Raw genomic sequence first — 143,776 nt, forward strand, 5'->3', positions numbered from 1 at the left:
GCTACAGTGAGACCCTACCTCGAAAAACCAGGACAATGGCAGCTTGGGGTGAGGACAGGTCCATGGGATGGGGGCACAGCACAACTGTAACACAGGGCTTTCTTTTCTCTCGTTTACCTGTACAGCGTTTTGCTATGCAGCCCCAGATCCCGATCCTCCTCCCTCTGACTCCTAAGTCTTAGGGTTATGCGCCCAGTAGTGCAGGGTCTTCTTAAGACAAAAGAGTTCCAGAAACACACCAAGAAATGCCACCTGTCTCCTTAAAGAAAGCACTTTATTTTCCATTTAAACAACATGGTCACAGGACATTATTTTACACAAATGGCAGTAGGTTGTAAAATCTCCATTTAAAAGGCTTTGTGTCTAAGTCTGAGGTGATTAAAAGGCTATGAATATAAGTATAAAAACAGTGCAAAAATGTTTAGCCCATGGCTGTCATCTAGGCTTGGGAAGTCCTATTAAATGTCATTGGGCCAGTTATGTTAAGTAGTGAGTTATTATTACTTATTACTGGGTCTCCTTTAATCTGGCATCAGACCCAGAAATACGATCAAATGAAAAGGCCTCAAAGCCCTAACAACTCAAACCATCTAATCACCCAGACCGTAGGCTCACGAGTTGAGCTCACCTACGCTGCAGCACAGCGTTCTATCCGTGGCTCGACCTGAAGGAATACAGAATTTCACTTGCATTAGTTACAGTAGGCTAGCTCAGCTTTTAAAGCTTCGCCTATTAAATATGAATTTCTAAAGGTGAAAAGTGCTGTCGGGAAGACTTGGGCAGTACGAAGTCACAAGCCCTCTTTGTAGATAGCCACGTCTCCATTAACCGTGTTCCTCCCTTAGCAATTCGGTTTTCGTCTTGCTGTTTGTACTTCCCTTAAATGTTGAGTGCCAAGTGCAGCATGAATGACTGTCCATTAGCAACAGGATTAAATTCAGCTGATTCTGCAAGAAGTTTTATGAATCATAGCAGACATCCACAAGAACATACTGAATGTCACTTGGTATTGAATTTAACACGGTTTTCATTCTCCCTGGCACAGTCTTTGCAGTGGTTCACACGAAATGGCACACCTGCCAAGTTGCTGCTGAAAAGCCTGATTCCAGACAGGTACCTCAAGCAGAAAGCTCATCTGTTGCTTGAGAAAATTCTCCCTTTCAAAACACAAGGTACCAAAAAATGACTAATTGAAGTTAAGTCATATCCCTAGCTCACCTAGTCTAACAGGACCATTCCATCTCACAGAGCAGTAATCTTTAAACACCATGGTTAAAACTGTGCTTCTAGAGGTGTTTCTGCTTCTTTTAGGTGAGCTTTGTAATAAAGGCTAATGTCCCACCCAGAGGAAGTAAGTCTGCTAAGCAGATGACCACTATTACATAGGCTCTTAATGGCATCGCACATTCTGGCAGTGGAAGAAGCTTATATAGAAAATGTTTGCTTGTTAAAATGATCAGAAGTACCAAGGACAATTCCGTAAGACAGTGTTTGCGGCAGTCTTTCTTCCTGGCAGCGGGTACAGCGGAAGACAAAAACCACTTCACTCACCACAGGAAAGCACTGCTTGGAGAGAGCCAAGACGGATGGCACCCTAGACGCCGATGTGCCAAGGCGGAAGAGCAGCGCTGTCCCCAGCACCCAAGTAAGGCTTTACTTCAGCAGCAAAAGAGCCCGCCACACACATCACCAGTGCCGCTCCCGTCAGCAGTGGCCAGCCAGAACCACAAAGTACTGTGCCAACATTCTGAGAAGCATTTTAATTCCCTTGGCTCTTTTAAATGGGTCCTGTTCCCCAGGAAAGCACACAATGCGGTGATGATTATCAAAATGCAACAGATAATTTTTACACTCCAACTCCAGTCTGTTTCTTACGATAGACTCTGGATCTCTTGAGGATCTGGACCTGCCTGTTTGGAATCACGTTTGGGGGTAGTTGTTGCTCCCCCATGACCCATGACTGGTTTACAGGTTCACAGGGCAATTTACCACCACCACTAGATGTTTGTAACAATCCATCCACAGAGCCCACAGTTAAATGCTCTACCACCTGCAGAACACCAAGGCCCCAAGTGAAATATCTCCAGTAGGTCCAGTTCATGAAAAGGCTCGGAAGTCTATGTGCCAAGGGAGCTCCAGGGCCACGGTGCCCTGCTCACCAACAGCTCATGTTGCTCCTCTACCAAGTGCAGTCACTTTAGAATGCTGTTACCCACGGAACCAATGGTCTCCCTACAAGTCTAGGCTTTCTTCTGTACGCTGCCAAATAGGAGTTTTCAAGGAATTTAAGCCTCTTCACTCCAGTGAGTCACACACTGTACAAAGAATCAGAATGAGGGAAACTCAGTCACCTCATCCAGGTAGCCTTGACAGGGGTGAATTGTTAGGAGAGGTGGAGACCATTCCTAATTCTCCCCAGTGACTGGACTTTTTGTACCAGTCACTTTCATCACATCACATTTTTTTGTTAATTGTCAGAGAACTGCCAGGCTACAATTACTGGCAATACCATTTCTGGGAGTTTCGTTAGCGATTGCTAGATGATCTGAGTCGGCTAGATAGCTGGCATTCAAGAGACATGAAAACTACCAATTTGTGCCTACATACGCTGTCTTTGACATGACTACCATCACTCTTATCTAAAACCCACACGGAAAGAGGTTAGTTCTATTTGAGCCAACTTTCACTCTAAACGATGCTTGGCTCTGGGCCAGGGAGACGGCATCACTGTAGAAACCACAGCGTCTACTGCTGATGTCCTGGGCTCGTTCCCTGGTCACCTCGGCGCAATATGGAGTCCATCGTTCCTTAAGTGGCCCATCTCGGGGGAGAGCGCTGACAAGCCTCAATGAAACGTGGCGACTGTCTTCAGGACCACTGCACGTAATGGCAAGGCTATGAGTGACACTAGCTAGAATTTCTGGAAGCTGCAGTGTTTCTGCTAAATCCTTAGGAATCTATTGTTAAAGCAACAGGCACAAAATGACCACAAAAAAAAAAAAAAGTGAGCACTCTTATGTATTAAGGAACAGGTTCCAGCACTTGGGAGGCAGAGGTAGGAGGATCGCTATGAGTTTGAGGCCACCCTGAGACTACATAGTGAATTCCAGGTCAGCATGGACTAGAGCGAGACCCTACCTCAAGAAAAAAAAAAGGAATAGGCCAAGGCAAATTTAAGGGCTCACAAATTATCTTTGGGATTGCAGAACAATACAAGTTTAAACCAGACAGCTTAAGAGAGTATTTTCCCTATCTGAATTTCCCTCATCTCTGAGGCAGGCAGAATGGCTCATTCTAAAGGAATATTTCCTTTTTCATGATTTTCGGTTTTGCGATAGGATTAAAGAAGCAATTTATCTGGAGAAGAGAAAGAAGACAATAATTAATTATTGGAAACACATATACCCTGTTTTTTTCTCTCCTAGTGAGATACTTTTATGGAGGGAAGGGTGAATGAGAAGTTATGTGCAAGTTAAGTAGGAAGGCGACACTCACCTCCTTAGAGAAAGTTCATGCCAGAATGACATAGATGCTGCAAGACGGATTTTTGCATCACTTAGTGCTATAAACTGACAGCACTTGAAATACTCATATGAACAAGAATTTTAAAATATCAAGCCCTTGAAATTGAGTGACTTCCCTCTCCAGTAAAGAGTCGAGCACTCCCATATGACAGTCTCTTCTTCCAGAAACCTCACCAGATGAAACATGGAAGGAGGAAAACATTGCCTACTGTAGTTGGTTGTGACAATTCCTATATGGTTAAAAACAAAAAAGTCTAAAAATGCATCACCTAACCTGATGACCATGACACACCATCTTTATCATTGTCATCAATTGTCGTTTCAAGATCAGATGACCAGCATCAGTCCTCTCCTTCTCCTACCTACCCCATGAAAACAGTTCACTTTGAACACTTAACAACTCCCAGGAGCTGTACCAACTGCGTTAATAATATTGGCTGCAATATTCTGATCTACAAACATTTTTCTTCAGTCTTGGGAGTTTTCTCACAATTACTTCATACCTCTGGACGCTGAGTTGTCCTGTAGTGCTTTCCCATGCCCCTCATCTCTCACGTGGCTCTCAAGACAGCTCTGTGAGGTATCCAGGCAGAACCTCACATTCCAGACGAACCTGAGACTTGGGAAAGTGACTCTACCAAGGGTCACATGGCTATTAAAAACGGAGAAAGGGACTGTCCTGATCCCAGACGCTTCCCTACATGAATAGACAAGAATTGCTTCTGTAGGTTTGTGCATGCGCAATACACATCCTTTTCAACTTCTGGTGACTGGAGTCACAAAGGTTACTTGGAAAGGAATGGCTCTACTTTTTCGGCTTCGATAGAAAGATCCCTTAAATTCAGAAGTCAGAGAACTTCTCTCCAGCCCACTCTCCAAACCTGAGCATGGCCCTGCAATGCCGTAAGAGACAGGGTAACAGAGACGAAGATCCCGTGTGGTCACTGAAGATGGAAGGGACCAGGGAAGGCACTTCACACGATGTCCTCGGCCGGGGGCTGGCCCACACGTGTGCCCAGGGTGGAGAACTGCAGCCAGTTCCGCAGGAAGCCCCTGTTGTACTGGCCCGGGTCCACAATGAGCCCGCAGAGGAGCCGGCGTCCCGTCTTCAGTCGAAGGGCCTGCTGGACTTCCCTCTCGGTCACGTTGTAGCTGATGTTTATCAGCTGAATGAGGAAGATGTACGCCATGCCCGCTGTCACGATCACCGAGTACCACACGCAGGTGAAGGATAGGGCAGAGCTGTGGGAGGGAGGTCACGTCAGGGCTGCTGCCATCTGGGGTGCAGTGCAGAGAGCATCTGGCATTCTGAGCAGCCACTCCTCACTGCCGAGCCCTTGGCCAACCCTTAAACTGGAAGATACGTTCAGAACGCCCATGCCCTGTTGATCTTAGATGCATTTTTAACTCTCCTTTGCATTACTAGTGCTTTTTATCCTATTCTGCTATGCTGGAAAAACAAAGGCTGTTTTTTAAAGATCTTTTTGATGCAGAAAGGTTTACTTTTTATGATTATTTATTATTGTAGAGAGAGTGAGAGAGAGAGAAGAGAGAGAGAGAAGAAGAAGAGTGAGAGAGGTACATAGAGAATGTAGCCAAATGTGGTAGCGCACGCCTTTAAACCCAGCACTCAGGAGGAAGAGGGAGGAAGATCACTGTGAGGTCCAGGCCATCCTGCCAGTACATAGTGCATAGTGAATTTCAGGCCAGCCTGGGCTAGAGTGAGACTCTAACTCAAAAAAAAAAAAAAAAAAAAGCCAGGCGTGATGGTGCACACCTTTAATGCCAGCACTCAGGTGGCAAAGGTAGGAGGATCACCATGAGTTTGAGGCCACCCTGAGACTACATAGTGAATTCCAGGTCAGCCTGAGCTAGAGTGAGACCCTACCTCAAAAAAAGAAAAAGAAAGAAAGTAATAAAGGAGAGGGAGAGAGAAAATGGGCGTGCCAAGGCCTTCAGCCACTACAAACGAACTCCAGACACATGCACCACCTGGTGCATCTGGCTTATGTAGGTTCTGGGGAACTAAACTTGGGTCCTTTGGCTTTGCAGGCAAGCGCCTTAACCCCTAAGTCATCCTCTGACCCAAAAGGCTGTTTGTTTTTTTATACTTTGTGTCTTCCATCAGCCAATACATCACCTGATAATGCCATTCAACATCTGTTTGTTGAATGAATGTATGATTCCAAAAATGGCATCATAAGGAAATGAAGGCGTCAGGGTATCGTTATCAATGCCCTCTGGAAAGCTGTAGATAGGAATCTAAGAATAGGACTAATGTTCTTTCTCAGGGGGACATTGTCTGGAATGCTGAATGAACACAGAAAATAAAAACTCAACACTGGGCTGGACAGATGGCTTAGCGGTTAAGCGCTTGCCTATGAAGCCTAAGGACCCCGGTTCGAGGCTCGGTTCCCCAGGTCCCACGTTAGCCAGATGCACAAGGGTGCATGCGTCTGGAGTTCGTTTGCAGAGGCTGGAAGCCCTGGCGCGCCCATTCTCTCTCTCTCCCTCTATCTGTCTTTCTCTCTGTGTCTGTCGCTCTCAAATAAAAAAAAATAAAAAAATAAAACTCAACACTAATCCCCTTTACTTAAAAGATCTGAAGGAGCATGACATTTCAAATGGAATTGTACAGGAAGAAAAGCATCTTTCAGGCTCATTAATGAGCTGGGAGGACAAGCCCCCAACAAGAATAATTAAAGAACATAGGCTGTGCTCATTCACATTCACAAAGGAAAAGTGAGTTGAAGAGAAAGTCACCCACACTCTTCATTTGTAAAACTAACAGGGACCTCCCAGGTGATTAAGTCCAAAAACTTGATGCAATCACTGAAGTGTTATCAACCGCCCACACAGAGCAGGGTGAGAACTCACAGTAGGACTACATCCCTCATTCACCTAAGTCGCCCCACTAAGCACAGCGACATGATCTGCTGTGGGACACTCATCACCCACTGTGTTGGGCCTAGAATCTCACAAGCCAGATATGACGCCACAGGTCTAGAAGAGAAACTTGCTCTGAGGAAGACAGTTCATCTATTTTTAATAATGTCTACTAATGTCCCAGCCTAGAATGGCAATGGGGAGATCTGTCCACAGACCAACAGAAGCAAATGCTACACAGGACTGCTTAGGTAGAGAGGAGAGAGTTCTGAGAATAAGGAAGAGGATCAAACCAACACCGCAGAACACCCGTGCTGCAGGGAAGGAAACAAAACCCAAGGCGGGAAGAGCCCATGGTGAGCCGAGCCGCAGGGTGCTGCAGGTGCATGCAGAAGAGCCAGTTCTGAGGAATCCCAGCTGGGCTCCTGCACGGGAACCTTTACTGGCAATAAATGGGCCCTCATCCAATAATGCCTACGCGGTCTTGACCTAAACACCAGTCATCACCAGTGTGAATGAAAATTTAAAAAAATAAAATCAAAAGTGGGACAGGGACTGGAGAGATGGCTTAGCGGTTAAGGTGCTTGCCTGCAAAGCCTAAGGGACCTAGGTTTGATCCCCCAGGACCCATGTAAGCCAGATGCACAAGGGCACATGTGTCTGGAGTTTGTTTGCAGTGGCTGGAAATCTTGGTGCACCTATTCTTCCCCTCCCCCTCTCTCTCTTGGCCTCTTTCCCTCTCTCAAATAAGGTGGCCTCAAACTGACAGCAATCCTCCTACCTCTGCCTCCCAAGGGCTAGGATTAAAGGCGTGTGCCACCACGTAAGACATAAAAAAAATAAATAAGTTTAACAAGATAAGCCGTTAGATGGTAAAAAACTAAAGTTAGAGAGATGGTGGTCAAAAGGGTCATGCTGCAACCTCTGGATGTGGCTGTGGGCATCAGCATGGCCCATTTGCAGAGCACCAGTTCTTCACACTGTAAGGATCAATGTTGGCTCCTGACATCACCCTGGAAACACACGTGTAACCACTGCTAAACCTCGCTGGCAGATTCAGGGACGCACAGCATCCCAAGCCTATCCTATGTCTGTCTGGGTTGAGGACAGCTAACCTAGCAGCAAAGAACAGCCTGCTCATGGCCACACTTATTGCTTCCCTGCTGGCCTCTTGACTGTGGGTTCCACAACTCACCTGTAGTTGGCATAAACTCCAGGACAATAGAAGAGAGCTGTGAAGATGCTTCTGTCTCTACAAATGGTGTCCAAGGTCAGCGCGATCCCATACAGCGAAGTGAGCAAGAAGATCAAGAGGGCAAGTATAAATGCTTGATGATTTGATTCTCCAACGCAGCTATTTATCCTCAAAACAGCATAAAGGGAAAAACACATCTTAAAGTGTCCTTTACATAAAACTCTTAATAAACAAAAAGCACTTCTAAAACAAGGACAGTATGAACTTCAGTTATTAAAAAGTAAGTCCTCTTAGGGCTGGAGAGATGGCTTAGCGATTAAAGCACTTGCCTGCAAAGCTGAAGGACCTCAGTTTGATTTCCCCAGGACCCACGTAAACCAGATGCACAAGGTGGCACATGCATCTGGAGTTCGTTTGCAGTGGCTGGAAACTTTGGTGCACCTATTCTCTCTCTCTCTCTCTCTCTCTCTCTCTCTCTCTCTCTCTCTCTCTCTCTCTTTCTCTCTCAGCCTCTTTCCCTCTCTCAAATAAAAATAATTTTTTTTAAAAAAAAGACAAGTAAGTCCACTTAATCTCCAGTTTTATGATAAAAACTTGACCAGGTTTTACATTGTCTATTATGAAGTGGAATCATTTTCATTTAGTGTAAAGGCACAACTAAGTAAAAAGCAGAACTTGGCTAACAATGCTCTATCATTCACACACACACACACACACACACACACATACACAGTGTAATTTTATTTTTCTTTTTTCTGTAGTACTGGGGATTGATTGTGTTAGGCAAGTACTCTACGACTGAACTATATCCCCAACTTCTCTTCCTAAGTATTAATAAATGAAATCTATTACCCAGCTATGAGAAGAGTTAACATTCCTACCACCATGCTAAAGGGAGGCATAAAGCAGTTATGAAAACTTGAAAGATGCTATGTCAGAGACGTTGTACAGAATAGGTAAAGCTATGTCAAGTATTTGAGGGCACAATTCCAGGATCCAACGAGGTTACAGCGATGGGATGGGATGCAGAGCATGGTAACACGAAGCAGATACTTCTCAGGTAAAAACAGTGTTGTCCCCAGTCGTTAGTGAGGCAAGATGACAGATGGTCTCTCCTGCCCACTGCGTCTATTGTACACTGGGATGCTCGAGTGGCCAGAGGTGGTTTCCTTCGAGAAAAGCTGTCAAACCTGTGAACCAGCATTTGGAAATGAACCAACATACACACACACACACACACACACACACACAGGGAATACATGATGAAGACAAACATGTGGAGTATGTAACAATGAAAGACCAAGTTCTACAAAAGAGCTCTCCCTGTACTAAGGCCAATCACCTGAGGGCCATCCCATGCCCTTGGGCTTCCTCCATTCTCACCTATGCCCCCTTCTGGGGAGGAGGTATGCCACCAGACCCAAAGAATGATTCTTCAGTGCCGTCAGCCTGCACAGCACTGAAGGAAGCTGCCAATATTTTTCAGTATTCACAGTGAACAGCTACTGCCCTTCAGTTCAGAGTTACTCAGCAAAGCAGCAACACTGCCTTTAAACGTTACATCTTATACGCTGTGGGCCTGATGTGTCCTCCACCCCTGGCTGGCGGGCCCCATCTCACTGCAAACAGCCGATCAGGGCTGATCTAGTGGCCCCTCACAGCTATCAGTGACAGAAACCGCTGGCGGCATCAGCGGGGAGGAGGCACGGGCATAGCAAGAGGTCCAGAGTCATCTGAAAACAGGGAGCTGGCTCCTGAATGCTGCATCCAAAAGGAAGAGCAACCCAGGAAAATACTGAAAAATTTCTTTTAAAAAAAGCAATCAAGCCAGGCGTGGTGGCTCACACCTTTAATCCCAGCCCTCAAGAGAAGCAGAGGTAGGAGGATCCCCGTGAGTTCAAGGCCACCCTGAGATGACATAGTGAATTCCAGGTCAGCCTGGGCTACAGTGAGACCCTGCCTCAGAAAAAAAAAAAAAAAAGCAACCAATTCTATTCAAAAGGAAAAGATAAATGAAGAGCAGTTCAAAGGAAGATTGGAAGAAAAAAAAAAATCTCCTTCAGGAAATGACTGAAGGAACTAAATTTGTGAACCTCAAAAACCTGATGACTAAGTGGGAACATCCTCACAGCTCACAAATATCTACAAGGTGTAAAACTGGGAAGGAGAGACGTTTGAGGATGGCACACAGGAAAATGGCATATAGCTAGAGTTGTACATGAATTTATGCTTTCCAGCCTACCAGACACAATGGTGATCCATTCTCCTTACACAGATACCGCATATCCGGCAGTGCCACGCCCGGGCAGGTCGCACCAGCTGGCACTTGGCACACCAGTCCTCCTTCACTTTGGCGGGGCTGCCCGCCGCCATCCTGGAGTAGCCCTTAGGCTCGTCCTTCGGCGTGCGGTTGTTGAGGCTCCCTGCGGCCTCTGTGGCAGGGCACCCTTTGGTCTTCTCCTGCCCCTTTTTGTTCAGACATTCGATTAGGGACCTGTCATTGCTTGCTGCATCGCTGAGGTAGCCTGGATTCTGCTTGGCTCTATACAAGGCTAAGAGTATCAGAAACAGGCCGCAGGTAAGGGCAGCCAGCTGAGTGGGCCCCACACGCCCCTTGGGGACCACTTCCTGCAGAAACACATAGTACATGTAGCCCAGAGAGAACAGTCCAAGGCTCAGGAAAAAGAGGGTCTGTTCTTTCCTTCTGTGTGTGAGGTAGTAGTACCACAGTGCCAGCACCGGGAGGGAGGTCAGGACCACCACCCCCAGCAGGACGTGCCAGGAAGCCACATGAAGGAAGACAGGCAGAAGTGCCAGGGGAGGAATGATGCTAATATTAACTTTCTTGGCTCCTCTAAGCCAAGGGATTCGGAGGCGATCGGAAACTGTGTCGAGGATTCTTTCGCAAGTCTCTGGCCGCGCTGATTTACACGTTAGCCATCTATTCAGAAAGAACACAAGGAGAAGGCAGGTCATATGGATCTACTGGGTGAAAACACACACACACACACACACACACACACACACACACACACACACAACACTGAATGTAGGACAAATGATGAAAGAGAACGCAAGACAAGCATTTTATTTCCTTACTACTAAACACAAGCTTTTCAGATTCATGTTACCATTTTTTTTAAATAGGGAGAAGATAATGTTTATAAATTTAACAATCAGGATTTCCTAGCCTGGTATGGTGGTGCCTGCCTTTAAACCCAGTACTCTGGAAGCCAAGGTAGGAGGGTCGCTGTGAGTTCAAGGCCAGACTGCAGAGTGAATTCTAGGTCAGCCGAGGCTAGAAAGAGATCCTATCTCAAAAAAAAAAAAAAAAAAGAAAGAAAGAAAAAAGAAAAGAAAGAAAGAAAAAAGAAAAGAAAATGAAAAAAATCTCCTAAATATATATTATTTCTGAATATATATGTAAATATACATAAATGTATATATTTCCTAAACAAAAATGTATATCCATACAAGTATATTTAGACCTGAGAGGGTGTATGCTAATGAATGCTTCTCAAAAGAAAAATAACAATTTTGTTGTGCTGACATGAGAATTTAAAAAGTATTAGGTAAGTGACAAAGCAGCGACAAAAGTGTTGTGAGGAAACCTCAGAAGAGGGTGAACACTTCTGAGGGGAACATTCAAGGGAATTTAGCAAAAAGGCACACTATGTGTTTGACCTTCCCGGTCAGTTTGCATTTACGTGGGTGAAGGAGGGACATACTCCTATAAAGAGGAATGGGTGCAGTACAAAATCTGTCCTAGACTCCAGCTCAGGCTGACCTGGAATTCACTATGTAATCTCAGGGTGGCCTCGAACTCATGATGATCCTCCTACTTCTGCCTCCCAAGTGCTGGGATTAACGGTTTCCACCATGAGTGAAATGAAAAGTTGCTCCCAAGCTGTTACAGGACTTTTTGCCAGTATGTTGACATACCCCTTTGGCTTGTACCTAATCTTATGGCTGTGAATAACTGGGCTTGTCGGTGGATCCTCTCCTTACTCCTCAATATATACTTCTTGGATAGATCGTGCATTCTACAAAAAGGGGTTAAATATGAGCCGAGGAAATAGCTTGTTTTTCCAGAAGGTTCCCTTTGGGAAGACTTACTGTTGTGACCTGAGAATGTTAATTTGAAGCTGTAGGGCAGGGACAGTGACTTTTGTTTTTGTTTTTGTTTTTTGAGGTAGGGTCTCACTCTAGCCCAAGCTGACCTGGAATTCACTATGGAGTCTCAGGGTGGCCTCAAACTCACGGCGACCCTCCTACCTCTGCGTCCTGAGTGCTGGGATGAAAGGTGTGCACCACCACGCTCAGCGACAGTGACATTTCTATAATCCCAGATGCATAGAATTAAGGGAGAGAATGTTGATTTCTATACAGTGTGGTGCATGCTTTTAATAATCATTTAATCTTGGGGAAAAGGAGAAAAACAAAAACCTGTCCTAGGCTCACGGAAAAAAACAGCCTGTGATGGTTAATCTCGACTTGTCAATTTGACAGGATTCAGAACCACCATGCTAATAAATCTGTGGGCTTGGCTGTGAGAAACGTTCTAGATTAGGTTAACTGAGGTGGGAAGACCAAGGCTAAGCATGGATGGTGCCGTTCCTCGGCCGGAGTCCTGGAGTGCCCGAGGAGGAGAAAGCAAGCTGAGCACCAGCATTTTGCACTCTGCTTCCCTGCTGTGGATGCGGCGTCACCAGCTCTGCTCAATGCTCCTCTGCCAGGCTTTCTCCACCACAGAGGACTGTGAACTCCAAGCAGAAGCCAAAATCCTTTCTTCCTTAAGTTGCTTCTGATTAGGTATCTGGTGACAGCAACATGAAAGCCACCACGTACAGTCTCAGGGACAGGGATCTGCATAACCAAGAATGGAGAGCCAACTAGAAGGGGTTTAGTCACTGAACCTGGTAAAGAGAATGACATCTATTAACTTTTGCACACTTAGGTTTATGTTATGGTTTGAATATTTGCATCCCCTCCCCTAAAAAAAACAATTGTATGTTAAAACCTAATCTCTGGGCTGGAAAGATGACTTAGCAGTTAAGGTGCTTGCCTGAAAAGCCAAAGGACCCACGTTCGATTCCCCAGTACCCACATATAGTCAGATGCACGAAGTGGTACATATACCTGGAGTTTGTTTGCAGTGGGCAGAGGCCCTGGCATGCCCATTCTCTATATGCTTGTCTCTCTTTCTCTCTCTCTCCTCTCTCTCAAATAAATAAATAAATATTTTTTTAAAAAATCCTAATATTTAACACACTATTAAGAAATAGGCCTTACAGCTGGGCATGGTGGCACATGTCTTTAATCCCAGCACTCCAGAAGCAGAGGTAGACGGAGCACCATGAGTTCGAAGCCACCCTGAGACTACATAGTGAATTCCAGGTCAGCCTAAGCTAGAATGAGACCCTACCTCAGAAAGGAAGGAAGGAAGGAAGGAAGGAAGGAAGGAAGGAAGGAAGGAAGGAAGGAAGGAAGGAAGGAAGGAAGGGAGGGAAAAGGAAGAGAGAAATAGGCCTTACTAGTGCAATTATGACCAGACAATGATGGCAGTAACCAGATGCTCTTGTGATTGGCTCTCAGGCCTGCTGCACAGGAGGAAATCCATACCTGTACTGAGAACCTAGTCAAAAGCCTATGGCTGAGATGACAGAACCCTCGTGGCGAAGGGAAGCTACTACTGTTGTTTGACTAAACCAATATGATGTTCTCATCAAACTGTCCCCTAATAGCTTATGTTATTTTCACGCTCGGAGAACAGACTAATGCCACGCTCAGCATTAGCGAGGGAAGCTTCTGTCTGCACAAGGTGACAGGTACTGGAGAGACGCGAAAATTGCCAAAGTGCTGAGAGCGGGCGGCTACTGAGCGTTCAGCGCTCGATGAAACGTGTCTGTCGTAACCCCCAAGGCTCAGGGAACACTGCAGAAGAGTGCTGGAAAGAATGTAAGAGCCAGAGGGTGGAGTTCGGAGTGTCCTCCAGACATGGAGTGACTGTCACACCCATGACCTCATAGCGCCGACCAGCTGGCATGCCCTCCACAAGACCTGCACTGTGGTGAGCCCATCAACAGTGTGACATGGCCGATGTAAGAAGGGGTGGGGGGACAGTGAAATAGAATATTTATAGTCGGAAAGGAGGAGTTAAGTTGGAGGGGGGCTGTGGAGAGGGACAAAAGAAGGCGACAGAAAGGACTCTGATCAAATTACATCGTTTCTGTATGAAAAGTCTCAGCTGAAAAGAGAGAGGTAAGGCCACGGGCACGGTGGCTGTTCACAGTCCCAGCTGCCTAGGAGGCTGAGACAGGGGGATGTGCTGAGCCCAGCAGTTCAAAGATAAACTGGGTAACATTGTAAGACCTTGTCTTTAAAAAGAGTGAGAGATGGGCTGGAGAGATGGCTCAGTGGGTAATCATTTGCCTGTGAAGCCGAAGGACCCCGGTTCGAGGCTCGGTTCCCCAGGTCCCACGTTAGCCAGATGCACAAGGGGCGCATGCGTCTGGAGTTCGTTTGCAGTGGCTGGAGGCCCTGGCACACCCATTCTCTCTCTCTCTCTCTCTCTCTCCCCCTCTTTCTCTGTCTGTCACTCTCAAATAAAAGTATCAAAAAAAAAATTTTTTTTTTAAGCGAGAGAGATGGGCTTCCAGGAAGTCATTCCGTCATGCCTGAGAGCAGAGCCCTCCAGCATGGGCAAAGACCTCTTATAAACAAAAGTGCATTCCTCTGTTGGGTGGGGAGCCAGCAACCAAGCACCTACGGTGAAGCAGAGGCCTACAATGTATTCATGTTCTGGTGTTTTCCTGAAGGTGACCGAAGAGCGACTTTGAGACTATTTTGTGGAAGAAATCTTAACAAAGTATCCAAGTGCCCCGGGGCTTCTCTTGAGCGTTTACGCTACAATGTGAGTGAGGAAATGGGTTTAAAGACAACTTATAAGCAAAAGGAAAATGGAGCTTGACGATCTAGAAAGTTCGCATTCTTCTTAGCCTGGGCATACGGCCACAAATGTGGAAAGGGGTTTGGGAGCGATCACAGGTCGGTGTGGGTAAGCTCCGTGTGTCAAGACAACGGAAGGCAGTCCCAAAGACACGTCCCAGGCTAGGGCTCCCCTCTCACCACAAGCACAGAACGCCTGGTCCTTGATGGCAAAGCGGTTTCATAGGGAAAGGCCAGGGCACGCAGGGAACCTCAGAACTTGCGATCCAGCGCCACACCAAGTCTCTGTGAAGGTGGGGCTCCCATGGGCCCAGGGGCAGTGCAGGTTGGAGGCGCCATCACCCCAAAGGTCACCAGCAGTAAACCTGAGTGGCATCCGTATAGTCCGATTCCACAGGCATTCGGGATGCAACAGGGCACGGCTACACCCACGCAGATTTCAAAAGCTGTCCTAGAAAATGGCAAAGCTAAGGCCAAGACGCGCCATAAGGCAAAGACACCACAGAGAGAAAGGCACTGTCACATACAGCCACGGGCGTGAGGCCACTGTAGAGAAGTCGACTAGGCGAAACTCGGTGGAGCTTTGGGGCTAGGGACGGCTGAGACCTCCAGGGGAGAGAGCCACCAGCTGCAGCCCAGGAGAAGTATAAGCACATTGCTCCGAACCATGAGATCTGCAGCTGGGAAAGCAGTCAGGGCAGAAAAACCCAGAGCCTTAGGGGCCTAAAGTCCTTCTCAGTATTTCTGGAAGGTAAGACATCCAACCAAACGCTATCCTCAACACTTAAGATGTAATTTTACCTGCCCAAGGTGGCCTGTGATCTGTCATCTTTCTCTTCTTTTCTTTTCTCTTTTTCTTTCTTTCTAGGTTATGTTATTTATCATTTATCTATTTAAGAGAAAAAGAGAGAGAGACAGAGAGAGAGAGAGAGAGACAGAGAGACAGAGAGAGACTGTGTGTGCAGGACTGCCAGGGACTTTTGCCCCTAGAGACAGATCCCAGGTACATGTGCCACTTAGTGCGTCTAGTTTCACATGGGTATTGGGAAGTTGAATCTGGGCCATCAGGCTTTGCAAACAAGTGCCTTTAACTGCTGAGCAATCTCTCCAGCGCCCTGTCATCCCCTTCCTTCCTTCCTTCCTTCCTTCCTTCCTTCCTTCCTTCCTTTCTTTCTTTCTTTTTTTGGTTTTTTGAGGTAGGGTCTCACTCCAGCCCAGGCTGACCTGGAATTCACTATGTAGTCTCAGGGTGGCCTCGAACTCACGGCAATCCTCCTACCTCTGCCTCCTGAGTGCTGGGATGAAAGGCGTGCGCCACCACACCCGGCTTTGTCATCCCTTTCTTCTTTCTCCCTCCTTCAGTTTTGTCATGGAGTCTACCCTGTGCACGCCCCACTATTGTGCTTTGGAAGCATGTAGCTCATTTCCCTGGCTCACAGCTCAGGGAACCCTCGCCTCAGATGAACTGCTCTTACCCACATCTGATTTTAGACGATGCTATTCAGACAACACTTAAGACTGCAGACATCTGTGCTAATGTTGGAATAAGTAAAGACTTTTGAGGCAGTCGGGATGGAGTGAGTGGATGTTCCATGACTTTGAGGGGCCACAGGTACACCATAACTTGAATATTTGTGGCCTGTCAAAATGCACATGTTGAAACCTAACTCTCGATGCAATAGCATTACAAGGCAGGGCTTTCAGGAGCTGATAAGAAGTCCAGAGGGCAGAGCCTTCGTGAATGCAGTTAGCGTCCTTACAAAAGCGATCATTCGTCTCCCCCACATGTGGGCAGGTAGCAAGATGGTACCATCTGTGAAGAGGAGACACATATACCAGATACTGAATCTGCCAGCATCTTGCCCTTGGATTTCTCCACCTTCAGAATTGCCAGCAATGTGGTTCTATCACCATTCCAAACCATACCATACCATACCATCTACCATGAACTCCCCACTCTAAAGCATTTTGTTATAACAGCCTGGGTGGACTAAGACAGTCTAGCAAGGAAAGGTCGGATGTACTGTAAAAACGACTTTTTCTCCGAAAGCATGAGCAGAACCTGGAAGCGAGTGGGAGACAGCCACCTGAGTCACAGGAAGCAGCAGGGGCCATGGGAACAGGGAAGCCTCTCTGTTTTCAGAGGAAAAGGTGCAGAGGGGAGAAGAAAGAACTCAGGGAACAGCCCGGGTCTCAAGGGCTGGGAAGGGGTCAGAGTGAGCAAAGTTAATGGAAAAGCTGCGGCGTAAGTGACGGCGGTTATGGAAACGGCAGCATTTCTCCATTCATTAGGGCAAAGTGCTCCATTTTCTCAGTATGGATTTTATACTGAATCTAAGGATCCTATATTTAAAGCTACCTATTAAAAAAAGAAGAAGAAGAAGAAGACTATAGAAATAGACAATGAAGAATTACAAAGAGTTTTCCTCTTTAGGAGTCTGGCTTGACGAGATTGTAATGGTCCCCAGGGGAAACTCTCCTCGATAAAGTACCAGGCACTAAGTCAACCATGTGCAGATGCAATTTTAATGGCGGGGGGGGGGAGTTTCCAGAATTCCTAACCTTTCCATACTCTATAGTTTTCATAGGATAATTTTAAAATATATAATAATTTAGAAAATGGCCATAAAACCTACTGATCACTATGTGACACAAAATTTCTTCATTGATTGATAATAAAAACAATCTTTTCAGATAGTAATTTCCATCACTGAGAAAGTGATGACAGTAAAGAACAAGTATAATATGATTGATCAAGACAGTGTGGCATGGCATTACCCTCCAGAAACAAAGGTGTGAGCCAACAGCAGCAAAACCATCTCTCCATCTCCAAGCCCCACCGTGGCCAGTGCAACCGGACCATGTGGTAACAAGTCTGCCATGAGACCCCCCCTGAGCAATTAAGAACTTTCTGGAACTAACATCGATCTTCAACTTACACTTTCTGACGGCTTGCATTCTTTAATTCATTTAACTTGCCTAGTGTCCCTTTAGCCGCCTGGTTTCTCCACCATCTTCCCTGTCTGAGTGAAAAGCAGGGTAACGTTCTCATCAACCAAGGGGGACAACGGTGTACTTCCTGCATGCTTCGTCTTTCTTTATAAAATCCTCACACTTCGTGGTGGCGCACGCCTTTAATCCCAGCACTTGGGAGGCAGAGGTAGGAGGAGCGCCGTGAGTTCAAGGCCACCCACTACATGGTCAGCCTGGGCTAGAGTGAGACCCTACCTCGAAAAACAAAACAAAACAAAACAAAACAAATCCTCACACTTGACATAGAAACCTCAATTTTTAGATCCCTGGGGAAACAGAGCCAAAGGCAGATCCCGGCGTTCTTGACGGCGAAAGGTGAGACGTATACAGGCGCAGGGCAAGCTGGGGGTGGGCATCCATGCCCACTGCCCTTACCTGTCGCAGCCTTCGTCAAGATCCTGGCAGTCACACAAGCAAGCGGCCACGTGGTTCCTCTCCCCGGTCCGATCTACGTACTCGCAGCAGCACAGCGGCTCCAGCTCGGGGTCTTCCGTTTTCTTTTTCTTCGCCGGCGGCTTCATGGCGCCCTTCGGCGGTGGTGCTGCGACAGGTGCACCTGTCACCCAGCCCCTCCGGAGGCAAAGGTGGGCGGAACCCCGGTCACATCTTGTCCACACGTCCAAGCTCCTCTCGGATTAACGCCAACGCCTGGGCAATGAAATTATATATATGCAATAAAATTATGTATCTATGTATACATATATATGTATATATATGCAAAGCAAGAGGGGGAGGGGTCCCGTTTCCATCCGGCTCTGCACGGCCACACTGGGGGAAGGAGGGGGGTTCTGGGGTTCGGGGCTGCCTTCACTGGCCCATCCCAGCCAGGGCGGGCGCCGTCTGGGTACCAGCCGTTCCCATGGCGACGGAGACCACGCGGCCCGGGACTGCGGGGCGGCATCCATCCACCTGCGGGTGGGCGCGCAGCGAACTCACCCTCGCGGCGGCCTCGAGCGCCGCCCCCCCCCCCCCGCACAGCCCCCCTCGATCGCTCGCGCCCCCGAGGTCCCGCCCCGCGCGCAGGGTGACCTTGGAGGGAGTTTACCTGCCCTGCCCTCGGAGGTGCGCGCACCGGCCAGCAGCGGCTCCTCCCCGGGCGTGCCCGCGCCTGCCGACCCGGCTCCGGGGATCCGGGGGCTCCGGGGGCTCCGGGCGTGCGCGCTCGAGGCCCCGGCCGCCGCTGCCCACCTGTGAGGTCGGCCCGGAGGTGCGCTCCTCCGCCGGCCGCCGCCCCCGCCCCCGGCCGGCCGGCGCTTCCGGGTCCCGCCCTCCCGCCGCCGGCCCCGCCTCCCCTGCCCGGGGCTGCGGGGATCGAACTCTCGGACCTCCGCCCTGTAGGAGCCCCGCCGGGCGCGAGCTACAGGCGACGTGGGGGTGGGGTGGGGGTGGGGTGGAGGTCCGTCTTGTCACTCAGGTACCCACTCTTCACTGGCCCATCGCTGCTGCCTTGACTGCTCACACATCCAACTCGCGGGGTGCTGGGTGAGTTTTGGGGAGCGGTGGGCACTCACCGCCTCCCGCAGCAGGCCTCTTCAGAACTTCTGTGTCGATGTCTGCGTATTTGAAATGAATTGATTGCCTAGAGAGAGAGCCCTGTCTGCACAGAATTTGAGAGTGTAGACACATGGACGCGTTTTTTCATTACCTGAGGTTTTCGGTTTTTTGGGTTGTTTTTTTTTTTTAAAGCAGAAACAGAAGAAAAATCGCTGCTCAGACATTTTGGGTTTTATTAAGTCCAGTTTACATAATAGGTTCAAATTTTCATTAATTCTGCATATACATGTACTCGATCTTAATGTATGAAGCGACTTTGGTAATCTTTGAGGTATATTATAAAGTACAGCTTTAGAGAAACGACAAAAAAATATTAACAGTTAACATTTCTGTGCATTTAAGTTTCAAGTTCATTATCCAGTCACTCTTGCTCGTAGCCAGACACTTCATGTGTTCTCCTCAAAAAAAACAGAGAAACCCAAATATTACGCTGTAACCCCGGGTCAATTAGTTGCCCTCTAATCAAGTATCATGCTCTACAATCATCTCAGAAGTGACCTTAGCAAATCCATTTGGCTTTAGTGACACTAGGGAAAAGGAAACATTAAAGGTTAGTGTTTGGGGCTAGAGAGATGGCTTAGCGGTTAAGCGCTTGCCTGTGAAGCCTAAGGACCCCGGTTCAAGGCTTGATTCCCCAGGACCCACATTAGCCAGATGCACAAGGGGGCGCACGCGTCTGGAGTTCGTTTGCAGTGGCTGGAGGCCCTGGCATGCCCATTCTCTCTATCTGCCTCTTTCTCTGTCTGTTGCTTGCAGATAAATAAAAATAAAAACAAAAAAAATTTTAAGGTTAGTGTTTGTTCAAATAGTAAGAACATATACCCAATCTAGTTGTGTTCCTTGGGGACAAAAGAATAAACCCTTCATGAATTTGTCCTGACTCCTTTTAAAAAAATGTCTGGTTTCAAGTCAGGTCACAAACTACCTGTACTGAGACTGAAGTGCTAAAAACTTTTTACGAACACGCTCACGCTCATGGCTCACGAGTTTGTGCACTCACACCAACCATGACACACATGAGCCCAAAGTGTTTACTATAGAGCTCAAGTATGTGTCTGGCTTATGACTTACTGGCAAAAGCTTCACACATATAAAGACGAAGTGCCACGTGGATACTGAAAATACAAATTATTCTCAACCAGATGGATCACTTTTAACACAAGTGATTGCTAAGCTGAATCCAGGCTTAGTTCAAGTATACATCTGATTTGTCAGGAAATGCCCAGATTTTATCACAGTCTCCTGGCATCTAAAACTCCTTCATTTTGAGCCATAGTATCTTACTTGTTTCCTTTTCCTAAATTCTTCTGGTTTTTTTTGTTTTGTTTTGTTTTGTTTTTTGGTTTTTTGAGGTAGGGTCTCACTCTAGCCCAGGCTGACCTGGAATTCACTATGGAGTCTCAGGGTGGCCTCGAACTCACAGCAATCCTACCTCTGCCTCCTGAGTGCTGGGATTAAAGGTATGCGCCACCACACCCGGCTCAATTCTTCTGTCTTTTGATTATGAATAATAATTTTACTCCTGCCACTGTAATAATAAAAATAGCTATTTTTTTCTCATAAAGATACAACATGACTAAAAGAAACCTTTCATTTAGTAATATACAGATGTGAAAGGTTTGACCACTGACCTTTGCATGCCAAATAAATGAACCTACTTTAATATTTACATGATACAAACCTGAAAACATATGTGCTTGAAAATTTGCAGTGACTTAGAGGTTTCTTCTTATTTTAATTGTGGGGGGGGCACGCATGGTACATGTGGGGAGGTCAGAGGATAACTTTCACATCAGGACTTGACTTCCACCTTGTTTGGGGTCCTCTGTTCACCAGGCTGCCTGGCCCAAGAGCTTCCAGAAATTTTTCCTGTCTCTACCTCCCATCGTGGGCGCTGGGATGACAGGAGCCCACCACAACTTCCTGCTTTTTATGTGGGGTCTGGGGCCCTGAACTCTGGCACGCATGCTTATGTGGCCAGTGCTTTCTCCACGGAACCCTCCTCTCAGCCATTTACTTCACCTGGGGCTCTTGACGTAGCTGGAGCACTGGGCACATACTGACTGTGTGCCAACAGGTGTAAGCATCAAGCGTGAAGCCTCACTTTAAAAAGAAAAAGAAACCTACTTCCCTCGAGGGTCTTTTTGTGGCACAGAGTTTCAGTTCCAAAATGTATTCCATGGGGTACTGGAGAAATTCACAGCTTAAATAGAAAGTGAAAGGATAAATGCTCAAGGACATCAAAGAAATCCCAAAAATTAACGTGGAAATGCAAGTGTGACAATCAAAATCCTTCATCCTCTGGTTTTCTTCCCAATGTTTCCTTCTGGCTCCAACTGTCTCTGCAGTTCCAATGCAGATCACTAGCTTTCACCAGACACACCACTCCTGTTCTTGTTTAGGAGGTCAAAGGTCTTCTGAAGCATAATTAGTGAGCTCTTCAGCTGCAAACAAAATTATCAAAATCAGACTTGTTCACTTCTTCTCAATCATTTTATCCCAAAAAGTTTATACACTTGTAATTGGTACAATCCTTACACTGACGCTGAAAGAAAATGCCTCGTTCTTCACAGGAGCTGCTGTAGGACGGCTTGAGCTCTTCCCATGGGGAAGTGCTACAGCTCTCTGGGTATTGGAGTCAGCCTTCCACTCGGTCCGCTAGTCAAATGACTCAAAGTGAAAGGCTCATTTTCTTAGGCAGCCTCTCCAGGTTCCTTGGTGTCTTCACTGTCCCCAAACTCCCTCCCCGCCTACCATGTGTTCAGCCCTCTGCACACACCTGAACTTACACATTCCTACATAGTCTTCCCCAGACCTTCTACCCTGAACTCTCAGAACATTGCCATAGCTATTTAACATTTTTGTCTTTAGTTTTGTACAAGTTGTATAGATTTAACAATCCATATGGGTATCTGATTTTTCTTTTTCTTTTTCTTTCTTTTTTTTTGAGGCAAGCCCAACAGACTGGCCTTTGTTTTAATGTAAAATTGTGTGTGTGTGTGTGGTGTGTGTGTGTGTGTGTGTGTGTGTTGGTATGTCAGGGTCAGCCACTGCAATCGAACTGCAGACATGTGCGTCCCCTTGTGCGCATGTACGACTTTGCGCACTTGCGTCATGGCATCTGGTTACGTGGGATGTGGAGAGTCGAACATGAGTCGTTAGGCTTCGCAGGCAAGCACCTTAGCCACTAAGCCATCTTTCCAGCCTGGGTATCTGATTTCTGATAAAACTGTAAGCAATCTAAGATCAAAAATATATGTCCCATTCTTTGTTGTGCTTGTTATTTTGCACTTAACAAATATGGCTTAACTACTTCATGCTGAGCACTGTGTGCAGCCTGAGCCCAAGGTATTGAGCCAAGGTGGCTCCCTGGCTTCATGGGTCTCCCACCCTAACGAGGCACATGTGAAATGAACACTCACATGCACAAACACCTACTTATCTTGCTTGGCGCCTCATTGGAGTAATTGGAGGTGATAGCATCATTTTCTGAAATGAGGTGTACTCGAGGAGAATTGTGTTTTTTGCCTGGGGAAAAACTGTGTTCTGTTTTGGACATGATCAGTTTGGGATCCCAGTCGGTCATCCAGGGGAAGATGTTAAGTGGGAAAATGGCCTTGATGAGTCCACAGCCAGGGTGGGGATACAGATCTGGGAGTTGCTGTGGTCTGAATGTGTCTGTCCTCTTCAGAATTCCTGTTGAAATCTAATCCCAGTGTAACATTTATTAGGAGATGTTTGCCAGTGGGAGGAGATCGGGTCATGAAGGCTTTACCCTCACACATGGAGTAGTGTTCTTAGAAAGGGCAGCAGGGAGCTGCTGGCTAGGTCCCCTTTTTGCCTTCGGTCCCTCCACCATCCGAGGACACTCAATAGCACCATGTATTAGGAATGGGACTTGACTGCATAAACCTGCCAGCTCCTTGATCTGAAACTTCCCAGCTTCCAGAACTGTGAGAACTTTCTGTTGTTTATAGCAGCACAACCAGAGCAAGACGGCATGAACGTCACGTAGAGAAAGTCAGGGGAGAGGAAGAGATCACCTAAGGAAAAGGAGTGGAGAGGGAAAGAGGATCCATCTCACCCAGCCCTTGACCATCTGGGCCAGGAAGATGTCAAGCAGAAGAGATGGCTTGGCCAGCGGGAAGTAGTTTCATATTATACTAAGTGAAAGAAACCATTCACAACATATCACTTCTTATAAGAGCCACAAATGTCCCCAGAAGGCAAACGTGTGCTAATGGAAAGTAGGTTGGTAGATGTTAGGGATTAAGAGGAAAGACTGCTGAAATGCTGGTGAAAATGCTTGGGATGTAGTGGTAACGGCTCCACAACATCGTGAGTATACTTAAAGCTCTTTAAGCGAGTGAAATTTGGTGGTGATCAAACTTAGAGCCACATGCATGATAGGCAAGCACTCCACTAATGAGATAAAGCCTGGTTAAGATTAGATGCATTTCAAGAAAGGAGAAGTCAGCCCTGTCAAGTGCTGACAGTGTAAGATGAAAACTAAAAAAAAAAAAGTTACTTATTTTTACATGCCAGAGATCACTGGGGACCTGAAAAAAATGAATCCTAGACGAAAAGTAAGAAACACAGAAAGCCACAAAATTAACCTAAAGGATCCTCCAGCCCAGCATGGAGGCCCATGCATATAACCCCAGGACTTCAGAGGTGCGACCCGGAGGACCAGAAGCTCAAGGTTATTCTGTACTACATACAGTCTTGTCTCAAAAATAAAAGGGAGGGTCCCTGGCTGGAGGGACAATATGTTATTAAGGACAATGACAGCATGTAGTGAATTTTGAGGCTGTCTCTTCAGCTCTGCCCTCTCCACCTCCCTGTTTACATGTGCTAATAAAAAGCTAGCAGCCAACTCTGCAGTCTTCAGGTAGGAGACAGGAAGAGTCTTTGCAGACACGCAGAATGACCTGAAGATAATGATAATGGGATTTCTCAAGTGCCATTCCAGACAGATCAATCAGCCCACTCCATAAGTTAAGCACACACATGAAGCCTGAGGATGACCCTCGTCTAAACAAGTCTTCTAAACTAAGCAAGAAAATAAAAGAAAGGGGAAGGATCTTGAAGGAAATGAGCATGCCAGAAGAAAAAAGAAAAACTCAGTAATATCCTCAGAGCTAAAAATATTATAGCCGTTAGGAAAGATTATAATGCCACAACAAAAAGAAACAATTCAGAATAATAGCTCTTTAAGATTAAAAACTTGTTAGCAAAAAAATGGAAAACCCTATTGAGAATTCTATTGAAAAATTGGAAGACAAATTTGAAAATGTCACTCAGAAGTACAGCAACAGGCAAAGAGATGGAAGCTGCAAAGATAAGATTATACAGCTCATCCCGTTGAAGGCTGCTGTTTTGGTTTGGATCTTAGATGCCTTTCGGAGGCTATGCACTTAGAACTTGATCACTGGACTCTTTCTATGTCCCCATACCCTCTCTCTCTCACAGCTTAGCCTCTCTAGTACAATGTTCAAACCTCATCTTGGGCAATGGACTTAGACTTCAACCTGCAAGCCAAATAAGTCATTCCCCCTCAGGTATTTTGTTACAGTGATGAAAAGCTAACTAACACAGCTGACATCTGAATAACAGGAATGGCAAGAACCCAGGAGAGAGAAAATGGAGAGGCAGAAATCATCAAGCACGTGACTTGGAAATTGTCAGAACAGAATCATGCAAGAATAGCAACAGACTTCTCAAGCCAAAAGACAATGGAGAGTTAACCACCTCCAAAATTCTGAAGAAATATTATTCCCAACCTACAATTCTATACCCCCACCAGAGCACTAATCCAGGGAAAGGTAGTATAAAAAGTGTTGAGATAGAGCTGAAGAGACAGCTTAGTGGTTAAGGCGTTTGCCTGCAAGGCCAAATGACCCAGGTTCAATTCTCCAGGACCCACATAAGCCAGATGCACAAGGGGGCTCATACATCTGGAGTTCGTTTGCAGTGGCTGGAGACCCTGGTGCGCTCATTCTCTCCCTCTCCTCTCTCTTTCTCTGTCTGTCAAATAAATAAAAAGTGTTGAGATAGGGCTAGAGAGATGGTTTAGCAGTTAAGGCATTTGCCTACAAAGCCAAAGGATCCCAGTTCAATTCTCTAGGACCCACATAAGCCAGCTGCACATGGTGGCACGTGTGTCTGGGATTCATTTGCAGTGGCTGGAGTGCCCATTCTTTCTCTCTCTCTCTCTCACTCTCTTTTTCTGCCTCTTTCTCTATCTCAAATAAACATCATTTTTCAAAGAAGCATTGTGATAGTTGGAATCTTAAAATATTTACCTGCAAACTTAGGAAGCTACTCGGAGGATGTTCTTTAAAAGGAGAAAGGGCTGGACCGCCACTCAGTGATGCAAAGCATATGTGAGGGTCTGGGCTCAGCCTCCAGCACAGCAAAAAGAAAACCACTGAGAAAGTAAATGAAGAAAGGACAACATGGAACATAGGAAGCAGAAGAGACAGGCATGACGCCCCCTGGCACAGAGGACCCCTGGGCCTGCCTGGAGCCAGTCCAGAGGCTAGATCAACAGAATGCTTGAGGACATAAAGATTTGGAGAGGAGACTTATCAAGAATTAGGAGACAAAACGCATATAAGTGATATTGATATATGATAAGAGGCACTTTTAAGTACAGCAAAGAGCACAGAAAAGGTCATTGTGAAGTTTAGAATAGCAAACTCAGACAGAACAAAGCAAATGCTGAGTATTGGTCTGAACAAAATTATGTTATAACTCCACTGAGGAAATAGGAATTTGAAATGCATGTCTGCAAGAGGGGTTAGGAAAAAAAAACTCTTTTCCATAATAAGAAGCCAAAAGATAATGTCTAAAATGGAAAAATCAGTATAAAATATAAATAAATAAAATATAATAAAAATCAGTGCATTCTTATTTACAAAAGTGGAGATAAGCAAAAGGATTCTTCAAGAGAGACTGTCGTATTTCAGCAAAATTGGGGCAAAGGGTAGTAGGATTGCCGATTATTGGGACAAACCTTATAAAACAAGTCAGCTCTCTGTGTGCGGAAATGAAAGTGTACAGATTATAAAGGATAAAGCAGGAATAGCCATAATAAGAAACCTTTAAAGAGGGCTAGAGAGATGGTTTAGTGGTTTAGGCACTTGCCTACAAAGCCAAAGGACCTAGGTTCAATTCTCCAGAAGCCAGATGCACAAGGTGGTACATGCATCTAGAGTTTGTTTGCAGCAGCTGAAGACCCAGGCACATCCATGCCCCCCGCCCCCGCTGCCCCTGCCTCTCTCTCTTTCTCTATATCTCTCTGTCAAATAAATTAAGTTAAAAATTTTTAAAAAAGAAACCTTTAAAGAGCCTGGCTGAAATGAAGCATCTATAGACAAGAAGATGGAGGTGGCTGTGGATGAGGTGAGACTGTTAATAAAGGAGATGAGGCTGTGTCACATGCTGATAGTGACAATACAGATGACGAAGGAGACTGAAGATGGAGACAAGAAAGGAGGGACCCACCAGGACTTCCTCTTATACTCTGGTAGAGGACTGTTCCCAAAAGGAACCAAAAAAAAGACAGGAGAGCAAGGTTAGGAACGGTTTACAGCTCTGGTCACAAAAGAAAGATGACTGGAAAGATGGCTTGCCTGCAAAGCCTAACAACCTGAGTTCGATTCCACAGCACCTATGTAAAAGCCAGAAGTCCAAAGTAGCACATGCATCTGGAGTTCTTTTGCAGCAGCTGGAGGCCCTGGGGTGCCCATTCTCTCTGTCTGTGTCTCTTCTCTCCATCTCTTTCTGCTCGCAAATAAATAATAAAAGAACAAATTTTCAAGTAAGAGAAAAAGTCTTTTTCCTCCGCACAGTATAGTCATCTGTTGAGGGTGTGGGGAGAGGGGAGAGGAAGAGAGGAAGCTGTGAGGAGAGAGTTACTAAGGAGCTGGGCAGACCACACCTCTAAGGAGCACCCAGCTGAAGCAGAAACCTGCCGTGCCCATGTGGAGGCCTAAGACACACGCACCAGGTTTGTCTTCTGGAAAAGCAGCCGTATGGGTACCGAGAAGATGGACAGTGGGCAAAGGTACTTGCTTGCAAAGCCTGCCTACTCAGGTTCAATTCCCAACCCACCCACAGAAGCCAGATACAAAATACGTCATGAGCATCTAGCATTCGTTAGTAGTGGTAAGAGGCTGTGGCATGCATGTGCGCACACACACATAAGCAAATAAATAAAAATTTTAAATGTCTTTCTGCCCACACCAACTGCTGCCAACAGATGGCCCCACCCACCTCTAAATTTTTTTTAATAACAGCCACATGCATCAAAGAAAAATGATGGAGGGGAAGGAAAAATTCACATTGATTATGTCTAAATAGCAGAGCTGTATGTTCTCTTCTATTGCTCTCAATCTTTCCAGTTTTGAAAGGTGAGCATATGTCTATTCATAAAGGAAATATTAATATTTATGTTTTCCAAAGGTAATCTTGAGTTTTGGTTTGCCAGCCTGAGCAGCACATGTTAATTCCACGTTCAAGAGCTATCAAGGGCTGGAGAGATTGCTTAGTGGTTAAGGTGCTTACCTGTGAAGCCTAAGGACCCAGGTTTGATTCCCCAGATGCCCAAGGCAGCGCATGTGTCTGGAGTTTGTTTGCAGTGGTGTACCCATTCTCTCTATCTACCTCTTTCCCCCTCCCTCCCTCCCTCTCTCTCTCAAATAAATAAATAAATACACCAAATTTAAAATAAAAAGAGGCATCGATAGTACAACACTAAAATAAGCTGAGTGTTCATTGCAGTGGAGATGTCAGTGAGGTAATTAGGCCACATTTAGATGTCAGAAGATAATCAGGTCACGTTCATATGGCTGAGCCACATGCGGCTATAGGAAGTGCTATACACATTGAGCCACACCACCAACATACAGGCTAACAGATGCAAGCAAAATACTGCACAGGATACATAATAACTACCATTTCTACAAAAGTTCCTGTGCAGCATAAAATTTTAGAAGAATAAATAAAAAGAATAAAGATGCATAGTCAACCATGTGTACATTATATTCCCATTTTGCAGGAAGATTAACTCAGGTGACTATACATGATGTAGAAACTGTCTTTAAATAAGGATGCAGTAAATATTTTCGTGCACTCAGGGGAACAGATCCACGCTGGTACAAAGGAGGGCCTACCTGCTCCAACATCACTATGGAATCTTGAAGCACTCCTTTCAAATGATGGGCTTGATCTTTGTTCTTTTGAAAATTTTCTGCTCTTGAGGCCATATCTGAGGCTACACTGGAAGGAAAATATCTTTCAAATCCTGAGCATGCCACATAAGTTGAAAACAAAACACATGATTAAACCAAAACATAAGCATGCATAACTCTGGGATAACAGACAAAATTCTCTGAAATTACAGTGAAATTTTCTACACCACACACACAAAAAAAAACCCTACTAAAAAAAAAAAAAAACAAAAAAAAACATGGGGAAAACGAGCAGTTGAAGGAGACTTACTCTGAGGATTTCTCTTCCCGGAAGTGAAGGCGGTAAAAGGTCTGGGTAGTATATTCTATCTTCAGCAACTTCAGAAACAGAGTGACATTCAACAAAACTAGCAGCAGCAGACTAGGCAGAGTAAAAGGGTAGCTGGTGAATTCACACTCACACAGCCTGCGGCCTTGCTAATGCACAACAGATACCAGCTAAGTGGGGCACACCTGCCACGCCCGCATCCAAGAGGCGGAGACAGCAGGATCCAAGCTCAAGGTCATGAGGCCAGCCTGGGCTACACAGCGAGACCCCGTTTCAACACACACCCCCAAAAAGGAGAAAATACACACAAAAGCTTCAGAAATTCAAAAAAAAAAAAAGACTAGTTTCCAATTATTTAAGTAAAGTGGGTATTAAGTATTACGTGGGTATTAAAGGAAAAGAAAATATCCACTGTGACAATGAAAGTCCTTGAATAAGTTCAATTCACAGGTTGTCTCTGACCTCTCTTCTCTCTGCAAGGGACTCAGCCAGGATTGTGCAGCCACTAGCTTAGAAACCTACCAGGTAAGCTTTCAGAGTCTATTTTTGGGTACTTTGGCTTAAGCAATTACAAACCCATAATGCTGCCTTTCAAAAGGAAAGTGAAGATCAATATAGAGATCATAATGTATCTCTTACTCGCAGCAGAAACAATAACAAAAATACCATTTAGCAAGACTTTCTTCTTATTCTTCTTGAACAAAGGAAGTATAAAATCTCATTATACTTAATGATGTAAAATATAAAATTTACATATACAATGAATTAAATATATTGTTTTTCATGGTGGCATACATATTTTATTCTACATATATGCAAATATGTAATTAATATCACATGTCTTTCTCTTTTCTGGTAAAATATTTACTTGCCTTTAAATTTATATCCATATCGTCTATACCTATATCATTATCTACATACATACATGCATACATACAATGGTGGTTTGATTCAGGTGTCCCCCATAAACTTAGGTGTTCTGAATGCCAGATTCCCAGCTGATGGAGATTTGGGAATTAACACCTCCAGGGGGCAGTGTATTGTTGGGGGCGGGCTTATGAGTGTTACAGCCAGTTTCCCCTTGCTGGTGTTTGGCACACTCTCCTGTTGCTATTGTCCACCTTATATTGGCCGGGGGGTGATGTCCACCTCTGTTCATGCCATCATTTTCCCCTGCCATTGTGGAGCTTCCTCTTGAGCTTGTAAGCCAAAATAAACCCTTTTTTCCCAAAAGCTGCTCTTGGTCAGGTGATTTCTGCCAGCAATGCGAACCTGACTGCAACAGTAGAGTTGGTTCCAAGATGGGGTTGCTGCCAGATGCCTGGCTGCGTGGCTTTGGTCTTTTGGAGCTGATTTTCAAGAGGAATGTGGCAGGATTTGAAACCTTGGCCAAAGAGATGCCTTGCAGTGCTGTAAGTATAGCTTGATAGACTATTCTGGTTAGAGTTGAAAGACCTGAATGCAGTAAAAACTATGGACTGTGAAGTTTGGCTTATGAGGGTGAGAAAGAGCTCTGCTTGGACTGGGCTAGAGGCAGTTTGTGTGAGAAGCTTGCTGTTATGTCCATGTCCTGAGAAGTTGTGCAGGATTGTAGTGCATAGAAATGGACTGGTGTGAGCAAAGGGATATGTCACAGAAAAAATGAAATCTTTGGGCCAAAACTGCTGCCTGTTCAGCTGCAATTGTATGAGAGATTACAACCTTTGAGATTGGGTCAAATGACCTTCATTGGGACAACAGTAAGAATGCAGTCTTTTCAAGGGGCCTGAATGCTGAAGGAGTGTCCTGTTCTTCAAAGTCTGCTTTATTCCATCCTGGATTAACAAATTGGCACCCTACCTGGTATTGTGGAGTATAAGAAATGCAAGAAAGAGAGGGTCATTGAATTTGCAACACGGTCTTGTGTTTTGGAAATGGCCATGGGCAGTGTGAAGCAGGTTTTGCTGGATGCCTACATGGAGACCTGATGGAGCCATGAGGATGAGTTGTGGGTTGTGGTGGAGATGCCAGGACTATGAGATGGCTGCTAAGGAAAGCTGCCGGCCCCAGATGAAGTTTTCCAGGACTGTGAGTAGCCTAGCTGGAGGGGTGGAATTGGAACTCCAGAGACTCGTTGCTGGTTAAAATCATCAGACTTGGAGACTTGCCACTGGTTAGAATTGTTGTTCTTGGAGCCACAGAGTTTGGTGATGGCCCGCTTTAAATCTTGTATGAGTATTTCTTTGCTATGTTCAATGCCATCTTTTGCAGTGTGAGTGTTTATTCCATTATGGGTTTGGGGGGGATTTTTTGGTATTATGGCTTAGTTAAAAGATCTGGATTATGGAGATGTTTGAATGTCATTAGGATTGATAAAAACTATGGGGACTTTTAAAGTTGAACTGAATGCATTGCATTTTATAACATGGAAGGTCATCAGTTTATGGGGGCCAGGGGTGGAATGTGGTGGTTTGATTCAGGTGTCCCCCATAAACTTGGGTGTTCTGAATGCTAGGTTCCCAGCTGATGGAGACTTGGAAATTAACACCTCCTGGAGGCAGTGTATAGTTAGGGGCAGGCTTATGGGTATTATAGCCAGCTTCCCCTTGCCAGTGTTTGGTACATTCTCCTGTTGATGTTGTTCACCTTATATTGGCGAAGGGATGATGTCCATCCTCTGCTCATGCCATCATTTCCCCTGCCATCATGGAGCTTCCCCTCCAGCCTGTAAGCCACAATAAACCTCTTTTTCCCACAAGCTGCTCTTGGTCAAGTGACTTCTGCCAGCAATGTGAACCTGACTGCAACACATACATACATACATATGTATATACATACAAACGCATGTGGTGGGTGTATCTCAGTAATGGAATGGCCGCCTGACATGCGCAAGACCCTGAACTTGGATTCCCAGCACCACAGAAAAGGAAAAAGCTCACAGACACAGATGCAAATGTGCCATTCTGCTTCACCCACCAAGAACAGAACTTAAGAAAGTATAAGAAAATCAAATCTGTAAAGCTATTATGGCATTGAAATGACAAATATATATATATATATAACTTTTCAATATTTTAATATGTATTTCTTACAAAATAATGTAATGTTATTTGCCATTCAAAACTGTCACAGCAAACCAATTTAATGGAAACATACAATTTTTTAAGTAAAACTCACAGGAAGAACCAAAACTGGTTGTGCCCATCAATAATCTTAGCAAATGGAAGACTCATCATGAGATGAGTTCAAGGCCAGCCTACACTACATAGGAAGCCTCTACCTCAAAAAACAAACAAAAAAAACCCAAAACCTCATTGAGTAACAGATATTTTCTATTTGCTCGGAAATCTGTAAGAAAAAAATAGCTGATAGAAGGGTTTTATCCCAAAACGTATCACCTAGAGTATATGCCTCAGCCAGAACCAAATCAGTTAACCTAAAGGGTGACCTCGAGATTCACATAAAACCATACAGAATTAGAATTCGAACCTAACTTGCTAAGCGGTGGCTACGCTATGTGCTGAGAGTCAGAGGAACTGACCCAGAATTTCTAACCATGTGATTCTCAGAACACTTCCATCAGAACAATCTGGAGTATCTGCTTTAAAATCCCTGGTTCCTAGTCAAAGTCTCTGGGATCAATCTCTGGGATTGGGGCCAAGAAATTAGCATTTTAACAAATTCCCCAAGCGATGCTTAGTCACATAAACATAACCACTAATCTATTTACGTAGCCTAATTTAATGCTATTTTATTTATGTGTGGGGGGTTGCACAAGGGCCTCTTGCTACTGCAAATGGAATAACAGATGCTTGTGTCACTTTTTGGATCCAGCTTTTACATGGGTGGCTGGGGAACTGGACCCAAGCAGGTTTTGCGAACAAGCACCTTTAATCACTAAGCTATCTCCCCAGCCCTGAATAGAATAATTTCATTGTGACCTTACCAGCATGTATGTATAAACAGTCTGCTTAAATTTGTGGAACGTCCCACAAAAACCTAGCGTAATAGAAATAAGTAAAATTGTCTCTTTTTTTTAAATGTTGAATGTAACTGGGTGTGGTGGCACACATCTTTAATCCAAGCAGAGGTAGAAGAATCACTGTTATTTCTGAGGTCACCCTGAGATTACGTAGTGAATTCCAGGTCAGCCTGAGCCAGAATGAAACCATACCACACACACACACACACACACACACACACACACACAGTTGAATGTATATTGTGATTTCCTTCAAACTTAACAACTCTGAAAACCATACATCACAAGGTAGCAGAATGAACTCTATAAAATTACCCATTTGATAGATCAACATTGGCCAAATAATGATAATTTCTATCCCGTGACATACATATATACTCCAGTGCTTTTGGAAATTAGTTAAAAGCATGAAGACATGAGCAAGTAAGAACTCACAACAGGGCTGGAGAGATTGCTCAGTGATTAAGGCATTTGCCTGTGATGCCTAAGGACCCAGGTTTGATTCCCCAGTAAGTACCCATGTAGAGTCAGATGCACAAGGTGGCACACACATCTGGAGTTCACTTGCAGTGGCTGGTGGCCATGGTGCATCAATTCATTCTCTCTCTCTCTCTCTCTCTCTCTCTCTCTCTCTCTCTCTCTCTGTATTTCTCTATCTATCTATCTATCTATCTATCTATCTATCTATCTGTCTATCTATCTACTACCTCTTTCTCTATCACTCTCAATGTATTTCTTACAAAATAATGTAATGCTCACATAAAACAAATAAATAAATATTTATGTGCCAGTGTTTGGCACACTCTCAAATAAATAAATAAAATATTTTTTAAAAAGAATTCACAACAAATACTCACAAAACACTCATCACCACAATAATGGCAGTGTCACGGCTCCCCAGTAACTTTTGCTTTCCTGAAGGTCACAAGAAAAGGCTACATTAGTCAGGGCTGTGAGCACTGATACAGACATACATATACCATCTACTATATATATATAATTTGAAAAATACCTGGAAAAAATGTTTGTATTTAGGGTGAATTCCCTATATTTTTTGATTTCTAATACCCTGGGTAAGAATGAAACAACAGTGAGATAACCTACAGCCATCCTTCAAATTTGAGGTCGATTACAAATTAATTTACTCTGAAATTCAATAGGCAATTCAATATGTAATGCTTAATATACAAGTACCTCTGTCAATAACAGCTGTGCTGAGTTTATTTATGCAGGGCTTCTCTCCTAAAACAATCATCTTTACCAATCACTTTGGCATTTCCTTCAAATTCCAAAATTAAAGAGCAATTAATCTTAATTAAGCATATTCATACAAAGATGTATGACTAAGGGAGATTTGATAATACAAGAGGCTGAGAAGGTATGATGGCTTTAAAGCTGAGAGAGAGAGAGAGATGGAGGGAGAGAGAGAGGCAGGAAAAACAAGCTGTCTTCAGAATTGGAAGCACAGATAATGAAAGTCAAGTTTCATCTGTGTGCTTTGCCCAGGCTGGCCTGACAGGGCACAGAGAGAAGTTCACTGCCAGTTAGACATCAAGTGTCTGTAGAGCTGAGCAGAAAATAAAAGAGGGAGTTGCCCAGCAGCTTAAGAAGGGGTGATTATGTTGGGGACAGTAGCCAGTCTGCACAGACAGCTACACACACGCTCTAGCCAACTGCTGCTGCGAATGGACTTGGGTACAGGGCTGTCAGACCTGAGTTTGTATTTAAAATGTACAATTTTTTTTGTTTATTTATATTTGAGAGTGACAGACATGGAGAGAAAGAGGCAGATAGAGAAAGATGCAGATAGAGAGAGAGGGAGAGAATGGGCACACCAAGGCCTCCAGCCACTGCAAACAAACTCTAGGCACGAGCGCCCCCTTGTGCATCTGGCTAACGTGGGTTCTGGGGAATCAGAGTCCTTAGGCTTCACAGGCAAGTGCTTAACCGTTAAGCCACCTCTCCAGCCCTAAAATGTGCAATTTTTAAAACTTCTGTGTGAGTCAAATACAATAATACTATTGGCCATATGCCTGTGATGTGAGAACTGTAGCTTAAGGATTCTGCAATTGTTATCTTTAAGGAACTCAGAGTACAATAAACATCAAAAACGAGGGAAGAAAAGCAGACATGTTAAATACCGTATCTCACAAACAAGGGGCACCTTCCACCTCCTGTAACTAAGCTATCTTTCGTTTGTGAACCTGTGACAGCTACCTGAGATGGTCCCTCGGGCCTCTAAACGCATGTCTCCAGAAGAACACTGGGAGGAGAGCTTGGGCATTACTTCTGCTGCTCGGCTCAGTGCCCGCCTTCTCCTCCGCAGACCGCTAAGTTTTCCAGGGTCTTCAACGGACTGATTTAACATAGATTCTTCTGTTAACAAATCCGATTCTAAGAAAGAAAAATTTTTAAAAATCTTTAAATATGGGAGAACTTCTCAAGGATAAGATACAATTGTGTGTGTTTGAGTGTGTGTGTGTTTTGAGGAAGGGTCTCTTGCTCTAGTCTAGGCTGACTTGAAATTCACTCTGTAGTCTCAGGGTGGTCTTGAACTCATGGCGATCCTTCTACCTCTGCCTCCCGATGATTGGGATTAAAGGCGTGCACCACCACGCCCGGCTTGTGTGTGTGTTTTTAGGCCCTGATGAGCTTCTTTAACCATTCAGTAGGTTCTCCTGGAACCTAATGAAACTTTTAATGAAAAGTTTCAGAGAGTACAATAACCCCGTTGTGAGGGTACATTATTCTAGGAAGAATGTGCATTAATTAATGATGAGACCAGCAGTACAAACTTACCATGTGCCAGATTAAATATTAATGTAATGGGTTCAGTTATGGAAAGAGGCCCACCCACTTACACTGGATTATTAGAAAGATTTCCAAGATTTGTCCGGCTGCTGCTCAATATCAAAGAAAGGGACAGCATAAAAAAGCACTAAGGGTTTTCAAGCAAAGAAGCACGAGCAAAGAAAATCTAGGGGTGAGAGTGATTGTTCAGTTGTTAAAAGTGCTTGCTTTCAAAATTCAATCCCCCGGTACCCATGTAAAGCCACAAAATGGTGCATATATCTTGAGTTCATTTGCAGCAGCAAAAGCCCCTGGAACACCCATTCCTTCTCATTATCTATCTATCTATCTATCTATCTATCTATCTATCTATCTAACATCTATCTTTCTTTTTTATTGCAAATAAATAAAAAAGTATATTTTTAAATCTGCAAACAACTTAAAATATCATTTTTACTATTAATTTCAACCTTTTCATTCACTTGACTTTTTTTTATTACAAGTTCATTATCCAGTGACCAAACTAACTTCTGAGATTCATTTTCTCTGTTCCTGATGAGGAGTTTGATAATGAAATAGCCAAAAGGAGATGGACCAGGAAATAGTCAACAAACTAAATCATAAAGCCTTGACTCACCCAGCTTTGCCTTCACTAAAACTCATTATGTTGGGCTGGAGAGATGGCTGACAGATTAAAGAGCTTGCCTGTGAAGTCTAAGGACCCAGGCTTGATTCCCCAGTACCCACGTAAGTCAGATGTGCAAGGTGGTACATGCATATGAAGTTTCTTTGCAGTGGCTGGAGGCCCAGGAGCATCTATTCTCTCATTATCTCTAGCTGTCTCTGTCTCTTTCTTTCCCTTTAAATAAATATTTTAATAAAAAAGGAAGAAGAACTCAGCTGCGTGTGATAGCACATGCCTTTAATCCCAGCACTCCACTTGGGAGGCAGAGGTAGGAGGACTGCTGTGAGTTCTATGCCACCCTGAGAGACTACAAAGTGAATTCCAGGTCAGCCCAAGCTAGAGTGAGACCCGCATCAAAAAACAAACAACCCCCCCGCCACAACTCATTATGTTCACGTACGTGTGGCTTTCCCCTATGCATATATAATAAGAAAAACCCAAACAGAACATCTGCATTGCTTCTCCTAGTCAGTTCCCAGTACGCAACTCTGCCAAATCCATACAAACTCATAATTCTACTTTAAATTTTTATTTATTAATTTATTATTTGAGAGAGAGAGAGAATGGGCGTGCCAGGGCCTCCAGCCACTATAAACAAACTCCAGACGTGTGTGCCCCCTTGTGCATCTGGCTTACATAGTTCCTGGGGAATCAAACCAGGGTCCTTTGGCTTTGCAGGCAAAAGCCTTAACTGCTAAGCCATCCCTCCAGCCCTCATGATTCTACTTTAAAATAGTCCTACAGAAGCTGCTTCGCAGCAGAAAGGAAAGCTACAGACAAGAGACAGATGCAGGCCTGAGGCTCTCCAGATGTGGAAGAGAACAAGATATATCTCTGTCTTGGTTGCGGGATCCCTGACTATGGTCAGCTTCCTGCCTCCTTGCAGAGGCTCTTAACTAGGTGGTCTTGGACAAGTCACTTAACCACACTGAATTTGGGTTTTCTCTGTAGCAAAGTAGAAAAATGAAAAAAGAATCATACTGACTTCACAGGATTATTGTGACTATGAAACAAGTTAATATTTATAATGCATGTGAAATTTTATTATAACATATACTAGCATTATATAAGTGTTTGTTCAATTCCAGCAACATTTACTGGCCCCTGCTATGTATCCTCATGAAGACTCAATCTATTTTGTTAGTTAATGGTATCTTTTAAAAAATATTTATAAGCAGAGACAGAGGGAGAGAGGGAAATAAAAAGAATTAGGGAGAATGGGCACACCAGGGCCTCTTGCCATTGCAAACAAACTCCAAACACATGCGCCACTTTGCGCTTCTGGCTTTATGTGAGTAATGGGGAATCAAATGTAGGCCGCCAACCATGTCTCTAGCCCCAACTGATGCTATCTTAACAAAAACAGATACATCAAAAACATTAGGCCTGGAGAGATGGCTTAGCAGTTAAGGTACTTGCTGGCAAAACCACAGGACCCAGGATCGGTTTCCCAGTACCCTTGTAAAGCCACATGTACAAGGTGGTACATGTGCCTGGAGTTTGTTTGCAATGGCTGGAGGCCCTGGCGTACCCACTCTCTCTGTCTGCGCCGCCCCCCCAACAAGTAAATATTAAAAAAAAAAAATACACTTTACAAACCAAGCTGCTTGAAATAATTTTCCAACGAACTCCAGGAGTTCTTCTCAATTAAAGATTTTACAAGGCCCCATGGTTGTTTTCTGTATTTCAAATCTGTGGAAACTCTAATAGGATAAGGGAAATAAGAATATTTATTTAATGACAGAATTTAGTTATATTACTATTGCAATTAAATATAAGACAACATTCACTGGAAAACCAAAAGGATTAAAATTCATTAGTATTTTAAAAGAAAATTTGTTCATTGACGACTTCCTTAAAAATTACTGTGAGCCATTAATAACGATTTTATTAAATTGCTCTTGTACATACTTGCCATTGCATTTCTTTCCTTTCACTAGCCTTGAATTTTCCTTGTCTAAATAGCAAGGCTCCAAGTAAATGCTAAGTATTCTAAATGCACTATATTAAAAAAAAAAAAAATCTCCCATGGTCGCACACTGGTTGAAAGTAAATATATTAACTAGGACCAGACCAAGCATGTGGTGGGCCCACCATTCTTTAATGTACTGACATTCTTTATGTCCTTATTCCTCACCAAGCGCTTCCCTAGAAACCCCAGGCCCCGGGACTTTTACACAGGGTCAGGTGGCTACTTCTGGCAAATGGACTATGAGCATAATTCGATAGCTTTCTCTTCTTGTGCCAACTATGGACACTTATTCTGGATTTTCCAGCTCCCAGATATCAAAGGCTCCATCAACTTCACTGGAGTGGGGATTCTCAGCACTCACCTGCCCATCACAAGACGTGGAAGTTAAGCAAGAAATAAAGCTTTGCTGGGTTTGGCTAAGAATGCAGAGCTAATGTGTTACCAGGACATAATCTAGCTTACCCTGATTTATGCACTAACTTCCATTAGCTCACCTGAGCCTGCACCTCTGCTTTGCAGATCGGAGAATACAGTATCTGTTCAGGGTATAGAAGTAATCATGGTAGGGGACATCATGTGTCAGCACTTCTGAATCTACTAAGTAAAACTGTGCTTCCCGACTTTCCTTATGCAGTGTCTGCCAAAATAAGATAAAAACATGTTTGCATGTACACGTTTAATAGCTTTGATGTTTCTTGGCAAACTAGAACATACATACTTAAAGTTCCTTCTCAGAATTTACCAAACATAGCCGGGCGTGGTGGCGCACGCCTTTAATACCAGCACTTGGGAGGTAGAGGTAGGAGGATCGCCATGAGTTCGAGGCTACCCTGAGGATACATAGTGAATTCCAGGTCAGCTTGGACTACAATGAGACCCTGCCTCAAAAGCCGCCCCCCCCAAAAGAATTTACCAAAGACATCAAAAGTCTATCTACCGGGCTGGAGAGATGGCATAGCAGTTAAGGCGCTTGCCTGCAAAGCCTAAGGACCCAGGTTTGACTCTCCAGGTCCCACGTAAGCCAGACACACATGGTGGCACATGCATCTGGAGTTTGTTTGCAGTGGCTAAAGGCTTTGGCATGCCCATTTTCTCCCCCCCCCTTCTCTAATAAATACATAAATAATAATAAATCAGAAAAAAATTAAAAGCCTATATACCAATCTGAAAGAGCTTCCATTTTGGCTGTAATGTCACTAAAGTGAGAAGGGACCTATGGAAATAGACTTGCTGCCTGCCTCTCAATCATTTCATTGTACACTTAATTTCTTTCTTTCAGGCATGAGAAGGGAAACAAATCACTAATATTTCCTGTATGTTTATTCATTTGTACAAAGCTTTAAATTAAATAATGCAGGGCTGGGGAAACGGCTCAACTGTTAAAGGTGCTTGCTTTAAAAGCTTGTCAGGGGGCTGAAGAGATGGCTTAGCAGTTAAGGCACTTGCCTGCAAAGCCAAAGGATCCCAGTTCAATTCTCCAGGACCCATGTAATCCAGATGCACAGGAGGTGCACGTGTCTGGAGTTCGTTTGCAGTGGCTGGAGGCCCTGGGGCGCCGCCCCCCACCCTGAACCCTGTCCTCACATTTCCTCCCTCTACTAGACTCTGCTCATGGGATTCCTTTTAAAAGAAATTCAAGACACAAATGTAATTTTATTCATAAACACTTCAGTTTGCATTTTTATAAGCTGCTCAATATGTACCCCTAAAAACTAAATATCAGCAGGCATATGCCTTTAATCCCAGCACTCAAAAGGCATAAGTAGGAGGATCACTGTGAGTTCAAGATTACCCTGGGATTATAGACTGAGTTCCAGATCAGCCTGGATTAGAGTGAGACCCTACCTTGAAAAAAAAAAAAAGCCCAAATCAATCAATCAATAAATATCATGTTCTTTAACTAAAACATAACTCTAGGCAGGGGAAAGTACATCAATATTGGAGTATTTGCTTTAACATGCATGAGACCTTGGGTTCAATGTCTAGAACCACCGAAAAGAAAAGGAGTGCTGGGTGCGGTGGTGCACGCCTTTAATCCCAGCACTCAGGAGGCAGAGGTAGGAGGATCTCTGTGAGTTCGAGGCCACCCTGGGACTACCTAGTGAATTCCAGGTCAGTCTGGGCTAGAGAGAAACCCTACCTCAAAAACAAAACAAGAAGTAATAATAATAACCAGGAAAAAAATAACATAGCAATAGTATCGTTTATTACAAATAACATTAGCAATTCCTCCACTCCCATGAATACATTTTTTAACAGGAGTTTTGTTCAATCAGGACGAATGAATGTGGGTTAGATGTTGTGTAAGTAAGTCCATCCTCCCTCTGTTTTTCCCCTTCCACGTACATATCTGTTGAAGTCATCTTGTAAAACTATTGCCCGTGACAAGCATCTGATGTCACAGCACAGGCAGGATTCTTCCAGAACACTGACAGAACAACCATACCTGCTTCTCGGTAGCCGCGGTGCATTTTCCAGTGAGTGGATTGTTCAGGACGATAGTGTAAGTCATGGTCCTCAGCTGATCTCCTCCTGATTCTACAGTCCACGGGGTAGACACAATGTCTAATCAGAGCAAATATAAAACTAATTAGTTCTAGAAATTTGAAGGGTATGACTTTTAGGACAAATCACAGGTGCAGTTTTAGAATTATGTAAAAAAAATTGGTGCTGGAGAAATGGCTTAGCAGTTAAGGTGCTTGCCTGGAAAGCCAAAGAACCCAGGTTCAAGTCCCTAGGACCCACATAAGCCAGATGTATGCATCTGGAGTTCATTTGCAGTGGCTGGATGCCCTAGTGCACCCATCCTCTTTCTCTAGTAAATAAATACAAATTTTAAAGAATTTTAAAATTTTTTAGCCAGGCATGGTGGCGCAAGCCTTTAATCCCAGCACTTGGGAGACAGAGGTAGGAGGATCACCGTGAGTTCAAGGCCATCCTGAGACTACACAGTTCATTCCAGGTCAGCCCGTGCTAGAGTGAGACCTTACCTCGGAAAAAAATTATTTAAAAATTTTTGACCAGTCCTAACCCTGTTATTACTGCATGTGCAGAAAAAAGAGAAAAGAGATTCAATGTTGGGCCCTCTTCTTGTATGTAACATATGTCAGAGCTTCTTAAACTTTTTTCACTTTCCGTCCTGTTCTTGCCAGAAAGTTTCACATGACCATGGGCATATAGGTATGAAAAAAATGGGATAAAAATCAAACATTTAGTGATAATTAATCCTAAAAAAATTTACTTTAAAGTAATTCTTTGTTTACATATAATTTACCATTTATAAAAGCATACTAATGGATGTGCTCATTTAGTTTTACATAAAGAATTTACGTCGTGACTGAATATTTGATATGCAGGATATAGAACATCTTCAATGATTTTCACAGTTGATCAGTGTTTTCATTTTATAATCATCAGTGCTGAGATCTTCATTTCACATAAACACATTGCAAAAATAATGGCAGAACTATATTGAAGGCCATTTCAGAAACTGTTGGAAGTTCGGTCCTAATCCCAAACCAAAATTCATTTAATGATTTTTTTTAATGAAACTTAAGTCAGCAACTCAAATGGGAATTTTTAAAATTTTATTTATTTATTTGAGGTGAGAGAAAGGGCATACTAGGGCTTCTAGCCACTGCAAATGAAATCCAGACACTTGTACCACCTTGTGCATCTAGCTTTACATGGATACTAAGGAATCAAACCTGGGTCCTTTGGCTTTGCAGGCAAGTACTTTAACTGCTAAGCCATCTCTCCAGCCCTCAAACAGCAGTTTTTATTTTAAAGGTATTTTTTGGATTTTTTTGTTATTGTTATTTATTTATTTATTTGAGAGTGACAGAGAGAGAAAGAGGCAGATAGAAGGAGAGAGAATGGGTGCTCCAGGGCCTCCAGCCACTGCAAATGAACTCCAGATGCATGCGCCCCCTTATGCATCTGGCTAACATGGGTCCTGGGGAATCGAGCCTTGAACTGAGGTCCTTAGGCTTCACAGGCAAGCACTTAACCACTAAGCCATCTCTCCATCCCTAAAGGTATTATTTTTATTTTTATTTATTTATTTATTAGAGACAGAGAGTGAGAGAGGGAGAGTGAGAATGGGCATGCCAGGGCCTCTAGCCACTGCAAACGAGCCCCAGACGGGTGTGCCACCATGTGTATCGGGCTTATGTGGGACCTGGAGAACCGAACCAGGGTCCTTAGGCTTCACAGGCATGCACGTTAACCACTAAGCCATCTCTCCAGCCCTCAAACAGCAATTTTGAAGATCAAACATTCTAACACAATACAATTCAAAGATGTGCTCATTTGATACTTATGTGTTGAGAAATGGTAATAAGGCCGGGCGTGGTGGCGCACGCCGTTAATCCCAGCACTCAGGAGGCAGAGGTAGGAGGACCGCCGTGAGTTCAAGGCCAGCCTGAGACTACATAGTGAATCCCAGGTCACCCTGAGCTAGAGTGAGACCCTACCTTAGAAAAAAAAAAAGAAAGAAAGGGTAATGGGAAAATACTTTAAGTCTTTGTTTCCTGTAACTAAACCGCTGTTTTTCTACAAAAGCAAAAAACTTTGTGTGGGAACAACACCGTAATTCTGAACACACAGCAATCTTGACCCTGAGCCGTGTTCCAGGTAGAATTCATGGGCGCTGCTTGGCTTGATGGCACAGCAAAGTGGATGGTTGATGTTCAGAACCAAGGGTACAGCAAAATCAAGTGATGCCACGCAGTGCCAGAAATCATTTAGATTCGTTGCCTTTGATTTTGAACTAAGTTTTAGTCATCACACATTCAGAAACCTTTTACTATTCCCGAAATCTTTGCAAACCCCACATTCAGTTATAAGACCCTATATGGGGCCACACTCCACAATTTAAGAAGCTATGACATACACATATCTTTGATCCACTTATTTCCAAATTGTTTTCTGTTAATACTTTTTATCTTTTAGAAGATAAAGATTGATTTGTCTACAGGCTTCCTTTTTTTTGAAGCAAGCCCAACAGACTGCCTTTTTTATTTTTAATTCAAGAGTGAGAGAGAGAGAGAGACAGAGAGAATGGGCACACCAGGGCCTCCAGCCACTGTAACTGAACTCCAGACACATGCACCACTTTGTTTACACGTCTGCCACTGCATGCTTATATCACTGTATGCCTGGCTTAAGTGAGACCTGGCGAGTCAAACAGGAGTCCTTAGGCTTCACAGGCATGTGCTTTAACCACTAAGCCCCAGACATCTTTTTTTTTTAAAAATATTTTATTTATTTATTTGAGAGAGAGAGAGAGATAGAGAAAGAGGCAGATAGAGAGAATATGGACATGCTAGGGCCACTAGGCACTGCAAACAAACTCCAGACACATATGCCACCTTAATTGAACCTGGTTCCTCAGGCTTCACAGGCATGTGCCTTAACTGCTAAGTCATCTCTCCAGCCCTACAGGCTTCATTTTAAAATCCTAGTACCCATATAAAGATATAATGGCAGCAGTCTATTTTTGGAGTTTTTTTGTTTGTTTGTTTGTTTGTTTTATTTTTCAAGGTAGAGTTTCACAGACTGACCTGGAATTCACTATGTAGTCTCAGGGTGGCCTCGAACTCATGGTGATCCTCCTACCTCTGCCACCCAAATGCTGGGATTAAAGGCATGCGCCACCATGCCCGGCAAGGGCAGCAATCTTAACAAACAAGACGAAGCCAGCTGTGGTGGCATATGAATGCAATCTCAGCACCAGGAGAGCTACGACAGGAAGGCCGTGCATTTGCAGCCTCTCTGGCTTCAGAAAACAAACAGCTTGGGCTGCAGAGATGGCTTAGTGGTTAAGTGCTTGCCTGTGAAGCCTAAGGATCCCGGTTCAAGGCTCGATTCCCCAGGACCCACGTTAGCCAGATGCACAAGGGGGTGCATGCATCTGGAATTCGTCTACAGCGGCTGGAAACCCTGGCGCACCCATTCTCTCTCTCTCTCTTTCTCTCTCTCTCTCTCTCTCTCTCTCTGCCTCTTTCTCTGTCGTTCTCAAATAAATAAATAAAAATAAACCAAAAAAATTTAAACAAAAGAAAACAAACAGCTCATCACACTGAGAAAAAACCTTAATCACCGCTCAACAATAAGACCTTGATACCCACTTGTGAAGAAACCGCATCGATGTTATGAAAACTCATGAGTGTTAGTGGCTGGTCTGACAAGATACTTAATCAATGTCAGGTGACAGACTATAAATGATTATAGTCATATAACCTTTTCTATACTAACAAGGTGATAGGATCATCTCTATATTTTTGGATCTTGGTCAAAATTCTCTTTTATTTACTTAGGGACAACACAAAGGATAAAACACACTTTGAACAGAAATATACCCTTAGAACAGAGCACCATGCAGGGAAGGTCATTCTACACATGCTAGGCACCGATGAACTCTATTTAAAGACCCGGCTAAAATGCCCAATGCCAGTAGCACACATAGACTTGGGTAATTACATGGTACACTCTCAAGTACAGGAGCCCTGTTTTAATGCATTTCCTATCACCAAAGGAATGAAGCAAGGCTTTGACATTCTCACCTTTCATACACCCAAGGGTTCAAAGAAGTATTGTAAACCTGCCTCTTAAGTACCTGGCAACATCTAACAACTAAGCAAAAACACGTCACACATCATAGAACCCATCATCTAGAATTTGCTGTAAAATTATTTAAGTACATGAAAAAAGATAAAACAATTCTAAAATACTTTTTCAGAAGATAACTTTGGTTGCATGTCAGACTCTTCCAGGAAAATGATACAAATAACCCATTGTTAATCAGAAGAATAATCAAAAGATATCATTGAACCTGACAGTTAAAACCTCATACTATTCAATAAAGCAACAATCAAAAGGGATAAAAATAATCTGGTTTTCCCATGAATGTTGCACTTATATTCTTACCACTTTTCACCAACAAGGACTACTATAATTTGGCAGAATATCCTGATTAATATCATATTAGAATAGCCAGTCCTCCAACACCTAAGTCCTTCCTCATATAAAAAGAAGTCTCGGGGCTGGAGAGATGGCCTAGCAGCTAAGGTGCTTGCCTGCAAAGCCAAAGGACCCAGGTTCGATTCCCCAGAACCCATGTAAGCCGGACGCACAAGGTAGCGCAAGCATTTGGAGTTCATTTGCAGTGGCTGGAGGTCCTGGTGTGCCCATTCTCTCTCTACCTGCCTATTTCTCTCTCTTTCTCAAATGAATACATTAAAAAATATATTTTTAAAAATCTTGAGTGAAATTGTAAGAAAGTAATAGCATACAAAAGGAAAAATCCATTTTGATGTAGTAAATTAAAATAAAAGGAATTTCAGAACAAATATTATAGGAATACTTTGATATAATAAAAAGCTTAGCCGGGCATGATGTCTTTAATCCCAGCACTCAGGAGGCAGAGGTAGGAAGATCGCTGAGAGTTCAAGGCCAGCCTGAGGCTACATAGTGAATTCCAGCTTAGGCTGGGCTAGAGTGAGACTCTACCTCAAACAAAAAAAGTGGGGGGAAGTTCACATCCATTAGAATGGCTATCATAAAAAATATAAAATAACAAGAGTTGATGCTATGTGGAGAAAGTGGAATGTCCATACTTTTCTGGTGGGACTATAAAATGATACAATCATAAAATACAACATGGTTGTTCCTCAAAAAATTAAGTACAGGGCTGGAGAGATGGCTTAGTGGTTAAGCACTTGCCTGTGAAGCCAAGGACCCCGGTTCGAGGCTCGGTTCCCCAGGACCCACGTTAGCCAGATGCACAAGGGGGCGCACGCGTCTGGAGTTCGTTTGCAGAGGCTGGAAGCCCTGGCGCGCCCATTCTCTCTCTCTCCCTCTATCTGTCTTTCTCTCTGTGTCTGTCGCTCTCAAATAAATAAATAAAAAATTAAAAAAAAAAATTAAGTACAGAGTTAGAATCAACAATTGCACCTCTAGGTATGCACCAGAAAAAGAACTGAAAGCCCGGACTTCAGCTTATGTACTAGTAACCATAGCAACATTTTTTTTTTCAATCCCAATGGATGAGGTTCATGTTCCCAAAGTTACAAAGTATCTGGAAACATCTGAGATAATTCATTGTCCAACTTACTAGAAGCTTCCCTGAGATATTTAACCAATCAGAACATTTATTGCATGATCAGAAAATCATTTTAGGAGCATAAGCAGTCTCCTACATGGAACTTTGAATTTTGTTCACTGAAATAGGTACTGTAACCATGATGAAACAAGCGGGCTTGCCAACATTCAGAGACACAGAACTCCTTATCAGCATCCTCAGAGCTCCTCAGTGCTAACACGATGCTGACATCTGTGTCTATCAATTTATTTCTCCTGCTTCTAAATTTTATGCAAAGAATGGGCTGGAGGACGGGCTGGAGAGATGGCTTAGCGGTTAAGCACTTGCCTGTGAAGCCTAAGGACCCCGGTTCGAGGCTCGATTCCCCAGGACCCACGTCAGCCAGATGCACAAGGGGGCGCACGCGTCTGGAGTTCATTTGCAGTGGCTGGAAGCTCTGGCGTGCCCGTTCTCTCTCTCTCTCCCTATCTGCCTCTTTCTCTCTCTCTCTCTCTCTCTCTCTCTCTCTGTCACTCTTAAATAAATAAAAATGAACAAAAATTTTTTTAAAAAAGGAGAAGTCACAGCTTCGGTGGCTACTGCTGAGCCACCTAGCCAAACACTTGTTCCAGTTTCTACTCAACTAGCATGCAGCTATTGTACAAGGGAGCCCTCCTGGACTGGGTTCGAGTCACATGAATAAGGCATTAGTGAATAATGCAGTTTTTAAAATGATGGTACCAACAGGTGTTGTTTACATACTAAGTATGTCCATAACTAAAAAAAAATAAACTTAAAAAGTATTTTGGGGGCTGGAGAGATGGCTCACTGGTTAAAGGCACTTGCTTACAAAGCCCGATGGCCTGGGTTCAATTCCCCAGTACCCATGTAAAAGCCACAGGCACAAAGTCATGCATGTATCTGGCGTTCATTTGCAATGGCAGGAGGCCCTGGCACACTAATTCTCTCTGTCTCGGTCTTTCTCTCTCTCTCTCTCTCTCTCTCTCTCTCGTTGCTTGCAAATAAATAAATGAATGAATATATAATTTTTCAAAATGTAGTTTTAAAAAAATATTTTATTTTTATTCATTTATTTGAGAGAGAGGCATATATAAAGAGAGAATGGGCACACCGGGGCCTCCAGCCACTGCAAACAAACTCCAGATGTATGCACCACCTTGTGCATCTGGCTTACATGGGTACTAGGGAACGGAACCAGGGTCCTTGGGCTTTGCAGGCAAGTGCCCTAAACACTAAGCCATCTCTCCAACCCTGTAATTTGTCTTTTTAAAGGGTCTGGATTTAATTCTAAGTACCATGTGTCTAATTAGATAATTATACTATTCACATGTGAATTTAGTCAAACATTTAAATACTGGTCTTTAAATTGCAATCACAAAGCTGGAGAGACGGCTTAGCAGTAAAGGCACTTTCCTTAGAAGCCTAAGGGTCCAGGTTTGATTCTCCAGGTCCCACGTAAACCATACGCACGAGGTGGTGCCAGCATCTGGAGTTCGTTTGCACTGGCTGGAGGCCCTGGGATGCCCATTCTCTCTGTCTCTCTCTTTCTCTCTCTCCCTCCCTTCCTCCCTCTAATAAATAAATAAATAATTTAATAAATTGCAACCATAAATTCAAGCATGTAGACTCCCCCCACCAGCCCCCGACTATGTAAATCAGTTTTAGATTCAGCCCTCTGAGGATAATCCTCCAAGCTTTGCTATTGGGTAAGGACAGAAGGACGGACCAACCTATTATATTTCTAGAAGTGGTGAATTTCTGCATAAAGCGTGAACTTGTGAAGAGCAACTCAAACATCCTCTCGGCGCTTATGTGAAAGACGCGGTTGATGTGAAGTCGTCCTGAAAGATCATTCTCAGGGATATTTTCTGAAACAAAACACAGTCGCAATTAAGGAAGGTAATTTTAAGATTTTTTTTCTGGGGGGGGGATCGCAATGATTAGCACATTCTAGGAAATTATCAGAACTGTAAATTGGAATTACATACATAGGTACTACATAGAATTAAATATAAACAGGGCATGGCCAAAAAAAAAAAAAAAAAAGTAAACCAGGTGTGGTGGAGCACGCCTTTAATCCCAGCACTCAGGAGGCAGAAGTAGGAGGATCGCCGTGCGTTCAAGGCCACCCTGAGACTACATAGTGAATTTCAGGTCAGCCTGACCTAAAGGGAGACCCTCAAAACAAAACTATATATATATATATGGAGAGAGAGAGAGAGAGAGAGAGAGATGATACAAGCAATAGGCAGTGTTCATCACAGATACAGAGATTAGCACGTTCTACCTCTGAATGTTCATGCATTTAGTGAATTGGAGGCATATTTGCTGCTTACACTAGCTCATTAGCCTTAATGATGCTTCTAGTTGATTTATTGCTGACTCGCCCAGAGGAGGAGCCGTCCTGCTCACAAGCCATTCTCAATACCCTGAAGTAAAAAGAATAGTATTCTTCAAAGCTAAATAACATCCAATAAAACAGAACATTTTCCTGTGAACTTGACAACGCAAACGATCTGTTGGAAACTACTGGGAGCAAGTGACAGGACCTCGGCTCACCTCTCCTCGTGCTCCCTGGAAACAGTAAGATAAAAGAGTACATGGCACCCAGTACAACTGAACAGTCAGACATTGTGCTCAGCGCCTTTCAAGCACTGTCTCTTCTCGGCCTGACTGCAGTCCCCTGGGATATGTGGCATTACCATCACCATCCCCATTTGACAGAAGAGGGAAACTAAGGCCCAGAGAGAACTGCCAAGTCTGGAAGGGCAGGAAGTGACTGGCCTGAAATTTAAGTTGACTCCAGCTCCAGAACACAGGGACTTTCCATTTCCCGCCAGAAAAGGCTGTCCAGAAGGCTGTCCTGGAGCAGACCACCAGAAAAGAGCCACGTGGGGTGGGGGTACGGATAAAAGCCCGGTGTAATCATAGAGCCAGTGGAAAGCTATCCAACACAAAATTTTGGTGATTTAAAGACAGGGATCACTTATTCTTTAATTTTTTTTGTTTTATTTTTATTTATTTATTTGAAAGTAACAAGCAGAGAAAGAGGGAGAGAGAGAGAGAATGGGCACACCAGGGCTTCCAGTCACTGCAAACAACTCCAGACGCGTGCGCCCCCTTGTGCATCTCGCTAAGGTGGGTCCTGGGGAATCGAGCCTCGAACCAGGGTCCTTAGGCTTCACAGGTAAGCATTTAACCACTAAACCATCTCTCCACCTCTCACTAAAGGACTGTGCTCCATCAATACACAATAAAAAGTATGACAAAAGCACCCCCAAAACTTCAGAAATCATACTCCAAGAATTAGCTGTGTAAAGCTCTAGGAGTTACTTGTGTGATGTGTCTATCAATATTAATCCGTGGGAGGCAGCCCGGTTCAATGAAAGGTCTACAAATCAGCAAAGCGTCGAACTCCAACTTCACCCCAGTCACTGCTGGTTCCCCCTCAGTAAATGACCTGTGTGCAAAGACCATAGGAACTCCAGGTAGAGACATGTATGCAAAAACACTTCGCCAGTTTCAAATAATAGCTCCTTCCGTGTAGAGACGCACCACTGGAATGAGGCAATTTGCTAAGGTTTTATAACTTCCCAGTCAGGCTTGGGAAATAGCTTTTACCAATGTACAAGTATTACATGTTCGTGATAAAATTACCTCAAATATTCACAAAGACAGCAAAAACCTATAGCGATTCAGTAGGTCCTGTTCATTTCTTCATAGGCTGCACCCCAGTTTGTGGCTTACCCTACCTGTTTAGCATTACTCTTGCGCACACGATTCTGTGTTCCACAGGAATGGAAACCATGTCAGCCCTGAACACTTGAAGCCAGTGCTTGGAATATAAAAAATGGTAAATGACTATTTGTAGTTGAACTTTTGTTGAAGTTGTTGTTTTGAGGTAGGATCTCACTCTAGCCCAGGCTGACCTGGAACTCACAGCAATCTCCCTACCTCTGCCTCCTGAGTGCTGGGATTAAAGTCGTACACGACCATGCCCAGCTTATTTCAACTTTTTTATTAGCTTATACTAATTGTACAAAATAATAGGCTTCATTGTGACATTTTCATACACGTTTATTTGGGAAGGAACTGATTATAATTGGAAAGCTAAAATATCTAGGACGTATGTTTTTATTTCTAGAACTTTGAATTTCAACCTTGTCTTTAAAAACTCTATATTTTAGAATAATTTAAGATTTGCATCTAGTTAAACTCGGCTTCGTTCCTTTCCTTCCCCCTAGTAATGGCCTTTTTTTCTATGCAGGGATTCAACTTTAAAAGCTATGTTGCATGCTGTTACTGTACCAACCTCTGGTACCTTCTAGTTCATTCATTTTGTCTTTTGTGACCATGACCCTTGGGAGAATATTGCTTAAGTATTTTATAGAATGTCCTTCAATTTGGCTTGCCTAATGTTTTTCCATAATGAGAGTTTTGGAAAGACTATCATAAACAAAATGCTCTTATCAAATAGGGAGTACAGGATATTAACCTGATATATGATGTCAGCCTTGACCATCTGGTTCAGATACTGTCTGGCAGATTTCTTCCCCATGAAGTTGCAGTGACCTCCTTCCTCTATTTTCCACTCATGGGAAATAAGTCACTAGCCTCAGCCCATACTCAATGGGAAGAGAACTAAGCTCTACGACCAGAAGAGGCATCTACACATATCACTCCAGAGGAAAGATGTGTGCTTTCTCCCCACTTATGTGGTTATTCAATCAACTATCAGTATGGACTTGTGAAATTATTATATTATTTATTTTTTATTTTATTTATTAGAGAGGCAGGTACAGAGAGAGAGACAGACAAACAGACAGAGAAAATGGGCATGCCAGGACTTCCAGCCACTGCATATGAACTCCAGACACATGCGCCACCTTGTGTATCTGGCTTACATGGGTCCTGTGGAATTGAAGCTTGGTCCTTTGGCTTTGCAGGCAAGTGCCTTAACGGCTAAGCCAGCTCTCCAGTCCTATTTTATTCTTTAGGTTGTAATCTAATACTAATACTATCACATTTACTTTGCTCTTTAACTAGACTCTCATTTGAGCTGTCTTGGATATTTTTTAATTTTTTTGTTTATTATTTTTATTTATTTATTTGAGAGTGACAGACAGAGAGAGAAAGAGGCAGAGAGAGAGAGAGAGAGAGAGAATGGGCGCGCCAGGGCCTCCAGCCACTGCAGACAAACTCCAGATGCATGCGCCCCCTTGTGCATCTGGCTAATGTGGGTCCTGGGAATTGAGCCTCGAACCAAGGTCCTTAGGCTTCACAGGCAAGTGCTTAACCACTAAGCCATCTCTCCAGCCCTGTCTTGGATATTTTTTTTGAGACAAACTGGTCTTTTTTTTTTTTTATGTGAGACAGTAAGAGAGAGCAGCAGAATTGATGCACTAGGGCCTCCAGACACTGCAATCAATCTCCAGATGCGCGCGCCACCTTGTGCATATGTGCAACCTTGCATGCTTGCATCACCTTGTGCATCTGGCCCATGTGGGACCTGGAGAGTCGAATGTGGGTCCTTAGGCTTCGCAGGCAAGCCCCCTAACTGCTAAGCCATCTCTCCAGCCCTTAGATATTTTTTGACATACCTTTCCCCCTTCCTTTTTCACTTTTCTATACATGTACTCGAACATATTGACTGTACAAAGTAGAGGGCTGCGTTTTCGCATTTCCACGCACACATGTAAAGTGGTTTGGTCATATTTCCCTGTTCTGTTGTCTTTCTTAGCCCTTTCTCTTCTTTCCCTCCACAGCCATATTAATCCCTTCCCATTTTACTTTTGTGTTCTTTGAATTTTTCCTGCATTTCACATATAAGAGAAAATGTATAATATTTGTCTTTGTGAGACTAGCTTATTTTACAGTAATCTCCAGTTCTATCCATTTTCCTGAAAACAACTTAATTTGATTCATTACATGAATGAGTAAAATCTCATTGTGTACATATCAAGGCGTCTTTATCCATTCATCCACCGATGGGCATTTAGGTGGACCCCAAAACTTGGCTCCTGAACAGTGAAGCAATAAAGATGGGTGAGCAGGGAGCTCTATAGTTAGCTGGCTCTGTTTCTTTGGGGCACGTACCACAAGTGGTACAGATGGGTCACATAGAACTTTCATTTTTTTTTCTTGGTGTTTGGGATTGTTTTGTTGTTTTGCTTTGTTTTGTTTTGCTTTTGGTTTTGGTTTCTTGTTTTGTTTTTTTAAGGTAGGGTCTCATTCTAGCCAAGGCTGACCTAGAATTCAGTATGTAGTCTCAGGCTGGCCTCAAAATCACAGTGATCCTCCTGCCCAAATGCTGGAATTAAAGGCGTGTGCCACCATGCCCAGCTTAGAAGTTTTATTTTTAATTTTTTGAAAAACGTCCATATTGATTTCCATAATGACTAGACTAACACACACAGCAGACATAAAGACAGTAAGAGTATAAAGGTTCCTTTTCCCCACATCCTCAGCAAAATTTGCTATTTTTTTGTTTTGTTTTCTTAATGACAACCATTCCAATGGGGTGAGACAGAATCTCAGTGCAGCTTTGACTGGCATTTCCTTGATGGCCAAGGATGTTAGTATTTTCATATGTAATGATTGGCCAGATTGTATATTTGAAAGTGCTCAGTTAATTTGTCCATTCACTAATTGGATTACTTGTAGCTTGGTTTAATTTTTCAAATATATTCTGGATATTAATCTGTGTGGGATATGAGTAACTGGCAAAGATTCCCTCCATTCTGTAGACAATCTTTTCACTCTATTGATTGTCTCTTTGGCTGTGCGGGAGCTTTTAAATGTAATACAATATGCTCCCGGACCAGCTGACACTTTCTCTGCACCATCCTTACAAGCAGCCATTTCTCTGAGGGGCCTAGAATTATAACTATTCAAAAGTAAGCTTCTTATTCATATGGAAAAGGAGAAATCACTTCAATACAGTATTTACATATTTCTCTTAAGTTCCATTGTTAAATAAGAGACTAAATTATGACTAATAAAAGTACAATTTACAGGGCTGCAGAGATGGCTGAGCAGTTAAGGCGCTTGCCTGCAAAGCCAAAGGGCCCAGGTTCAATTCCCCAGAACCCACGTTAGCCAGATGCACAAGGGGGCACACATGTGTGGAGTTTGTTTGCAGTGGCTAGAGGCCCTGGTGAGCCCATTCTCTCTCTCTCTCTCTCTCTCTCTCTCCCCTTCCCTCCCTTCCTCTTTCCCTCCCTCTTTCTCTGTCAAATAAATAAAAATAAATATTTTTTTAAGTACAATTTACTGTTGGGCGTGGTGGTGGGAGGCAGAGGTAGGAGGATCACCGTGAGTTTGAAACCACCCTGAGACTACATAGTGAATTCCAGGTCAGCCTGGGCTAAAGCGAAATCCTACCTTGAAAACAAATAAACAAACAAAAAGTACAATTTACTATATTACTTGTAGAAATTTAACTATCATATGTTTGGTACAAAATTTGTTCAAGAAAAGAAGTATGTGCAATAAATCATTTACATCTTGAATTATTCATTTATAAATTCATCACAGTAACTTTTTTTTAATTTTATTTATTTATTTATTTGAGAGTGACAGACACAGAGAGAAAGACAGATAGAGGAAGAGAGAGAGAATGGGCACGCCAGGGCTTCCAGCCTCTGCAAACGAACTCCAGACGCGTGCGCCCCCTTGTGCATCTGGCTAACGTGGGACCTGGGGAACTGAGCCTCGAACCGGGGTCCTTAGGCTTCACAGGCAAGCGCTTAACCGCTACGCCATCTCTCCAGCCCCACAGTCACTTTTTTGAGGAAAGTCCAACAGACTGGCCTTTTTTATGAGAGAAGGTGAGAGAGAGAGAATTGACATACCAGGGCCTCCAGCCACTGTAATCAAACTCCAGATGCATGTCCCACCTTGTGTGCATGTGTGACCTTGAACATGTGTCACCTTGTGCATGTGGCTTATGTGGGATATGGGGAGTCGAACATGGGTCCTTAGGCTTCACATGCAAGTACCTCAACCACTAAGCCATTTTTCCAGGCCCATCACACTAATATTTATCCAAATAACATCAAGTCAGCCAGTACTTTTTTTTTAGGTAGGGTCTCACAAGTTTTACGGGATCTTTGTTTTTTAAATTTTTATTTTATTTTATTTAGGTGCAAGCAGAGAGAGAAGAGAGAGAGGGGCAGAGAGAAAATGGGCATGCCAGGGTCTCTAGCCACTGCAAACAAACTCCAGATGCACCCACACCCTTGTGCATCTAACTTAGGGGAATACTGGAGAATTAAACCTGGGTCCTTTGGCTTCACAGACAAGCACCTTAACCGCTAAGCTATCTCTCCAGCCCATATATATATATAATTTATTTGCAAGCAGAGAGATCAGAGAGAGAGAGTACAGGCATACCACTGCAAAGGATCTCCTAGGTGCATGTGCCACTTTGTGCATCTGGCTTTATGTGGGTACTGGGGAATCAAGCCCTGGTCATCAGGCTTTGCAGGCAAACACCTTAACCACTGAGCCACCCCTCCAGCCATTAGTCGTACTTTTTAAATGGGGAAAGGGGCACTGCTTAACTCAGGAGCAGGTTGCCATTGTGAATAATGCAGAAATACTATCTCAAACATCACCTTGAAAACAGCCAGTGGAAATATGTGAAGTGAAGAAGGTAAATGGAGGGCAAATGTATTGACATGAAGCTGCTGCAAGGTTTTGAGGTGCCTAAAATGGACTAGGTGAGCATGAAAGGAAAACAGTTGTGCTTGGCCTGCAAGTCACTGAGAAACCAAGCTGGAGCTGAGCTGGAAAACTCCTCCCTGTAGAACAGCTGACAGAGAGAGACATCATCAGTGAGATAAACAACAGTGGACACTGCAAGTCTTATGCTTAGCCAGTCAAGCCAAATGAGCCAATGGGTGCAATAGTGGCATGTCTGCTATGGGGGAAACCAACCACCCTCTATTTGACTAGTGGCCTGTTCTGTGGGAGGGAATACATGCCTAGTACTGAAAACCTAGTCAGAAGCCTATGGTGGGGGAGATCACCAGCCCTAGGGGAGTAACACCTGCTGGTGATTGGCTAAATGCATATATTATGTTGTCCAAACTTAACCGTAAGCACCTCTCTTAATGCTCATACCTGTATATTAATGCCATTCTCACTTTTGGTTAGTGAAGCTCCTCTTTTCAGATGGTGGTGACCACTGGGATGACTCAAAAGGCACCATGGTGCGGAGAAGAAGTGACAGAGGAGTGCTCATCACTGAAACATCTCTATTACACCTTCCAAGGCACAGGGTCCATTGCAGAAGAGGTGGTAGAAAGAATGTAAGAGCCAAAGGAAGGGTAGGACTCCTTACAACGTGCTCCCCCCAGGCACAGAATGGCCCGGATATCCATAACCTTGAAGTGCATGGTACTACCTACATAAGACCTTCAAGAAGGAAAAGATGACATTAAAATAAGAGAGACTAAGAGGGGGCGGGCGTGTGATGGAGGGTGGATTTATGAAGGGAAAAGTGTGGGGGAATTATGCTTGATTATCATTATAGAACTTGTCAATAAAAAAGATTTTTAGGGCTGGAGAGATGGCTTAGCAGTTAAGCGCTTGCCTATGACACCTAAGGACCCCAGTTCGAGGCTCGGTTCCCCAGGACCCACCTTAGCCAGATGCACAAGGAGGCGCACACGTCTGGAGTTCATTCGGAGTGGCTGGAAGCCCTGGCGCGCCCATTCTCTCTCTCTCTCTCTCCCTCTCTCTCCCTCTCTCTCTCTCTCTATCTGCCTCTTTCTCTCTCTGTCACTCTCAAATAAACAAATAAAACGCTTTTAAAAGTATTTTTAAAGATATTTTTAAAAAATAGCTGGGCATGGAAGCACATGCCTTTAATCCCAGCACTCAGGAGGAAGACGTAGGAGGATCACTTTGAGTTCGAGGCCACCCTAAGATTACATAGTGAATTCCAGGTCAGCCTGGACCAGACTGAGACCCTATCTTGAAAAAAATAAATAAATAAATAAATAAAATAAAACAAACAGTTGTGGAGTTTAATTTGGCAACTAAGGACATACAGTCTCTGTCCCTCTCCTTGTTCCAGGTGTCAAACTGCTCAGGTAGAATTAGATCATCACATTCAAGTCTAACTTCCACTACACGTACTTCAGTTAAGCAGCACATCAGAGACACAGGGCCGGAAACCACTGCAGTTGCCTCCATGAGACATTCCACAATGCTGTGTTGTTCAGTCCTGTCAGGACACACGAGCTGAGAGCAAGCCCCTGTATCAAAACAATCCGGGCAAGCTGTCCCTGAACTCTTGATCTTGGTGTCTCGGCCTCCCACGTGCTAAGAGGCATGTGCTATCAAACCCAGCTGTAGTTTACCTTTCCTAAAAACTGGTACCCCCTATCTTCTTATATTCTTCACAACTGAAAAAAAAAAAAAGTTCAACTGAGTTATGTTGCTTAAAAACACAAGTGAGGTAACTATCAACACAACTTCTGCAGTTGCTGCTCCATTGTTGGGACAAACGCCCAACCAGAAGAGCTTATGGGAGGAAAGGGCTTATTTCAGGCTGACAGATTCCAGGGGAAGCTTCACCATGGCAGAAGAAGCCGGCTCAGTTCAGCATCCACAGCAGAGAGAGAGAAGCTGCCTGGTGTGGTGGTGTACGCCTTTAATGGAAGCACTTAGAGGCTGAGCTAGAGGGTCACTGTGAGCTCACGGCCAGCCTCAGACTAATTCTAGGTCAGCCTGGACCAGAACAAGACCCTACCTCAAAAAGGGAGAGAGAGAGAGAAATAAAGAGGGCTTGCCTTAGCAGTTAAGGCACTTGCCTGTGAAGCCTAAGGACCCAGGTTTAACTCCCCAGTGCCCACATAAGTCAGATATACAAGGTGACACACGCATCTGGAGTTCATTTGCAGTGGCTGGAGGCCCTGGAATACGTGCCCATTCTCTCTATATCTATCTGCCCCTCTCTCTTTCTCAAATTATTTAGTATTAAGAAGAAAGAAGGAAGGAAAAAAGAAAAGAAAGGAAGGAAGAGAGAAAAGCCAACAATCACCAGAGCTCAAACTGGTTCTTCACACACTTAGGAGGGCTGGACTCAAGATTCATCCCCAGTGACACACCTCCAGCTGGCATCTGTGAGATTAATTAACCTATGAGAGACTTAAATAGGAAACTTAATCTTAATTTAAAAAAAAAAAAAAAAGCACCTGAGTCTATGAGGCCATTTGCAGTCAAACCAGCACAATAACCTGGTTTAATATCATGGCTGCTTCTGAGAAACAGTAGCCTAGTTTATAGCTTTGGCCAGAGGTCTACTTGTTCTCACCTTCATTAATTAATAAGCATTTTCTAATATTCCAAGTCCCATGATGCTTTGCCTGGCTTGGCCTATAGTTCATCTTATTTTGTCAGCTGCAGGTCAAGAATTCCCAGTTTGTTTTTCTTTTGTGTCTTTCCCAATGACCTAATCTTGGCTTCCATTCTTGGCATGGAGACTTGGTTAAGAAGTCCTGTCACATCAGGTTCTGTTACCATGACATGGACCAGGAATCTCAGTCACTTTGTCACCGTCCACGCATGGCTCTACCTCCTGCACAGAGCTTTCACAGTCTGCTCATGACACCAGAAAGGGGACGGAGGCAGCCAAGATCCTGACAGGCAGCAGACTGTCATGCCCCAAAGACACAGTCATGCTCCCTTGCACAGCAATTCATCTTTATTTGCCAAGACACTCCCAGCATTTTCTCAGATGTCTGAAACTCCTCCCCAGCTTCCTAGGCTATGGAAAAATCTGTCACCCAACAACCCTGTAAATCAATGATGAAGTTCTGTAGCCTACTCTGTGAATCTATCAAAGTGTAGAATTAATAATATGATTTAGCATGATGAAACACAATGCTTAGTGCTCAACAATGTTCAGCAGCTAGGGACCAGAGCCTGTTTTGGAAGTATGGAAATATGTCTCATAAAGGAACCCTCACTCTCAGCAGGTTCCAAACTACCTAGGTAGAATTAGATCATCAAAAATGGCAGATTTGAGTTAGAGAGATGGGTTAGCAGTTAATGCACTTGACTGAGGACCCAGGTTCAATTCTCCTGGTCCCATGAAAGCCAGATGCACAAGGTGGCACATGCATCTGGACTTCTTTTGCAGTGGATAAAGGCCCTGGTGCACCCATTCCCTCTCTCTCTCTTCCTTTCTCTTTGTCTCAAATAAAAATATATTTAAAAAATTTTTAAGCCAGGTGTGATGACGCACGCCTTTAATCCCAGCACTCAGGAGGCAGAGGTAGGAGGAGCTCCATGAGTTCGAGGCCACCCTGAGACTACATAGTTAATTCCAGGTCAGCCTGGGCCAGAGAGAGACTCTACCTCAAAAAACAAAACAAAACAAATTTAAACTTTTAAAACTGGCACCTTTGAGTCAAACTTCTGCTTTCGGGACTTCAGTTAAATGGCACGTCAGAGCTACAGGGCCAGAAACCACTTTAGTTTTCTCAGTGAGATGTTCCTCAAGGCTATTTTGGTTGGTCCTGTCAGGATATATGACTCTAGAACAAGTCTCTGTATCAAAATAACCCAGTGTCTTCTCCCCTAAACTACAGCATCTGAGGGATGGAAAAGGGAAAAAGGGAGACCTTCACAAAGTACATCAAAACACTACCATTTTAGATAACCATGATGGTAAATGCCTGTAACCCCAACACTCAGGGGCAAGAGGATGGCCACAAGTTTGAGGCCAGCCTGTGGCCAGCGGAGTTTCAGGACAGCCATGGTTACCCAGTCATGTCCTGTCTCAAAAAGACACCATAAGGGCTGGAGAGATGGCTTAGCAGTTAAGGCGTTTGCCTGCAAACCCAAAGGACCCAGGTTCCATTCCCAAGGACCCACGTTAGCCAGATGCACAAGGGGGCGCATGCGTCTGGAGTTTGTTTGCACTGACTGGAGGCCCTGGTGCACCAATTCTCTACCTTTCTGCCTCTCCCTCCCTCCCTCTTTATCAGTCAAATAAGTAAATAAATAAAAATATTAAAAAATACTTTTAAAAAAAACACCATAAGGGCTGGAGAGATGGCTTAGTGGTTAAGGCACTTGCCTACAAAGCCTAAGGACCCATGTTCCACTCTCCAAATCCCATGTTAGCCAGATGCACAAAGGTGAGGCAAGCGCAAGGTCACATGTGCCCACTAGGTGGTGCAAGTGCCTGGAGTTCTATTACAGTGGCTGAGGCCCTTGTGTGCCAATTCTCTTTAAAATTAAAAAAAAAAAGGCAACATAAAATGAAACAAAACATACACACACACACACACACACACACACACACACACATTTCCAAATCTTCTGGGATGGTTTACTTCTTTTGACCTTTTCCATTTTCTCCCTAGTTTATTGCCTCAAGTGCCTTCATAATTTTACCACCTTAAGAAAATAGCAAGAAGTAGACTCATTGTCATCCCATTTGATAGATCTGACAAGCCTGGGACTTTGGAACTCACTTAGGGAAAACAGCAGGAGTGCTTTCATTGTTATGCAGTGACGATCTAACATGAAAAATAATTCATCCCATTCCCCTTAACTATGGAATAAAGAAGGCCGAGAGTTCCGTGTAAGGCCTTACTAGAGTCAGGGCCACACATGCCCCAGGCCACCATGCAGTGACCACACCACTGTCGTTCCGTGTCACTAGACAGGCATATGCACAGCTGCTAAGTTTTACTGCTGTCACCTATGTAACTTCCCATTAAATGTTTCCTTTTGCGGAAACCCAGTGATAAAATGAGTTTTAAGCGCTACTCTTTAAAAGAAAGAGAAAACTAACGATTGCTTGCTTTGGTGTCACTTACCTATTTGGCCACTGGGTGCCAGAGTGGATCTTTCTAGAGCCCTAACTTCCATCCGGAAGCACATGAGTGACTCCTAAATAATAAGGACACTCCCCCGGTTAGCAGTATCGAGAGAAAGTAGACAGATGGCGTGGCTTGCTATGAAACTTTCCCCTGAACAACAGGGTGTGTGTGTGATGCGTGTGTCGTTGATGCACATGTGGGCAGGGGAGAAATCCAAGGTGCCCTCCTCCGGATGTATTTCCTTAAGACAGTTTCTCACTCAACCAAGAGCTGTTGTTTTGATCAGTAAGCCCCAGCAATTTTCCAATCTCCACCCTCAGAATAGTGGGGTGACAAACGTGTTGCCAACACCCAGCTTTTTTTTTAAATTTAAACTTTACACTCAGCTTTTTTTTTTAAAATTTAAACTTTAAAAAAAATTTTGTTTTTTTATTTATTTGAGAGTGACAGAGAGAGAAAGAGACAGAGAGAGGGAGAATGGGCGCGCCAGGGCCTCCAGCCACTGCAAACGAACTCCAGATGCGTGCACCCCTTTGTGCACCTGGCTAACGTGGGACCTGGGGAACCGAGCCTCGAACCGGGGTCCTTAGGCTTCACAGGCAAGCGCTTAACCACTAAGCCGTCTCTCCAGCCCCACACCCAGCTTTTTAAAGTGGGTGCTTGGGGCATCAAACTTGGGCATTCTCAGGCCCCTGTGCTTAAGAGGCAAGCACACTCTTAGCCCTGGAGCCGTCTCCCCAGCCTCTGACTAACGTTTTATTTGTATTATAGTCTCGACTTTTGTCTGCCTCTCTCCTCCTCTACCTTGTCTCACTCTATCTCCCTCCACACAGCAAGATGATCAGCAGGAGCGTCCTGTTAGAACTAAACGAAGGCCGAGCAGGGGGACACTTGGGCTGCACAGCGCTGACGACAAAGCATCCTTATTCCCCTGCAGCGTCGGTGTGCCTGGACACACATGGGGACACAGAACGAACCTGAGGCGTCTCTGCCCCACCTTCTTTGAGGTGGGGTCTTCTGCTGCTGGAAACAAGCTGCCAGGACTGCAAATGTCACCTGACCAGCTGGCTCCAGTTTTGGATTCGCCCAGCTCTGCCGCCCACTGTGACCAGCACACTGGGGTCACAGACGCGTGAGCTGCTTTGCATCTGGTTTCACATGGGTGCCGGGGAATTGAACCCAGGCTGACAGGCTTTGCAAGCAAGAGCTTTTAACCTGCTGAGCCATCTCCCCAGTCCCGGTTAGGTTATTTCTGGGTACCATGTTGTTGTTATTATGATCATTATTATTATTATGTCTTGATAAAGTTTGAACTAAAACACAGGCTAAGTTTTCTGGATTTTTCTAGGTACAATCTTACAAAGAGAAACATGTTAAAAATCAGTTAATTATAGCGATTTATTACAGGTAAGATTGTTTTGTGCTCTGGGCACTTTTAAAAAAATTATTACTATATTATTATTAGTTATGTGCACAGTGTGTATACAGCCACGTTGGTACCATCATTAGCCTCCTCCCCCCTCTGCAGGGACCCTCCTCGTTGGGGAATGTGGGTCATGCACTGTGGGGGTAGCCATCAGTTATGGGTAAGAAGCAATATCTCTGTGCATAATGTCCCAACACGTGGCTCTAACAATCTTTCTGCCCCCTCTTCCGCAAATTTCCCTGAGCCATGTTCGATTTGTTTTAGGTCTACTTCAGTGATGAGGTCTTGGGAGCCTCTGTGTCTCTGGATCTCTGGTTTGGTAGGAGTTGAGTGTTCTCTGTGTCTGTCTCCTTCACCCTTGTGCTGATACCAGGTTCACCAAGAAAGCAGCACTCTTGCTCATTTCCCCAATTCCTCTATGGTTTCAGCGAGGGCCCTGTAGTATTAACAGTTATCTTTGTAATAAATTTCAATGATAGAATGTTTCTCTAAATGTGCATTGAAGTTAAATTTAAAAATTAAACATAAATTGACTAAAATAAATCAGTTCCGAAGCAATTATGTTTCACCTTCAAAAATTTATCCTTTTATTCTAATATAACAATAGCAAAAGGCTTGTATGTCCCCACATAGGGAACTGAATCATCTTGTGTGTAACACCAACGCAGGACTTTGTGCTTAAGATTTCTTTCCAAGGAATTTTAGAAATCTTCTTTCTCTCTTTATGGAAGCTACCTAATAATTTAAGTTAACAATAATCTCAGAATGTAGCCCTGCCTGTCTAGCTGTTTTCATAATACAAAAAGCAGCTCACTGTAACCTTTGCCAGTGAGTCCCTTAAAAAAAAAAAAAAAAAAAAAAAAAAGAACAGGAAGAGAAAGAAGAACAGGAAGAGGAGGAAGAAGAGGAGGAAAAGAAACAAGAATTTGGGATGTACTGGAGTTAAATAAAAATAACATTGGAGGGGGGAGGGAGGGAATTAACATGGGATTTTTTTTATAATCATGGAAAATGCTAATAAAAATTTAAAAAAAACATAACATTGGAGCCGTGTGTTGTGGCGCACGCCTTTAATCCCAGCACTCAGGAGGCAGAGGTAGTAGGATCAAGGATCGCTGAGAGTTCAAGGCCATCCTGAGACTACATAGTGAATTCCTGGTCAGCCTGGGCTAGAGGGAGACCTTACCTTGGGAAAAAGAAAAAAAAGAGAGAGAGAACATTGTACTGAGAGACTAAGTCCCCAAACCCCCCCATACAAAGTAGTACATGATTTTAGACTTATCTCTCAATTTCTTATTTCTCCACCCTTAAAACAAGGATAATTTAGATACACTGACAAGCCATTCTACCTGTGGAGTGTGAGTGTTTTACCAGGCATGCACATATTTAGTAACAAATTTGATTTTCCATTAGCATGGGTCTGCTTCCATTGCCTGAAAGCTTAGATTCTTAAAAACCAGTGTTGGAAAATTTCCAAATTCTAGGAGAAGCAAAGATGGGATAGATTTAACAGATTTTTCTCCTGCTTTCTTTGTTTTGTTTTGTTTTGTTTTGTTTTGTTTTGTTTTGTTTTGTTTTTCCAGGTAAGGTCTTGCTCTAGCCCAGGCTGACCTGGAATTCACTATGTAGTCTCAGGCTGGCCTTGAACTCATGGAGATCCTCCTGCCTCTGCCTACTGAGTGCTGGGATTAATGGCGTGAGCCACCACGCCAGGATCTTTTTTCTGTTTTTTTATAGGCTGAAACTACCCAATGGAAGTCTCAATGTGCACATACCCAATACAAAGAGAAGTATGAAAAGACATGCATAGGACTGTATTCAAATGCATAAGAAATTCTTGGGGCTGAGTAAATGGCGCAGTCGGTAAAGTGTCTGCTTTACGAAGATGAAGACCTGCATTCAATTCCCCAGCCCCCGTGTAAAATGCTGGGAAGGGCCAAGTGCCTGTAATCCCAGCACTGGGAAGACAGAGACAGAGGATCCCTGGAGCTCAGCTAGTCTAGCCTAACCGGTGAGCTCCTTGTCTCAAAGGAGACAAATGATGACCTGACCTCCACACACACATGCATGACACATGCACGCACCCACACATGAACACACATAATACACGCATGTATGCATGCCATGCATACTCACATACATTAAAAATGAATTTACAAAATTTGGGGGGGGGGAACAGGCTGGAGAGAGTTAAAGCCTCTTGCTTGCAAAGCCGGCCAGCCTGGATTCAGTTCCCCAGTACCCACATAAATCCAGATGCACAACGTGGTGTGTGCCTCTGGAGTTCATCTGCAGCAGCTGGAGGTCCTGGTGTGCCCATACTTTTTCTTTCTCTTTACAAATAAACATATAAATACATTTAAAAAGAAATGCTTTACCTTCATCGACAGAATCTGAAGTGCTGCTTTTGTCTAGAGAAAGATACTCATTTTTGTTTAAGTCCACTGATTTTGAAGGCACTCTGCTGGGTCTCTTGTCAGAAGCCAGTGCAGGACTCTTTTTGATATGTTTCTCACTTTGGGGTTCCTCTTTTCCTAATCCCTAAAAGACAAACAATACAGTAGAAAAGTAAAAACCTGATTTGAAGCTTAGATTTTTACAGTAAGACCTTTAATGTTAAAGGCGGTTCCGAATGTTGCTCTTTGAAAGTCATTATAGCATTTGTGTGTTCAGGTCGAATCACGTTTCTAATGCGGCTCATCAAACATGAATGAATAGTACACATCATCCTGAAGTCTTCTACACAGTAATGAGAAACAAAGATATGAATAACGTCACATAAAGGGAGCCCAGGGAAAGCTGACATCATATGAATCATTTAAGAAGAAGAAAGAGCCAGGCGCCGTGGCGCACATCTTTGATCCAAGCACTCAGGAAGCAGAAGTAGGAGGATCACCGTGAGTTCAAGGCCAGCCTGAGACTACACAGTGAATTCCAGGTCAGCTTGGGCTACAGTGAGATTCTACCTCAAAAAAAAAGAAAAGAGCCAGGCGTGGTGGCGCATACCTTTAATCCCAGCACTCGGGAGGCAGAGGTAGGAGGATCGCCATGAGTTCGAGGCCACCCTGAGACTCTATAGTGAATTCCAGGTCAGCCTGGGCTGGAGTGAGACCCTACCTCGAAAAAAAAAAAAAAGAAAAGAAAAGAAAACAAGAAAGGAAGGGAGGAAGGGAGGAAACGGGACAGGACAAGAGTAATGGAACAATTAGGCCTTTGGGGTGTGCAAGGGAGAAAAGAAGATCTCTATTAGTTTCCCCAGCTAGTGTGTGCCCCTCATCTTTAGGAAGAACACTCACCCCTCTCTCACAGTCAGTAACTAAAGCAGAAAAAAAAAAAATAGACAGAGAAAAGTCACATGAGTACAGGAGGAAAAGCAATCAATTTCATAGTAAACTCAATTGGCTTAACTGTTAAGAGACTAAGAGATTAGGCATTAAAATACACTGAAAATAAGATATCGTCAATACTTTCTAGAAGCGTTTAATAAAAACATGTCATTTCTATAGTCAACTAAATGACAGGCATTAAAGAATAAATGCTACTGCTATATCAGTATTCAAATGGAACAGATCACAATTAGGCATAGTAAGAATGTAAAAACTCCGTATAAACTACAGCCAAGGATTTTCTTGCACTGTTTGTGTATATAGATGACACCATGCACTTAGACAAGCCTTCTACTTCCCGCCCCAGGAGAGCTTGGAGCAGCGCTGAGCAGGGCTCCAGGGAGGAGACCTGTTTCTACTGGCTACTCAGGTAGCCGAACAACTCCCGGGAGCCAGGACACAGGGGAAAGGATTACCTACTCTACCCAGAGACCTGGTTCTTCAGGCAGAGGGTACTGCTCAAGGCACCAGTTGGCAGATCCAGAAGGTCTGACAATAAACTAGCTTCTTTAGCAGTTTCTTTGCACCACCACACTGCGGTTGCTTCTCGGGCACTTAACTATATTTCATACTATAACGAATGCACATAGATCCCTACGTAAAAGGTAGCAGCTCACTAGTTTAGTGGTTGGCATTTGGGTTATTTTTATTTCAGATATCCTCCTAAATTTCACAAATTGTTACAGGAAATTCATTGCATAACTTAAGAATTAAATTTTCAGGCTGGAGAGATGGCTTAACTGTTAAGGCATTTGCCTGCAAAGCCTAGGGACTCAGGTTCCATTCCGCAGGTCCCACATAAGCCAAATGCACAAGGTGGTACATGCATCTGGAGTTCGTTTGCAGTGACTGGAGGCTCTGCATTGTCCATTCTTTCTCCCTCCCTCCCCCTCTCAGTCTCTCTAAAATAAATTAATTTTTTTAAAAAATTAAAAAACAAATTTTCATTTGGAAAAATATCGTCCCTAACTTTCTGTTATTTCCACCTTTTTTGAAAGCAAAAGTAAAACAAACCGAGATCTGATACTTGTTGCCATCCTGCCACACTATTCTTAAATACAAAAGGAAATAAAAGAACCAAACTTCCATAACCTAGAAACCTCTATACTAAACATCAATCAATGTAGGATTGATTGATCTAATACACTGTTATTCACTCACTTTCCATTTCTCTACTGAGAGAAAAGGTGACTTCCCTTCCAAACAGAGCTAAAGGCAAGACCTAACAGGTTAAGCATGCAGGACGAGGCACAGATCGCGTTCAGGCTGTAGTAAGGACTGTAGCAGAGACTGACAGGTCTCTAAGACCCCAGTCCTCAAAGTTGGACGCTTGTAAAAGGAAAGAGATTTACAAGGAACTCCCTATCCTATTGCCTCCCCGCAATGACTGGTTCCACCTCAGTGAGCCATGCAGAGAGACTGGCATTCAGAACCCCATTCCTTGCCCATGGTCAATGCCTAAGCACCTCAGGAGGCAGAAGTATTGCAAGAAACCCACCACCTGACGCTAGGCTGCGGTGCAGGCGTGAAGTTGGGGAACCTCTCCCCTGAATGCATTCGCCTACCGTTTTCCCAACATTTACTCCAAGAGGATTCTGGGAGCTCCCTGCGGAGGGTGAAAAAGGACCCCTGCTGGCCATATGCAAGTTCACAAGCTGTAACAGTTTGCATAATGCGTGCTAGAAATTGATATAGACCTTCATATGTATTCATTCATTTGATTCTTGTTTTTTTTTAAATTTTTTTAAAGTTTATTTATTTATTTGAGAACGACAGACACAGAGAGAAAGACAGATAGAGGGAGAGAGAGAGAATGGGCGCGCCAGGGCTTCCAGCCTCTGCAAACGAACTCCAGACGCGTGCGCCCCCTTGTGCATCTGGCTAACGTGGGACCTGGAGAACCGAGCCTCGAACCGGGATCCTTAGGCTTCACAGGCAAGCGCTTAACCGCTAAGCCATCTCTCCAGCCCTTGATTCTTGTTTTTGAAAGCCCCTGAACTACTACTTGCGCCTTGTATTTGCGAAAAGAAAGGCAGCTTAAGTAATCAGCTTACTTAAGGTCATGTAGCATCTGCAGCGAAAGTGCTCCTCTCGGCCAATATATAACCCGTAGGCCAGTCAGCACCCCAAAGCGCTGCAGAAGCACACTTGTCTGTCAGAAGGTTGTCTTTAAATACTATTCCTGAGCTGAAGAGATGGCTTAGCGGTTAAGGCACTGGCCTGCAAAGCCTAAGGACCCGGGTTCAATTCCCCAAGTCCCATATACACAAGGTGGCACATGCATCTGGAGTTCGTTTGCAGTGGCTACAGGCCCTGATGTGTGTATTCTCTCTCCCTCTCTCTGTCTTTAATAAATAAATTAAAACAAATCTTTAAAAAATAGATAAATACTATTCTTCACTAAGAAAATGGTTCTGTCGGACCATTTATGTCTGTAGCAGAAATCATACAAAATGTGCTTGGACACATGGATGTGCCAGATGGGGAAAAAAATACAAAAAAAAAAAAATACAATGAAAAACCGCTGGTCTTTTTAGAGAAAAAGAAAGACAACTAGGAAGAAGAAGGTGGAAAAGAAGATGTTACAACTAGGTGTGGTCTGGCAAATGCCTATAATCCAAGTGTTTGGAAGACTGAGCTATTTATTATATAAAAAGACCCTACCTCAAAAAGGGGGAGGGGAGGGGACAGGAGATGGCTGAGCAGCTAAGGCACTTGCATGCAAAGCCTCATGGCCCAGGCTTGATTCCCCAGTGCCCATGTAAAGCCACACACACAAAGTGGCACATGCATCTGGAGTTTGTTTGCAGAGGCACGAAGCCCTGGCATGTCCATTCCCTCCCCACACACAAATAAATACATAAATAAATATTTATTATAAACAACAATAATGACATCTTCAAGTGACTGGAACTCAATGGAATTTAAAAACTAATACATTTCAGGGCTAGAGAGGTGGCTTAGTGGTTAGGCGCTTGCCTGTGAAGCCTAAGGACCCCAGTTCAAGGCTCAATTCCCCAGGACCCACATAAGCCAGGTGTACAAGGTGACACATGCCTCTGGAGTTTGTTTGTAGTGGCTGGAGGCCCTGTGCCCATTCTTTCTCTATCTGCCTCTTTCTCTCTCTGTCTGTCATTCTCAAATAAATAAATAAAAATAAACAAAAAATTATTTTAAAAAAACGAATACACTCCAAATGCTACTTGAAAAAATGAAGAAACTGACAAATTCAGTAGTTAACTAGACTGTCTTCCTTTTTAAAGATATTTTTTATTTGTTTTATTTATTTGAGAGAGAGGGAAAGAAAGAGGCAGATAGGGACAGAAGAGAGAATTAGTGCACCAGGACCTCTAGCTACAACAAATAAACTCCAGTTGCACGCACCACCATGAGCATCTGGCTTACGTGGGAACTGGAGAATCACACCTGGGTCCTTAAGCCTCACAGGCAAGTGCTTTAACCACTAAGCCATCTCTCCGGCCCTGGAATGCCTTCTTTAATAGATGGCTTAAGAAACTTCTACTGTGACTCAGCCTTCTGCTCAAGGGCTCACTTCCTCCATTCAAAATATTTTCTGCCCCACACATAATTCACCCTGGTGGAAATTCTGATGCCAGTAAGTTTCTACACCTAGTTCTATTTTTAAACGATACTTACCCTCCTAGTAGACAGTGCCCAAGGACCTGCAGGCAGACCTTCCCCAGCTCTAAAGAAAATCACCTATTTTTTTTTTTCCACATAACATCAGATACTTACAGACTTAAAAACTCTTCTCCGGCAATAAAGTAAGCAACCTGACAATCCTGAGTTTGAAGACATTTTACGTACTGCATTTTTACTTGATCTTATTATGATTAATACATGTCAGTATCAAATGTAGTTTTAAAGAAACAGAATATACTAACCCCTTTTGATGAATTTTCATCCAACGACTCTGCTCCTGAAACTCGACTAATTGATTCGCGTGTAAAACAGACAGACTTGGGTAATTTTTCATCTTTCTCCCCAGAGTCATCCATGCCGCTCCTTCCGGGGCTTCTGTAAGAAGAAATACAGGGTCACCTCCACCCCAGTAAGTTATTGTTCTCCTCCCTTCGTTAGTACAAACCACCTTATTAAAAATAGATTATCACAATATTACTGGCTATCTTTATGTAAAAGGCCGGGCATAGTGACACACGCCTTTAATCCCAGCACTCGGGAGGCAGAGGTAGGAGTAGAAGTGTGAGTTCAAGGCCAGCCTGAGACTACAAAGAGAATTCCAGGTCAGCCTGGACTAGTGTGAGACCCTACCTTGAAAAAGCCAAGAAATCATGACATCAAAATAAAAGAGAGACTTACTGAGATGGGGAGGAGATATGATGGAGAATGGAATTTCAAAGGGGAAAGTTGGGGGAGGGAGGATATTACCATGGGATATTTTTTATAATCATGGAAAATGTTTTTAAAAAGTGAGAAAAAATAAAATAAGATTAAAAAAAGAAAAAGCCAAGAAGATAAACAATAATAAATAAATAAAACAGCAGCCTAATGTCTTATGCAATATTACCCTGAGGGATGGCGTTGACCTTGGGATGACTCAGAAGGCACCGCAGTGCTGAGAAGTCACAGAGGGGTGCTCAGCACTGAGACATCTCTATCACACCTTCCAAAGCTCAGGGTCCATTGCGGAAGAGGTGGCGGAAAGAATGTGAGAGCCAAAGGAAGGGAATATGTTATTCCAGTCACAAAATGGCCTGGATATCCATGACCTCACAGTGCCTGACACTACCTACACAAGACCATCATAAGAGGAGGAAAAGATCATGAAATCAAAATAAAGAAAGACTGATTGAGAGGGGGAGGGGATCTGATGGAGAGTGGAGTTGCAAAGGGGGAACTTGGGGGGAAGGGAATTACTATGACTTAATGTCTGTAATTATGGAAGTTGTCAATAAATAAACGAATAAAAAAATTATCCTGAGGAAGGAATGAAAAAAGCTAACAGGTAGTTCAGCTCTATTTTCTCTGCTCAGAAGATGGCTGGTTGGTTTACAAACTCACTGCAGGCTGGCCAGATTAGAGGGACTCTGAGGGAAGCAAGTGGGGAAAACGGGTCCTTGGCACTAGCCCACCAGCCAAGCACATGTACTTTAGGATTTGAAGGATGGAGGGAAGAAAAGAGAAAGAAAGAATGAAAACAGAGAAAAAAAATATGAAGACCTGAGGAATGAAAGTTTCAGAGGCTGGAAGAATGATGAAAGAACTGGGAATGAGGATCTTGCCACACAGAAAACACTCAACTACTAGAAGAAATTATAGTTTTACTGGTGATTCAAAGAACTGCTGCTGCCGGGCGTGGTGGCGCACGCCTTTAATCTTTAATCCCAGCACGGGATGGGAGGATTGCCGTGAGTTCGAGGCCACCCTGAGACTACATAGTGAATGCCAGATCTCCCTGAGCTAGAGACCCCACCTTGAAAAACCAAAAAATAAAATAAAGAAAGAAATAAACCTGATCCTAATAGTACAGGAAGCATCTCTCAAAGATTATTATTTTGGGGCTATAGAGATGGCTCAGTAGTTAAGGCACTTGCCTGCAAAGCCTAACGACCTGGGTTTGATTCCTCAGTACCCATGTAAAGCCAGATGCATAAAGTGGCACATGCAACTAGAATTCATTGGCAGCAGCTAGAGGCCCTGGAGTACTCGCTCACTCCCTCTCTCTCTTTCTCTCTCTACATGTATATCTCTGTCTCCCTCTGCTTGCAAATAAAAAAAAAAATTAGGGCTGGAGAGATAGCTTTGTGGTTAAGGTGCTTGCTTGCAAAGCCTAAGGACCCAGGTTCGATTCTCCAGTACCACATAAGCCAGATGCACAATGTGGCATGTTCATCTGGAGTTTGTTAGCAGTGGATTAAAGCCCTGGGCACCCATTCTCTCTATCTGCCTCTCTCTCTCTCTCTCTCTCTTTTTCTCAAATAAGTAATAAAATAAAATATTTTTAAAACATATTTTTAAAATATTTATTTATGCTTTGAAGATTAGAAACTATTCAAGTTGGCAGGGACCTTGAAGCCACCTAATCCCAATGTTTCATTTTCACAGATGAAGAAACTGAGACCAGGGATGTTGAAGGCTTTGCCTGAGATTGCTCACTACCCAACTCTCTATATATTATTGGGTCATCTGGCTTTGTACCTACCTTTGGTACCTGAGGGAGATGAGAAAGCTTTATAGATGGACGACAGCAGTACAATGGAAAATTTTAGCTTCATGGAAAGCTAATTAAACATGCATGTGCAACCATGTAAAACAGACTATAAAATATTGATACTAGAGGCAGACATGGTGGTGCACGCCTTTAATCCCAGCACTCAGAAGGCAGAGGTAAGAGGATTGCCTTGGGTTCTAGGCCACCCTAAGACTATATAGTGAATTCCAGGTCAGCCTGGGCTAGAGCAAGACCCTACCTTGTAAAAACACCAAAAAAATATATAGATAGATAGATAAAATAGATAGATAGCTACTAAACTGAGACAATAGGAATAGGTCCAACAGAATTAGAAGATGAATGAGAGAAGTAAAATTCTATATACACATTAAGACTTTTAAAATATTTGTATTGCAAGACTGATGTGCAACATATTTTTAAACAGTTTTGTTAGGATATAACTGGCATGTAAAATTTGCCTCATCTAAAGTATAGAATTCAGGGCTGGAGAGATGGCTTAGCAGTTATGGCACTTGCCTGCAAAACCTAAGGACCCAGGTTCAATTCTCCAGCATCCACGTAAGCCAGATGCACAAGGTGGCACGTGTGTCTGGAGTTTGATTACAGCAGCTAGAGGCCCTGGTGTGCCCATTCTATCTGCCTCACTCTCTCTCAAATAAGTAAATAAAATACTTTAAAAATTTTTTTAAGTAGCAACTAAACTATACAATTCAGTTTATAGAGAGTTGCCTAACTATGACCACTACCTAATTTTGGAACATTTTCATCATCCCAAAGAAACTTTGCACCTCAGCAGTCATTCTCAGTCTCCTTTCCTCTCGCATCCTAGCAACTATGGATCTGTTCTTCACTGATGCGCTGATTCTGGGTTCCATTCAAGCACAGGGAATCAATCATACTCTATGTGGTCTGCGACTGTCTTCTTTCACTTAACAGAATGATTACTATAGAATTTTAGTGTATTGCCTTTAGTTATTTTTACTGCTATTGTCTCAATTACCAATGGATAAAGTGTACTTCACTTGGGCAAGTTAATAAAAATGTCTACTCTTCTAAATTATATTTTTACCTGTCAAAAATGATCTTTCTCCAATGTAAGAGCCAAAGGAAGGGTAGGACTCCTTACAACGTGCTCCCTCCAGACATAAAATGGCCTGGATATTCATGACGTCACAGTGCCTGACACTACCTACATAAGACCATCATAAGATGAGGAAAAGATCATGACATCAATATAAAAGAGACTGATTGAGAGGGAGAGGGGATATGATGGAGAATGGAATTTCAAAGGGGAAAGTGGCGGGAGGGAGGGTATTACCATGGGATATTTTTTATAATCATGGAAGATGTTAATAAAAATTGAGAAAAAAAAGAAATTGTTTATTCTGCTGATAGGTAAAGAAGATGGTGATGCAGATTTTTTTTCTCAAATTAGGTATCTGAAACACATTTGTTAATATAAATATAAATAATATAAAAGCACTGTTCATTTCTTACAGTTTCTTCTCATGGAGAAAATCAAAATACAAGAATGATCTAATTTTCTTTCCTTTTACACTTTATTTGAATAAAAATGTTGTTATTATTAGGAAAAATAAATAAGTGAATAAATAAAATAAAATTTTAAAAACTGATCTTTCTGGGCTGGAGAGATGGCTTAGCGGTTAAGAGCTTGCCTGAGAAGCCTAAGGACCCTGGTTCAAGGCTCGATTCCCCAGGACCCACGTTAGCCAGATGCACAAGGGGGCGCACGCGTCTGGAGTTTGTTTGCAGTGGCTGGAGGCCCTGGCGTGCCCATTCTCTCTCTCTCTCTCTCTCTCTCTTTCTCTCTCTGTCACTCTCAAATAAATAAATAAAAATTTTTAAAAATTAAAAAAGGATCTTTCCCTATGGTATTAAAGCTCCTCCCACTAATGAGTTCAGAATTCGCTGAGGGCCAAACACATGTCAAGCACAATGCTGGGGAATCCCTGAGGAAAAGTCACAATACCACTCAATCTCTTGAAGTGCCTGCAATTGCTTTATTGTCATCTATAAACTTGGAGAGTTCATCAGTTACTTCTTTAGGCTCTTAAGTTTAAAAAAAAAAAAAAAGATTGTTAAAATTTAGCATTAAGCAAATCCTAAGGGACAAACTTACATTGTTATATTTCTTCATGGCCCACATTTGCTTACCAATTCAACCAACTATTCCCTGCCTTGAACTCTGCTCAGCCACAGAGAACAGAGGCAAACTGTACCCAATGATGAATGAACAGCAATTCAGAATTAGTACAATCTACAATAATTCAATTTTAATACTTAATACATTTTGACATTTCAAATCACTTTCATATTAATGTACCTTGGCTGAACATTCTCTTCAATTGACAGTGATAAGGTTTCCATTTCTTCAGCATTTAAGCCCAGCTCAGTGCCATAGTTTTGCCGGAGCAATTGTCAGGATTCCTGTCTGGTCAGGCTCTAAGAGAACAGAATCATTACACTGAGTATTAAAAAATACAATAAATAACACTGTGATTCTAAACATAAATATCGAAGCCAAGGTGTACAAGTTTTAGGAGTATGATTTTGGTAGCCATTGACCTTCTTACTCCTCCAGTTTAGGTAATCTATAAAAACAGATTAGGGCTGGAGAGCTGGCATAACAGTTAAGATGCTTGCCTGTGAAGCCTAAGGACCCAGTACCCACATAAGCCAGATGCACAAGGTGCCATATGCATCTGGAGTTTGTTTTTAGTGGCTAGAGGCCCTGGTGTGCCCACTCTCTTTCCCCCTCTCTGCCTTTTTCTGTCTAAATAAATAAAATTTTTAAAAAAATTTTTTTAAAAAGCAGACTAATGAAAGCTAGGGACAGTCACAAAGTGTTGGCCTTGCAAGAAAGAGGACCTAAATTCATTCCTTAAAACCCACTTCTTAAAAAGCTAAGCATGGGGCTGGAGAGATGGCTTAGCGGTTAAGCGCTTGCCTGTGAAGCCTAAGGACCCCGGTTCAAGGCTCGGTTCCCCAGGTCCCACGTTAGCCAGATGCACAAGGGGGCGCACGCGTCTGGAGTTCGTTTGCAGAGGCTGGAAGCCCTGGCGCGACCGTTCTCAATCTCTCTCTCTCTGTCTCTTTCTCTCTCTGTGTGTCACTCTCAAATAAATAAATAAATGAACAAAAAAAATTAAAAAAAAAAAAAAAAGCTAAGCGAGGTAGTGCTCCTTGATCCCCTACATGTCAGGTGGTGGACACACAGATCCCTTGGGCCCACTGGCCAGACAAGCCTACTTGGTGGGTTCCAACCCAGTGAGAGGTGTAGTCCTAGCTACTAGAGAGCCAGAAGTGGGAGCACCCCTTAAACCCAAGACCAGCCTGATTAACACAGCCAGTCCCCACCTCAGGAGCATAAAAAAAATCACCACTTTTTTTTTTTTTTTTTTTTTTGGTTTTTCGAGGTAGAGTCTGACTCTGGTCCAGGCTGACCTGGAATTCACTATGTAGTCTCAGGGTGGCCTTGAACTCACAGTGATCCTCCTAGCTCTACCTCCCAAGTGCTGGGATTAAAGGTATGCGCCACCACGCCCGGCTCTAAAATCACCATTATATCTAATTCTTATACCAACTCTGTCAGATGGGTCTCATTAACTTTCCTTTCTTTTTTTTTTTTTTAATACTTTACTGCCAGGCGTGGTGGTGCACGCCTTCAATCCCAGCACTCAGGAGGCTGAGTTAGGAGGATCACCATAAGTTCGAAGTCACCCTAAGACTACAGAGTTAATTCCAGGTCAGCTTGGGCCAGAGTGAGACCCTACCTCGAAAAACAAAACAAACAAACAAACAAATAAAAAAGTATAATAAGGGCTAGAGAGATGGCTTAGCAATGAAGGCACTTGTCTGTGAAGCCTAAGGACCCAGGTTTGATTCTCCAGGATCCACGTAAGCCAGATGCAGTACGTGGCAAGGCATCTGTAACTCATTTGCGGTGGCTGGAGGCCCTGGTGATCCATTCTCTCTCTCTCTTATCTGCCTCCTTCTCTCTCTCTCTAATAAATAAATAATTTTAAAATGTATAATCAACTAATACTATAAATGTAAAGTCAAATGTTTTAATTTTTTATAAAACAATTTGTTGAAGCCAGGCATGGTGGCGCACGCCTTTAATCCCAACACTCGAGAGGCAGAGTTAGGAGGATCGTTGTGAATTTGAGGCCACCCTGAGAGTACATAGTGAATTCCAGGTCATCCTGGGCTAGAGTGAGACAGACCCTACCTCGAAAAGCCAACAACAAATAATTTTTTTTATTGTTTCTAGCAATTACTGATCTGAAATCCATCTAGCTACAGTCATCATTCAGAATCATAACCATTCATGTCAATGTATAACCTATGCTTCTAACTCACAATGTATCTTAAGAGTTTAACCATTTTTAAAACCTTGTACATCACTGACCTTTAAATGATATTTTCCCACAACATAAAAGTGCAAGAGGCCAGGCGTGGTGGTACATGCCTTTGATCCCAGCATCTGGGAGGCAGAGGTAGGAGTTGCTAGAATTAGAGGCCACCCTGAGACTACATAGTGAAATCCATGTCAGCCTGGGCTAGAAGAACAAGACCCTACCTCAAAAAAAAAAAAAAAAAAAAGAAGAAGAAAGAAAGAAAAAAGGAAGGAAGGAAATAAATAAATATGGGGAATGCAAGAGGATGATTTTCAGAATATCTCTTTTGATTTACTGTAAACCAGGTGCAGCAAGCTCTTCCTTGGTAAGAAGTAGCAAATCAGTGTTAAAATCACCAACTGTAGAACCCAGTGCATTACTTAAAGAAACAAAAACAGCCCTGCTACAGTAGCTGACAATCTGATTGCTAGGAGTGGAGTTGACGGTGTGTTTAAGCAAGGCGACATAAGGGGAGATAAGAGAAGGGGTAAGACTGCTGGCAAGAGTTTGCTTCTCTTTCATTCATTCCGGGGATATCTATTGAGTACCAAAAGGTACCACTGCACTAAGATGCTAAGGAGGTTAAAATGTCTCTAGGTTAAAGAGTGGGGTTTCGCCGGGCGTGGTGGCGCATGCCTTTAATCCCAGCACTCGGGAGGCAGAGGTAGGAGGATTGCTGTGAGTTCAAGGCCACCCTGAGACTCCATAGTGAATTCCAGGTCAGCCTGGGTTACAGTGAGACCCTACCTCAAAAAACCAAAAAAAAAAAAAAAAAAAAAAAAACCAAAAACCAAAAACAAACAAACAAAAAAAAAGAGTGGGGTTTCAAAGGGGCAAGTGAGGGAAGGGAGGGAATTACCATGGGTTATTGTCTATAACTATGGAAATTGTCAATAAAAAAAGAAAGAAATCTCCAGGTCAAGCTATTGGCTTACTTATATATTTGAAGAGATATGGGACACTCTTAAACATGACAAGATGTGACGGAAGGAGCCACAAGTTGGGACATTATGCACAGAGACACTGCCTCTTCTGATGGCTACCCCCACAATGAACGACCCACAATCCCCATGGGTATAACCAGCATCCCCAACAAGGAGGGTCCCTTCGGAGTGGGGAGGACAGGATGAAGATGAGGATGATACCAACATGTGCTGTTTACACACTGAGTATGTACATAAGTAATAAAGAAAAAATGGTAAAAAAAAAAAAAAAAAGATATCACTGAAGGAATGGTAGATTCAACATGACACATGAAAGTCTAAAGGAAGGAAATGTTACTCTGGATTTGGGTGACCAGATAAGGACCCAAAGTGCAGAAGGGCTTTCAGCTGAGCTCAAGGAAAGATGGATGGGGAGAATGGAGAACTGAGGGAAAATGAGGAGAGAGAAACCAACACACATGCATAAACCTGAGTACGTTTGTTTTGAAGCCAGTGAATAATCTATCAATCAGCGCAAATGGAATAGCATTTTAGGTTAGAAACCGAAAGCAGTAAGGATTTCATGAGGTCAAAATGTGTCAATGCCTTGAATTCATCCCTGGTTTCCTACAACAAACCCCATTCCCTGTCTTCCCTGTCCAGCAGCTGTGGTATCTCCACTTGCTTTATTCATGCCTTTCCTTCCATTTCAAGGAGACACAGAGCTTAAAAGGGAAAATTTCTGCACCTTAGGATGCTAGCTCCCAATCTCCCATGCCCAGATTACTAAAACACCACAAAGACAGACAGTAACAACTCAGATATTATCAGTATTACAAAATGTCAAAAAAAAAAAATCCAAGTAATTATCTACAACAAGGCTGTTCTGGTTAAGAAACATGGCAAGCTCCACTGCTTAGGAGCTCAAATATATATATATGAAGCTAGAGTAGAAATCTTAAGACTGAGAACCTTTCACCAAAAATAACGCATGTTTAGGAAACAGGAATTTTGGAATGTTTATTATTTAATATAACCACTTTCTTGGCAGACAATCTTTTGAAGCAGAATGATCCAGAGAAGAAAAAAATTAAAAAGGACTGTTAGTAAAAGGCAGAATTTCAGAAGCCACTGGCCTCAATCCTAAAGGAACTGCTGATTTCCATCCAAGGATTCATTTGTGAACTCTTTTTTTTTTCTTTAACAGTAGCAGTTCATACTACTAAATGACTAATTCTTCTAAATACATTGCCTTGAATAGTTTTATGTCAGAAAAGGGTGGTTAGGTTTCTGAACAGAAGCTGGCAGTTTTGTTTTGTTTTTTTTTTTTACTGTACTTGTGTAAGATGAAGCGTGAATAAAAACGCTCCTGAAATAATGACTTCTGAAGACAAGAATAAAGTGACCAATAAATCAATGAGCTCTCAGATGGCTTCCTAACTGTAAAGAAACGAAACTGATGCGCTATCGTAACAACAAAATACTGTTTGATTTGACTACATAAACACACGTTAAAATTTTTGTCAAGTGCTATAAGAAAGTGAATCAGCAGGGTAATCTCAACCTATTTTGCGACCTCTTACTTAAATTAAATGCATAACCAGTTACTAGACAACAAAATAAAACTCAATGCATTCACCATGTTGCACATTTGCTAATGTGTTAAAAAATAACTTTTTCTACAAGGTTGTCCAGTTGTCATAGAAATGTGGATATTTACAGTCCCACATTCAAAAACATGTCTAGTCAGATAGTCACACTGTTTCAATAATTAGAAGCAGGACCCACCTGCCTGGGTAACCTTAAAAAAAAATGACCTTCATTTTAGATAAAAGCTGACCACCTACCTGCAAGCAAAGGAGTGTCTGTCTTCCCTCTTCTGCCTACGGAGCCCCAGTTAACAAAATAAAGATAAACCCAGCAGGGATCAGATCGTACTGGAAAACCAGGGGATCAGTTTCTGGCCCAGAAAGCTTAGTATTCTAAGCATTCTGCAATGGCCTCAGTCCTCGTCCCCGGGGGGGAACTTCAAAGATTTAATGACAACCACATAAAATCGCCACTTCAGTTTCCTACTTTTGTTAGAAGACACTTTCCGCGTAGTAGCCAAGCTCAAGTGCAGTTTAAAGCCCTTGACTCGTCACTTCCTGGTTTTTCCATTTAGCCTTCTCAACCTGGCGGCAAGTCCTCCCTCACTCTACAGGTTCCTAAGCCACTCCTCGTAGAAGAGGGCGCAGGTAAACAGGGTTCTATTAAAGGGACAGCTCCTAATTTCTTCTGTTCTACACACAGACCAGGTGTAACTGAGACTCTCTCATTTATGTTCAATTAATGTAAATACCCATTGCAATATTATTTTAATCCCACTTAAAAATTAACTACGGTAGGGCTGCAGGGATGGCTTAGTGGCTAAGGTGTTTGCCTGCAAAGCCAAAGGATCCCGGTTCTAGTCACCAGAACCCATGTAAACCAGATGCACAAGAGGGGGACATGCATCTGGAGTTCCTTGCAGCAACTGGAGGCCCTGGCGTGCCCATTCTCTCCCTCTCTCTCTTATAAATAAATAAATAAATAAATAAATAAATAAATAAATAAATAAATAATTTTTTAAAAAATTAACTATGGTAAAGCTTAAATTTCTTCTCCATGCCAATTCTTTCAGTTCATCTCTGGCAAGTGAAGGCTGCTCACTCATACAGCATTTCTCCACTGCTGGTGGACTTCTAGGCCAGGCACGGATCCTAATCTCCTGAGCAGTGTGATTGGAATGTCAGCAAACAGCAGGAAGAGCCAGCTACTCAGGTCGAGCAATTCCAACGTGCAGTTGGCACATAGTTCATCAATGAAAACTTGAAGGTGACCTCTTGGTTACTCAATAGTTCTGTCCTTTAAAATATTTCTGACTTTAACTTTTCAGTGACATTTCCTGACAGAGACCTGGATCATAACAAACAGGACCAACTTATCCCAACAGAAGATATTTCTCCTAAATGAATTTCTAGGGTTTTTTTTTGGGGGGGGGTTTCGAAGAAGGGTCTCACTCTAGCACAGACTGACCTGGAATTTGCTAGGTAGTCTCAGGGTGGCCTTGAACTCATGGCAGTCCTCCTACCTCTGCCTCCCAAATGCTGGGATTAAAGGTGTACACCACCATGCTTGGCTTCTAAATGAATTTCTATCAAATCACCCCATCAGTTTAGGAGAGTGTACAGGCAGATCAAATAGTACTTGATGGGCTACAAGGACCAACCTGTGGGGTTGCTAAAGTCTGATCATTTTTGTTGTTGTTGTTGATTTATTTGGGAGCAACAGACAGAGAGGGAAAGAGGCAGATAGAAAGAGACAGAGATTGGGTGTCCCAGGACCTCCAGCAGCTGCAAACAAACTCCAGACGCATGCGCCCCCTTGTGCATCTGGCTAACGTGGGTGCTGGGGAATCGAGCCTTGAACCAGGGTCCTTAGGCTTCACAGGTAAGCTTTTAACTGCTAAGCCAGCTCTCTGGCCCTAAAGTCTGATCATTTTAGGCTTCACAGGCAAGCGCTTAACCGCTATGCCATCGCCCCAGCCCAAGTTTGATCATTTTATAGCAGGGCAGAAGGAGACCAGAATAACACTGGCAAATTCTGCTCCTTCTGTAAAGGAAGCAATGACAGAGGCCAGCTTCCACGGTAAGTTGTGGTGCTTTTTCTGCATTTTACTAGTTCTCATTAGCTGAAACTAGAGGAATATATACTTACCTTACTCTGCTGACCAAATGATTATGAAAAAAATTAAGTGCAATTCTTCTTAAAGACAAAAACCCCCATAGCGAAACAGGCTGCTGGCAGATAAAGCAGAACTGCATTTAGTAGGCTGAACAGAAGAAAACCGAACCCCAAAAAAGCTTAACAGGCAAGGAAGGGATGAGTAGAAAACCAGTGGCTACCAGGAAAGGCTGAGGGAAACCCCTGAGGGGTAAGAGTGATGTCGTCGGAGTCAAGGGAAGAAGGAGGTATTTCCAGATGCAGGAAGTGTACAGAGGTGCCAGGTGCTGTTGAAAGGCAGGTGAGATAAGAATGTGCTGAGCAATGTATGGCAAATGCCAGCAGCTGCCGCAGGCGGTCACGTGGCCTGGAGGTCACGGGGAGCGGGGCGTGTGCCAAAGAGCCCTGTGCGCCCCGCTGGGCTAACGTGGCCGGGACAGGACGCTGGCTGGCAAAGGAACCTGGTGGCTTCAGGCGGAGAAGAGATAGCTTTGGATCGCTGCTTTCAGAAGATGCTTTTAGCATGACCACTTAGCAACAACCTCAAGGACAGATTCGATTAGTTAGACAGAGACAGCCAGAAAACAGTGAAGACCTGGGTGACCAAGAACACGGGAGAGGCAAGGATGTATCGCTCAGGTCTCTAGCTTGAGTGACTGGGCTCAAGTTCGCTCACAAAGGAGGGATGGGCGCAGTTGTTCTACCAACCGAAACAGGTCGAAAAGGTGGGAGGGGGAGGGGAGAGGAACAACATAGGAATAAAAAAAAAACAAAAACCCTCTACCCTGCAGGCTACCAGAAAGCACATTGAAGATAATTAGCAATGTTATATTTTCAAGGTAGATTCAAATGTTGCATTTATTGGATTTCTAGCACCAGTAGAAAACTTCTCATGTACCCAGTAACTCTCCAAAAAAGAATGATCATGGTAGCCGGGTGTGGTGGTGCACACCTTTAATCCCAGCACTCGGGAGGCAGAGGTAGGAGGATCGCCATGAGTTCAAGGCCACTCTGAGACTCCATAGTGAATTCCAGGTCAGCCTGAGCTAGAGTGAGACCCTTCCTCGAAACCTTCCCCCTTCCCCTGTAAAAACAAAAATGATCATGGATCGTGGAGACAATGGTGGTGCATGCCGCCCAGTCCTTGGCAAGCTGAGGTGGGCGGATCAGATAGCTGTGAATTTGAGGCCAGCCTGAGCTACAGAGTAAGTACCAGGTAAACCTGGGCTAGAGCGAGAACCTACCTTCTGTGTGGGGGTGGGGGGGATCTGAAGAATGCTTACTGGAGAATGGTAATGGGGAAAAGAAGGATTCGGTAAGGGTGAGAGTTGTCTGGAGAGTGAGGTTGGATAACACTCTTCCAGAAGGCTGGCTTGCAAGCAGCCCTCTGTGGAGAACAGCCTTGGCAGTGCCAATGTCCTAGAAGTGAGCTCAGGGAGGGTGACCTAAGTAAGGCACAAAACTGGCTGCTGAGATTGAAATACACAAGGTTGTATGTTCCTTTCTGATGAACGGACGTCTTTCATTCTACCGCCTAGGACACCTGAATGCCTTGCAGGTCCGGTGGTCATCAGCAAGTGACATAAGCTTGACTCTGAGCAAAGATAGACAGTTTTCGGGAACAGGTGGCTGCAACCCGGAGATGCCTGATAATTCGCCTGCGTCTCCCATGCATTTCCACACTGCACGAAGTCTGTCTCCGTTGCGCACTCCTTTTCTGTCCTAAGTTCTTGGTCTGCGTCTCGGCAAGCCTCCTTCAGATTAACACATGCCCTCCGTTGTCACTAATGCAGTCAGTCAATGTTTCCTTTTTGCTGGGGTTGTTTTGCGTGTGTGTGTTGGGCATGTTCCTGTGAGTAGACACAGCGCCACAAGGCTCCTCCTGTCTCTGCCTCCCTAGTGCCGGGATTACAGGCGCTCACCACCACACTTGGCTTTCAGGTGGGTGCTGGGAATCCAAATTCGAGTCCTTATGTTTGCACAGAAAGCACTGTACCAACTGAACCATCTCACCATCCCCTCAATCGAATGTTTTAAAACATTGTTTCGCTCAATGGATGTGGCAAACAGGCCCTCTTCTGCCTTCTATTTAGTGATTGCCCAAATGGAAAACTAGAATGACATGTAGAATTTGCAGAGGGTGAGTCCCTATACTGTTCAAAAGATCCCTCTGGGCTGGAGAAATGGCTTAGCAGTTAAGGCACTTGCCTTCAAAGCCAAAGGATCCAGGTTCAATTCCCTAGGACCCACATAAGCCAGATACACTAGGTGACACAGGCATCTGGAGTTCATTTACAGCAACTGGAGGCCCTCTCTCTCTCTCTTCTTCTTCTTCTTCTTCTTCTCCTTCTTCCTCCTCCTCTCTCTCTTTCTGCTTCTTTCTCTCAAATAAATAAATAAAAACAAAATATAAGGAAAAAAAGCTCCACTTATCACCTCATGCCTGAATTTAACAATAAATGCTACGTCCCTTTACCCTTTGGGAATAAGCCTGAAAGCTTTGCTGTCTCTTTAAGTCTTGATAGTGTACATGAGTGCAGATTTCTGTCCTATAAGGTCCTGTGCTTAAATATTCACACTTGGGGTATACTGCTAAGTTTCACGGTAGCCCCATGGATTAGAACGAGAAGAAAATGAGGGCGGGGGAGAGTAAAGCTTGATCCTGTAAGAATCCTGCCTATATTACCAGTAATCCTAAAACCAATAGCAGAGTTATGTCAGTAGGAATATAAAAGGTTTAACAAAGTTGTAACCAAAAAGTCCTTGATTTTTAACCCTTTTTTACTACTGATATTATTACATATACATCCTGTTTTCTTATTAATTCAAGTATGTAGAAAATAAGATGACTTTATATTTTATACTTCACTACTTGGAGATAGAATTTCCTTATGTTTTTATTAAATTATTATTATTTTTATCAGAGAAGAGCAAGCAAGAGAGAGAAAGAGAGAGAGTTGGCACGCCACAGCCTCCAGCCACTACAATTGAACTCCAGGCACACACGCCATCTTGTGCGCACATGCAACCTTACACACTTGCGTCCCTGTGTGTCTGGCTTGTGTGGCACCTGGAGCGTTGGACACAAGTCCTTAGGTTTTGCAGTCAGGTGGCTTAATCACTAAGCCATCTCTCCAGCCCTCCTTATGTTTTTATATTCTACTACTTTGAGATAATTCTTCCTATATAAACAGGTTTAAAAAAACTTGAGTGAAGTATACACTGAATTGAGGGTAAATCTGAATGATTCTGAAACATTTGTCTTTTCTTCCCATCCTTTGCTTTGCCCTTGAACCAAGTGAATCATAATATCGTGTTAATTCTTAGTTAGACTCTCAATCATTGATATCCCAATAAACAGGATCATTTAAAAACTCTTAATCAGGGTCTGCTACGTGTGACATACATCTTATTGCCCAAACTAGCATATTGCAGAGAGTAAAGGGACTTTGACAGAGGCTGAAACCCAGACAGTCCCAGACTGTACCGGGAAGGAGAAACAGATGCCAAACTAGCTACGTCGTAAACACTGGCATACGACAGTATACAAGACAGACACGGTCCTTGTCCTTGAGGTAGCCAAGCAATGAAACAAAGCATTGCAATTGCAATGAATGCTACAGGGGAGAAAATGCAAAACATGAAGGAAGATGAAGGGCTCAACTTAATGTCAGAATTATGAAAGCAACTCACTTTGGACAAACAGTGGGAATAAGAGCCTCATCGCTGCAGGCAGAACGCATGTGCAAACCTAGTGTGCACATGCATGCACACACACACACACACACAGTAGGCCATTTAAGAAGAGAAGATAGTGAGACATCTAGGACACAGTGGAAAGGTGGGCTGGCCCAGATTATGTAGTTTTAGGGCTGTAAGCACTAAACAGGAAGCTAAAATAAGTCCCTGTCACCACAAAAAGAAAAATAAAATACAAATAAAAAAATAAAGCCAGCCTCAGACATATTTTTTAAAAAACATAACTTTGGCTGTGGTATTGTTTAGGGTTCGACAAACTGTTTCTGTAAAGGGCCATATAGTAAATATAGGCTTGACAAGCCATGTGGTCTCTGTCAGACACTCAACTCTGCTGTCGCAGTGTGAAAACATAAACAAATGAGCATGGCTGTGTGCCAATAAAACTTTATTTATGGGCACCAAAATTAGAATTTCATATAATTGACAATATCATGAAATGCTATTTTTTTTTTTTTTTGGTGCTTTGTGCTTTGTTTTATAACCACTTCAAATTAAAAAAAAAAAAAAAAGCAGAGCTGGGAGATAGCTCATCAGTTAAAAGCACTTGTTTGCAAAGCCTGCCGGCTCAGGTTCAATTCCTCGATACCCACGTAAAGCCAGACACAAAATCTGGTGCGAGCATCTGGTGTGCATTTGCAGGGGTGAGACCCTAACATACACACAAATGCATATGTACACATGCAAATATCTATCTATCTATCTATCTATATCTATCTATCTATCTATCTATCTATCTATCTATCTATATATATATACATATATATATATATATATATATCAGTCAAGCCTAGTGGCACATGCTTACAATCTCAGCACTAGGGAGGCTGAGGCAGGAGGATCACAAGTTCAAGACCAGCCTGGAATATACAGTGAAACAGTCTTGAAAAATGTTGGGCGTACCAAATGTATATACTATGCTTATCAAACTGTCCAGTAAGCACTTCTGTTCATGTTCACACACTTATATTAATGCTACTCTCACTTTTAGTAGAGAATCTTCTCTTTTCAGATGGCAGTGACCTTGGGATGACTCAGAAGTTGTCATGGTAATGGAAAGAAATTACTGCAGTGCTCAGTATTGCAATATCTGTATCACACCTTCCAAGGCTCAGGGTCTAATGTGGAAGAGGTGGCAGAAAGAATGTAAGAGCCAAGGGAAGGGTAGGACTCCTTACAACATGCTCCCTCCAGACACAAAATGGCCTGGATATCAATGGCCTCACAGTGCCTGACACTACCTACACAAGACCATCATAAGAGGAGGAAAAGATCAAGACATCAAAAGTAAAAGAGAGACTGATTGAGATGGAGAGGGGGTATGATGGAGAGTGGAGTTTCAAAGGGGTAAGTGGGGGGAGGGAGGGTATCACCATGGGGTATTTTTTATAATCATGGAAGTTGTTGATTAAAAAAAAAATGTTGAAAAGAAAAAAAAAAATGTTGGGCGTAGTGGCGCATGCCTTTAATCCCCAGACTCAGGAGGCAGAGGTAATAGGATCTTTGTGAGTTCAAGGCTAACCTAGGACTACACAGTGAATTCCAGGTCAGCCTGGACTAGAGCGAGACCCTACCTTGAACCCTCTTCCACATTCCCCCCGAAAAAGAAACCTTCCTTGTGCGCAGCCCATACAAACACAGGAGGTGAGACAGGCTCTGGTGCCCTTGGCTGGCTTAAACTAAGCAAAGGAGCTGAGGGATGGGTTGGGGAAGAGACTTATCTTGAAGCGTGCCCGCACAAAGCCCGAGGAAACACAACTTGGATCAAAGTCTGGCGCTGCCGCTATCATCTGGCCTCAGGTCCGACAACTCACGAGGCTGTGCAGAAGCGCTGAGCAGGCTAAGAGCAAAGGTTGTTAGCTACACTGAGATGTTGTACATTTCTGCACAAACGAGAATGTTGACAGCTGAACGCATGTCTTGACAATGAAGATTTATGTCACACTAAGCCAAATATCGGAAACACACCATCCGTTCAGAAGCAGTGTATCAAGTCTCAATGAATGAAAAAGCTCGCCCTCTGCTGTGGTTTCTGCAAGCTTGATGCTTGAAATATGCTATCAAATAATCTTTCTTCTAAATTAATTTGCTTTGCTTTTTAGCTTTAGTTTAGTTTTGGTTTGGTTTGGTTTGGGTTTTTTGTTTGTTTGTTTGAGGTAGGGTTTCACCCTAGTCCAGGCTGACCCAGAATTCACTACGTAGCCTCTGTGGCCTCGAACTCATGGTGATTCTTCTGCCTCTGCCTCCCAAGTGCTGGGATTAAAGGCATGTGCCCCATGCCTGGCACTTTTTAGTTTTTGTAGTATGCTCATGCAAGAAGTAAATAGAAGTTACAAATATTTATTTTACTTCCAGATTCCCTAATTAAAACTAAACATGAATGTAATATTCTAAACCTCAATTCTCTAATTATTTGAGAATACACACATACATCATGAAAATGTACTGTTAAAATGATAGGTTTCTGTATGATTTCATAGTTGTACTATGCTGGAGAGAGGGCTCAGTACTTAAAGGTGCTTGTCTACAACACTTGTCCGCCTGGATTCAATTCCCCAGATACCCATGTAAAACGGGAAGGGCATTCATTTGCTGCAGCAGGAAACTCTGGCATGCCCATACACAAATATGCAAATAAATAAATAATTTTTTTAATTTCAAAAGAAGATTGGAAAAACAGCTCATTTAGCCTTGCAATCATGAAGACCTGAGTCCAATATCCACTACACATTACCCACATTTTTAAAAAATATATAATTGAAGCCGGGCATGTGGCGCACGCCTCTAATCCCAACACTCAGGAGGCAGAGGTAGGAGGATCGCCGGGAGTTCAAGTCCACCCTGAGACTCCATAGTGAATTCCAGGTCACCCTGGGTTATAGTGAGACCCTACCTCGAAAAAACAAACAAACATACATACATATACATATATATATATACATATATATATATATATGTATATGTATATAAAATAATTGAGGTCAGGCATGGTGGAACACGCCTTTAATCCCAGCACTTGGGAGGCAGAGGTAGGAGGACTGTTGTGAGTTTGAGGCTACCCTGAAACTACATAATGAATTTCAGGTCAGCCTGGGCTACAGTGAAACCCTAGCTTGAAAAAACAAATATAAATTATTTAAATATACATATATATGTATAATATATTATTTTATATGTTATACATAATAAACGTGTGTGTTTGTGTGAGTGTATGTACTTGGAGCTAGAGAGATGGCTTGGCAGTTAAGGCCCTTGCTGACAAAGCCAAAGGACCCAAGTTTGATTCCCAAATACACACGGAAAGCCAGATGCACATGTGTCTGGAGTTCTTTTGTAGTGGCTGGAGGCCCTAGCACACCCATTGTCTATCTGCCTCTTTCTGCTTCTCTCTCTCTCTCCCTCTCTCCCTTTCCCTGAGAAAACAAAATATGACTGGAGAGATGGGTCAGCAGTTAAGGCACTCGCTTGCAAAGCCTAACGACCTTGGTTCGATTCTCTAGTACCCATGTAAAGCCATATGCACAAAGTGGAGCATGCATCTGGAGTTTGTTCATAGTAGCTAGAGGCCCAGCACACCTGTTTTCTCTCCCTCTCTCTCTTTCTTTCTCTCTCTCTGCTTCCAACTAAGTGAATAATTTTTTAGTTATTTATCTGAAAGAGAATGCGAGAGAGAAAGAAGGCAGACAGAGAGAATGGGCTTGCCAGGGCCTCTAGCCACTGCAAACAAACTCCAGACACACACACCACCTCTTGTGCATCTGGCTTATGTGAGTACCAGGGAATCAAACCTGGGTTCTTAGGCTTCACATGCAAACACTTTAACCACTAAGCCATCTCTCCATCTCTCCTCTAAATGAGTATGTAGGTGTCTTTCTGTGACCCCCCCCCCCCCACACACACACGTATTAGGGATCAAACCGAAAGCCTTGAGAATGCCGTGGGTTGCCAAGCACCACCACAAAACTACATCCTCAGCCCTTCCGGTTCCTTCTGCCAGAATGTCTATAGTCTAAGATTCCAGTTAGGCAAGTTTTATCTACTGTTTAACATATGTTTCTTGTTTCATTATCAAACAGCCATTAATAAACCGAGAGCGAAGTTCCTAATTGAAATAGAGTTGCATGTTCAATGTTAAGACCACTGAATGATCCAAAGGTTTGAAAGGCACAGTGATGAGACGCTGGCAATCGTGTGCACGGGAACACATGATGTGGGTGTCTGTGGAGGGGGGATCTTCCTCCCAGCTGCTAGCCAGGCGTCTCCCCACCAGGGACCTCCATGGGGTCCTGGGGTGCCTTTCCTTCCTTCTGCTGCACAGATCTCTTTCAGTTTCCATTGGAGTACAGACCTCAGTTTCTCCCAGAGACTTACCACTTCCGTGAACTTTATCACATAACACGCCTAAACTTTAGCACTTCCCTGGAGATATTTGCTTTGTAAGGATGCATCTGACTCACCAACATGGAACAGGGGCAAATGTGACTTGGAGAGGACATTCAGGTCCAGTGTACAAGCAAATTTAAGTTGTTGCAGCAATGCCTTCTTGTTTATTGTTGTTTTCAGGTAGGGTCTCACTCTAGCTCAGGCTGACCTGGAATTCACTATGGAGTCTCGGGGTGGCCTCAAACTCACTGCGATCTTCCTACCTCTGCCTCCCAAGTGCTGGGATGAAAGGTATGCGCCACCACGCCTGGCTATTCTTTTGTCAAAACAAATCACCAGCTTTTCGTCAACCCCCAAACACCTGGATCTGTTATCAGTCATTCCCCATTACTCCCATTACCCTTGGTGGTAAAAACTTTCTATTGCGATGAATCTGTCCATTCTGGATGTTTCCTAAGTGAAGAATTACACAGTATGTGTTCTTCTGAATAGCATGCTGCTCACAAGTTCATCCATTGTGTAGCAAACCAGTATTTTGCTATTTTGTTGATAAATAGCATCCTGCTGTATGGACATGTGTTTTATTTATTCATTCATTGGCTGATTTGAAGAATAATGATGCAGTGAGTATTCAAGTTCAAATTTTGTGTGTGTGTGTGCACACGCGCATGTGCACGTACAGGTCTTTTTTATTATTTTTTTCAAAGTAGGATCTCACTGTAGCTCAGGCTGACCTGGAACTCTCTATGTAGCCTGAGGGTGGCCTCGAACTCACGGCGATCCTCCTACCTCTGCCTCCTGAGTGCTGGGACTAAAGACGTGCCCCACCATGCCTGCCTTGACTCCAAAATTTTTGTGGCCAAATGCCTCCAGTTTTTAGTCATGTGTGCCCAGGAGAGGAATGACCAGATCATGCAGGAGCTCGTTTGGGAACTGTCAAACTACATTTTCTAAGACAAGGTCTCACAGTGTAGCTGGCCTCAAAGACATGCTCTTCCTGTCTTAAACTTCTCAAACTATTTTGCAAAGGGACTATACCATTTTGCAATTTCACCAGCAATGAGTTTAGTTCCTCTACAGCCTCAACATTTTTTATTAATTTTTAGCTTTATGAAGATACTATTAACAAGTAGGAAATACACGTTTTTAAGCTACACAACTTGATGTTTGGGGGTATACACTGTGTAATGAACATAACTATCAAGTTAATTAACCCACACACCACTTAACATAGTTATTATCTCCCATCTTCTTTTTCCTAACCTTACATGTACAGTAATTTGCTACGATAGTTGTCAAGATGTACGTTAGCTCTCCAAATCTCATTCATCTTATATAACTGCAACTATGTAATATCTTGTAACTGATTTCATCCCATTTCCCCCACGTCTTCTATTTGTATCCCTCGCACTGACGATTCTACTCTTTGTTTGAGTTTGACTTGTATAAATCACCCTGATATTGGTATAAGACTTTTTTATATGTTGCTATAGTTGGCTTGCCAATATTTTTTTTTAATTTATTTAAGACAAAGAAAGCACACATGCACGCACACAAGAGAGAGAGAGAGAATGGGCATGTCAGAGTCCCTAGCCACTGCAAACAAACAAACAAAAAAACTCCAGACACATGCACCACCATGTACACCTGGCTTACATGGGACCTGTAGAATCAAACCTGGGTCCTTAGGCTTCACAGGCAAGCATCTTAACCACTAAGCCATCTCTCCAGACCACAGCTTGCCAATATTTTGTTGAAGATGTTTGTCTATGCTAATAAGGAGTACTGGTCTAGTGTTCTCGTGATGTTCTGCTTTTATATGGGTACTGAGGAATCGAACCCAGGTCGTTAGGAATTGCACGCAAGCACCTTAACCACTAAGCGATCTTTCTAGCCCTTGTTTTTTTTTTGTTGTTTTTTTAAGGTAGGGTCTCACTGTAGCCCAGGCTTCCCTGGAATTCACTATGTAGTCTCGGGCTGGCCTCGAACTCACAGAGATCCTCCTAACTTGGTGTCCCAAATTCTGAGATTAAAGGTGTGCACCACCATGCCTGGTAGAGAGAGAAAGAATGAGCATGACAGGGCCTCCAGCCACTACAAATGATCTGCAGACACAGTCACCAGCTTGTACGTCTGACGTTATACTGGTACTGGGGGACTGAACTCGGATCATTGAGGCTGTGCAGGCAAATACCTTACCTGCTGAGCCCTCTCTCTAGCCCACATTGTAACCATTTTTATAATGTCAGTAGCAATACCAACATTTTCTCTCCAGTCATTCTCAATCCTAATTGCTTTTTTTTTTTTTTTTGCTTTCTTTTTTCTTTGGATGTTTTTTGTGTGTTTATTTTTGTTTATTTGAGAGCAACAGAGAGAGAGAGAATGGGCGCGCCAGGGCCTCCAGCCACTGCAAACGAACTCCAGATGCATGTGCCACCTTGTACATCTGGCTTACGTGGGTCCTGGAGAATCAAGCCTTGAACCAGGGTACTTAGGCTTCACAGGCAAGCAGTTAACCACTAAGCCATCTCTCCATTTCTTTGGATTTTTAAGACAGGATCTTACTATGTAGCCCATGCTGGCCTCAAACTCTCAATTCTCCTGCCTCAGTTTCCTCAGTGCCAGAACACAGGCATGTACAAACAGCATCTTTTCTCATTTTTTGATAAATCTAGCTGAAAGTGTGTCAATTTCTTTTTTCTAGGAAAGCTTTTCGTTTTGTGGATTATCCATTTTTCCACTCTCTGCCATTCATTTCTGTTCTGGCCTTTATCATGTCTTTGGTTCTATTTTGTTTGCTCTCCTTCCTCTGAATTCTTAAGGTCAAAGTCAGTTACTGATTCAAGATCACTTTTTTTAATATAGGTGTTAACAGCCATAATTTTTCCTTTAGATCTTGCTTTAACTGCATCCCATGAGATTTGGTATATTGTTTTTGTTTTCAGTTAGGTCAGTAAAGTATTTTTTCTAATTTCTCTTATTATTTCTTCTTTTATCCAGTAGTGTTTTAAGATTATTCTAGGAGCTGGGCATGGTAGCACATGCCTTTAATCCCAGCACTTGGGAGGCAGGGGTAGGAGGATCACCATGAGTTCGATGCCACCCTGAAAGTAAATAGTTAATTCCAAGTATGCCTGAGCCAAAGTGAAACCCTACCTTGAAAAACCAAAAGAAAGAAAGAAAGAAAGAAAGAAAGAAGGGAGGGAGGGAGGGAGGGAGGGAGGGAGGGAGGGAGGGAGGGAGGGAGGAAGGAAGGAAGGAAGGAAGGAAGGAAGGAAGGAAGGAAGGAAGGAAAGAAAAAGAAAGGAAGGAAGGAAGGAAGAAAAGAAGGAAGGAAGGAAGGAAGGAAGGAAGGAAGGAAGGAAGGAAGGAAGGAAGGAAGGAAGGAAGGAAGGAAGGAAGAAGGAAAGAAAGAATTATTCTATGGCTGAAGGGATGGCTTACTAGTCAAGGCACTTGCCAGTGAAGCCAAAAGACCCAGGTTTGATTCCCTGGACCCAAATAAGCCAGATGTACAGTGTGGTGCATGCATCTGGAGTTCGTTTGCTATGGCTGGAGGTCCTGACATGCCCACCCTCTCTCTATATATGTCTGCCTCTTTCTGTCTCAAACAAATAAATAAACACAATTTTTTAAAAGGATTACTCTATTTAATTTCTACTTTCTAATGAACTCCTAAAATTGATTTCTAATTTCATTCCACTATGATCAGAAATTCTGATCACAGTAGAAGAAAATTATTTAGTTTCTATTACTTTAATCATCTTGAATGTACTGAGGCTTGTTTTATAACATTGCATCATGAACAACTTTGGAGAATGTCCATGTGCCTTTGAGAAATATAAACATTCTGCCCTGGTTGGTAAGGTTTTCAATAGATGTGTTTTAGTTCTAGTTAGTTTATAGTGTTGTTCAAGTCTGTTTACTCTTGATCTTCTGTCTGCCTGTCCTACCCATCACTGAAAGTGGAGTGTCGCATTCAGTGACTGCTGAATTGTATATTTCTTCTGTCAATTCTGTCAGTTTTTGCTTTACACATTTTAAATCTTTGTGACTAGGTGCATATACACTTGTGATTTTTATACTCCTCGATTAATTTTAATCTAAAAGTCTATTGTCAGAAATTGTTAAAGTCATTTCGATCCTCTTTTACAATTTGCATGGAATTTTATTTTCTTTCTTTCATTTTTAATATATGTGTGCCTTTGAACCTAATTTATTTCATATATACCACATACTCGGATCATATACTTTTTTACTTTGTCAACCCTTGCATTTTGATTACACTGTTTAATTCATTTAGTAATGCAATAACATCATTTTGCTAATTAATTTCAATATGTCAAATTTTGGGGTCCCTTTATTCCTCCATTTAAATACTTATGTGCTAAATATGTACTTTCTAGTTACCTTTTTTTTTTTTCCTTTGATGTTTACTTTTTGTTCTGTTTTGGCTTTTGAGGTAGGGTCTCACTCGAGCTCAGGCTGACCTGGAATTCACTATGGAGTCTCAGGCTGGCCTTGAACTCATGAGGATCCTCCTACCTGTGCTTCCCAGAGTGCTGGGATTAAAGACGAGTGCCACCACACCTGGTTTACTTTTTTTTTTTTTGGCGATTACCCAAGGATTATTATTAGCATACTAACCTGTCACTGCAGGGGGTGGGACTGTACCTCAGTGGTCCACGGTTCAATCCTCAAAACACCAAAAAGAAAATCTTATAACTATAAATCTTGTTTTGCTTAAGTTTCGCCTTGCAATTTGAATGGTCATCAAAATTCGATTCAGAAAACTAAGAAGGCACTCCTCTATTTAGGTTCACAGTAGAGGACCTTTTCTGCCTCTGGAATGAACGTGTACCTCATCTAACAAGACATTCTGCCATAGCCTAAATATGCTGAGGTAACTCCAATCCCTCGCACCAAAAGATGTAAAGAAAAACTGCAAAGAGAAATAGGAAGACAATGTTAGTGCCATGAAAAATAAGGGGAACATCTATCATGAAGATCTGTGGGCATTGCTACACTCAAAGCAAACTAATTGGGTACCACTACCCGCTTTGCATACTATTTTCACTCAACATTTTTTAGAACAGAGGAAAAAGTTAAATATATTTATAAGTTCTATCTTATAACAAATAGTACCTTATAGCAAAGACAATTTTCAAGCACTGTTTTGGCAGTATTTACTAAGGGGAAAAGGCAGCTGTTTATGTTTATTATAGTTTGCTTAAATTAATCTAAATAAATTCATTAAAAAAATAAAAGTTTGGGCTGGAAAGGTGGCTTAGTGGTTAAGCACTGGCATGTGAGGCCTAAGGACCCCAGTTCAAGGCTCATTTCCCCAGGACCCATGTTAGCAAGATGCACAAGGGGGCGCATGTGTCTGGAGTTTGCTTGCAGTGGCTGGAGGCCCTGGCACACCCATTCTCTCTCTCGCTGCCTCTTTCTCTCTGTCATTCTCAAATAAATAAATAAAAATAAAAATAATTTTTTTAAATGAAAGTTCTATATTATTCTGAACTTAGCAAAGACATATGAGGTGCTTGTCATCTGGGCCAAGTATAAACAACAAGTTCAGAGACAGGTGTATTATTTTAATGATATTGATTTTAAGCTATTGCGTCTTTTAAAGTCTTTAAAAAAAAACCTTGCTGATTATTCACGTAAACCATCCCAGTTGGGCTATGGAGATAGCTCAGTTGACAGAGCGCTTGCTTTGCAATCAGAAGAAATCTGAGTTCAGTCCCCAGAATCCATATTCAAAAAGCCAGACAGCGCTGAGCATGGTGGCGCTTGCCTTGAACTCCAGCAATGGTGAGGCAGACAAGGGCTTGCTGGCCAGCCAGCGTGGACTACGTGTGAAATTCCAGGCCAAGGAGAGACCTTGTCTCATAAAAAAGGTGGACAGCTCCTAAGGAACAACACCTGACGTTGTCTTCTGGCCTCCACACACTGTGTGCACACCCCCCCCACACACACACACCTGAGCAAACACAAAAATGCACCCACACACTTCTACCTACACAAATTGCCCAGGTTAGCTTTGAGCTCTTATTTGACTGTTGGAGCAGTTACTTTCTCATGGCTGGGACAAAACACTTGGCCAGAAATAGCTTATGTAAAGAAAGAGTTTATTTTCAGCTTGTAGTTTCATTTTTGTAAGAGTATGTTTATTTATTTACAAGCAGAGAGAGAGAGATTGGGGTGTGCCAGGGAATCTTGCCACTGCAAATGAACTCTAGATGCATGAGCCACCTTGTGCAGCTATCTTTACATGGGTCCTGGGGAAGGGAATCCGGGTCATCAGGCTTTGCAAGCAAGCACCTTTAACTGCTGAGCCATCTCTCCGGCCCCCAGCTTGTAGTTTCAATGGGAAATTTGATCATAGTGGGGAAAGCAAAGTTAGAGCAGACAGTTGGGCTTCACATCTCCACATCAATGCGGAAGGAGGTGACAAAGTAAACTCTGAACACCCACTGGGAAGGGACTAATAAACATTAAGGTCTGCTCCATGGGTCATGCGACACACTTCCTGTAGCAAGGCTCCACACCCCAGATGCTCCACCAGCTGGAGATTGATTAGGTATGCAGCTAAGTTACAAACACAGAAAACTATGGAGGACATCTTACATTGAAGTAACCACAAATGTTACAGAAAACAAAGTAGATGTTTCAATCTATGACTCTATATTGGTTTTCAGCCCTGTATATTTCTCTGAGTTTAATTATCTTTGCAAAGCTGGATTTAAAAAATTATTTGAGACAGAGAGAGAGGGACAGAGAGAGAGTCATTACACAGACATGATATAGAGCCGCTCACACTTAAAGGGTCCAGGAACTCCGATACCACAGTGGTATTAAAGACTTTGGTTTCTAAATATCAGTTTCCCCTTTAAAAAAAAAAATCTATGGGCTGGAGAGATGGCTTAGTGGTTAAGCACTTGCCTGTGAAGCCTAAGGACCCCAGTTCGAGGCTCAATTACCCAGGACCCACGTTAGCCAGATGCACAAGGGGGTGCACGCGACTAGAGTTTGTTTGCAGTGGCTGGAGGCCCTGGTGCACCATTCTCTCTCACTCTCTCTCTCTCTCCCCTTGCCTCTTTCTCTCTCTGTCTGTTGCTCTCAAATAAATAAATAATAATAAAAATAAAATCTAGACTTCTTGGAGAAATGGATCATTCTAGCACTGAGGGAGACAGCATGAACACCTTATGGCAAAAAGCAAATAAATGTACCAACAATGCCAACTATGGTCCAAAGAACACAGGTACCAGCTTGAGATCATTTCTGCTGGCCAAATCTAGGAAACTGGAGCCTTGGAATACGCAGTGCTAGCAATGCATTAAGCTTATTGAATAAACTAAACCATGAGTTCACAGTGATATAAACAAATGGTTAAATTTGAAGTCAAGGTTGAACATGAACCATCACCATCTTGAAGTAGAGCAGCTGTCATGACCAGCACAAGACCCTGATGAGATGGGTCCCACTGCTGCTGTCCCATGGAGGAAGACTGTGGTAGTCCAAATGTATGTCCCCAGTAGACTCAGGTGCTTTATTACAGCTTGAAAGTTGGGGGCTGGAGAGATTGCTCAGCAGTTAAGATGCTTGCCCTGCAAAGCTCAGCGACCTAAGTTCAGTTCCCCAGTATCCACGTAAAGCTAAATGCACAGAGTAACGCATGCATTTGAAGTCTGTTTGCTGCAGGTAGAGGTCCTGGCACACCCATTCTCTCTGTAGCCAGCTGAGGTGGCACATGCCTTTAATACCAACACTTAGGAGGCCAAGGTAGGAAGACTGCTGTCAGTTCGAGGCCACCCTGAGACTACACAGTGGATTCCAGATCAGTCTAGGTTAGAGCAAGACCCTACCTCGAAGAAAAATAAAAAGAAAGAAGGAAGGAAAAAAGGAGAAGGGAGGAAGGAAGGAAGGAAGGAAGGAAGGAAGGAAGGAAGGAAGGAAGGAAGGAAGGAAGGAAGGAAGGAAGGAAAGAAAGAAAGAAAGAAAGAAAGAAAGAAAGAAAGAAAGAAAGAAAGAAAGAAGGAAAAGAAAAGGAAGAAAGAAGGAAAAAGATTCCAATCACCACTAAGAGAAAGGTAAACAATTGCTGAGGGCCGACTTCTCGGAGGTGGAGCTGTTGCTGAGTCCCCCATCCTTCCTGTAGGTAACTCTGCTTCCTTCCTTAGTCTGTTTTACTCTATCTGTGATGAAGAGATGTTTTTGTTTTTCACATCTCCCCGGGAAAAGACAACATAGTTTCAACAGTATCTTGCCACAAAATGCTTGTCATCACAAAGACAATAGATATCCTTGTAGCAAAGTCTGGGATCATTTAGTCAAATGATCAATGTAAACAGCCCGTGACTGGTACAAACTGAAATCATATGCCAACTATATGATACAACAGAAAAAAAAATATTTCATTCAAAATTGCATTATCTAAATTCAATCACAGGAAGATAGACATCAGATGTTTGCTGACTGAGGGATCTCCTACAAAATAACTGATGTATAATTTTTAAAATGCCAAGGGCATAAAAGTGAAGGAAAGGGGACTGGAGAGATGGCTCAGTGGTTAAAGGGCGCTTGCTTATAATGTTGGCCACCCTGGGTTCAATCTTTAGCGCTCACATAAAGCCAGGTGCAAAAAGTGGCACAAGTGTAATGGAGAGAACGCTTAGCAGTTAAGGCACTTACCTGCAAAGCCTAAGGACCCACCTTCTACTCTCCAGATCCCCCATAAGTCAGATGCACAAAGGTGAGGCAAGCACAAGGTCACACATGCCCACTTGGTGGCACAAGTATCTGGAATTCGATTGCAGTGGGTAAGGCCCTGGCACGCCAAATCTTTCTTTCTCTCTCTCTCTTTTTCTCTCTCTCTCTAAAAAAATAATGTGGCACATGTATCTGGCATTCACTTGCAGTGACAAGAGATCCTGGCATGTGTACACACACACATGCATGCACACAAATAAGCAAAAACAACCGGGCGTGGTGGTGCACGGCTTTAATCCCAGCACTCAGGAGGCAGAGGTAGGAAGATCACTGTGAGTTCAAGGCCACCCTGAGACTACAGAGTGAATTCCAGGTCAGCCTGGGCTAGAGAGATAACCTACCTTGAAAAAACAACAACAAAAAAATAACAAATAAACAAAAACTTTTTTTTTTTTCATAAGTGAAGGAAAGACTAAGGAAGTCCTCCACCCCACAACCTCACAGTGCCTGGCACCACTTACACGAGACCTTCGTAATAGGAGGAAAAGATAACATCAAAATAAAAGAGAGGCTAATCGAGAGGAGGAGATATGATGGTAGGTGGATTTGTGAGGGAAAAGCAGGAGCAGGGAGGGAATCATCATGGCTTATTGTCTATAATTATGGAAGCTGTCAATAAAAAAAAAAATTGTAAGAGAAAGCATGACTGAGACGTGTTATCTGCCCAAAAGGGCATTATTTGGATAAGTGTGGAAAGCGGGAGCTACAGATTGAACCGTGTGAAAAGATCCATGTTTATTTCTTGCCCTTTGCTAGCTGGGTCCTAAGTTTACCGGGGTGTCTGTTAGAAACACGTGCCAGAACGGGGCATGACGAGGCAGCGGGGCGACCCCTTGCTGTCCGCCTGCTCGGGAAGGACAGGCCTTTGTCCCGCACTTGAACGGGCTGTATAGCAATGCGAATGCTTAAAATAAATGCGAGGAGCTGTGAGTATTAGCTCAGTTGTGGAGTGACTGCCCAGCACTAAAATCAGTCAATTATAACTAAATAATTAGGTTGAGTTTGAAAGAAATGTTGCAGATTAAAAGGTATAATAACAACGATTACAATGATTTAATGTCATGGTACTATGCTCTGTCCTCATTTTACTTATTTTTTTCCTCTTTCCTTTGTTTTTGGTTTGTTGAGGTAGGGTCTCACTCTAGCCCAGGCTGACCTGGAATTCACTCTGGAGTCTCAGGGTGGCCTCGAACTCACAGTGCTCTTTCTACCTCTGCCTCCCGAGTGCTGGGATTGAAGGCATGTGCCGCCACGCCTGGCTTTTCCTTATTTCTTCCATTTTTATTTGTTTATATTTATTTGCAATCAGAGAGAGAGAGAGAGAGAAGAGAGAGGGATAGAGAGAGAATGGGCTCACTAGAGCATCTAGCCAATGCAGACAAACTGCAGATGCATGTGCCACCTTCTGCATCTGGCTTTACGTGGGTACTGGAGAATCAAACCTGAATTGTCAGGTTCCACAGGCAAATACTTAAACCACTGAGCCATCCTTCCACCCCACTTCCATTTTTTTTTAAATATCCTTCCTTATTTTCCTTCTTTACCTTCCATCTTTTTTTTTTTTTTTTTTTTTTTTTTTTTTTTTTTTTTTTTTTTTTGTGAGGTAGGGCCTCACTCTAGCTCAGGCTGACCTGGAATTCACTATGTAGTCTCAGGGTGGCCTTGAACTCACAGTGATCCTCCTAATTCTGCCTCCCGAGTGCTGGGATTAAAGGCGTGCACCACCACACCTGGTTACCTTCCATCTTATATACCTTATTTCTTTTTCTTTCTCACACAGAGACGTAACCAATTTTTCAGGTGGGTACAGAAAGATTATTTGCATAGCTCCACCAGGAAATGGTAGATATTGGAAGCTGGGGAGATAGTTCAGCAGTTAAAAGTGCTTGCTTGGGGTTAGAGGGATGGCTTCATGGATAAGGTGTTTGCCTGCAAAGCCAAAGGAACCCAGTTTGATTCCCCAGGACACAAGTAAGCCAGATGCACAAGGGGGCACACGCATCTGGAGTTCATCTGCAGTGGCTAGAGGCCCTGGTGCACCCACTCTCTCTCTTTCTCTGTCTCTCTCTCTCCCTCCCCCTCTTTCTCTTTCTCAAATAAATAAAATATATTTTTTTAAAAAGTGCTTGCTCACAAGACTGCTGGCCCATGCTCAGTTCCCAGCACCACATAAAAGCCATACACAGAGTAGGAGACAATTCTGCAATCCCAATGTGCCAGGGCAGTAAGAGGTGAGACCATAAGACTCTCGAAGATCCCAAACAGCAGGGACCAAAACAAAGGAGACCCTTCCTCAAAAAAGAAGATGGGGGCTGGAGAGATGGCTTAGCGATTAAGGTACTTGTCTGAGACACCTAAGGACCCGTGTTCGACACCCAGATCCTACCAAATCCTGTCGCACAAGGTGAGGTATGCGTGCACAATTCTTGTATGTGGCACACACACCTGGAGTTTGATTACAGTGGCTAAAGGTCCTGGTGCACCAATTCTCTCTCTCTCCCCCCCCACCCATAAAAAAAAGCTAATCTGATGGACTTGCCACACACACACCCATAAAAAAAGGCAGAAGGAAAAGAAAAACACCCAAGATTGTTCTCTGACTTCCATACATGTGCTGTTGTGTTACATGCATGTACCCGTGCACACACACACACACCATATACATAAACAAATAAAATACATTTTTATTTACTTAGTAGAGACAGAGAGAGGGGAAGAGAGAGGCAGTGGGTGTGAGAATGGGCGTGCCAGGGCCTCTAAGCACCGCAAACAAACTCCAGATGCAGGCGCCACCATGTGCATCTGGCTTATGTGGGTCCTGGAGAATCGAACTGGGGTCCTTAGGCTTCGCAAGCATGTGTCTTAACTGCTAAGCCATCTCTACAGCTTAAAATAAATTTTAAAATAAGAAATGGCATATGCTATTTAGGCAAATAATAAAAGTGAGGGGGACTTCCCGTTAAGATGGCAGCATAGGAACCACGCCAAAGCAGCCTAGGGGAGAAAAAGCCACAAAAAAAACCAAACAAACAAACAAAAAAAAACCACGAGCAAAATACGCTCTTCTACAAAAAAGCGAGGTGTATAAGAAATTACCAATGGCAGGAGAGAAGTAGGAGAGGTCAGATTATCTAGAGCTGACAGAAGCCCCCCGAAGCGGCGAGGGCACCAGGTCTACAGGGCCACCTTTAACCACTGAGCCATCTCTCTAGCCTGTTTTTTTAAATATTGTATCTATTTATTAATGAGACAGAGAGAGAAAAAAAGGCAGAGAGGGAGAGAATGGGCACACCAGGGCCCCTACCCACTGCAAATGAACTCCAAACATATGCGCTACCTTGTGCATCTGGCTTTACATGGGAACTGCAGAATCAAACTAGGGTCATTGGGTTTTGTAGGCAAGCACCTTAACTGCTTAGCCATCTCTCCAGCCCTCCCCCTCCGTTTTTATTACTTATTATTGTGTAGGTAATACTAAGTAATAATCATGAAATTATGAGGTATTCAGAAATAAAAAGACATTTTGTTAGAGCTTACCCTGCCTGTTTCTTAAAGTGAAACATGGAAAATATTGGTGAAAGTTCTTATAAAGTACAAAACTCTCAGCCATCCCTTAAAATTAATCACTATAAAGTGTTTAAGCATATAGAAACCTAGTATTAAATATAGTTTATCTGGACAAGACACAATTAACTCCAAGATGAACTTCCTATATTTCCTGGGCTATCAGTATAAAAATCATTTTTATGTCCATTATGTTATATGGCAAAAGTATGAAAGTTTCTCACCTTTTCACCCTCTGTGATGATCTGAATAGCATTTGGGATGAGTCGAGCAGTTTTCTCCTTGGTCATAAAAGTTATATTCTTTAAAGCAATAGAAATCTAAACACACAAAAGAGTAGAAAAACTATATTTTCCAGAAGCAGATTTAACACAAAATACCAAATATAACATCAGTCCAATCCACAATATTCAGTTGAAACAGGAGCTCATGAACACCTGCTTGAGTCCTCTGTGCAAAACAAGGTCAGCAGTCAGGCACTCTCAGCATCCTCCCATCACCCTCCCTCCTGTATCTAACATTAAGATTGAATATGGGGGCTGCAGAGATGGCTTAGCTGTTAAGGCACTTGTCTACAAAGCCAGAGGACCCAGGTTCAGTTCCCCAGTATCCATGTAAAGCCAGATGCACAAGGTGGCACATGCATCTAGAGTTCATTTGCAGTGGCTAGAGGCCTTGGTGTGCCTCTTCTTCCTGTCTGTCTGTCTGTCTGTCTGTCTCTCTCTCTCTCTGTCTCTTTCTCTCTCAAATAAATAAATAAATTATTTTAAAAAATTACAGAAAAGACTGAATACAAGAAAACATGTGGAAGTTCAACACAAACGAGAAAAATCTAGACAGTCTTTCAAATGAAACATAGTTTGGACTGTTCAAATTTTCTTCAACTGGAAACATTTTTCTAATTATAGCAAATAAATACAAATTGGGCTTGATGTGTTAAATTAGAAAAATATCTTGAACATATAACATGTACATGTATTGTACATACATAACTACAGATATAGAGATATATGATTTTACTTTGGAATCATTTAAACATATTATTTCAGAGGACTATACATATTTCTAACTATGCAATTTTTTATCAACAAATCAAATGCAAATACATCTTACTGTAGCTTCCCATCTGAAGATGTTGCTATAGAAACACAGCCACTTTTCTGAAAGGTACAGTCGTCCTTGAAGCAAAATATCCCTCTGAAGAGCAGAAGCGTAATCTACATACATAGAAATAAGAGCAGCTCATCCACACAATTCTGGCGAGTGAATAAACCTTATACCACTGAGGCACATGAAGTCATCACCGTTGGTTTGTTCATTCCTTCATCCATTTGTGTACCAGATGACACGTAGTTTGTCGTCTCTTAGGGTCACCAGAAATGGTTCTTCCCTCAGGGAACAGTGCACAGAGAAGGCAGGCAATTCATGAACTTTACTGGTCGCTGTGACCAATACCTGCCCAAAAGCAAGAAAAGGAAGGACGGTTTATTGTGGCTAATGGTCCAGAGGAATACAGTTCATCCTGCACAGAAGGTATAAAGAAGTTGATCCAGGGTGCTGGCCGGGAAGCAGAGGGCGGTAAATGTGGTGCTCAGTCAGTACAGGGTCCCAGCCCAGGGGGGATACAACCTACATTCAGGGTAGGCCTTCATGCCTCAGTTGGCCTTTCTGGAAACTCCCTCACACATCCGGGAAAGGTTTCCCGGCTATGGCAGAATGGACTATGAGAAGCCAGTGATAAGCATTAAGTGGAAGAAACACAGTCAAGTGTGTGCTTTTATTTATAAACCATCCTGGCAGGAATGAAGACATTATTCCCTCACCTTTGATATCAGACTATCGAAACAATGAACCCTAAGACATTCGAATTTGCCCAGGAGTCTCGTGCTAGGAGAAGAAAAGGCATGAAGCTGAAGCCCTGGGGCCGGGAGAGGGAAGGTTTGCCTCCATAAAAGTAAGTTCACACGGTTCTGACAACTTGTCAGGCCCCTGTGCAGGAGAGAATGAAGTCCAGGAAATGATGATGGATGAGATCACACTTGACCAGAAGTGATTAGCGGTGTGTCTACCTCTGGCCTCTGTTTAAACCTGCACCTCATGGCTTGTCCCTAAAGACAGACTGCAATTAGGAGAGCTTACTCTATCTACTTCTAAGTCCTCTTCCACATTGAATAAATCACCTTTTCTGCTTTTCACTGTTTTGTCTCTAGTGGGCACTGGGGGCCAGTGGTAAAGCCTACCTTGCTGGGGCTGTCAAGGCCTGGGCTCTGAGCCTGACTTCAGTAACAGCCACACTATGAAAATGGACTCTGGAGCCTGGCGTGGTGGCACATGCCTTTAATCCCAGCATTCAGGAGGGAAAGGTAGGAAGATCGCTGTGAGTTCAAGGCCAGCCTGAAAATACAGAGTGAGTTCTAGGGCAGTCTGGGCTAGGGTGAGATTCTACCTTAAAAAAAAAAACCAGAACTTTATGGCTGGAGAGGTTAAGATACTTGCCTGCAAAGCCAAGGGACCCTGGTTCAATTCCCCAGGACCCACATAAGCCAGATGCATAAGGTGGCGCATGCATCTGGAGTTCATCTGCAGTGGCTAAAGGCCCTGGCATGCCCATTCCCTCTCTCTCTCTGTCTCCCTCTCTCTGCCTCTTTTCTCACTCTCTCTCTCTCTCTCTCTCTCAAATAAAAAAATATATTTTTTGTTAAAAAAAAAAAAACAGGGCTGGAGAGATGGCTTAGTGGTTAAGCACTTGCCTGTGAAGCCTAAGGACCCTGGTTCGAGGCTCGGTTCCCCAGGTCCCACGTTAGCCAGATGCACAAGGGGGTGCGCACGTCTGGAGTTCGTTTGCAGAGGCTGGAAGCCCTGGTGCATCCATTCTCTCTCTCTCTGCTTCTTTCTCTCTCTCTCTGTCTATTACTCTCAAATAAATAAATAAAAATAAACAAAAAAAAATAAAAAAAAAAAACAAAAAACAGAATTAGCCAGGCGTGGTGGCGCAAGCCTTTAATCCCAGCACTTGGGAGGCAGAGGTAGGAGAATAGCTGTGAGTTTGAGGCCATCCTGAGAGTACAGAGTGAATTCCAGGTCAGCCTGAGCTAGAGTAAGACCCTACCTCGAAAAAAAACAAAAAAACAGAACTTTATTGAGAGGGGGAGGAGATATGATGGAGAGTGGAGTTTCAAAGGGTAAAGTGGGGGGGAGGGTATTACCATGGGATATTGTTTACAGTTATGGAAGTTGTCAATAAGAAAAATTAAAATCAAAAGAAAATTAAAGCCAGGCAGGGTGGCGCACGTCTTTAATCCCAGCACTAGAGAGGCAGAGGTAGGAGGATTGCTGTGAGTTCGAGGCCATCCTGGGCTACATAGTGAATTCCAGGTCAGCCTGAGCCAGAGTGAGACCCTACCTCGAAAAACCAAAAAGAAAAAGAAGGAAAAATATTTTTAAAAACCGAACTTTGATAAATCGGTTGGAAGTCCAGGGGAAAGAAAGCTGATAGTGACTCCAACCACAGGTAGACGATATTCACAGACAGAAGTAGACGCAGAGCTATTCAGAGGAGGTGCTCATGAGGAAGCGAGGATGGAATGGACGTGGGTGAGAAGCGAGGAATGACCACAGAGGTCCAGGAGACTGGGCACCGCAGGGGACCACGGGCAGCTGGTTGTGCTTGTCTGGCGTGCACCAGGCTCAGGGTTTAAGTCTCTGCACCATAAAAAAAGTGTGCACTGTAAGTCACTTTCAAAGTTGATTCTTTCCACCTCAGCACTAAAGCTGAGCAAAAGTCAAGTATTTGTTTTGGACAGATTTCTATAAATGTCAGGATCTACCAAGCCCGTTAATAATACCATCACACCCCTATGATTAAGATCTGGCTTGATGGGTAAAGTAAACAGAAGTGCGAAATTGTTGGTAATAAAAGAGATAAGAAGTTGCTGAGAGGTGCTACATTTTAAAATTCCACAAAGTAATTAACAATGATGGGAAAAAATTGCATACGCCTCAAAAATACTTAAACTTGGTAGCTTTAAACGTCTAAGCAAATGCTCAACGCAAGTGAAGTGGTCCATCTTTCAGAACACTTCCGTTAGTAAAACAAAACTGAGAAGCCACCAAATAACAATCCCCAGTAAATAATTAAGCAGATTAAGTTACTCTTCACTAGCGTGCATCTCCACACCAGGCCGGGATAAAGGTCACCTTGAGGTATCATGAAATTTTTATCCAAACCACTGAAGCGCTAACATTTCAATGCTTCTAAGATTTCAGAAATAGCTGGTTGATTTATTACAACTAAAACTCTGTGATTCAACAGGTCTGAGGCAGGGTCAAGGGTCTGCACGTTTTGAACAGGCTCGTAGGTGACGCCAGCGTTGGTAGACCACGGCACATTATTTTACATTGACAACATTAAAAGCCATGGTTCACACCTGGAATATTTTAACTGAAAACAATGTGACACGCACTTACTAACTTTTCAAGTGTCTTAAAACATGGTTCCCAAGCCGGGCGTGGTGGCTCACGTCTTCAATCCCAGCACTCTGGAGGCAGAGATAGGAGGATCGCTGTGAGTTCGAGACCGGCCTGAGACTACATGGTGAGTTCCAGGTCAGCCTGGGCTAGAGCAAGACTCTAACTCAAAAACAAATTAATTAAGTTTTTTAAAAATGGCTCCCATGGGCTGGAGAGATGGCTTAGCAATTAAGGTGCTTGCCCCTAAAGCCTAATGACCAGAGTTCTATTTCCCAGTACCCATGTGGAGCCAGATACACAGTATGGAGCTCATTTACAGTGGCTAGAGGCCCTGGCGCACCCATTCTCACCCTCTCTCCCTCTCTCTCTCTCTCTCTCTCCTGAGTGTGGTGGTACACACCTTTAATCCCAGTACTCAGGAGGCTGAGGTAGGAGGATTGTTTTGAATTCAAGGACAACCTGAGACTACATAAATTCTTGATCTAGGAGACCCTGCCTGGGGGAGGGGCGCGGGGGGTAAAACACTATATAGTGAATTCCAGGTCAGTCTGAGCTAGAGTGAAACCCTATCTCAAAAAATAAATTAAGGGCTGGAGAGATGGCTTAGCAGTTAAGCGCTTGCCTGTGAAGCCTAAGGACCCCAGTTCGAGGCTCGGTTCCCCAGGTCCCACGTTAGCCAGATGCACAAGGGGGCGCACGCGTCTGGAGTTCGTTTGCAGTGGCTGGAAGCCCTGGTGCGCCCATTCTCTCTCTCTCTCCCTCTATCTGTCTTTCTCTCTGTGTCTGTCGCTCTCAAATAAATAAATAAAAAATGAACAAAAATTTAAAAAAATAAAAATAAATAAATTAATTAATTAATTAATTAAAAAAAACATAGCTCCCTAAAATGTGTGCTATCGTAAGTGTATGCCATAGTAAAGTTGATATTTTCTTTAGTGTGTATGTGGTGTTGTATTTGTGAGGTGTGTGATGTATGCAGTGTGTATGTGCAGATGCATGTATATGGGTATGCATGTATGAGAAGGCCAGAGGAAGACCCTGGATGCCTTCCGCTACCACTTCTCTGCCTTGTTTTTCTGAGACAAGTCTCCCATTGAACCTGGAATTTGCTCTTTTTCAGTTAGGCTGGCTGACCTGTGAGGCCCAGCCATCCACCTGTCTCTGCTTCCCTCGGGGTGGAGGCTACAGGTGAGCGCAGCCGTGCCCCATGGTTTTGTGTGCAGGTGCTGGGAATTAAGCACACATCCTCATGATTGCACAACAAGTACTCTGTGAAGCTGACTTTTTAATATAGAAAAAGAGGGCTGGGGAGATGGCTTAGTGGTTAAGGTGCTTGCCTGCAAAGCCAAAGGACCCAGGTTCAATTCCCCAGGGCCCACGTAAGCCAGATACACAAGGGGGTGCATGCATCTGGAGTTCGTTTGCAGTGGCTGGAAGCCCTGGTGTGCCCATTCTCTCCCTCCCTCTCTCTCTCTCTCTCTCTCTAATAAATAAAAGTACTTTAAAGAAAAAGAATTATATGCTATGCAAGAGATAAAGCATTTTCTTTAAAAAGAAAGAGACTTCATTGGCTTTATTTTTGCCCCCAGTTTTCCTAAAGATAAATGAGTATGTCCTTGTCCTTAAAAAAGAAAGAAAGAAAGAAAGAAAAAAAGAAAGAAAGAAAGAAAGAAAGAAAGAAAGAAAGAAAGAAAGAAAGAAAGAGGGAAATCAGCATTCAGGCTTGAGCAGCCAGCCACTGAGAAATCAAGCTGGCGCTGAGCTGGGAACCTCATGCCTGTTGACCAGCTGTCAGAAAGCTGTGATGAGCTATGCTGTGTGCAGCACTTTGGTAATAAACAGCAGTGAACCCTGCAAGCCTACAGACAGCCCAGCCAGGCCAAACGTGCTAACTGGTGTAATAGTGGCATTCTTGTTATGGGGGAAACCAACCGCTCTCTAATGAGACTAGAGGCCTCCTGCATGGGAAGGAATAAATGACTGGTACTGGAAAGCTAGTGAAAAGCCTATGGCTGGGAAGGCATGAGCCCTAGGGGAATAATGACTGCTATTGTCTGGCTAAATGCATATATTATGCCCACCCAAACTGCCCTATAAGCACTTTTTGTAATGTTTATACACATATATTAATGCTACTCTCACTTTCGGTCATTACTTCTCTTTTCAGATGACATTGATCACTGGGGGTGACTCAAAAGTCACCACAGTGCTGAGAAGAAGTGACACTGTGGAATGTTCAGCATGTAGACATCTCTATCACCCCCTCCATGGCTCAGGGGTCCATTGTGGAAGAGGGGGCCGAAAGAATGTAAGAGCCAAAGGAAGGGCAGAACTGCTTACAATGCAATCTTCCAGACCCAAAATGGCCTTGATATTTATGGCCTTGCAGTGCCTGGCACTACCTACACAAGACCTTCATAACAGGAGGAAAAGATGATGATGTCAAGATAGAAGAGAGACTGATTGGATGGGGGAGAGGATTAGAATAGAATGTGGATGTGAGAAGGCTAGGGTGGGGGGGAGATTATTATGGTTTGTTTTCTACACGTAAGGAAGCTATCAAAAAGTTTTGGGCTGGAGAGATGGCTTAGCGGTTAAGCACTCGCCTGTGAAGCCTATGGACCCCGGTTCGAGGCTCGGTTCCCCAGGTCCCACGTTAGCCAGATGCACAAGGGGGCGCATGCGTCTGGAGTTCGTTTGCAGAGGCTGGAAGCCCTGGCGCGCCCATTCTCTCTCTCTCCCTCTATCTGTCTTTCTCTCTGTGTCTGTCGCTCTCAAATAAATAAATTTAAAAAATTTTAAAAAAAAAAGTTTTTAAAAATTAGCATTTGGGAGGCAATATTCCACTTGATTTGAGTTACATGAACAATCTATTTGTCTAAGCTAGAATAAGAAAATAATTCTCATCAAAATTGTTGTTATAGACTCTGCTTTCTCTTCAGATCGAATAAATCTTTTGTCTTTTACTAAAAAAAAAAAAAATTGTTGTTATAGGTTCTACACTTGGTAATGTTAACTAGAAAATTACAGTAAAACTAATGAGATTAGCCAAGCAGCTTAAGTCCCTTTGGTACAATCTTGTCTTAACATCGACTTACTAGCGATTATGTGATCAAGTCTGTCAGTTACTTTCTCAGTGCTGAGGCAAAATAGGCGACCAGAAGCAGCTTATGGGAGACAAAGGGTTTCACTCGGGTTACAGCGTTGAAGGGATGGTTCATTATGGTGGAGAGGACATGGCAGGCTGGAACTGGAAGCCAGTCACACTGTAGCAGTCAGAAAGCAGAGAAAGGACTGCATGTGCAGTACAGCTATGATATCTCAAAGCCCACGCCCAGTGACACACTTCCTCCAGCAAGGCTCTATCTCCCAAAGGTTCCACAACCTTCCCAGACAGCGCCATGGGGGACAATTTACCTTCAAACCACCGCATTTGGCTCCTGACCTCCATAGGCTCCATGGCTACCTTGTGATGCAAAATGCGTTCAGCCCCTTCAGCTCGCCTTCCTGCGGTCTCTTTTGTGGGCCCCCTCAGCCTGCAGCACTGGCAGACATCTTGTGATCTTGGCATCTCCATCACTTAGAGATCACCATCACAGATTTTTTTAATTAATTGTTTTGTTTATTTTTATTTATTTATTTCAGAGTGACAGACAGAGAGAGAAGGAGGCAGAGAGAGAGAGAGATAATGGGTGCGCCAGGGCTTCCAGCCATTGCACACAAACTCCAGACGCGTGTGGCCCCCTTGTGCATCTGGCTAACGTGGGACCTGGGGAACTGAGCCTCGAACCAGGGTCCTTAGGCTTCACAGACAAGCGCTTAACCGCTAAGCCATCTCTCCAGCCCACCATCACAGACTTTGCAATGGACTCTCCTCAGAGCCACTGGCCCTGCCTCACACTGCCTTTCACTGTGCTGAGCTCTGAGGGCTGGAGGCAGTGATGCCATCACCCGTCAGCGCTTCAACCCCTCTCAATACTGGCTTTGGAGGCATGAAAAATGCGAGGTGTGGTAGACCATGGAGAGCCCCTGATGCTGTGCGCATGGCCCTCAAGGGACGCGTGCTGCTGGCTCCCAGTGCTCAGCATTGGTAGCTGTGGTGGCGGCTACCACTGATAATAGCAGCCTGCCCCTAACGAAACAGCCTCTGGTGATCAGACCTCAGGGGAGCCATGGTAGGCCACTCAGCCATCGTGACATTCTCAAGGACGAAAGATTAGCACAGAGCAGTCAGTAACTACAAGCCCTAGGTTCGACTCCAGTAAAGACAGCCGCTGATCGTTTTGCCCTGAGGTCAAGGTGGCCTGGCCTGGTTCTCCAAAGAGGCGCATCGGGTGTTTGGTCTGCCCTTCTCTGGAGCTTCCTCTGCACAAGTTCTACTTCTGTAAATGCGCTTGCTGACTCTTGCAAAGAAAGATGACTCGGGCAGGGGTGGACGGGTGACTGCAGAGTGAAGGGGAGGTCACTGTAAAGGAATGTGGGTTTTGCCTTGTGAAACCTCACTCCTTGCTGTGAGGGGACAGACTCTCTTTTCACTTTTTATTCCGATGGTCTTCTGTTCCTTTCCGGCCTGGTACTCGCTACACTAGAAGTTGGGGCATGAGGAGCCCACATGAGGAGCGCAGCACCCGTGTGCGGGGCGCTCGGGCTGCAGAGGAAGCAGGAACCGCATGGAGAACCGAGTGGATGGCCCTGAGGGACTGGGACAGGCCAGGCAATTGAAGTGGGGGAAGAGGGGCAGGAGCAGCCTACTGAGGGACTAGCCCAGAGACAGCCAGGGACCCTTCCCCCAGGATGCAAGTGAGGAAATGAGATAAGGAGGGGTTAAGGACACCACGCTGCATCCGGCCGGCCTGAACAGAAAGAAATACTGCCAAAGGACGAGAAAAGGCTGCTTGACAAAAGAGACCAAAGGGGCTGAATGGATAGCTTAATGGTTAAGGCGTCAGACTACAAAGCCAAAGGATGCAGGTTCAATTTCCCAGAAATCATGTGAGCCAGATGCGCAAGGTGGCGCATGCATCTGGAGTTCGTTTGCAATGGCTGGAGACCCTGGTGTGCCCATTCCATCTCTCTCTCCCTCTCTTCCTCTTCCTCTCTCTCTTTCAATCTGACTCTCTCAAATAAATAAACTTAAAAAAAAAAAGGGACCAATGAAAAGATGAGGAACTGGATCCGTCATTAGCATTAGGGCAGGGGAGTGGGCCACCCTATGAAACACTGATCCAAAGCCCACTATAGATTCCCAAACTTTTTTTTCTACCAAAACTTTTTTTTGGTGGGGGGGGATTTCAAGATAGGATCTCACTCTACCCAGGCTGACCTGGAATTTACTATGTAGTCTCAGGATGGCTTCGAACTCACAGTGATCCTCCTACCTCTGCCTCCCAGTGCTGGGATTAAAAGCATGGCCACCACATCCGGCCCAAAGCTGTTTTTTAATAATAAAACCAGTTATCTTCGCTTGCTGCACTTCTCTGAGTTTATCTGTTCTGGGGCGTCCAGTCCTTTGTTCTCCATAAGGAACGAACCTGAACCCCCACACACCTAGTGGCACCAGGGGACCCTTACATCAGTACTATCGCCTGCCAAATTCACTGGCTCAGAATGAAGTTTGCTCCCTTGGATTTCAGCTGTAGTAGCCTCTATTCTGGGGGGAGAGGGCAGGAGCACCTTTAGAATTCTCCCTTCAGGTCTTTTCAAAAAAGGGGGGGGGGCTTAGCAGTTAAGCACTTGCCTGTGAAGCCTAAGGACCCCAGTTCGAGGTTTGACTCCCCAGGACCCACGTTAGCCAGATGCACAAGGGGGCACATGCATCTGGAGTTCGTTTGCAGTGGCTGGAGGCCCTGGCGTGCTCATTCTCTCTCTCTCTCTCTGCCTCTTTCTCTCTCCGTCTGCCGCTCTCAAATAAATAAATAAAAATTAAAAAAAAATATTCTATGGGCGGGAGAGATAGTTTCGTGGTTAAGCGCTTACTTGTGAAGCCTAAGGAGCCCGGTTGGAGGCTCAATTCCCCAGGACCCACGAAAGGCAGTTGCACAGGGTGATGCATGCACAGGCAATTCATTTACAGTGGCTGAAGGCCCTGGTGCACCCATTCTCTTTCTGTGCCTCTTTCTCTCTGTCTGTCGCTCTCAAATGAATAAATAAAAAGTAAACAAAAAAATTTTTTAAATTCTAGGGGCTGGAGAGATGGCTTGGTGGTTAAGGTGCTTTCCTACAAAACCAAATGGCCTGGACTTAATTCCCCAGCACCCACAGAAACCAGATGCACAAAGTGGCACATGTGTCTGGAATTTGTTTGCCGTGGCTGGAGACCCTGGCGCATCCATTCTCTGTGTGTCTCTCTCTCTTTATCTCTGCTTGCAAAGAAATAAATAAAAATATTTTTTAAAAACTTCTAGGGCTGGGCTGGAGGGATGGTTGAGGGGTTAAGGTGTTTACCTGCAAAGCCAAAGGATGCAGGTTCGATTCCCCAGGACCCACGTTAGCCAGATGCGCATGGGGGCACACGCACCTGGAGTGCCTTTGCAGTGGCTAGAGGTCCTGGCAGGCCCATTCTCTCCCTCTTTCTCTCTCTCTCCCCTTCCCTTCCTCCCTCTTTCTCTGTCAAATAAATAAATAAAAATAAAATATTTTTAAAATTTTTCTAGGGCTGGAGAGATGGCTTAGGGGTTAAGATGGTTGCCTACAAAGCCTAAGGACCCAGGTTCAACTCCCCACAACCCATGTAAGCCAGTTCACAAGGTCACACATGTGCACAAGGTGGCACACGCATCTAGAGTTCTGAAGAGCCTAGAGACCCTGGCATGCCAATTCTCTCTCTCTAACTCATACAGATTTTCTTCTTTAAATTCTAGAGCCAAGCATGGAGATATGCTCCTTTAATCCCAGCACTTGGGAGGCTGAAGTAGGAGGATTGCCATGAGTTCAAGGCCAGTCTGGGCAACAGAATAAGTTCCAGGTTAGCCTGCGTTAGAATGAGAACCTGCTTAAAAAATAAAACCTCTAGCTGGATGTGGTGGCACATGCCTTTAATACCAGCACTCTGGAGGCAGAGGTAGGAAGATCACCTTGAGTTCGAGGCCACTATGAGACTACATAGTGAATTCCAGGTCAGCCTGATCTAGAGTGAGACCCTACCTCTGAAAACCAAAAAAAAAGAAAAAAAAAATATATATATATATATATTTTACTATCTAGTGCCTTCAATGGTTTGGGTCATGCCCCTGGGGGGAGGGAGGGGAATCTTTGCTATTGTTCTAGTACAAAGCAGCATTCTCTCTTGAATGGTGGTACTCTCCTTAACAATTAAAACCCTGAGGGCTGGATGGATTGCTTAGTGGTTAAGGGGTTTACCTACAAAGCCAAAGGACTTTGGTTCAATTCCCCAGGACCCACGTAAGCCAGATGCACAAGGTGGCACATGCATCTGGGGTTCATTTGCAGTGGCTGGAGGCCCTGGCATGCCCATTCTCTCTCCCTCTCTCTGCCTCTTTCTCTCTATCTCTCTCAAATAAATAAATAAAAATAAAGTAAAAAAAAAAAATTAAAGCCCTGTCTACAGTCTCTGGACCTGAGTCTTGAAAGTTGCTCACATTTCTTTCTGTGCCCAGCTTCACATTTTTCATATCTTTATGCTCTATATTTTGTTCTCTTTCACTGTTGATCTGAATAAGAGAAACTAAGAGAAGCCATGCCGTAGAATCAGGGCTGTTCTGCCTTTATTGCATTATTTTTAGATCCAGCTTCTCTCAAGTACTCAGGACACAGGCAAACTGTAGCCAGGTTATTTGCAGAATCTACAAACCGCTTCTAGTTAAGTCCCAGCTGGAGTCTTTGCTCTCTTCTGAAACATCATATCCAAGCCCACGTTGTCCACAATTCCTAGTCTTTCAGAATTTCCACCAGAAAGGCCTATCAAGTTCTGCTAACACCATCATAAGGCTTCTCTGGTATAAAGTTCCAAATTAGTCTGCATTTCTCCTGTAAACCAGTTCCAAAATACTCAAAACCACATGGTCAGGAGACTGTAATAATGGCCGCCACTTCTTGGCACCAGTTATCCATGTCAGTTACTTTGTCATTGCTGGAACAGAATATCTGACCAGAAATGGCTTATGGAAAAAGCAGATTAGTTCAGCTGATGGTTTTGAAGGAAAGTTTTCTCGAGACACGGCAGGGGCTGGAACGATGGCTGAGCAGTGAAGGCGCTCACCTGCAAAGCCTGACAACCTGCGTTTGATCCCCCAGGACCCATGGAAAGCCAGATGCACAAAGTGGCACGTGCGTCTGGAGCTCGTTTTGTTGCGTTGCAGATTTCTGTCTGTCTTTACTGCTATTAGCTTCTCTGTGCCAGGCAGATGGGTGAACTGTCTTTTGTATTCTTCATTCCTGTCTTTATAGGTGGAACTTGAAATCTGCAACAGTAAAAGGATTTCATTTCTGTTTATTTACCATTTTAATAGCTTAGGAAATAAATTTAAAATCACATGATTTCTATGCACCATTATATCCTTATATACGAAAGAACACGTAAACATTTTAACTAATTTATTTATTTATTTGAGACAGTGAGAGAGAAAGAGACAGAGAGAGAGAGACAGAGAGAGAGAGACAGAGAGAGAGAGAATGGGGTGCACCAGGGCCTCCAGCTACTGGAATCGAGCCCCAGACACAGGTGCCACCTTGTGCATCTGGCTTACGTGGGTCCTGGGGAATTGAACCAAGGTCCTTTGGCTTTGCAAACAAACACCTTAACTGCTAAGCCATCTCTCCAACCCCACATAAACATTTTAAAAGCAACACACACACGCAAACACAAAGTAATGGAATCTGCTTCCAACATAGCAGGAGTTTGGCAGTCATCTCCCCTAAAGAAAACACACAGCTGGAAAAACTGCTAAGGCGATCATTTCAAAAACCTAGAAATGAAAACAGCCGGGCGTGGTGGCGCACACCTTTAATCCCAGCACTTGGGAGGCAGACGTAGGAGGATCTCCGTGAGTTCGAGGCCACCATGAGGCTACATAGTGAATTCCAGGTCAGCCTGGGCTAGAATGAGACCCTACCTCGAAAAACAAAAGGAAGAAAAGAAAATTGACCACAGCCATAAATAAATTGAGAAGCAGGCCTAGGGGGAAATCTGCCAGCTTGGTGAAGATGGCAGGAGTCTGCCGCATTACCGTGTGCCTGCCCCCGGAACCCTTCTCCCTCCACCACCCGTGGTTGTTCTGTGAAGGTGGATCAGGCCATGCAAGCTAGCAGGCACGCTGACAGACAGGATCAGGCTGACTTGGAGCAGCAAGCAGAAAACCTGTGTCTGCAAGTATAAGGGGTGAACCCTCAAGTCATCCAAGTGAGTACGAGTGTGCTGACCCAAAGGAAGCGAGTGGCTGGCAGGTTAGAAAGAGGCTGGACAGGGCTGGAGAGATGGCTTAGCGGTTAAGCACTTGCCTGTGAAGCCTAAGGACCCTGGTTCAAGGCTCGATTCCCCAGAGCCTAAGTCAGCCAGATGCACAAGGGGGTACAAGCATCTGGAGTTCGTTTGCAGTGGCTGGAGGCCCTGGCGCGCCAATTCTCTCCCTCTCTCTCTCTCTCTCTCTCTCTCTCTCTCTCTCTCTCTCTGCTGCTTTCTCTCTCTGTCACTCTCAAGTAAATAAATAAAAATAAACAAAAGTTGGTGTTCTTTTTTTTTTTTTTTAAGAGAGGCTGGACAGAGAGATCCTGAAGGAGTGGCGGCCATAGATGGGCTTGACATCCTGCCCACCTACCCCTGGCCCAGGAGGGTTACCGACATGTGCAGCAGGCAGAAAAGACTGCACAAGCTACCTGGCCACTGCCCGCTGGAGAAGAAAGAGTGAAATAGCTAAGATAAAGCCATCTTGTCCTGACTAGGCCCTGACTGCATTTATTAGGGGAATAAAATAGCTAAAATAACACTTATGGGCTGGAGAGATGGCTTAGCGGTTAAGCGCTTGCCTGTGAAGCCTAAGGACCCTGGTTCGAGGCTCGGTTCCCCAGGTCCCATGTTAGCCAGATGCACAAGGGGGCGCACGTGTCTGGAGTTCGTTTGCAGAGGCTGGAAGCCCTGGCGCGCCCATTCTCTCTCTCTCCCTCTATCTGTCTTTCTCTCTGTGTCTGTCTCTCTCAAATAAATAAATTTAAAAAAAATTAAAAAAAAAATAACACTTACATGCCTGTTAGGTTATGCCTTTAAAAAGGCTGTACCCAAGCCAGATGTGATGGCACATGCCTTTAATCCCAGCATTCAGGAGGCAGAGGTAGGAGGATCACCATGAGCTTGAGGCCACCCTGAGAGTACACAGTGAATTCCAGGTCAGCCTGAGCTAGAGTGAAACCCTACCTTAAAGAACAACAACAACAAAAAAAAAAATGACTGTACCCATAAGTCAGATGGAAACCTACTTTTTTGGACAATGGTATATCCAGATGCCATAGATTGTCACTAGAAATTTTCCGTGCCAGGGATGGGATACCTTCCAGTGAGTTGTTGGCCAGGGAGGTCCCTGATGCCCCTCAAACATTACAGGCCATTGCCGAGGCTCTTGGTTTCCCACCAGGAATAGATGGTAAGACACTATTGCTGAAGACTTCGCATACTTGGGCTGCAAGGACACTGAGAAATCTTGCTGGAGCTGAGCTGAAAATCTCCTCCACGTAGACCAGCTGACAAAGCTGGAAAAAGCCATGCTGCATGCAGTTCAATGGGAGAGAGAAAAATCACCAGTGAAGATACCAAATAGTGGACACTGCAAGCCTTACGTTTGGCCAGCCAGGCCAAATGAGCCAATGGGTATAATAGTGGCATGTCTGTTACGGGGGAAACCAATCACTCTACACTTGGACTGGAGGCCCACTCCATGGGAGGGAATACATGCCTGATACTGAAAACCTATGACAGCGGAAGTCATGAGCCCTAGGGGTGTAACACCTACTGGTATCTGGCTCAATGTATATATTATGCTCACCAAACTTCCTGGGTAAGCACTGTTCTTAATGTCCATACCCACATATTAATGCTCCTCTCACTTTTGGTTAGAGAAGCATCTCTTTTCAGATTGTGGTGACCTCTGGGATGACTCAAAAGGCACCGTAGTGCTGAGTAGAAGTGACAGAGAAGTGTTCAGCACTGAGACATCTCTATCACACCCTCCAAGGCTGAGGGTCCATTGCTGAAGAGGTGGTGGGAAGACTATATAGTGAATTCCAGGTCAGCCTGAGCTAGAGTAAGACCCTACCTCAAAAATACAAAATAATAACAATGATTGTAATGGGGAGGTAATATGATGGAGAATGGAATTTCAAAGGGGAAAGTGTGGGGGTGGGGAGGGAGCGAATTACCATGGGATATTTTTTTATAATCATGGAAAATGTTAATAAAAATTTTAAAAAAATTTAAAAAAAATTTAAAAAATACAAAATAATAATAATAATAAAATAAAAATAAAAACCAGGGATTCAATGAGACCAGTAAGTAGGACAGAGAGCAAGATGCAGAACCCCTTACACAAAGCCTTATAAAACTGGCATATTAAGCAAAAAAAGAAAAAGAAAAGAAAAGAAAAAAGCCGGGCATGGTGGCACATGCCTTTAATCCAACACTCAGGAGGCAGAGGTAGGAGGATCACCATGAGTTCGAGGCCACCCTGAGACTACATAGTGAGTTCCAGGTCAGCCTGAGCTAGAGTGAGACCCTACCTCAAAAATACAAAAAAAAAAAAAAAAAGGTTGAAGGATGGTTTAGCTGTTAAAGATGCTCTTGCTTGCATAGCCTGCTGGCCCAGGTTTAATTCCTTATTGGCCACATAAAGCCAGATGCACAAAGTGGCCCATGCGTCTAAAGTTCCTTTGGGGTGACAGGAGGTCCTGGGGTGCCTATTCATTCCCCCTCTCCTTGCAAATAAATAATAAATAAAAAGTTTTAAATAGTTTACTTATTTATTTGAGAGGAGAGTTTTTTTTAATATTTTAAACATTTTTATTTATTTGAGAGAATATATATTTTTTAAGTTGGAACTGGTCAGGCATAGTGGCATATGATTTTAATCCCAGCACTCAGGAGGCAGAGACAGGAGGATCATTGTGAGTTTGAGGTCAGCCTGAGACTACATAATGAATTCCAGGTCAGCCTGGACTTCAGAGCCCGACCCTGCTTCGAAATCCACGCCCCCCCCAAAAAAAAAAAAACAAAATTTTTTGGAGCTAGAGAGGAGAGATGGCTCAGCAGGTAAGAGCACTTCCTGAACAAGCATGGTGGCCTGGGATGGCCTGGGTTTGATTCCCCAGCACCCACGTAAGAGCCCTGTGAGGGCTGGAGGTTGGCTTAGCGGTTAAGACGTTTGCCTGCAAAACTGAAGGACCCAGGTTCGATTCCCCAAGACCCATGTAAGCCAGATGCACAAGGGGGGGGCGCAAGCATCTGCAGTTCGTTTGCAAAGGCTACAGGCCCTGGCGCGCCCATTCTCTCTCTCTCTCTCTCTCCCCCTCTCTCTTTCTCTATCTATCCTTCTTTCTCTGTCAAATAAATGAATAAAGAATATTTTGTGAAAACATTGTGCGTAGCAGAGACCAGAGAATTGATGGAGCTTGTGGAAGAACAGCAAGCTTCAGAGTTGGAGAGACTCTGTCTCAAGGCAGACACACAAACGAGTAAAAAAGGGGCTCACTCGCCCTCTTCCGGCCTCTGCACAGGACACATTTGCGCGCGTGTCACACACATACCAGATGTCACACACGAAATAAAATAAAACAGGAAAAGAACAAGTGAACAAAGAAAGCTGGCACCCCAGGTCTGAGATGGACTAAAGCGGGCCCCTGGCATAGGTGCAGTGGTACTCCAGTGCCCAAGATTAACCTATGATTCGTTATTTTTTTTTTTTTTTTTTTTTTGCTTTTTCAAGGTAGGGTCTCGCTCTAGCCCAGGCTGACCTGCAATTTACTATGAAGTCTCAGGGTGGCCTAGAACTCATGGCAATCCTCCTACCTCTGCCTCCCAAGTGCTGAGATTAAAGGCGTGTGCCACCATGCCTGGCTTTATGGTTGTTATTATGCTAAAACACCTCCATGGGTGGAGATTTAAGATACTAATAAGACATTTGACAAGGGAACTTGTATTGAGCGCTACATGTAACAGAGCATGCGCAAAGACGGAGGCCAAGTGACAATAGAAGTCCCCAAGTCTGTTGGACTTTCTACTCCAGCCTTCTCTTCTGTGAAAATGTATGCTTTCTTCATCAGCGTCTCTGTTCAATTCTATGTCCCATGACAGAAGAGCCCAGAGCCCTTCCAGAGATGCCCTCTGACCTCTGATATCACTAACACACTATCTAAATTGCCCAACTCCCAACAACAACAACAAAAAAATTACAAAACCGGGCGTGGCGGCGCACGCCTTCAATCCCAGCATTCAGGAGGCAGAGGTACGAGGATCGCCGTGAGTTCGAGGCCATCCTGAAACTACATAGTGAATTCCAGATCAGCCTGGGCTATAGTGAGACCTTACCTCGAAAAACAAAACAAAACAAAAAAAATTATGAAACAGGGCTGGAGAGATGGCTTAGTGGTTAGGGCCCTTGCCTGTGAAGCCTAAGGACACAGGTATGATTCTCCAGAACCCTTGTAATCCAGATTCACATGGTGGCGCATGCATCTAGAGTTTCTTTGCAGTGCCTGGAGGCCCTGGTGCACCCATTCTCTATATATATATCATTTTAATATTTTATTTATTTATTTGACAGAGAAAGAGGGAGAGAGAGAGAAAAAAAAAATGGGTGCACCAGGGCCTCCAGTCACTGCAGATAAACTCCAGATGTGTGCGCCCCTTCTGCATCTAGCTAACGTGGGTCCTGGGGAATCGAACCTGGGTCTTTGGCTTTGCAAGAAAATGCCTCAACCTGTAAGCCATCCCTCCAGCCCTCTCTATTTATTTCTCTCTCTCTCTCATAAATAATAATAAAAAAAACCTATAAAACATGCAGAGCAACAAGGAAGGAAAAAAATTAACAAGCTACATAAACAATTCTTGGTGTGCCCCAAACTGGGTTTAGCAGCCAAAGACAGCAGGCCATCATCACTGGTATGTTCAGAAGACCGAAGAGAGCCATGCTTAAAGGACCATGATAATTTTAACCACTCAAGAAGTCCAGCATCTAGCCAGGCGCGGTGGCAAACATTTGTAATCCTTTACCTGGAAGGTGACATGGCAAGATAGTAAGTCTGACCGCAGCCTAGGTTTGAGAGTTTCAAAAAAACAGAGGGAAAAACATAAAGAAAAGTATGAAGGCATCTAAACAAATAGTTTTTTAAAATTTTTTTAAAAAACAGATATTCACTAGAGAGATTCAACAGTTCTAAATGACAAAGAATGAATCAGTGAACTTGAAAATAGATTAGTAAGAATTATCAAATTATCAATATTAGGGCTAGAGAGATGGCTTAGCAGTCAAGGAGCTTGCCAGCAAAGCTAAAGGACGCAGGTTTGATTCCCCAGTACTCACGTAAAGCCAGATGGACAAGATGGCGCAAGTATCTGGAGTTCGTTTGCAGTGGCTAAAGGCCCTGGTGTGCCCATTCTCTCTTCCTTTCTCTATCTGCCTCTTTCTCTCTCTCTCTCTAATAAATAAATTTAAAAATTTTTGAAAATTATCAGCCTCAAAGAACAGAGAAAGATAAGATGGGAGAAAGTAAACTGACTGTCAAGAGACCCGTAAGTGAGCCAAAAACATGGAATGGGTGTGCCAAAAGGAGAAGTACTCAGAACTGTTCAAAGAGTCTCAATAACACAAGGAAAGTGATGCTTACTCTTACAATTGTTATACTGTTAAAAGACAAAAGAAAAAAATTTGAAAGCAGCAAGAAAAAAAAAAAGAGTCATCATACACCCATTAAAACAAACAACAGTATGATTTGCAGGTGACTCATCACAACCCGCAGTGGAGACAGCTGACGTGCACAACGAGGAATATTCCAGGAAGGCACCAGGATGACGAGGAAATGACAGCGTATGGGAACTCAAATGCACAGGGGAAATGAAGGGTATCAGGAGCGTAAATATGTGAGTATGAATTAAAGACTATGTAAATGCATTTTCTCATTTCTCTGCTAACACTTGTTTTTGTTTTGTTTTTGTGTTTTGAGGTAGGCCCTTACTCTAGCCCAGGCTGATCTGGAATTCACTATGTCGTCTCAGGGTGGCCTTGAACTCATGGCGATCTTCTTACTTCTGCCTCCCCAGTGCTGGGATTAAAGGCGTGCGCCACCACGTCATGCTTGTTGGATTTGTGGAAGTTAATGGAGTTAGGCTGGATGGAGCAAAGGTTCGTTCAGTATTTAAACGGAAATAAAATGGAAGAACTCTAAAGTTTATAGAGAGAAATTAAGATGTACAGTACAATCTGTCGAGCAAACACACACACACACACACACACACACACACACACACACACTTTTCAATAATACTTTCAAAGCATAAAGCATCTGCACTAGGCAGATAGCTTAGTGGTTAAAGGTGCTTGCTTGCAAAGCCCATGACCTGGATTCAATTCACCAGTACCCATGTAAACCCAGATGCATGAAGTGCTTGGATCTGGAATCATCTGCAGCAGGAAGAGGCCCTGGCATACCCATGCTGGTTCTGTCTTTCTCTTTCAGGCTCTCAAATGGGCATAATAAAAATATTAAAAAAATAAAATAAAACTCTAGCCAGGCGTGATGGCGCACGCCTTTAATCCCAGCACTCGGGAGGCAGAGGTAGGAGGATCACCATGAGTTCCAGGCCACCCTGAGACTACAGAGTGAATTCCAGGTCAGCCTTGGCTAGAGTGAGACCCTACCTCGGGGGGGGGGGGGGAGGTGGAAGCCAGTCTGTTGGGCTTATCTCAAAAAATAAATTAAATTAATTTTTTTGAGACAGATACGTGGACTCAGCTTTGACGTCCTTCAGGACACAGGCATAATGGTGATGATTCCAAGAGAGTGTAGGAAGAGAAATGAGTAGTCAAGGGGCATCTTGAGAAGGCACAGAGAAAAACAACCATAATATCTTACCCAGCCAATCAGAGATGAATGAGACATGTGTTCTCTAAAACATTAGTTTTAAGCCAGGCGTGGGGGTGCACAACTTTAGTCCCAGCACTCGGGAGGCAGAGGTAGGAGGATCACCATGAATTCAAGGCCACCCTGAGACTACATAGTGAATTCCAGGTCAGCCTGGGCCACAGTGAGACCCTACCTTGAAAAAAAAAAAAACCTCTAAAATATTAATTTGACACATGAAAAAATAAATAAGGGATACAGGAACAAAAATAATATAAAACACAAAAATAAATTATAAAATGGCTATCTGTACATCCAATAATATTAACTTCCAGTTAAGCTCAGACTAAAAAAGACAACATTCCTTGTCTTCCACCTACAGATATCAGTGATTTCTTCCTTGCCAATATTTCACACAGAGTGCAACCCTTCAAGAGTCATATCTCTACATACTGGTGTCCCAACCCATAAAGGCATCATCTCCTACCCTCAGCAAACTCTGCACCGCCCTCAGCATTCGCTCACATGCTCTCCTCTCCTCTCCACGTTATTAGCACTTGAGTATTTCCTTGCTGTCTTGCAGTCCCAGACAGGCATTAGAAAATCCTCATAGCATCCAGCACTCCTGGGTATTCATACTAGGATGCTCACGTAACTTAAACCCCTCCTCAAATTGCCAGAACTATCAACTCCTACTCATACTTCATCTGAAACCTTTCAATGACACCTAGGTTTATATAAAACAGTACCTGAGGGCTGGAAAGATGGCTTAGTGGTTAAGCACTTGCCTGTGAAGCCTAAGGACCCCAGTTCGAGGCTCGATTCCCCAGGACCCATGTAAACTAGATGCACAAGGGGGTGCATGCATCTGGAGTTCATTTGCAGTGGCTAGAGGCCCTGGCATGCCCATTCTCTCTCTCTCTCTCTCTCTCTCTCTCTCTCTCTCTCTCTCTCTCTCCACACATACACACACACACACATACACATATATATATCTGTCTCTGTCTCTCTGTTGCTCTCAAATAAATAAATAAGAATAAACAAAAAAATTATTTAAAAGAAGTTCTGTTTAAAAAAAAACAGTACTTGGGCTGGAGACATGGTTTAGTGGTTAAGCACTTGCCTGTGAAGCCTAAGGACCCCGGTTCGAGGCTCAGTTCCCCAGGTCCCACGTTAGCCAGATGCACAAGAGGGCACATGTGTCTGGAGTTCATTTGCAGTAGCTAGAAGCCCTGGTGCGCCCATTCTCTCTCTCTCTCTCTCTCTCTCTCTATCTGCCTCTTTCTCTCTCTGTCACTCTCAAATAAATAAATAAAAATGAACACAAAAAATTTTAAAAAAACAGTACCCGTTATGTATACCTAAAATTTTTCAAGTAGGATAAAATGATTTTTCTTTTAATTCAAAATAAAGCTGAAAAATTACTTCATTCATTTTCATCAGTCATCAAAGTGAAAATCTGACACTGCCTTTAGAAACCTGAATTAACCAAGATGAGTTGTTGTGCAAGACAACATGACCAGAGGAGAGTTTTTCCCCAAAGTGACCAAACATTTACAACCATGCTAATTAATCCTCTTGAGCTTCTTTGTAAAAAAAATAATAATAATAATAGATAGATAGATAGATAGATAGATAGATAGATAGATAGATATAAAATAGATAGACATATAGATAGATAGGTAAACATTAAGTAACCCTACAATGCTCCTATAAATTAAGTTTGCAGCAAGTTTCATCAGCCATGCACAGGTAGAAAACCTGACCTGGGAATGATGTGGTAAGGACTATAAACCAGTGGAAAAGTACAGAACTGATGACATTGTACATGTGTAATTACAGTGATTGTGATGGGGAGGTAAATGATGGAGAAGGGAATTTCAAATGGGAAAGTGTGGGGGTGGGGAGGGAGGGAATTACCATGGGATATATTTTATAATCATGGAAAATGTTAATAAAAATTTTAAGGGCTGGAGAGATGGCCTAGCGGTTAAGCGCTTGCCTGTGAAGCCTAAGGACCCCGGTTCCAGGCTCGGTTCCCCAGGTCCCACGTTAGCCAGATGCACAAGGGGGCGCACGTGTCTGGAGTTCGTTTGCAGAGGCTGGAAGCCCTGGCGCACCCATTCTCTCTCTCTCCCTCTATCTGTCTTTCTCTCTGTGTCTGTCGCTCTCAAATAAATAAATTTTAAAAAAAATTTTAAAAAAATTTTAAAAAAAGTACAGAACTGAGACTTCTGCATTCCTTTTATAATTAAAACAACTTAATTATGGGGCTGGAGAGATGGCTTAGCAGTTAAGGTGATTGCCTGCGAAGCCTAAGGACCCATGTTTGCTCATTCTCCAGATCCCACATAAGCCAGATGCAGAAAGGTGAGGCAAGCACAAGGTCGCACATGCCCACTAGGTGGTGCAAGTATTTGGCATTTGATTGCAGTGGGTGTGGCCCTGACATGCCAATTCTCCCTCTCTCTCTCTCCCAATCTCTCTCTCTCTCTCTCAAATAAAAATAATTAAAAAAAAAAAAACAAAAAACAGCCAGGTGTGGTGGCACATGCCTTTAATCCTAGCACTTGGGAGGCAGAGGTAGAAGGATCACCATGAGATCAAGGCCGGTCTGAGACTGCATAGTAAATTACAGGTCAGCCTGGGCTAAAAGGAGACCCTACCTCAAAAAAAAAAAAAAAAAAAAGAGTGAAAACTTGGACCTTAAAACATAAATATCAAGCAACTTTAGCAATGATTCTGATCCTGCCCACTCATTTGATAGATATTAATGACCTCAGATAAATAATGTGGTTTTATGTTTCTTTAAGTTTTATAACTCCTAATATATAATCTTTATTTTTTAAAACATTTTATTTATTTATTTGAGAGACAAGGGGAGGAAGAGAATGGGCACACCAGAGCCTCCAGACACTGCACATTAACTACAAGTGCATGAGTCACCTTGAGCATCTGGCTTTACATGACCACTGGGGAATTGAACCTGGGTCCTTAGGCTTTGCAGGTAAGTGCCTTAACTGCTGGAGCATTTCTCCAGCTCTCTTACTCTTGTAAAAAGCAAAAAGTCAAGTAATTGTGAGGAGGAAAATTCAGAATCAGTTTGCAGAAGAATTTTTTTGTCCTTTATGATACTTTAAAAAAATGTAATCCCAGCCAGGCATGGTGGCGCATGCCTTTAATCCCAGCACTTGGGAGGCGGAAGTAGGAGGATTGACATGAGTTCTAGGCCACCCTGAGACTACATAGTGAATTCCAGGTCAGTTTGAGCTACAGTGAAACCCTACTTCAAAAAAAAAAATCCAAAACTATAAATGTAATCCCAGCACTCTGGAGGTCACTCAGGAGGTAGAGTTCAAGGCCACCCTGAGACTCCATGGTGAATTTCAGGTCAGCGTGAGCTACAGCAAGACCCTACCTTGAGAAAAAAAAAAGTTTAGGGCTAGGATATGGCTCAGTGGTTAAAGGCATTTGTTTGTAAAGCCTGATGGCCCAGGTCCAATTCCCCAGTATCCATGTAGAGCCAGATGCACAAAGTGGAGCATGTGTCTGAAGTTCAATTGCAGTGGCTAGAGGCCCTGGCATTTCTAACTCAAAGTCTCTTTCTCTGCCTGCCTCTTTCTCTCTTGCCTGTCTCTCTCTCTCTCAAATAAATAAATAAAAATATCTTTAAAAAATATAAATGCAAGGGCTGGAGACATGGCTTAGTGGTTAAGGCGTTTGCCTGCAAAGCCTAAGAACTCATGTTCGAATCTCCAGGTTCCACGTAAGCCAGACACACAGTAATGTAAGCACACAATGTCGCACATGAACACAAGGGGGCGCAAACGTCTGGAGTTCATTTGTAGTGGCTGAATTCCCCAACAAGCCCATTCTCTCTCCCTCTCTCTCTCTCTCTCTCTCTCTTTCTCTCTCTGCCTATTTCTTTCTCTTAAATGAATTTAAAAAATAAATAAAATGCAAACATGCTAATCATTATTTGACTACACCATCCCCAAATTTAGACTTTCTATTCTTAAAATATTTTAGAACAAAAAGATAAAATAAATAATTAATTTGAATTGGAATTCTAAGCTCCTTTAAATTTCTCCTAGTTCATCTTTTTTTAAAAAAAAATCATTCTCTCTTAAATCATATGTGAGATACACGTTTCTTTCAATCTAAGTCAAGACATTAAAGAATACAATTATTCACAGAAAACTTTCAAAATAAGATTTTCAACTAGACCGCTGCTAAGGAAACAAGTATAGACAGATGATAAATATTTTTTATTTGTTTTTATTTTTTACTTATTTGAGAGACAGAAAGAGGCAGAGAGAGAGAGAGAGAGAGAGAGAGAGTATGGATGTGCCAGGGCCTTCAGCCACTGTATACAAACTCCAGATGCATGCGCCACCTTGTGCACCTGGCTTACATGGGTCCTGGGGATTTGAACCTTCATCCTTTGGCTTTGCAGGCGAGCACCTCTAACCCAACAAATATTTTATTTTTAAAGCTATCCCTCTAACCCAACAAATATTTTTGAAGGGAATCTTAATGAAATACCAATATAAAAATGGATTTCTAATAACAAAGGCTTTATCCTAGGCACTGTTGCATCTAACCAAAAAAAAAAAAAAAATCCCATTAAGTATATAATCTTCTAAACACACACAACAGAAAATCTCAGAGGGCTTCTCCTTCTCCCAGTAGTTAGTTGCTAACTGTAAGCCACTCTGAGACACTGCACTAGATAATTGCGCCTGTGGCAGACCCGTCATCTGTCCTTTGGGAACCTAACCCACCTGGAATATAACATGATTTTTGTTGGGAAGGAAAAGATCCTTTTTTTGTTTTAGGTACTTTTTTTCTTTTCCTTTCTTCTTTCTTTCTCTTTCTCTCTCTCTCTTTTCCTTTACTAACAGTTAAAAAGGCAAAAGCATAAATAACTTATTTTCCATTGACTTTAACTTCAATTTCATCTATTAATTCCACCTAACTTTTGTTTCAGGAGGTTGTAAAAGCTAATAATAATTTAATAATAAGAAGAATAATAATTTCCTACTCTATAGAATTAAATATGTAACTCCTAAATAAAACTACAATACACATAATAACAGCCTATCTTTATATAACAGTGTTGAAATACAAAATATGAAATGGCAGATTTCACAATTAATAACTTTGGAGTCTTAATCATCTCTCCTCTCAAAGTCTCGCTATGACAAAGATACTTGGCACAGGGGAATCATCAGAAGCACAGCAGACCCTATCTCCAATGTTTTAATTTCAGTCTCCATCCAGCTAGATCCTGCTGCCCTCTAAGTTCATTACCGTGGAACAACGGACAGCTAGACCACACTAAATGTATGATTCAACAGCTCCAGGATGCTTGGGTCTGAAATGGTTCTGACAGTCTCAATCTTTGCTTCAGTTCATCTGTGACGCCAGGTGCTTCACAAACACTTTCCTGTCATGCTGCAGGTCTTCCTGGTATTGACTGGGCAGACTGGGCACCCTGTTGCTTATTGCATTTATTTATCATTTTATTGCCAGAATAACAAAGAAAAGAAAGTAGTAACATGGTGGAGTCAATGACAGGAGCAGGTGGACTTAAAATGGCAAGGGAAAAGCCAAGTTGTGGGGGGTGAGGGGTGTGGTGGCACACGCCTTTATTTATTTATTTATTTATTTTAATATTTTTTGTTCATTTTTTATTTATTTATTTGAGAGTGACAGACACAGAGAGAAAGACAGATAGAGGGAGAGAGAGAGAATGGGCGCGCCAGGGCCTCCAGCCTCTGCAAACGAACTCCAGACGCGTGCGCCCCCTTGTGCATCTGGCTAACGTGGGACCTGGGGAACCGAGCCTCGAACCGGGGTCCTTAGGCTTCACAGGCGAGCGCTTAACCGCTAAGCCATCTCTCCAGCCCGGCACACGCTTTTAATCCCAGCACTCGGGAGGCAGAAGTAGGAGGAACATTGATTATAATCGAGTAATCATGCAATCTTCAACAATTTACTCTACTGATTTAAGTTTGTTTAAAATAGAGCTGAGGGCGGGGGCTGGAGAGATGGCTTAGCGGTTAAGCGCTCGCCTGTGAAGCCTAAGGATCCCTGTTCGAGGCTCGGTTCCCCAGGTCCCACGTTAGCCAGATGCACAAGGGGGCGCACGCGTCTGGAGTTCGTTTGCAGAGGCTGGAAGCCCTGGCGCGCCCATTCTCTCTCTCTCCCTCTATCTGTCTTTCTCTCTGTGTTTGTCGTTCTCAAATAAATAAATAAAAAATTTAAAAAAAAATAGAGCTGGGGGGCTGGAGAGATGGCTTAGCAGTTAAGCGCTTGCCTGTGAAGCCTAAGGACCCCGGTTCGAGGCTCGGTTCCCCAGGTCCCAAGTTAGCCAGATGCACAAGGGGGTGCACGCGTCTGGAGTTCGTTAGCAGTGGCTGGAAGCCCTGGCGCATCCATTCTCTCTCTCTCAAATAAAAAAAAAATTAAAATTAAAACATTTTTAAAAATAAAATAAAATAGAGCTGGGGCCCAGGCATAGTGGCACATGCCTTTCATCCCAGCACTCAGGAGGCAGAGGTAGGAGGATCATGGTGAGTTCAAGGCCAGCCTGGGACTACATAGTGAATTCCAGGTCAGCCTGGGCTAGAGCAAAACCCTACCACAAAAAAAGAAAAAAAAATATGACACAATATAATAAAGAAACGCCAATAAAGATCTGAAGAATTCTATTTCCAGCTATGTCAGCCTGAACTTTGGTTTGTCTATGCAGGGTCTCTTTGATTTCTATTTGCTTCTCAGGTCTGGAAAGTTCTGTTTTCAGGGTTAGGTAACCTCTGGAAAAAGTGCAGAAATTCTGAGACATTAGATTTTTCCTTTAGTCCATTCCAAAATTCCCGGGAGTGTTTGCAATGTGCTTAGGGACCTAATCTGAGCCCAAGATGACCTTTGACATTTGAAACTAGTGCTTTTCAAAGGCCCTAGCATGCCCATTCTCTATCTGCTGCTCTCTCTCTCTCTCTAATAAATAAATAAAACTATTTAAAAGAAAGATAATAGGGCTGGAGGGATGGCTTGGTAATTAAGACGTTGCCTGCAAAGCCAAAGGACCTCAGTTCAATTCCCCAGGACCCACATAAGCCAGATGCACAAGGTGGTGCATGCGTCTGGAGTTCATTTGCAGTGGCTGGGGGCCCTGGCGTGTCCATTCTCTCTCACTCTCTCTCCCTGTGTCTTTCTCCCTCTCAAATAAATAAATAATAAAAAGAAAGATAATATATATGGTAATTATTATAACCTGTTGATATTATATCTTTTTTTCTTTTTCTAGTCTAACCCCAAATTAATAAGAAAAATCTACCATCACAGATACCTGCTACTCTTAGAAATCAGTATTCTAATAAACTAATATTAGAACTATAAAAATAAATAAAACTAAAAATGTACCAGCCGGGCATGGTGGTGCACATGCCTTTAATCCCAGCACTCAGAAGGCAGAGGTAGGAGGATCGCTGTGAGTTCAAGGCCACCCTGAGACTCCATAGTGAATTCCAGGTCAGCCTGGGCTAGAGTGAGACCTTACCTCGAAAAACCAAAAAAAAAAAAAAAAAAAAGTACCATATATGCCTTATTAAGAATATATAAGTTTTACTTATAGTTGTACAGTGCAAGATTTCTATCAAATGGCTCAGAATTCTCATATCTTCCAGTCACTACTCTTTGTTAAGTTTTGTTGGTAATAAGAGCAAAGATAGAGGCAAGAGAGATTGCAGTGGTTAAGGTGCTTGCCTGCAAGCCTAATGACTGGAGTTCTATTCCCCAGTACCCACGTAAAGACAGACGCACAAAACGGCACATGAATCTGGAGTTTGTCTGCAGCGACTGGAGGCCCTGGCATACCCATTCTGTCTCTCTTCTCTTTCTTTGCTTGCAAATAAATAAAAATATTTTTTAAAAATACAAAGATAAATAACACAAAACCCTTAGCTAGCTCAGCTAGAATAAGCAATAATAAAAAATACAATGAAGGGCTGGAGATGGCTTAGCAGTTAAGGTGCATGCCTGTAAAGCCTAAGGACACAGATTCGATTCCCCAGGACCCACATAAGCCAGATGCACATGGTGGCGCATGTGTCTGGAGTTCATTTGTAGTGGCTAAAGGCCCTGGAGCACCCATTCTCTCTGTCTCTGTCTCTAGCAAATAAATAGATAAAAATAAGTCTTTGAAAAATTGACAAAAAATAAAATATTAAAACAATACAATGAAGCCAGGCGTGATGGCACATGCCTTTAATCCCAGCACTCAGAAGGCAGAGGTAGGAGGATCACCATGAGTTCGAGGCCACCCTGAAACTCCATAGTGAATCCCAGGTCAGCCTGGGCAAGAGTGAGATCCTACCTCGAAAAACCAAAAAGAAAAAAAAACAATTCAATGAAAGGGGTGTGTCAGTTGGAAGTGCTACACTTAGAATGAGCCTTTTACCATAATAAACAATAGTGTGTGTATAGTTACAGAAATTTTCTTACAAGGAGACACTAAATCTCAATGCGCCTAATCAACAGGCAGTGGTCTCATTTTATGACAGGGAACCTGAAGTGTGTGCAAGTTATACTTCAAATCAGGTCTGAAACTTCTAACTTTGAAACCTATCTTAAGTCATTACATACTATAGGCCAAACACTGCTAAACTTCCTTTTGGGTACAGAGATAAAATGCCCCCTCCGCTCCCCCCCAGGTAGGGTCTCACTCTAGCCCAGCGTGACCTGGAATTCACCATGGAGTCTCAGGGTGGCCTCGAACTCACGGCGATCCTCCTACCTCTGCCTCCCGAGTGCTGGGATGAAAGGCGTGCGCCACCACAACCGGCTCCCAGAAACAAATCTTTAAATAAAAATTATATAAAATACCTGAGGACTCCATAGTGAATTCCAGGTCAGCCTGGGCTAGAGTGAAACCCTACCATGAAAAACCAAAATTATAATAATAATCATATATACATATATAAAGCTTCTCAATGAGACTTGGGAATATAGCTTATGTAATGTTAGTTTCTTGCCAGTTAATACAAATGTAAGTGGAATCCAAAGCTGTGGTGTTTTCTCACGAGATCAAGCAGATGGTTTCATTTCAGCAGACCTGGCAACAGCGCATTCTAGTGGCCAAAGGAGAATAATACACTGAGGATGGTCTCTCAAGGCAAGACACCCGAAGTCTAGATGCTAATAAGAACAAAATATTAGCGGGGCGTGGTGGTGACGCCTTTCATCCCAGCACTCGGGAGGCAGAGGTAGGAGGATCGCCGTGAGTTCGAGGCCACCCTGAGACTCCGTAGTGAATTCCAGGTCAGCCTGGGCTAGAGTGAGACCCTACCTCGAAAAATCAAAAAAAAAAAAAAAAAAGAACAAAATATTATATGAACTATTATAGAATTAGAGGACATTTGCATTCAGAATTGAAATGTGAAATAGAAAAGTCATTACCCAAAAGCTCCAGTCACCACTCCAGTTATGTACATTCAGTCACGGTTTTTTTGGCTGATAAAATATGGTTTTCATCCACAAGGATTTGCCTCCACCACTTCCTGCAGCGCAGTGGCAAGGCTTGAATCCCCTTCATTAACTACCTGCAAGTGAACATCAAAGAAGTGAAACTATTGATGGGGAAGTGACCATTTACAAAGAAAGACATGGGCTGGAGAGATGGCTCAGCGATTGCTTGCAATGCCAGACTGCCTGAGTTCTATTCCCCGGGACCCACATAAAGCCAGCTGCAGAGAAACGCATGCACCTGGAGTTCAGTGCAGAGGAAGGAGATCCTGGTATACACATTTCCCTTCCCCCCTCTCTTCGCTTTCAAATAAATAATAAATGTAAATACAAAAAAAGAAAAAGAGGGCTAGACAGATGGCTTAGTGGTTAAGGCACTTGCCTCCAAAGCCTAAGGACTCAAGTTTCAAATCCTCAGAACCTATGTAAGCCAGATGCGCAAGGGGTCACATGCATCTGGCGTTCATTTGCAGTGGCTGGAGGCCCTGGTGTGCCCATTTTTTCTTTCTCTCTCTGCATCACCAATAAATAAATAAAATATTTAAAAAGAAAAGAGAAGGGCTGGAGAGATGGCTTAGCCGTTTAGGCACTTGCCTACAAAGATGAAAGGACCCAGGTACAATTCCCCAGGACCCATGTAAACCAGATGCATGAGGTGATGCATGCATCTGGAGTTTCTTTGCAGTGGCTGGAGGCCTTGGCATGCCCATTCTCTCTCTCTCTCTCTCTCTCTCTCTCTCTCTCTCTCTCTCTCTCTGTCTGTCTTTCTTTCTCTGCCTCTTTCTTTCTATATCTCAAATAAATAAATAAATAAATAAATAAACTTTAAAAAGAAAAAAAGCAATATTCAAAACATATAAATTACTTTTTTCTGTTGAGGTAGGGTCTCACTCTATTCCAGGCTGACCTGGAATTTACTACTATGTAGTCTCAGGGGAGCCTCTAACTCATGATGATCCTCCTACCTCTGCCTCAGGAGTGCTGGGATTAAAGGCATGTGCCAACACACCCGGCATAAATTACTTTTTAAAGACAAATATTAAACTTTTTAAAGTCAGAAATGGGATAGAGAGATGGTGTAGCAGTTAAGGTGCTTTCCTGCAAAGCTTAAGGACTCGGGTTCAGTTCCCCAGAACCCATGTGAGCCAGATGGCACATGGTGGCACATGCATCTGGAGTTCATTTGCAGTAGTTAGAAGCCCTGGCATGCCCAGTCTCTCTTTTTCTTCTTCCTTTCCTCCCTCCCTCCCTCCCTCTGTGTGTGTGTGATAAATAATAAATAAATACATAAATAAACTATTAAAAGCCATAATGAGAGCCAGGCATGGTGGCACACGCCTTTAATCCCAGCACTCGGGGGGCAGAGGTAGGAGGGTCGCCATGAGTTTGAGGCCACCCTGAGACTCCATAGTGAATTCCAGGTCAGCCTGGGCTAGAGTGAGACCCTACCTCAAACAAACAAACAAACAAAAGCCATAATGAATGGGTTGGAGATACCCCTCGGTGGTAGAACGCTTGCCAAGCATGCACAATGCCCAGCACCACAAAAAACTGAAAAGTAACTAACTTGTAAAGAAAAGGTTTATAAAAACACAAATCAGAACCTTTGCTTCTACAGCATCACTTAAACACTCAACACCTTCCAAATATGACCACTGAAATAGTTTTGTCAGTAGTAGGGACACAAAAATGGATAAAATGAGAGCCTCCAGAATGTCCTAGGCAACCACAGCAACAGTTAAACGATTAAAATGCCCGACAGTGGGATTGTCAGTTGGTGCGGCCACTTTGGATAACCCTCTGCAATGCCCATCAGTGTCGAACGTCAGGAATACACTATAACTCAATGCTTTAAGATGCACACAGAGCCAGGCGTGGCTGCACACACCTTTATTCCCAGCACTCGGGAGGCAGAGGTAGGAGGATCACAGTGAGTTTGAGGCCACCTGAGACTATGTAGTGAATTCTAGGTCAGCCTGAGCTAGAGTGAGACCCTACCTCGAAAAACCAAAATAAATAAATAAATAAAATGCACACAGAGCCAAGGATGTCTGTAATACTAATAAAGTAGAAACCTCATTGTACACTGATAGAAAAATTGGTAAGATCTGACTTCTAAAAACAATGAAGTTAAAATTAATGGGTCTAGTTCAGGATCCACTGCGGAAGAGGTGACAGAAAGAATGTAAGAGCCAAAGGAAGGGTAGGACTGCTTACAATGCAACTGCCCAGACAGAAAGTGGCCTCGATATCCACAACCTCGCAGTGCCTAGCAATAGCTTCACACGACCCTCATAACAGGACGAAAAGACGATGACATCAAAATAAAGCGAGATAGCCAGGTGTGGTGGCGCACACCTTTAATACTGGCACTCGGGAGGCAGAGGTAGGAGGATTGCCATGAGTTCAAGGCCACCCTGAGACTTCATAGTGAATTCCAGGTCAGCTCGGGCTAGAGTGAAACCCTACCTTGAAAAGCCAAAATAAATAAATAGAAGAAAAGAAAGACTGGGTGTCTACTAGAAATTTCTTCTGTTTTTTTGATGTACTTAGAGCTCTTTGGACTTAAATAGCAGGATTTTACAGTACTTCCACGCAAGTGCATTTTATAAGGGTTCTCTATGTGTAAAATAGTATTTTCAACTGGAAAGTGTTGGCCGGTGCAAAGGACCTGGCCTTTTTCTGGTTTCCATGATGTTGCCAACACTGCTAAACTACAGTACTGCTTTTGTGTCTTGTGGCCAAGGACTCCATGTTGTGTGCAAATAGAATAAGTGAAAGCAATAAACATTTATTGAACAAAAAAAATAAATAGAAAAAATAAAAGACAGACTATTGAAGACAGGGAGGAGATATGATGGAGAATAGAGTTCTGAAGGGGAAACCGGGGGAGAGGAGGGAATTATCATGGTTTATTGTCTGTAAGTATAGAAGTCAATAAAAAAAGTTAAATTTTAAAAAATTAATGAATCTTATGTCTCAACTAAGTATTGGTCTCCAATCTATACAGCACTCAGGACAATGATTATATATAGATAGGCAGGATATAGGACCAGTGGATGACTGCTCATGAAAGCTGTCATTGGTGTTGAGAGAGGTGGGGGCAGGGATTATAATAAGAGCACCTGCCTCATCTAGACTCTTAAACATCACTGCGGCTGCCACCTTGCCCTCTGCTGGAGCAAAATCCTGAGCCTTGGGATTACAGGGAAAAGGACACAGAGCACCTAGGTGGTGGGTCAAAGGAGTTGAACTTGACTTTTCATGAACATATTATATATTGTCCTAAAATAACCCTATGAAGGGCTGGAGGGATGGTTTAGCAGTTAAGGGACTTGCCTAGAACGCCTAAGGGCCCAGGTTCAATTCCCCAGGACACATGTAAGTCAGATGAACAAGGTGGCCCATGTGTCTGGAATTCGTTTGCTGTGCCTGGAGGCCCTGGCATACCCATTTGCGCTCTCTCTCTCTCTCTCTCTCTCTCTCTCATAAATAAAATAAAATAAATTAACCCCATGAAGTAGCCATGGAACATGGGGAACCCCCAGCCCTGGAATATGGATTTCAACATGAAAGAGATTTCAACGTGAAGACCTTCACATGAAATGTAGCCATCACCCACAAATGAAGAAATAAACAAACCTAGATACAGGGAGAAGAAACAAAGTCCAAAATTTGACCTTGTTATAAATAAAATATTCCCTCAAATAAACAACAAAAGATAAAGCACTGACTTTTGCACCCCTACTAAACAGGTTCAGAATCAAAGTCAACTTTACTAAAATGTATCAACTAGAAAATCTTCATCGTTTTTATCAATAATAATCAACCATGATTATACTTTGAGACCTCACTAAGTTTAAACAAAGTATCACATGTAATCTCAGGGGGGTAACAACATAAAACAGACAACAAAGGTTGTTAAGCATGCTTGGCGAAGTTGATCATCAAAACAAAATGCCTCCAGCCGGGCATGGCGGCGCCCGCCTTTAATCCCAGAACTCAGGAGGCAGAGGTAGGAGGACTGTAAGAGTTCGAGGCCAGCCTGAGACTACATAGTGAATTCCAGGTCAGCCTGGGTTAGAGCAAGACCTTACCTCAAAAAAGAAAAAAAGGGCTGGAGAGATGGCTTAGCGGTTAACCGCTTGCCTGTGAAGCCTAAGGACCCCGGTTCCAGGCTCGGTTCCCCAGGACCCACGTTAGCCAGATGCACAAGGGGGCGCACGTGTCTGGAGTTCGTTTGCAGAGGCTGGAAGCCCTGGCGCGCCCATTCTCTCTCTCTCTCCCTCTGTCTTCCTCTCTGTGTCTGTCGCTCTCAAATAAATAAATAAATAAAAATTAAAAAAACAAACAACTACTGCCTTATCTAAATTCTTCATGGTGGTAGTTGGATAAGTTATACTTATTCTAAATTTAAATCGGGATCAAGAAGGCTTATAATTTGGCTTTTTTAAAAAGTAGGGCTCTCACAGATCATTATTACCAAGGCCAACTTAAAATAATACTGGAAAATCAAACCTGGGTCCTTAGGCTTTGCAGGCAAGCACCTGAACCGCCAAGGTATCACTCCAGCCGCTGTTGGGATCCCTTAACTAGGCTGCCCCTGTTACAGACCAAAGCACTAGGATTAGCACGACCAGCTATAACTTCAGGATTTCCTTTTAACACTAACACTGAATGGTCTGGTCTACATCTCCACATTTTCACAGATCTTTGGACTATTGTCTGAGAGTTGTCCCTCTGGAGTAAAGACATCCCCCCCACCAAAAAAAAAGAGAATATTCAGACAACCTATTTCACAGATACACAAATTGTAAATCAAGGCTGCACATGTGTCTATATAAATATTACATCCAAAATACTAGGCTCACAGAAACCTTCCTTATACCCTTTCGAATCCCGCACGCATACTGACCAAGGCAGTTAATTTATTTCACAAAATACAACTCTGAGCTCTTGAAGCTCTTTCGTCTTCTGTAGCAGTTACTTCTCAGTGCTGGAACAAAACGTTCAACCAGAAGCAGCTTCCGAAAGATAAGGGTTTCCTTCTGGCTTTCAGTTTTGTGGGGAGGTTTTATCATGGTAAGGGAAAGCGTAGCAAAACCAGAAAACGGACCATGTCCCTGTACATCAGCAGGGAGGGAGGAAAAGAGAGGGTGGGCTCCCTAGTAAAGGCAAGGGGGACTGGATTGTAAAATCCCAAGGGCCACCTCTCAGTAAAACACTTCCTCTAGCCAGGGATCAACTACGAGTTTAATCACCAAAAAAAAAAAAAAAAAAAAAAAAACCCAAAAAAACAAAACAAAACATGAGGCTCTGAAGGACATTTTACATTCAAATCATCACACCTTCCTTACAGAACTCAGCAATAGCCACAGAGTTTTCTTAAAATTAAAATTCAACTATATAAATAAATGGTACATTTCAGTCATCCATCAAACCCCAAAGGTGAACTATAGTAAGTTATTTCAATATTTTGATGTTTGCCTGCAAACAGTTTTTAAGCCTCAACCCCCCCCCCCCTTTTTCTCTTCTGGGCAAGTTAAGAAAGGCTGTGTTCTTTCCCCTCTGGCATGAGTGCTCCCACACAGAAACCTTCCCAACTCCAGTGGCGCACGCCTTTAATTCCAGCGCCCAGGAGGCAGAAGTAGGAGGATCACTGTGAGTTAGGCCACCTTAGACTATATGGTGGATTCCAGGTAGCCTGGGCTAGAACAAGACCCTACCTCAAACAAATAAAAAGAAAACCTGGAGCCAGTCACTTCCTTGGCAAACTCTGTCCGTCGCTCTGTCTCCTTAGCTCTAAAGTAAGGCTAGCAATTTTCTCTAACCAGACAGTAAGCTCATTGAGAGGAAGGAGCAGTTCTGTGTTTCCCTCATCTTACCCTGAGCAACCCCAGCTCAGGACGCAGCTGAATGAATAGTACGTTTCATGAATATCTTGTCTATTTCACATCACTGTTTTGCAAATCCCTTGAACTAACTTATCCCTTTATTCATTTAACAATTACTTAAACGCCTCTACCTCTCAGTAAAACTGACATACTCCTTAAACTTTTATATATATTATATATATAAGTATATATATAATATATTAAATATAATATATATTATATATATTTAAAAATATATATATATACTTTAAATATATATATGTGTATATATATATGCCTACATCCACAATGGAAAGGCAATGATAACATTGAGAAAGCAGGCACCCTTGCAGTTTTCACCACCCAAAAGGTCAATAAGCAAAGTTTTGTTTTGTTTTTTACTTATCAAATAAGGTAGTAGACAGGCGTCGTGGCGCACGTCTTTAATCCCAGCACTTGGGAGGCAGAGGTAGAAGGTAGAAGGATCACCGTGAGTTCGAGGCCTCCCTGAGACTATGTAGCAAATTCCAGGTCAGCATGAGCTACATACAGCAAGACCCTACCTTGAAAACCAAAATAATAATAATAATAATAATAATAATAACAATAATAATAATAATAATAATGGGGCTGGAGGGATGGTTTAGTGGTTAGGGCATTTGCCTGCAAAGCCAAAGGACCCAGGTTTGATTCCCCAAGACCCACGTTAGCCAGATGCACAAGGGGGCGCACGCGTCTGGAGTTCGTTTGCAGAGGCTGGAGGCCGTGGTGCACCCATTCTCTCTCTCTCTCTCTCTCTCTCCCTCTTTCTGTCAAATAAATAAAATATTAAAATAATAATAATAAAGTAGTATAGAAGTTTTTGGTTGATTAAAAAAAACTTCATGACAAAATAAGTTGAAACCAAAGCCTTAAAAGCATAGGGATTTAAGCTATCTGCGCCGTTTTACCAAAGGCTGATGGTGAGTTGAGTGGTTGGGACTGGAAAGCGGTGATGCCAGTCTACTCAGAAGGCAGAGGGAGGAGGATCACCACGAGTTCGAGGCCACCCTGAGCCTACCTAGTGAATTCCAGGTCAGCCTGGACTAGAGTGAAACCCTACCTCGTGTGTGTGTGGGGCGGGGGGGGGCGATGACAGCAATGGGCCTGGGGGCCGAGACGATGTGGACGAGGACTTCGGAGCAAGTTCAAGTCCTCCACTCTGCAGTCGTCCAGAACCGGGTTGCAGGAAGCTCAGGAAATCGTTTCCTCCGCAACAACTTTCCAAATCACTCCAAAGGGCGCCCTCCCCCACCCCCTCGGGAACAGGCACGGGAGGAATTCATTGTCGTCCTTGTCGGAGGAGGTTCGAAACCGTGCAGAGGAAGCGCCTGCAAAGGCTCACGGCCCGCGGAGGTCCAAGCGCCCTCCACCGCGGCTCTCTGCGCTTCGGCGGAGCCGCGCACGCGCGTCCCTGACGGAGCCCCCTCGAGCCCCCCCACCCCCCGCGCCGCCCCGAGCGCGCGCTCCCGGCGCCGGACCCCCGCAGCGGCGCGTCCGTCGGCCCTCGGAATCCCACCTTGAGTTCCGCCGGGACGCCTCGCGTGCGCCCTCTGGCGGCCGTCAAGGACGACTGCCTTTGGCGAGCTGAAGAAGGTCCAGTTGCTTGCCCGATCTCTTTTTGATCTTTGCTGCCCTAAGCTCGGACCTGAAATAGAAACAGCCCTACTTAAATGTATTTTTTAAAATATATTTTTCTTTTTGAGAGAGGGAAGGAGTCAGAGTGAGAGAGAGAGAGAGAGAATGGGTGTGCCAGGGCTTCCAGCCACTGCAAATGAACTCCAGATGCATGCGCTACCTTGTGCTTCTGGCTTATGTGGGTTCTGGGGAATCGATCCGAGGTCCTATGGCTACTGAGGTCCTTCGGCTTTGCAGGCAAGCGCCTCAACCGCTAAGTCTCCAGCTCTTAAATGGATTTTAAAGAGATATTTTTTTAAGGGCTGGAGAGTTGACTCAGCATTTAAGCCACTTGCCTTTAAAGCCTAATGACCCAGGTTTGATTCCCCAGTAGCCAAGTAAAGCCAGATGCACAAATTGCTGCTTGAGTCTGGAGTTCGTTTGCAGTGGCTGGAGGCCTTGGCACACCCATTCTCTCCCTCTCTCTCTCTCTCTCTCTCTCTCTCTCTGTCTTTCCTTGCAAATAAATAAAAATTATTGAAAAAAAATTTTAGCCAGGCATGGTGGCTCACACCTTTAAGCCCAGAACTGAGGAGGCAGAGTTAGGAGGATTGCTGTGAGTTCGAGACCACCCTGACACTACAAAGTTAATTCCAAGTCAGCCTGGGCTGGAGAGAGACCCTACCTACACCCCCCCACCAAAAATGTAGTCAAGTAAAACCTTCGTAATGCATGTCAGAAAGTTCACAGACAAGGAAAGTCAAGTCCTCAAGAAATACAAAAGAGAGCAAAGGCTGCTTGCTGAGCCTGCCGTCCCAGCATCTAAGAGTGGCCTGCCACTGTGTCACATGCTTCCACCACAGCCTTGAGCCGCTCAGCCAAGTTTTCCTCACTGCTGAACTGCTGCCCTCTGAAACCATGAGCGAAGTAAATGTGTCCTCCGTCCCTCAAGTTCTTTCTGGCAGGTATTTTGACCACAACAACACAGAAGTAACAAACACTGGGGATGTTCTACAAAATAATCAAACTATTCAAAAATGTGAAGTTTGTGAAGGGCAACGACTGAAATATTGCTCCATATTAAAAGATTAATCAAAAAACTAGGCCAGGCGTGGTGGCGCACACCTTTAATCCCAGCACTCAGGAGGCAGAGGTAGGAGGATCGCCATGAGTTCAAGGCCACCCTGAGAATACAGAGTGAATTACAGGTCAGCCTGAGCTAGAGTGAAACCTTACCTCGGAGAAAAAAAAAAAAAACAAAACTAAAGCAGCTAGGGCTGGAGAGATGGCTGTGCAGTTAAGTGCTTGCCTGTGAAGCCTAAGGACCCTGGTTCGAGGCTCAATTCTCCAGCACCCACATTAGCCAAATGCACAAGGGGGCACAGGTGTCTGGAGTTCTTTGTAGTGGCTGAAAGCCCTGGCGTGCCCATTATCTCCCTCTCTCTATCTGCCTCTTTCTCTCTGTCTGTCGCTGTTAAATAAATAAATAAATTTTTAAAAACCAACAGCAAAAAAAAAAAAAACAAAGAGAAAATAAAAAGCATTCATTAAAAAAAAAAACAAAACTAAAGCAGCCAGCTGACTGTGGTGGGGCACGTCTTTAATCCCAGCACTCAGGAGACAGAGGTAGGAGGATCACTGTGGACTTGAGTGAGTCTACATAGTGAATTCCAGGTCAGCCTGGAATTCAGGCTAGAGCGAGACCTTACCTCGAAAAAACAGAAACAATAAAAGATTGTGGGCAAGCTGGAGGCATAACGTTAAGAGTACGAGAGTCAGCAAACTCCTGGGCCAGTTTAACAGCATAAGAGGGAGAGATGCAGGAATGGACAGTGTACTTTTGCTAACTATTAGAACCAAATGAAGCAGAGCATGGTGGCACACATCTTTGATCCCAGCACTTGGGAGGCAGAGGTAGGAGAACTGCTTCGGGTTCGAGGCCAGCCTGGGACTACAGTAGGAGTTCCAGGTCAGCCTGGGCCTAGCAAGACTCTACCTCCAAAAAAAAGGAATAAGACAAAAGCAGCATAGACAAAACTGACCATGAGCAAGGAGCAAAATTCTTCAGTACAAAAGTAACACGGTGGCAAATGCCTGTAACCTCAGCGCTGGGGGGGGGGGGGGGAGGCAAGAGGATCAGGGTTCAAGGCCAGTTGCATCTGGATCTTGCTACGGGTGAGTTTTGTGATCTGTTCTCAAAACAAACAAAAGTGAGCTGTGAGAGGTAGGTGGCTACAGTGGAATAGTCAGAGTGACAGTTTTCAGACATGGCTTTCAAAGCTAGGGTTTTAGGGAAGAGTGAGAGAGAAGAGTCTAGGCAGAGAAGGAAAGGCAACTTTCTCTGGGTTTATTGATGCTAGAATGACTAGAAATACTACGTGAGGAGTCACTCAAAACCTTAGCGGCACCTTTCCCTCTCTCTCTCTCTCTCTCTCTCTCTCTCTCTCTCTCTCTCTCTCTTTCCCTCCTTCTTTCTCTCAAATAAACAAATAAAATACAGCAATTTTTTTTTTTAAGTCTGAGAGATTACTTAGTGGTTAAGCGCTTGCCTGTGAAGCCTAAGGATCCCGGTTCAAGGCTCGATTCCCCAGGACCCACATAAGATGCACAAGGGGCGCATGAATCTAGAGTTCCTTTGCAGTGGCTGGAGGCCCTGGTGTACCCATTCTCTCTCTCTCTCTGCCTCTTTCTCTGTCTGTTGCTCTCAAATAAATGAATAAAAATAAACAAAAAAAAAAGGCTGGAACTGAGAAATTCTGCTGGAAATGAGCTGATAACCTCCTCTATGTATACCAGCTACCAAAAAGCTGGAAGAAGCCATTCTGCATGCAGTTCAATAGGAGAGAGAGAAATCACCAGTGAAATCAACAGTGGACACTGCAAGCCTTATATTTGGCCAGCCAGGCCAAATGAGCCAATGGGTGCAATAGTGACATGTCTGTCATGGTGGAAACCAAGTGCCCTCTAATTGGACTGGAGGCCTGCTCCATGGGAGGGAATACATCCCTGATACTGAAAACTTAAAACAGGGGTAGTCATGAAACCTAGGGGTGTAATGTCTGCTGTTGTCTGGCTAAATGTATATACTATGCTTATCAAACTGCCCAGTAAGCACTTCTCTTAATGTTCATACCCTTATATTAAGGCTACTCTCACTTTTAGTAGAGAATCTTCTCTTTTCAGATGGCAGTAACCTTGGGATGACTCAGAAGGCACCATGGTGCTGGAGAGAAGTGACCAGAGTGCTCAGTACTGCAATATCTCTATCACACCTTCCAAGGCTCAAGGTCTGTTGTGGAAGACGTGGCAGAAAGAATGTAAGAGCCAAAGGAAGGGTAGGACTCCTTACAACGTGCTCACCCCAGACACAAAGTGGCCTGGATATCCATGACCTCACAGTGCCTGACACCACCTATACAAGACCATCATAATAGGAGGAAAAGACCATGCCATCAAAATAAGAGAGACTGATTGAGATGGGGAGGGGATATGATGGAGAATGGAGTTTCAAAGGGGAAAGTGGGGGGAGGGAGGGTATTACCATGGGATATTTTTTATAATCTTGGAAGTTGTTAATAATTTATAAAAATTGAAGAAAAAATAAAAAGGCTGGAGAGATGGCTTAGCAGTTAAAGCATTTTCCTCAAAAGCCAAAGGCTCCCAGTTCAATTCTCCAGGACCCACTAAGCCAGATGCACAAAGGGCACATATGTCTGGAGTGTGCTTGCAATGGCTGGAGGCCCTGGAACACCCATTCTCCCTCTCTCTGTCTCTCTCTCCCTCTTTCTCTGTCAAATAAATCAATAATTAAAAAATATATTTTAAAAAATGGAAGAAAGGAAGGGAGGGGGGAAGAAGGAAGGAAGAAAGGAACTAATAAAGGGGCCGGAGAGATGGCTAAGCGGTTAAGGCTCTTGCCTGTGAAGCCTAAGGACCTAGGTTTGATTCCCCAGGACCCATGTAAGCCACAAGCACATGGTGGTGCATGCATCTGGAGTTCATTTGCAGTGGCGGGAGGCCCTAGCATACCCTTTTTCTCTCTCAAACAATAACTACTAAATAAATAAGTTTGATGCAATAAAATAAAGATGACAATAAAGACAAGAAGTGGATGCAAGAGACAGAAAGGGAGACCGAAGCACAACGGAGGGAGTCACCAGGAGGTGGGAAGGGCAGTTTCCGGAGCGGCCGCTGCGCGCTGGGCGCACCCAGCAAACAAGCCAACTGCGCGCTGTCCAACGTCCCTGTAGTCCCTCCCCAGGACAGAATTCTCCGTGGACCAGGCTTAGATTATTTTCTGCACTTAATGTGTAAAGTTACTGTTTTCCCTCTTTTCTCTGCTACTTTCTCCGCCGCCCCCCCCCCCCCCAACACACATACCCACTTGCTTCTTAGATTTACTCCTGAGTTGCTGGACGCAGCCATCTATAGAAGGATTAGAAGCAGAAAACCCGGGACGATACGCTCACACATTTTGCAGAATGAGTGATGTCCGGTCAGGTACTCCAGATACTGTGTGTCTTATGCCTTCCAGGTCAACCGTGGACCCTGCTCACTGACCTCAGTCTACATGACAGACAAGCAGGAATCAAATCTTAACCTGAAAGCTGGGCGTGGTGGTGCACGCCTTTAATCCCAGCACTCGGGAGGCAGAGGTAGGAGGATGGCTATGAGTTCGAGGCCACCCTGAGACTCTATAGAGAAATTCCAGGTCAGCCTGGGCTACAGTGAGACCCCTACCTCGAAAAACCATAAAAACAAAAATCAAACAAAAAAGAAAGAAAGAAAGAAAGAAAAGAAATCATAACCTGAAGACATTGATCAACTAGTTTCCTTCCCAAAACCTTGATCTGATGTTGGCAGGGTCAACCTTTACTTACACGTGGGCTGCGTGGTACTCATCTTTTTTTTTTGTTTGTTTTTGGTTTTGGTTTTCCGAGGTAGGGTCTCACTCTAGCTCAGGCTGACCTGGAATTCACTATGGAGTCTCAGGGTGGCCTCGAACTCCTGGCAATCCTCCTACCTCTGCCTCCCGAGTGCTGGGATTAAAGGCGTGCGCCACCACACCCAGCACATATAGCATTTTTAAGTATGCATGTAAAGGCCAAATAGTTTCCAGTATGCATGATACAAAGGATGCATTTTAAATAAAATAAGCAATTACAAATGTAAAGATACTTTATTTGAATGTTGCTCATCGATTTTTTTTAAAAAATTTGATTATTTACTTATTTGAGAGACACAGAGATAAAGAAGAGAGAGAGAGAAAGAGAAAGAGAGAAATAGAGAGAGAAACGCATTGCAGGGCCTCCAGCCAGTGTAAATGAACTCCAGATGCATGTGCCACCTCGTACATCAGGCTTATGTGGGACCTGGGGAATCAAACTGAGATCCTTTGGTTTTTGGAAGCAAACACCTTACCCACTAAACCATCTCTCCAGCCTATGCTCCTTGATTTTGGTTTTTCATTTATTTTTATTTATTTATTTAAGAGTGACAGACAGAAAGAAAGAGTCAGAGAGAGAGAGAGAGAGAATGGGCATGCCAGGGCCACCAGCAACTGCAAACGAA

The 143,776-nt window shown here is 43.5% G+C and overlaps 2 protein-coding genes and 1 long non-coding RNA gene across 11 annotated transcripts; all 3 read right to left on the reverse strand.

Annotated features, from left to right (window-relative positions):
* Positions 1-257: 257 nt before the first annotated feature.
* Zdhhc23 (zinc finger DHHC-type palmitoyltransferase 23) lies at positions 258-19,167 on the reverse strand. 6 transcript variants are annotated; one of them, XR_006636781.1, is made up of 6 exons: positions 19,098-19,167; positions 17,962-18,234; positions 9,848-10,546; positions 7,606-7,773; positions 3,496-4,766; positions 258-3,357 (listed from the first exon to the last, which is right to left on the reverse strand). XR_006636781.1 is itself a non-coding variant. In XM_045147343.1 (5 exons), exons 2-5 carry the CDS (start codon positions 18,105-18,107, stop codon positions 4,499-4,501), a joined length of 1,272 nt encoding a protein of 423 aa, XP_045003278.1. In that variant the 5' UTR covers positions 18,108-18,234; positions 19,098-19,167; the 3' UTR covers positions 258-4,498. The 6 variants fall into 6 exon arrangements, 3 of the variants coding, with proteins under 3 accessions (XP_045003278.1, XP_045003276.1, XP_045003277.1); XM_045147343.1 differs by having other exon boundaries at positions 258-4,766; positions 7,606-7,764; XM_045147341.1 differs by having other exon boundaries at positions 258-4,766.
* A 148-nt stretch (positions 19,168-19,315) lies between these two features.
* Gramd1c (GRAM domain containing 1C) lies at positions 19,316-78,585 on the reverse strand. 4 transcript variants are annotated; one of them, XM_045147337.1, is made up of 13 exons: positions 78,471-78,585; positions 73,395-73,513; positions 68,742-68,874; positions 63,829-63,991; positions 47,908-48,045; positions 40,520-40,638; positions 38,568-38,710; positions 37,701-37,804; positions 34,844-35,020; positions 33,484-33,541; positions 28,648-28,758; positions 28,320-28,425; positions 19,316-21,584 (listed from the first exon to the last, which is right to left on the reverse strand). In XM_045147337.1, exons 2-13 carry the CDS (start codon positions 73,436-73,438, stop codon positions 21,504-21,506), a joined length of 1,377 nt encoding a protein of 458 aa, XP_045003272.1. In that variant the 5' UTR covers positions 73,439-73,513; positions 78,471-78,585; the 3' UTR covers positions 19,316-21,503. The 4 variants fall into 4 exon arrangements, with proteins under 4 accessions (XP_045003272.1, XP_045003273.1, XP_045003271.1 ...); XM_045147338.1 differs by having other exon boundaries at positions 28,320-28,420; positions 78,242-78,579; XM_045147336.1 differs by having other exon boundaries at positions 78,242-78,579.
* A 34,196-nt stretch (positions 78,586-112,781) lies between these two features.
* LOC123460094 lies at positions 112,782-137,930 on the reverse strand. The gene is made up of 3 exons (XR_006636784.1): positions 137,652-137,930; positions 130,611-130,753; positions 112,782-113,509 (listed from the first exon to the last, which is right to left on the reverse strand). It is a non-coding gene; the product is annotated as an uncharacterized LOC123460094 (long non-coding RNA).
* Between the last annotated feature and the right edge of the window lie 5,846 nt (positions 137,931-143,776).

This window comes from Jaculus jaculus, chromosome 4, assembly GCF_020740685.1.
Source record: "Jaculus jaculus isolate mJacJac1 chromosome 4, mJacJac1.mat.Y.cur, whole genome shotgun sequence".
Lineage (NCBI taxonomy): Eukaryota > Metazoa > Chordata > Mammalia > Rodentia > Dipodidae > Jaculus > Jaculus jaculus.

Coding starts and splice junctions, on each gene's coding strand:
- Zdhhc23 (XM_045147341.1), bottom strand. CDS start 18,107: ATGAAGCCGCCGGCGAAGAAAAAGAAAACGGAAGACCCCGAGCTGGAG. Junction 10,547..17,961: donor CTTGACGAAGGCTGCGACAG/GTAAGGGCAGTG, acceptor CTTTCTGAATAG/ATGGCTAACGTGTAAATCAG. Junction 7,774..9,847: donor ATGGATCACCATTGTGTCTG/GTAGGCTGGAAA, acceptor TGCTGTTTTGAG/GATAAATAGCTGCGTTGGAG.
- Gramd1c (XM_045147337.1), bottom strand. CDS start 73,438: ATGGAAACCTTATCACTGTCAATTGAAGAGAATGTTCAGCCAAG. Junction 40,639..47,907: donor CACTTCTAGAAATATAATAG/GTTGGTCCGTCC, acceptor TGCTCTGATTAG/ACATTGTGTCTACCCCGTGG. Junction 21,585..28,319: donor CCATAGTGATGTTGGAGCAG/GTAGGCCCTCCT, acceptor TTTTGTTTGCAG/CTGAAGAGCTCACTAATTAT.